Here is a 137498-nt window from a genome sequence, read left to right on the forward strand (position 1 = left end):
TGGTACAACCTTACACAAGTTTTTCTCATATTAATGTTCAAGAAGCTAAGCAATTGGATGGGAGGGGCACCAGTAGTGCTAGAGTGCTAGTCTATAATACTTAGGCATGGGAAAGGGTCGAGGGTTTAAAGGGTCTGGGCTAACCTATGTTGGATTGTTCTGCAACCGCAGGGAGAGTCAATCTTCAGTACGTAATGGGGCACAATAAGGACACGAATGGCCATATTCTGTTTGGTAAGTGTTTGTGGGAAAATCCACATCGATCCGAATAGCCAATCACGGCTCGACACGTGGCTGGTCAACACCCACCTCGGAGTTGACTTTCTATAGTCAAACTTTGACCTCCACATCATCACTGGTCAGCATTTCCTCTGCCAGCTCAGACCGAATTCCCACGCCGGGCCCACTATGTTCGGTCCGAGCCGAACCGATGATCTTTCAATGGATCGAGTGTCCATCTCACCAGGGTCATTCCGGTTCGGCTCGGCTCGGCACAGGGCACGGTCTCTTTTCGAGTTCTGGCGTCGACCAGTAAGGGCTCGGAAGGACCCCAGTCTACTGGATCGGCTCGGTCTTGAATCCCATGCCCGATCCGATCATACATGGACTTTATGTCTACGCATAAAGACATGTGCTTGTATCGGCTCGGCTCGGCTCTCCGCCGCCATTCCCGGGAAGATCACGCTGGAACGAACCGCCACACTTAAATGCACCTGACACAAATCTTCTGACAGAAGGGATATCAGGCTTGCATTCATGACTACTGGAGCAGTCTGCCTGAACCTTCCAGCCTTGCATTTAATGGAGCATTCAATGCAGCATTGAATGCTGAAGAAGCAGGCAGCTGAGCATGCAACTAGGTCTGACCAGGTGCGTGGGTCTCTGGCAACCATTCATTCACATGCAGGTATCTTACTCATTAAGGTTTCCTTTGCTTATATATATCAAGTCATATGTGCAAAAACTAGGACTACGCATCTACACACAAAACACTTACACAAAATTTCCACTCTCCCAAGAATATACCCAACTTGCTGAGAATAACCCAGAACATTTGCCTTGTTCTTCCCATTCTCCCAAGTTCTTCCTTTGTTCTTCCTCATCCATCATCAAACACCATCACTGACTTCATCATCGGAGCGTGTTTGGCTGGTACCACACCGGTCCATCTCCCTTGACCTTGTTTCTCTTGCAGGAAGATCTCAACCAGCATCCACTTCATCATCCAGCAAAGCACCTGATCAGCCAGATCAGCTTATCTAAGTTGTTGCATCTACCTTACGAGAATTTGCATCAACAGATTGGCGCCGTCTGTGGGAAGGCGACTTCAGCCGTTGTGTTCATCACTGCAAGTGCTAAGCCCCTCCTTCACATAAGTCATCATGGCTACCATCTTTCGGGACACCAGCTCTTCCTCAGGAGCATCTCAGAATGATGAACAACATCAGCCTGAGACACCTGAAAAGACAAGGGGAGCACAACTCCCCAGGACATCCAAGTCCAAAGGTCCCTCCAAAATCCGAGCTGCTCACAAACTCCTTAAGGAGAGCCAACGGCACCTGGCCGCTGAGAATGCACTTCTCAAGCAGAATAATGAGCTGCTTGCGAAGCAGGCCGAGCTGGCCGGCGAACTTGCACGCCATCGTGCTCGGCTCGAGAATAGTGGGGGTTCGGGTTTCCAATCGCGCCGAACCCGAACCGAGCAGGAGGTCCTTTCACCATCTCCTTCTCGGCAAAGCACTCCTGCCGAGCCGAACGATCAGACCGATCGGCAGGACTCGGATCACGTCTTCCCGGGCTTCGAGAACATGCCCCCGGCCGAACAGGCCGAGTGCCTGAACGCCCACCGTCTTCTTCAGCGAAAACTGGCGGCTTTCGGGAAACGTGTCCCCAGGAATTCGAGCGGAGACCGTGCCGACCCGAATACAAACCGACGACTCCCGGCCCAATCAAGGTTGGGGGCCAACAGTCCAGCCGGTTCGGCTGAAACCAGGGTCCCGATTGGGGATAGGCTCGGCCCCATCATCAGCCAGGATCCTTCCCCATCAGGAGCTCACTCAGGGAGACGATCGGTGAGCGACCGACTGGGATCGACTATGATCATGTCGGATCGACGACCGGTGAGCGAGAGGATCACTCGCCAGCCGGTGAGTGAGAGACTCGGTAACCAGGCCGAATGCTCGGGGGAAAATGCGGCCGAGCCGAACCCGCCCGACGTGGAAAATCTTGTCCGGACTCTGGTCCAGGACCAAATCCGGAGCGTCCACGATCGGCTCGGCCACGTCGAGGTCTCCAGGGGGTACACCGGTAGGGCCGACCACGGAGAGGAACTCCCCCTCCCGTACACCAGCAGAATCCTGGATGCTGAGGTCTCCCGCGACACCAAACCCCCCAAGATGGATCAGTACGATGGGACCAAGGATCCCTACGACCATCTTGACAGCTTCAGATACGCCATGGAGGCCCGCCAGGCATCTGAAGCCACGAAGTGCAGAATCTTCCCTTCGACCTTGAAGGGCTCGGCTCGGGGTTGGTTCCGAACCCTCCAACCGAACTCCATCGACTCCTTCTCCGACCTCCGGAGGGCCTTCCTGGCGAGATATCGGGTTGTATCCGAACGACTCTACAACTTGAACGATATGTCGCTCATTAAGCAGCAGGAAGGGGAGAGCCTCAAGGCCTATCTGATCCGCTTCAACATCGAGTATACGAAGTGTGACGATTGCGACGATAGGTCAGCTAAGAACGCCCTCATGCAAGGTCTGCACGCCGGGGGACTCCGCTCCCACCTAATGAGGAATCCTCCCTCCACTTACGATGAGCTCTCTGCCGAAGCCACTAAGTGGGCGAGGGCTGAGGAGTGGGATGCTCAGGTGGAGGCCCTGAACCCCAGGCCGACCTCGGCCAAGAGGAAGGAGGGAGAGGTCGCAACTCCCAAACCCCAGGTCTAATCCAAGAAGACCAGGACCGAGGAGCCACGCCAACTTCTGGGTAAGGGACCCAAGTTTGTCCAGTACACGGAGTACACTCCCCTCAATGCCGGTCTGGAGACAATCTACTCCAATGTCAAGGACCAACTCCCAGTTGCAAGGGAGATCAAGGGACCACCCCCAGACAAAATCAAGGAGGGCGTCTTCTGCAAGTACCACTCCAATCACGGCCACGTCACGGGTGATTGCTACGCCCTCCGCGACGGAATTGAGACTCTTGCCCGGGCGGGTAAGATCAATCAATTCCTGGCCGGTGGACCTAGGGTACCCAAGGCCGCGCCAAAGAAGCCCACCAACACCATCGAGGTCCAGGATGCTGCCATCGGATCAATCGGCGGGGGACCAACCTTCGTGGGGAGCTCGAACCGATCCCAGAAGGAGTATGTCAGACAGGCGGCTCAAGCTCACGAGTCCCTGTCGATCCAGGCAGGTCAGCCCAGCACTTCCAAAAGACAGCGGAAAGACTGGGCGCCGGTCACCTTTGAGCCGAACGAGGCAAACGAGATCATCTTCCCCCACTATGATCCGGTCGTCATAGTGGCTGAGGTGGCCGGGACAACCATCGCGCGCTCCTTCGTCGATGGAGGGAGCTCAGTCAACATCCTCTACCACTCTGCGTTCGCGCAGATGGGCATCTGCGAGGATAAGTTGGAGACCGATACACCTGCCTTGGTCGGGTTCGGGGGAGAAGTGGTTCAGCCCCTCGGACACATCTACCTTCCCCTTTCGCTCGGGAAGGGACCGATTAAGAAGACCTGCATGACGTACTTCATTGTCGTCAAGCGGCCGTCAGCCTACAACATCATTCTGGGCAGACCGGCTCTGGTCGACCTTGACTGCATCGTCCATTACGCCAACCTCCTTATCAAATGTCCGGTGGGCGACGACTGCATCGTCATTCAAGGAGACCAGTGCTCGGCTCGGTCATGCTACGCCACTTCGATCAAACAGAAGGGTCAGCTGCCGAACTCGCAGGAACTTGACTCCATCGCCGATTCGGGCAGATGGCCGAGGGCGGAGACATTCGACTTCACTTTCGAGCCGAGCTCAGATTCTCGGCCCCTTCCCGCCGAGGCTTGGGAGGAAATGCCAATCTCGGACGAGACACCGGATCGGCTCGTCCGAGTGGGGACTCAGATCAGCCTCGAGCAGCGCTCCGCCATAATTGACTTCCTCCGTGCCAACGCGGAAGTGTTCGCCTGGTCTTACGATGACATGCCAGGCATATCGTCTGACGTGATCACCCACAGGCTGAACACTGACCCAGGATGCAAACCGGTCCGTCGAAGAGGAGGTCATACGATCCGGTCCGATACGCCGCCATGGCTGAAGAGGTAACCAAGTTGCAAAACAACGGGTTCATCCGGGAGGTCAACTACCCCGACTGGCTTGCCAACGTGGTCATGGTAAAGAAGAACAATGGGAAGTGGAGGATGTGTGTGGACTTCACCGATCTGAACAGGGCTTGTCCCAAGGATAGCTTTCCCTTGCCCAGAATAGATCAGCTCGTCGATGCAACAGCAGGACATCAGCTCCTCAGCTTCATGGACGCCTACTCTGGATACAACCAGATCCTGATGCACAAGTCCGACCAGGAAGGCACATCTTTCATAACGGATCGCGGCATGTACTGTTACAAGGTCATGCCCTTCGGCCTCAAAAACGCCGGAGCCACCTACCAAAGGCTGGTCAACCACATGTTCAGATCCTCCATCGGCAAATCCGTAGAGGTTTACGTAGATGACATGCTGGTCAAAAGCATCAAGGCGGACGATCACGTCAGGGACCTCTCAGACATGTTCGGAGTCCTGAAGGAGTATCAGATGCGGCTGAACCCAGCCAAATGTGTCTTTGGGGTTCGGTCAGGAAAGTTCCTTGGCTACCTGGTCAGCCAACGGGGGATTGAGGCCAACCCGGAGAAGATCCAGGCCTTGATCAACATGAAGTCTCCAAGGACACGCAAGGAAATCCAGAGTCTGACTGGAAGAGTCGCCGCCCTGAACCGGTTCATCTCGAAGTCCACTGACCGGTGCCTCCCTTTCTTCAAAGCCTTAAGGGGAGCAGGGAAGAGCATAGAATGGACCCCCCAATGCGAGCAGGCTTTTCAAGATCTGAAAAGGCACATGGGGGAACCTCCCATCTTATCCAAACCAGAAGAAGGTGAAGAACTTTTTCTCTACCTCTCTGTCTCTGACTCGGCTCTCAGCTCAGTTCTAGTGAGAGAGGTCGGCGGTGTACAACACCCCGTCTTCTATACGAGCCGAGCCCTCGCCGATGCCGAGACCAGATATCCAAAGTTCGAGAAGATGGCTCTCGCCCTGGTCAGCTCGGCTCGGAAACTGAGACCCTACTTCCAGGCTCATTCAATCGTTGTCTTGACGGATCAGCCGCTCAGACAAATCCTGGCAAAACCCGAGACTTCGGGTCGGCTCATCAGGTGGTCAGTTGAGCTCGGCGAGTTTGACATCATCTACCGTCCCAGGACGGCCATCAAAGGTCAAGCCATGTCGGACTTCATCTGTGAGTCGACCACCTCGACGGAGGATCCGCCGCGCACCGACGCTATGCCAGCGGCGTCTGATCCGAACTCAAACGGCGATCACGGCCAGGTTGACCTCCTCACCTGGACCCTCTATGTGGACGGATCTTCCAACACCATGGGAAGTGGAGCCGGGCTTGTTCTGATCTCCCCAGAACAAGTTGTGATGGAGTATGCCCTTCGCTTCAGATTTCAAGCATCCAACAATGAAGCAGAGTATGAGGCTCTCATCGCCGGACTCAGACTGGCAAAGGAGCTCGGCGCAACCAAACTGAACATCTTCAGCGACTCCCAACTCATCGTCAATCAGATATTGGGAGAGTATGAGACTCGAGAACCTAGCATGACTGCCTATCTCGAGAAGACTCGTCTGCTGCTTGGGAACTTCCATGAGTACAAAATATCCCAAATCCCGAGGGCAGAGAACTGCAGAGCCGACGCCTTGGCACGTTTGGCTTCGGCCACAGACACCGGATCCGCTAGACACGTTCCAGTTGAAATCCTGGACAGACCTAGCACCGCCGAAAACGAGGTCACTGTCATACAGACCGAGGCCGAGCCGAACTGGATGACGCCGATCATCACCTACTTGGTCTCCGGAATCCTCCCCCCAGAGAGGGACAAGGCACGCCTCATCAAAACAAGGTCGGCTCGGTTCAGCATGATCAGTGGTCAGCTCTACAAGAGGAGTTTCTCCCTGCCTTACTTGCGGTGTGTCACTCCCCAGGAAGGTCAGGATGTACTGAAAGAAATCCACGAGGGGATATGCGGAAACCACTCTGGAGGAAGAGCCCTCGCCTACAAGACGATCCGGCAGGGCTACTTCTGGCCGACGCTGAACAAAGACGCGGATCATCTCTCTCGCGCTTGTATCAAATGCCAGCAATTTGCCGCAGTCCCCCATCAACCTCCCCAGTTGCTGACCTCCATATCCAGTCCCTGGCCGTTCGCGCAGTGGGGACTCGATCTGATCGGCCCAATGTCGAAGGCGAAAGGGCAAGTCACCATGGCTGTGGTAGCAGTCGACTACTTCACCAAGTGGGCCGAGGCCGAACCCCTGGCCACAACCACAGCCGAACGGATGGAAACCTTCGTCTGGAAGAACATCATTTGCCGGTTCGGCATGCCGCACACCATCATTGCGGACAATGGCAAACAGTTCGACTGCAAGAAGTTCAGGAGCTTTTGTTCACGTCTGAACATCAACTTGCGCTTCACCACGCCTTACCATCCGCAGTCGAACGGACAGGTCGAGGCCATCAACAAGATCATCAAGAAGACCCTCAAGACTAAACTGGATAATGCTAAGGGGAATTGGCCTGAACTCTTGCCAGAGGTGCTTTGGTCTTACCGAACTTCCTATCGCAACTCGACGAAGGAAACACCCTATGCATTGGCATTCGGAACTGACGTCGTCGTCCCGGTCGAAATGGGGACTCCTTCATTCCGGACCGGCACGTACAAACCCGAGACCAACGACACCGGTCTTCGGCTCGGCCTGGACATAATCGAGGAGAGGCGAACCAACGCCAATCTCTGCCGAGCCGCTTACCAAAAGAGGGTAGCCAAATACTACAACCAGAGGGTCAGACCCAGGAGCTTCGGATTGGGCAGCCTCGTCATGAAAAAGAATCCCCTCGCTGTCAAGGAGAGCTCATTCGATCCGAACTGGACCGGACCATACAAAATCACAGGCATAGTCAAGCCTGGCACTTACAACTTGGCCACTCTAGCTGGTAAGCCTCTCAAGCATAGCTGGAACGCTGAACACTTGAAGACTTATTACCAGTAAAAATGTAGTTAGGATCGGGGACTGTCCGACCTAACACCCATTCCAATCAATGAAAAGATGAACACATTTCTACTCATTTTTCTTCTTATTTTTCGAAGCAAACACTGGGGACTCTACTCCTATACACTTCCAACAAAGAGGAAAGATCTAAGTGTTTCCTTCGAAAAAAAAAAAAAAAAATAGTAAACCCATGTGCCGAGCCGAAGTGCCATTCTCGGCCCGACGCTCGGTGCATTACAGACTCATCAGGTCTATAAACTCATGTGTCGAGCTGGCGCGCCATTTCCGGCCCGATGCTCGGCATATTACAGACTCATCAGGTCTATAAACTCATGTGTCGAGCTGGCGCGCCATTTCCGGCCCGATGCTCGGCATATTACAGACTCATCAGGTCTATAAACTCATGTGTCGAACTGGCGCGCCATTTCCGGCCCGATGCTCGGCATATTACAGACTCATCAGGTCTATAAACTCATGTGTCGAGCTGGCGCGCCATTTCCGGCCCGATGCTCGACATTGTACAGACTTATCAGGTCTATAAAAATCCCTGTCCGAGCCGAAGTGACTTCCTACAGTCCTAACGTTCAACAGGATATTTCTAAAAGAAAAATATACACTCCAACCAAAACTTTCATCGTGCATGCCGAGCCGATCTGAAAGTAGGTTTGAATATTTTTCTCAAAAAAAAAAAAAACCGCATTCCTAAATATCTCAATGGGTATGCCGAACCCATTCGGAATCACTAGGGTTGTTAAATTTTTACTTATCTTGGTTATGCTTATCAAGCTGATCCGAAGACAAGTTTTAATTTACCATTACCATTCATTTTCATTACGATCGGCATGCCGAGCCGATCTCAAAATGCCTTGGTTTTTATTATGTCTTTCACTTTTATCATTTTCTTGTCCATGTGTTATTAGTTTTGTCTTTTAGCTTAATTTCCGAGCCGAACTGACAGCAACTTGTATCATATAAAGAAAATACTGATAAATAAATAACATAAAACCAAATACAAATTGTTCCAAAAACAATTAAACCCGAGCCACACTTCGGCTCGAGAACAAAAAACAAAAACAAGACAACATAAGAGTTAAACAAAATCAGCTATCATGCAGATCGCTCGGCAGGGCCCTCTTGGATCGGCTCGGTAGACTCCTCAGGCGTCTCCTCGCCGAGCTGCACCACCTCAACCCCGCCGATCTGCATCTCATCATTAGGATCGGAGTCGGGGACTGCGGGAATCGGGTTCGGCTCGTGTGCAGGCAGTGGAGGATCTTCCGGAGTCGGCTCGACTTCGGCGCGGACTTGGCGATCGGAAGGAGGAAGCTCATCCTGTTGACTTCCCTGGGTGTCTTCATCGTCATCGGACTCGCCAAGGAATGAGACATCCCAGTCCGGCCTCTTCGATTTGATCGCCTCCAAGAGCTCCTGATACCCATCAAAATGGGCATCAGCCAGTGCCTGGGCGCTCGGCACTTCAGCTCGACGTCGGAGTTCGGCATTTTCGACCCTCCGTTCGGCAGCCTCGACGTCTCGCTGGAGATCGCCGACATAGTGCCTCAAGTCAGCCACATTTTGCTCCGAGGATGCAAGCTCTTTGCCGAGCCGAGCGACCTCCTCCTCCTTCCTGGCCAGCCTGGACTGCAGACCCTCTGACCGTTCGCGCTCGGCATTGACCGTCCGCTCGGCCTCGGCCAGCTTCTCTTTTAGCTCCAGGATTCGTGCCCGAAACCTCTCCAGTTTCGCCTCGGCATCGACGGCGGCCTTAGCAGCTTCGAACTGCCTCATGGCGAGCTGCAAGAGAAACATATCTGTTACTAATCCGAACCGAGCGAATAGACGAAATCCGAAGTAAAAGAGACTTACCAACATGGCCTGGCGGGATGCGATCAGAGCCTGGTGGCTGAAGCCCGGCTCGCCATGATCGGCCCACAGCCCCTCCTGCACCCTCGCGGTCATCACGCGCTTAAGGCCCGTGACGAACGGCTCGAGGCCGGGGTCTACCTCCACCGCCTTCAGGGGCGCCGAACCAGATGCTCCGGCACCAGAACCGCCGGGTTCGGCCCGAGCCCTCTTCTCCACCGGGGCCTCGGTCTGGGGAGCTTTCCTCTTCTCTGCTTGCCGAACCGGTCTCGGCGCAGGAGATCTAGGCTGGGCTGCCGCTGGGGCAGGAGCCTGGACCGGCTCGGCAGGGGGCCGCCCCGCTGCTTTCTTCTGGACGCTCCGAGCCGCCCTCCTCCTAAGGCGAGTCTCCAGTTCGGTGGGCGCCATTCCCCTTTCGGCCCTAGGATTCCACCTGGGCACAAACCAGGAGATCCCGCTCGATCGGATCTGAGTCTCCCCGAGCAGGAACTTGGTTGACAAGTACTCTGCCGGTGAGTCCCTGATCGCGGCGATCTGGTCCTTGAGTTCGCCTCGGAGCTTGTACTTGCCCCAGCTGACTGCAAAAGCGAAACCAAAAAGGGTTAGACAGAGGAAAAATGCAATTGTTACAAGACATAAGCAAATTGTCCTCGGATCGGCCCCAAACTCCCAATGCCCACCTGGGATCCTAAAGGCTCTGGGAACCCGAGCCGAAGTCATTCTGTTCGGATCGACGAATTCCCAATCCCCAGAGACAAAGAAGTATCTTTCCTTCCATGTCTTCTGGGAAGAGGGATTCCCACCGAAGAGTGGCCCCGAGTACGCCTGGAGGTTGTAGAATCCGAGCTCGCTCTGCTTCGACCTCAGCGCGTAATTGCAAAACAGGATATCCTTGTGTGGCACACACTTGTGCACTTTGTGCCACAAGATATGCATGGACAGGATGATCCTGTATACATTCGGGTTCAGCTGGTGTGGCGCCGCGCCGATCGTCGCGAGCCAGTCCTGCAGGAAGGTATGCAGGGGAAGCCGAACCCCATTCTCAAACATCTCCGGGTACATGGTCACCCATCCTATCGGGGGTCGGCTCGGCTTCTCCCCCTCGGTCGGCAACCTCATCAGCACGGAGTCAGGGACTGAGTACCTATTCCTCAAGTCCCTGAGATGGTATTCGGTCATCTCGTTGGGGATCTGATCGGCCTTCCACGCCAGTTCCTCATAGAAGTCCGAGTCGACCGGACTCCCCGTCACTCCCTGAGCCGAGGTCGACGCCTCGTGACCCCTATCCCTTTCATCCGAGCCTGAAGTGAGTCTGCTCGGGATAATGGCGATCGGCTCGACGTCGAGAGGCTCTTCGTCGCCTCCTTCGGCCGTCCCTTGTTCCCAATCGGAACTCAGTATCTCGGGGTTTTCTTGGTCCCCTCGGGCTCGGCGCTCTCCACCTGGATTGCGATTCAGTGCCGAGCCGGCCTCGTCCAACTCTTCGGACAAGCCGTCCCAACTCGCCTCACCCGCAGGTGGGCTTCGGCTCGGCTCGGCCTCTTCCGCAGGTGGGCTTCGGCTCATCTCGGCCTCGCTGTCTCCTTCAAACGCCTCCCCAGAGCCGAGCCGATCACTCGAGTCGGATCCAGACATCACTAACAGTTTCTCTTTTTCTCTCTCTTGCTTTTTGGATCAAATGATGTCCTTTTTCAAGAACACCAAGAACACACACCCAGAAAACCCGAAATGCAAAAAACTCAGAAAGGAGGAGAATCACTTACTGGTTTTCCTCCGCCCAAAGTTTCCGCCCCAAACACCCTCGGAACCACCTCGCCTACCGCCGTACGTGGTCGGATTCGAGATCGGACAACTTCGAAGACGATGGTGAGAGAAAGAAATTTGCGGTGAGAGAGAGAGAGTTTTCGCAGAAGAGAGAGAAGGTCTGAAGGTGAAAGTGAGGGAAGAGAGAGAAACCACCACTTTTATACCCCCATGCAAACCGATCTCAACCCTTCATTTCTGGCGCTTCACATGCCAGATCTTGACACCTGTCAAGCATTCAAAAATACCCATAATGAGGTGACCCTTACGTTCCCCCATGCAGAAATCAAACGTCCCTTCACCTGCCCCTGAGATATTTTGGCCAATCACAAGTCGTCATGTGTTCGGATCTTCGAGAACATAGATTTGTAGGGTTCGGCTCGGATCGAACAAAGTGCTATCTTTGGGAAAATCCTTACATCTCAACTTCCAATCCATCACTGTCTGCTCGGATCGGAAGTTGGGGGACTCCTGTTTGTGGGAAAATCCACATCGATCCGAATAGCCAATCACGGCTCGACACGTGGCTGGTCAACACCCACCTCGGAGTTGACTTTCTATAGTCAAACTTTGACCTCCACATCATCACTGGTCAGCATTTCCTCTGCCAGCTCAGACCGAATTCCCACGCCGGGCCCACTATGTTCGGTCCGAGCCGAACCGATGATCTTTCAATGGATCGAGTGTCCATCTCACCAGGGTCATTCCGGTTCGGCTCGGCTCGGCACAGGGCACGGTCTCTTTTCGAGTTCTGGCGTCGACCAGTAAGGGCTCGGAAGGACCCCAGTCTACTGGATCGGCTCGGTCTTGAATCCCATGCCCGATCCGATCATACATGGACTTTATGTCTACGCATAAAGACATGTGCTTGTATCGGCTCGGCTCGGCTCTCCGCCGCCATTCCCGGGAAGATCACGCTGGGACGAACCGCCACACTTAAATGCACCTGACACAAATCTTCTGACAGAAGGGATATCAGGCTTGCATTCATGACTACTGGAGCAGTCTGCCTGAACCTTCCAGCCTTGCATTTAATGGAGCATTCAATGCAGCATTGAATGCTGAAGAAGCAGGCAGCTGAGCATGCAACTAGGTCTGACCAGGTGCGTGGGTCTCTGGCAACCATTCATTCACATGCAGGTATCTTACTCATTAAGGTTTCCTTTGCTTATATATATCAAGTCATATGTGCAAAAACTAGGACTACGCATCTACACACAAAACACTTACACAAAATTTCCACTCTCCCAAGAATATACCCAACTTGCTGAGAATAACCCAGAACATTTGCCTTGTTCTTCCCATTCTCCCAAGTTCTTCCTTTGTTCTTCCTCATCCATCATCAAACACCATCACTGACTTCATCATCGGAGCGTGTTTGGCTGGTACCACACCGGTCCATCTCCCTTGACCTTGTTTCTCTTGCAGGAAGATCTCAACCAGCATCCACTTCATCATCCAGCAAAGCACCTGATCAGCCAGATCAGCTTATCTAAGTTGTTGCATCTACCTTACGAGAATTTGCATCAACAGTAAGTTATTGTTGACAACCACTATACCTCAAAATTTAAGCTCTTCTTTTATGTGTAATTTCAACCTATATGGAAGATTCGAACTCATAATCTCCTACAAACAAGACTCTGATACCATATTAGACAACTACTGTACCTAACAACTTTAAGATATTAAGACATAACTTAACAATATATATTAAACTAACAATAGTGTCTTTAATAGTCAAGTTGTTAATTAGTTGTTAATGATGCTGTGTTAATTGAAGAGTAGCCAGCAATCCGACATCATGTTAGGCACTCAAGGCACCAGAGTAGCATTTTACAGCTTGGCCTGTGACCAAAGCTTGTCTATACTGACTACTCGATCAGTGACAAAAAGCAAGAGCAAGAGGGGAGCCTTGCCCTTCTACATTTCGATATCTTTTGTTATTTGTGTTATTTATTTATGCTCATTCTTGGCAATTGCCCTTTATTTTAAACGAATCACTTTTTCGAAGTTGTCTTTCTCATATCCCATGTTTTCATGCACACAGATTTCAGTGCTATGTTAACTTTCACAAACTCAGACAAGCTGAATCTTGATAACATGCCTTTGCTGCCCTACCTTGTTTGAGTTTCATCACCAACTTTTCTCAACCTTATAAAAGCCGAATTTTCAGCTTCACTTTTGTCGGAATATAACTTGATAAATAGGATAAATCCTTATTGCATTGTGGATAACGTTCAAATGCTAATTCACAATTTGTAATACGATTCATTCACAATTTAGAATGCGAACTTAAACGAATCTTATGCTCTAGGTAGTATTTTATATATATAGTTCAGTCATATTTGATTAAGATACTACAAGATTGTATACTCTTTTGCATCTACGAGAATAATTGTAACATTTAAAGAAAAAAAAACATAATTACTTTGGATATATTTATTAGCTATGTCCTAATCTTGCGTAACAGCCATGAGTACACTAATAAGCTATAAGCTTGGGCCCAGACTGCCCAGTGTTATTTGTTGTTCAATTATTTGTTTATATACACTTTTTTTTTCTGGTCAAATATACACTCTGTTTGACAACTATGTAGTCTATTCAACATATTAAGCTGACACTACAACTTACCTTGACATTCTTTTTATTCTTTTCCCCTTTCTGTGTTATGAATAATGAATAATAATTCCTAAATAAAGCTATTGATCATGAGTTCCTCTATAATATTAATGCTTTAATTATTGAAACTTCTTTTTAGCTGTTTTTGGTTAGGAATTATTTATCTGAAAACCATTCAATAATAAGGAAATGTTGGGTCAAAGCTCAAAGCACCTTTTTCAGTTGACGAACTTATTATAATCCCTTCTGTTGTGTGAAAGCATAGGATTACAAATATCTCTAATATAAATAAGTTTTATATAAATATATTTTTATAACTTAATTTGCAATGGATAAAACTTACTTATGATTATAAAAGTACACATTTTTATTAATTGGAGAAATAGTCACCATGTCAAGTGTTATGTGTTGGAACAATCAATCTGCACGACTAGTCTCCTAGTTTTGTTTGATTATGTGTGAGAGCGCTCTATCTATTTCACACGTCAAACCATGGAAATGTGAATGGACAAAAAAATAGAAGCTTCTTCATTTTCAATGGTTATGGTTTGTCAAAAGATTAGTCAGAATAACAATGAAATTAATTATTAATTTATACCCCATATATTCCCAGTTACAACTATTCTGACACCAAAAAAAAAAAAAGTGTGCATACTACACTATTAATTAAATTAATTTGTTTGTTTTACATGTTTCTACACCCAAATTTACACCTTATTAATTATTTAATTCCAGTAAGTTAAGGCTTCAGAGTACTATATTTGGTTTCAACATCAGTTGCATCTATTTTTGGAATTGAGTAAGACTATTCATTGTTGTCGCTTCATCTACATTTTGAGAGTTTAATAGATTATGTGTTTACTGTTCACATGTACAAAATAAAATTACTTATAAGATATTGTCCCTATTTTTTAGTGAAAGACATTGTCTCTTTAATATTCTAGTTATTATATGTATCACAAGTTGTGTTACATTAATTTCACATATTAATCTAAGATTATGTAACAAATATTATATACTCTTCAAGTTCAATGTAACAACAAAAATTGAATGTTTGAACTTTTTTCCCTTTTTTATAATATGTGGTCTTAATTTATCCGGAAAGAAATTAGACAACTAGAATTCCAGTTGCATGTTCATATTAAACATGTCAAATTTGGGTCCAAATCCCAACTTTGGATCACATAAGCTAGTGAACAAAATTCCTAATACAAAAAGGAAAAAGAAAAAAGAAACTTTCTATTGTGTTTGGTAGAGCTTGGGTAGATTCGTAAACTCAAACAACGACATGATCGAATGTTTTCTCTTGAATTTTGCGGAAACCTGCTCATCACCTTTTGTTGGGTTTCACCATCAAAACGTGTTTGACTCATAATATTTCAGTCTAAAGAAAGTTACAAATTTATGAGCCAAAGTACGAAACCACCCCTCTCTTTCCTTTTCTTTCCCTCTTTCCTCTATCCAAATTTAATGTTATTTGACTGATTACTGAATGTTGAATTGGCTTCTATATTTTGAAATTTGAATTCTCATATTCTTTTTAGATTCCAAATTAAGAGCTGGGATTATTCATAATTAATTAAGTTGCCAATTCAGCTTAAAACTCCAAATCACCAACCATATATGGACGTGTAAAAGAAACGAAGAATAATGGGTGCCTAGCCTTGTTGCTCTTTAATTTATTGGTTTTGGGTCACAAAATGCACCACCTGCCTTATTTACATTAATTTCCTGAAATGCCTTGTTCTGTTGCATGATGCATGCACGTGCTTCACCTCTCAGGCGCGTAAACCAGATTTGTTCTGCCGCGCATGTATTACGTTTGTTCAAGCTGCCTCTCTTTGGTTTTATGTTAACCACCGCATAGGAGGATGTCCAATTGTCTATCCTCTTTTCAAAAAATCAAAAATCAAAATTATCATCATCGTCATATACTCACAAAATTGCATCATTATCATACTGACAAAACTGCTCGAATGAGCATCTGTCTTTATATTAGTGACAATAAACATTAATATTCACCTATCATAAAAAAATTTTGTACATATACCAGTAATTCTCATCATAATAATATAGTATAATTAACCACTTAAAGAATGTAAAAAATCACATTTTTTAATACACACAAATCGAAAAAGATGATCGGACAAGTGGCCTAACTTTCGTGCCATTGAGCGCTCGTCTGAATATTAGTGCCAGTAACCATTAATATTCAGACGTCATAGGAAAGCTTTTTGCGAAAATGAACATTCTTCATTATAATGATATAGTATAATTAACCACTTAAAAAATGCAAAAAATCACTTTTTCAATACACACAAATCGAAGAAAAATGATCGGACAAGTGGCCTAACTTTCGTGCCATTGAGTGTCAAAACTCTTAACTATTGGACTATACTTTAGTAAGTTAATTATTTCAACAATTAGAGACTTTAGAGTCGACTGCCAAAACGCCCAAGAGCTCACTTGGCGCCTAATTTCTCTCTAACTAAAATACAATTTTCTTTAAATAACTGAACTCACTAAATATGCGCAATAATGAGGTATGATAATTCCAACAAAGATCATCTCATTTTATTTTTCCGAAATTCTAACCGACGCTGACAATGTATCTTCAATTCAATGCTCTAATACAAGATTTATGCCCCTAAACCCTAAAATTCCAATGCTCTCATTTATCTCCATTAGGCCTTCTACAATGGTGATTTCCAAATATCTAATACCCAAATCAATTTTGGATATCAAAAAGTGTAAAAATATAGATTTTGGGGATCACCAACACAATGGTATTGTGGCCCAAATATGAAGATATTAATATTTAACTCGGGAAAAATTTTCAAAAAGGACACGTATTTTGGGGTCAATCTTAGTTTAGGACACCAGTTTGAGTTTGTGTTAGTTTAGGACATATAGTTTGAGTTTGTATCAGTTTGGGCTTTTCCGTCACCTCTGTCAAATCCTCCGTTAAAAACAGACCACGTGACTTGTACCTGACTTATTTTAAAGGGCAAAATTGTCACTCCCTAAACCCTAAGACAGATCCAACTGCAAGATTAACTTTAAACAAAAGGGAATTCAGTTTAATGATTTAGAATTCAATCTGATCGCGCAAAAGTGTTCGCTGGTTAGGGTTGGAACTTGGAAGAGCTCCTCTTTCAACCTCCACAACCCAAATGCTCAAAATCGCCATCATTGGCTCCAGCAACTTGGGCCAACTCCTCGCCAAGACCCTCGTCAACCAAGGCCACACCGTTCTCACCCATTCTCAATGCGACTGTGACCACTCCAAAACGGCACAAGACCTGGCCGTTTCCTTCTTCTCCGACCCACACGACCTCTTCGACCAAAACCCACAAGTCGTTTTGCTCTGCACCTCCGTAACCTCGGCCGAAGCCGTACTCAAATCGCTGCCTCTTCACCTCCTCACGCGCGACACGTTGTTCGTCGACGCGCTTCCCGTCAAAGAGTTTTCAAAAGCGTTATTACTCAAGTGCTTGCCTAGCTATTTCGATGTCGTTTGTGCCCACCCGATGTTCGGACCCGACAGCTGTGAAAACGGGTCGAATTGGTTTTTGTTTGTGTACAAAAAGGCCCGAATTGGGTCCGGGGGGTTGGGGGCTTCGTGGTGCGACAAGTTCTTGAACATTTTTGAGAGGGAAGGGTTTGATATGGTGGAGTTGAGCTGCGCTGAGCACGATAAGTACGCGGCGGGTTCGGAGTTTTTGACCCACACAGTTGGGAGAGTGTTGGGGATGTTGAAATTGGAGTCTACATTGATAAATACAAAAACTGTGTCTCCAGCAACCTGTGTCTCCAGCAAACTTTGTTTCCTTAGCAATCCAGGTATCACTTGCCTTGACCTTGCACACATGGGAGGATCAACCCATCTGAAAAAATCACATCCTCCCTGGGTTTCTGCAAATAAAAACATAAATTACTTACCTAAACAACCCATATTAATCTACATGTGTAACGAAAATCAAACAAACACAGAGCTTTTATACACCCTACCCTGGAACAGCCATCGAATCTTCTACCAGGGTTTGCATCAGTCCAAGCCGTGACCCTTGCAGCTGGAAAACCACAATAGCAGTACCTCCGACCCACCGGTTTCATCATCGCAAGTATGTTATTCAAAACCCAAAACCTCTATTTTATTCTCAAATGAGCAGAATTTTGTGTTTTTATACAGACTTAAGGTCAGATTTTAGGGGGAAATCCCAGAAAATTGGAGGGATTCAATGTTCTGTGGCGGGAAGACGAACGGGGTAGATGCTTGCAGTTGGATCTGTCTTAAAAGCAAGGGAGTGACAATTTTGCCCTTTAAAATAAGTCAGGTGCAAGTCACGTGGTCTGTTTTTAACGGAGGATTTGACAGAGGTGACGGAAAAGCCCAAACTGATACAAACTCAAACTATATGTCCTAAACTAACACAAATCCAAACTGGTGTCCTAAACTAAGATTGACCCCAAAGTACGTGTCCTTTTTGAAAATTTTTCCCATTTAACTCATTTATTTGTTGGTGGGCCAGCCATTTAATTTGGTGATAGGTTAGCCATTTAATTTGATTTTGGGTATAGTCTATATCCAAAATTGGGGATAGCTTTTGGATCTCAAAAAATTATGGAGATTACATTCCAATCCATTGTGGCTGGACTATACCCATTTTATACCCAAAAAATGAGTTTGGGGATCAGATTCAAGCTGCATTGTGGAAGACCTTAGAGTACCTAACATCTCCTGAATCTTACATAATGTTTTATATGGATTTTATTTGAACAATTTAAAGATATTTTTCTGCACCATTGCCTTATTTTCCTTTCCTACCATACTTGTTACATCATAACTCTCGTAAACACACTTCATGACATTTATTGAGCATCCATGTTAAGAATTGACTCAAGAAATCCCATGTGCCATCACATTTAATTTCCGAATCTTATGAGGAAAAGGCTTTCTAATTTATAATTTATTAGCAACAAATAAAAAAGGAAAGAAAGAAAAGAATAATATAAATTCTGCCAAACAACCTGTGAGTCTTTTGCAGTTTCTGAACTGAAACTATTATGTCACTCGCAATTCTCTCTCACTCTCTCTGAAAGGCCAAAAGCTTAAAGCTCCCCCAATGAAGCAGACCAGAGGACTCCTCCGACCCACCACCGGTGCCGATAAACACCACTCTTTTAAATGACGAAACCACCCTCCTCCGTCTTCCTCACCGCCATCATCACCACCATCCTCTTCATCATCCCACCAACTCATGCCCTCGGCTCCGGCTCCACCCTCGCTATAAGCTACGACTCAGGCACCGTATGCGGCGTCGTTTCGGGCCAACCGAGGCAGCGCATCGTCTGCTACGGACGCGGCCAGAACATCGACGTCGAGCCCAACATATCCTTCTCCTCCATCTCCGGCGGCCGAACCTCCCTCTGCGGCCTCCGGTCCGGCGGCTACAGCTTGCTCTGTTGGGACAATCTCTTCTCCGAGAACTCAAACTTTTCCTCCAAACGGCTTTACTTTAACTCAACTGTTCTATTGGAAAACCTCGCCGTCGGCGACGACCATATATGCGCCAGAGTGGTGGGTACGGGCACTGTGAAGTGCTGGCGAGGCGACGACGTGTTTGAATTGCCATCTGGGTCGGATCCCTTTGCGTCCATCTCATCTGGGTCGGGCTTCTCTTGCGGAATTTTGAAGGGTAGCTTTCGGGTTCGGTGTTGGGGGAGAAGTAGTTCAATTGCGAAAGAGATTGAGAATGGGTTTGGTAACATGTCCATGGCGAGTATTGAAGCGGGTCCTTCACATGTTTGTGGGCTGAATATCACTGGGCTTTTGGTCTGCAAGGGAAACAATGATTCTGGGCAGCTGAATTCACCTCCTGGTTCGCCATTCGAGTACTCTGGTTTGGCTCTTGGAGGTGACCATAGCTGCGCGATTAGGACCTCAAACGAGTCCGTGGTTTGTTGGGGTGGTGGAGACCAATTTTGGATTAATGCTACTGAGGGTGTGTCTTTTCAAATTATTGTTTCTGGGTTGAATTTCACTTGTGGATTGACTACAAAAAACTTTTCGATTATTTGTTGGGGTCCTGGTTGGCCTGGTGTCTCTGGTTTGAGTTCAGGGGTTGAGCTTCCCTTGCATCAAATTCTTCCAGGGCCTTGTGTACAATCGTCTTGTAGCGATTGTGGTATATATCCTCAGTCCCAAAATCTATGTGATGGTTCTGGGAATATTTGCAAGCCTTGTGTGCCTCCAATTTCATTGCCAGCACCACCAGCACCGTCGCCATTGCCACCGCCGTCATCTCCGTCCAAGGCTTTGACAAGGGGTTTATTGGCATTTGCCATTGTGGGGTCTGTTGGAGCCTTTGCTGGAATTTGCACAGTGATTTACTTCTTATGGACTTGTTTTGGGCACAAGAAAGTTCACAATTCAGTGCAGCCTACAATCACCAGAGCGGCTAGTTCTAACAATGGCAATGCATCCAACAACAGCCCGCCTTCGAGGTCATCCACCATTCGGCGCCAAGGCTCAAGAATCATGAGGCGCCAGAGGAGTGGAACCTCGTCGAAACACACAGACAGAGCTGAGGAATTCACACTAGCTGAGCTTGCAGCTGCCACCAATGGGTTCTCCTTGGAGAACAAGATTGGTTCTGGAAGCTTTGGTGTTGTGTACAAAGGCAAATTGGTAGATGGGCGTGAGGTCGCCATTAAAAGAGGCGAAACAACGCCCAAGATGAAGAAGTTTCAGGAGAAAGAGATCGCATTTGATTCGGAATTGGCATTCTTGTCACGCCTTCACCACAAACACTTGGTCAGGCTTGTTGGGTATTGTGAAGAGAAGGATGAGAGGCTCTTGGTTTATGACTACATGAAAAATGGTGCGCTCTATGATCATTTACATGACAAGAACAATGTCGAAAAGAGTTGTAGTTTGATCAATTCATGGAAAATGAGGATCAAGGTCGCGCTAGATGCTGCTCGAGGCATTGAATATCTGCACAATTATGCAGTTCCTCCGATAATTCACAGAGACATTAAATCTTCAAACATTCTGCTCGACGCAAGTTGGATAGCGAGAGTGTCTGATTTTGGATTGTCATTAATGGGTCCAGATAAAGACACCGAGTTTAGGCCAATGAAGGCAGCTGGAACAGTTGGGTACATTGATCCTGAGTACTATGGTCTGAATTTATTGACAACAAAGAGTGATGTGTATGGGCTTGGAGTGGTGTTGTTGGAGCTTTTGACAGGGAAGAGAGCAATATTCAAGAATGGTGAAGATGGAGGGACACCCACAAGTGTGGTGGACTTTGCAGTACCAGCAATTATGGCTGGAGAGTTGGTGAGGATCTTGGACAGAAGGGTTGGACCTCCAGAGCTGAGTGAAGCAGAGGCAATTGAGTTGGTGGCTTATACTGCAATGCATTGTGTGAATTTGGAAGGGAAAGATAGGCCAACCATGACTGACATTGTGGCCAATTTGGAGAGGGCATTGACTCTCTGTGCTGACAGCCATGGCAGCATCTCTAGTGGTGCAATCTCAATTATCAGTGAGTAATTGTCTTCCCGAGAAGAAAAGAAAAACTAAGATTTTTTTGTTCAATTCTTGTCATTTTTTTTTGGGGATAATTGGAATGGGTTGGGTTACCTTTTGGGGTGTAAAGATTTAGGAGCTCCATCTAACTTTGAGCTGTAGTGTAGGATTTTGTGAAACACAGACAGCCAGAAAATGATTACAGAATTGGTTCTCAACAGAGGCCTAATTTTCTTTGCTGTGAAATTTTTAGTACAGTTTTCTTCACCATGATTTGCATTATGCATTCTTTTTTTTTTTTTTTCTTTAAAAAAAAGGCATAATATGCCAATGCATGTTGTGGGTATGTTGTGTGTGAACAAAGAATTTGTGTAATCTTGGCTGGATGGATAGCCTATTGGCCTCATTCACACAAAGGTGCAGGACATTGTTGTCTGCCCATTAGGTAAGCAAATGAGAGCGAGTCAAAGAATGTGAACACAGTTTGGGATTCAAAACCATAAATGTGGTTTGCATTGTGAATTTGTAAGTGAGCCAACATTATGATTTATGAGGGGATGCAGTTGGTACTTGAGAGCAATTGAGGTCGCAATAGCATACCAGTATGAGAATTTTACAATCCTATCCCCTAATAAGTACGGTCCACCAAGGAAAGGAGAAGGAAAATGTGGTGCCTAAAGACTAGACTTTTCAATGAGTTTTGAGTTTACACGTTCGGCGCAGACACTTTGACTTTGAAATTTCAAGGAACCTGCCAGATCGGATAGTCCCAGGTGGAAGAGGAATGCTAAATTTATCAAATATTTTATGCCGTGTATCATCAAATCTCTAATAAAACCGAGATTTATATTATATTAACAATATAAAAATGTGATACAAATAGTTTTACGGTCACAATACTCAATTACCATACAATCAAAACAGCGAACTCCCGAGTCCTGATAACTTTAATAACAAAGCATAACATTTAAAAATGAGTTAATAATGTTTGCATGGTGGCTGCAGTTACAGTAATTAATATATTGTGAGTGAGTCATTAATTAATATATTGTGGGAAGCAGGGAGAGTGGGGGGTGTCTATGGACTTGGGGGGTGGCAGGTGGCCGGTGATCCACCTCCTCCATCGTTTATATTTATTGAGATGTTTGATGAAGAAAGTGACAAATTAAAGTGTGGCTTGGCTTTCGAGACTTAACATAATATGCCACATTTATACATTTCGTCTGTGAAGTCCCACGTGAATTTGCTATCAATCTAAATTGCTATTTATATCCCCTTCTATTCTATATTTCTATACATCAAGATTGCACCCAAATTCAGTTTCACACACATAATTTTGTTATGGAGGAAAAAAAAGAGGGAGCAGTTGGAATAGGCTTTGAAATTTTGAAGATCTCAAACTTAATCCCACTACACATTTTGATAGATTAATTAGGCAATATAATATGGAATGAAAAAAGTCCACATTTACTTACTCACTGGGGTCCATTGGCCATGGCCAATTACTGCTTGTGCCCAAGTCTCTGTTTTTGACGGGGATGACAGAAACTTAACAGATATGGGTTTAGAATTTTACTGTACAGGGAAGAAGCATAGTTTATTCAATAATTCATTCCTCTTTCATCAAGTTTTAATTTGTCCAGAAAAAAAATAAAATAAAATGGAAGCATGCATAAATTGCATAATGTTTGGAATCTTATAGTATGGCTCATAATAAACTTTGCTAACCAAAACTTGTGCATGCCTTTTGGGGTTGTAATCAGGTGTCAGTGTCACTATCCTTTCAAATGGTGTAAAAAAGGGTTTTTCAGTTGCCTAGGGGACCAAGTCAAACGCGTGTTGTTGGCTAGGGACACGTGTAAAGGTTTAAATAAAATCCTAATGACCCATCACTTGACTTTGTTCGATTTGTGTCTGCGCCGTCGAAATTAAGCCATGTAAATTCCAATTTACAAAGCAATCCAACCCAATCCTATAAATCTACTTGACATTGGAAAACCCCTCTAGACTCCAGTGACCAGTCAGTCCTCTACACCAGACTTCACGTTCAAATTGGAAACTCTATTCCCTTGAATAAGTCAAAAACGTAGTCATAGCATGAAATGGAATGGAATTTTTTATTTTATATCAAGTTTACATGAGCTATATATATAAATAAGTTGGGTACAAAATAGTGCCAATACTTTAGTAATGGCTATGCATGTATGTATATTGTGTCTTAATGAAAGACTTAATATAAAAGAGAATAAAAAAAAGGAACAAATCAAAATTTTGGCAGTTTTCTCTTCTGCAGAATGCATTTGGTGAGACCAGTTTGTTGCTCATGAGGAAAAAGAATGTAGGGTGGGTGAGTACTCAAATCAGTAATGGAGTATAATGTATTTACCCTCGTCAAGGTTTATGATGATGCCGATGATTAGATGCGGGGGTATCTTCTTTGTCTTTTCTCTTCAACTTCATTCATCCAATCATTGAGCCAGAGAAGACCCTTGTAACCATAATATGATACAGCTACTAAAACCACCAGAAGGATGACAACTAGAAAAGACCGCTTCATGTTGGTAAGAATTTTCTGTTGAAAATGAACAGCCACAGTTAGCAAGAGAATAAAGAAGCACTTCCAAGTGCTCTGTTCTTTTTTCTTTTTCTTTTTCTTTTTTTGTTCTGAAAAAACATACTTGTAGTATCGAGATTTGTGTCACTTCTTGCACCCGATCACGCCTTCTCTTCCGCCTTGGTGCCTGCCTGTCAGCATCTGGTTCCTTCACCTTTAAGACATATATATAATGGCATTAGAATGATAGCAGCAGCATAAATATGAATCTAAGTTGCTAGTCATACGTAAACCCTAAACATATAGATGTGCACCAGCAAACGAAATTCTTTAGTTTGATTGTAGTGAAATTACCTCCACAGCTTTTGGTCTGCGCAACTGCAATTCTGAATCTATAACCTTTAGTTTACTTTTGCAGTTAGAATTGCAAGGAATAAGTCCAAGTCCAAATTGATTCTTAGATATATCTTTGGGATCACAACCAGCATCGCAATGGGCTGCCTGAACATCATGACATAACCACTCCTTTTTCAAGGTCTGGCATCTGCATCGGACAGTAACCTTGCAGATAAAGTTAAAAATCAAGTCAGAGAGATAAATAGTACAGGAAATAGTAATAATTTGTGCTATAATAGTATGCAGTCCAGTCTCCAGACTGAAACCCAGACATACTTCACATTGTTCTCCCTGAATTATATAATTTCAATTGAACATTCTTCTCCCCTAATTTACTGATATAAAGTAACAAGAACCAACACCTTTTTAGAGCACTTTTCAGGTGATGAGCATTGACCAGGATGACAAGTCTCTGGGCACAGATGTGTACAATAAGGCAACTTTCTGCACAACAAACAAAAAAGATTAGCTCCTCTCTCAGTTTATTTCTTAAATCAAGAGAAAAAGATAGGAATAAAGAACTGAAGTAAAACTGAAAGTACGCAATAAGAAGTACACTTAAAATGACAATTAAAAAACATGCAATACAACAGAACAAGAGAAAGAAAATGGATAATTGAATTACCTATGACAAGGGCCCCCACATGAACGAACAGTCATTTGCACCTTTTCAGACAAGCTGTTGTAATATATGCACTCAAAAACATGAACCATGGAACCACAGTGACACGATCGTTTTACAAGCACCTTGCAAGGAGGGCAGTCTCCAGGATGACATGGTAAGGGACAAGGGTGAGGACACGCAGGCTCCCTCTCCTGAATGAAGAGATTTAAAGCAATCACGCAACCTATTAGTTTCAAAAGTAACTAGAAAAAGGGGAAAAAACTGAAGACAATTTTTTTAGGAAACAATGGTAAAAGATCAGTTTTCATGGCAGACACTTCCACCAATGAATATCAAAGGAAATCGGTACAGCGGTCTGAACATAAATGAATTAATAACACCTTTTCACAAGGAAGATGACACTCCTCACAAGGCTCACTTCTTGCTTGCTGGACTGATGGCAAAGAGTGATTCTTGAGGGGGTGACAAGTTTTAGTGCAAAAGTGATTGCCACAAGGTAGAGGATTTCCACACAAGTTTTCACAGGAAAATTGCATTTTATCTGAGCAGATCATCTGATACAAGGAACAAAGCAAAGAAAGCGGAATTTAGGAGAAAACATGAGGCCAAGATGATACAATAAAATAAATCTTGAGTTGAAATGTTCTGCTAAAAAAAAAAAAAAAACCAACCATTCTCTCCGCTCCAATGTGCTGGCCAACACATGACCTCCAAACAAGTTCTGGGCATGGAGGGCATGGAGAACCAGGAGTACATTCGCTCTGATGAAAGGACTTCTTTTTCTTCGGTTTCAATGTAAATTCTGGATTAGGAGGAGGTCTAGGACCATGACACCTTGAGATTAAAAAGAAATGAATTATTCAGAAATAGTTGTATCAAGGACAGTATGTTAGATTTATACTAAAATAAAAATAATGCACTGAAAATCCTGCAAACCTTAGATTGCACTTATGGCCACATGGGTACTCTTCTTCACAAAGCAACCTACACGGAGGGCAAGGGCCATAATGGCATTTGTGTGGCTGGGAAAAGACAAATATTGTCATTACCATAACACGGGATACATTGTTAAGTAGGGCTAACATTTTTCTTATCTCTAATAGCTAGAATATTAGGAAATACTAAGAAGAAAAGATGGATCCAAATTTTGGGAGAAGTAAATATAACTAAAACCAGCTGTTCAACTACATTTTCCTTATCAATTGCACATTCATAACAACAATTGAAAGTTAGAACAAAGCATAGATGAGATGATAATGTCATGCCATTAGTTTAAGCACCTTGACATATGTTGGAAGATATCTAAGACACCCTCATAAAGCTCTAAAGTAAATCATAGAACAGTAATTGAGAGAAACTAAGCCAAAGCAACCAATTGTACCTTGCAATTTGTTCCATGCCTGCACAAAGGAGTGATAGGGCATGGCTTGCGACATCTAGGAGGCTTTTGATCCATCTCAGTACCACAAGGAACCTGAATCAAAACCCATTAAGAAAGTGGCAGATGTTCACTCATAAAGAACAAAAGCAAACAATGTTTTTGAAGCAGCCACAAGCAAGGCCACCAATAGTATACATGTTATCTAACCTAATGAGATAAATTTGAACAACCATTTTTTTTCCTGGTACTATGGGGGCCGAAGCCCACAAAAAACAAATTAGAACTACCATCTAGTATATATAGAGATGAACTAAAAGAATCCACAATGACAAAAAATCACACCTCAAAGTGTTTCTCACCGCATGCACATGCAATTGTCACCATCACTGGGCAAGGAGCACAAGCACCTCTGCAGGAACAAAACTTACAATTGTACTTCAGAAGTATACAAGTGCTTCAAACTATTTGAAATACAATATTATTCATTTATATCAAACTATTTGATATATCCGCCACTAATAAGGTTGAGGAATTCGACAAAAATATGGATCTTTATTCTTTACACATGCGCGTTATTCTGCTCCAAAATGGAGGTGTATTTGAACGATAAGCTGATCAAAATGGTTTACAGAGTGAGCCTAATAGCAAAAAATGACTTCAACTTTTAAATCCCAAAGAAGTTCATAACCTGAAAAATCAGGTTCCAAAAATAATGTACATGATGATACTAGCACTTTTTAATTGAATTTCATCCTTTTCAACTAATTGACTACAGCCTACAGGCCATACTCTTGCACAGCCACGTGATAGGGTAACATACCTATGGCATGGAGATGGGCATTTGTGGTTCCTACATCGAAGCTTTCTGCCACAAATCTAACAGTTCAAAAAATCAATACAAATACAAATTATATGCAGACATAAAACAAGAAGGCTGAAACAAAAAACACAAACCTCTGAGCATGGTGGGCAGTCCCCATCACAGCAGCGGCGCTTACAAGCATGGCGCTCACAATCTCTTAATTTCTGACACTTCCTTTCGCATGCCAAGTCTTGATGACAAGGAACCTATTCTAGATCCAATCACACTCATCTTTTAGTGAACTCATAAGCACAACTGAAATAATCCAATCTACAATCAAGACATGTCAATTTGAGCAAAACAACAGACAGATATTGTCACATTATAACTTATACCTCCTTCTTCAAACTCCCGCATCGGCAGTACTTGGTGACAACAGTTCTGCAAGTCTCAATGCACTGCCCGCGATGACACCTCTCTGGGCACCTATGGAAGCCACAGCCGAGCATCTTATCACAAGTAGCACCGCACAAGGGTGCAGCGACTTTGCACGACATCCCCTCATACACTCTCTTCCCACAGGGGCAGGTCCTCTTCCCCTGAGACGGGCACGGTCCACACTCCCCAAAATGACACCCTTTGCTACACTTATGCTGGCCACACCCAAGAACTTTCTCACAGGGCTCCTCACACCTGAACTCAAGCCTTTCACAACACTCCCTCTCCTCCTCTCTCTTCCTACATTGGCACCGATACACTCCGCGAACCCGGCAGGGTTTGCAGTGTCCCTGGTGGCAAATCTCCGAGCAGCGATGGACCCCACAAGCCAAAAGCTTGTTACAGACATTGTTGCAGGAGAAGTCCTTAAACCCACATCGGCGAACGTCCTGGATAGACCCACAAAAGCAGGGAGCTTTTACGAGCTTCGGGCAGGGCGGGCAGGGACCCGGGTGGCAGAGAAGGAAGCAATGGTGGCCGCAGTTGTGCTTCAGAGGCCGATTGCAGACCTCGCCGCACGAGTGGGGCAGAACCCACGGGTCATCGCTTGGTGGGTTCTCGAGTGTTCCACAGAAGCAGTAATAGGTCTTGGGGATTTGGGATTGGGGATACTCTACCCTACATTTGGGGCAGTTCCAGAGGGATATCTCGGCGGCCTTGTTCGAGGATATGGGAAGGCGCGTGGAGGCGCGTAGGGCGGACAAGTCGGAGGCCTGGCGGGCCCAGCTCTGGATGCAGATGAGGTGGAAGACGGTGAAGCAGACGGAGGTGCAGGACCAGGTCGGATCGGAGGGTCGGATACGCTCCAGGCATATCAAGCATGATAGAGCGCCGGACGACGAGGACGTCAGGAAAGACTGGATCTTAGAAAGGTCGGCGTTGGTGGCTGAGGATCGGCCTGTGAGTTCCAAGTAGGATCGGAAAATGGAGCCGGAGAGGTCCGAATGGCGGACGGGTCCGGATCCGGATTGGCTGTGGTCGGAATCGGTGTCGGAGTCCGAGTGCTGTGACTGCATCTTAGAGATTTTGGGGGGAAGCGGTTAGAGTGAGTGGGTGTGTCTGTGTTCGATTTTGCAGTAGCGCGGCAGATTCTAGTTACCATTAACTGTTGTACCATTCTGATTTGGAAAGGTTTATGGGCCTCCAAATAATGAAGCCCATCTAATATTTAGGACAGCCCAATATTTGCCTACCTTATAATAATTAGGTGAGAACTAAATTGCACCAAAAATAATTTATGAAATAATAAGCTTTCAAATTTTCTTGTGAAACAAAAGAGTTCTCATTTCTCAATCACTTGCATCTTACAAATTTACATACTGCCAGGTTCCCACACAACTCAAAATAGCAGTGCCAGATGATACACGAATGGACGTATATATAAATCACACAGAGAGTACTACTTATTGATAAACCATACATACAACCTCACAAAAGACTTTACAAACTTATAAAACTCAATAAAGGCTTTACATTATTGTAGATTTTCTCTGCCATTACAATGCGCAGCTGGTTTCAAACAAAAGAAAAGTGCATGAGAAGCTTGACGGATTTGTACATCTCTCCCTTACGGTCATGTAAAGGAACTGCTCGAATCCCTCTTCTTAGCTCAGACACTGGTAGACATGTTTGCCCTCCAAAGTCATCCTTTTCTGACATGTCGTACTCATGAACTTCAATACGAAGAACAGCTAGTTCTGGAGCAGTTAATGGGTATTCAAACTCCTCATTCCAAACAGGAACCCAGTTGTCCTCTAGGGTCTTTGTCTTCTTCATCACACTATCAGCAGCAACTCCAGCAATGCCTACCTGAATGCATATTGTTGAAATCTTTCGATTCTTTAGTATACATGATTCAGAAGTTTTTTGAAACACACGGAGAAAAATTATGAAACTTCCGGATTAAAAAGCAAAAGACTGGGAAAGGGGAGTGGGAAAAAAATGTGTGTTGTATCACACCGAAACAACAAAACCACAAGACAACAAAAAAGGTACCCAAACAAGTAAGTTCCCAAGTATGACAGCAGATAACAACGGCATTCAGATATGTGGGTCGGTCAGTTGTTGGCCTTGTTTCTCTGGATTCTTCCTTTTTGGTTTCTTTAATAAATTTGATTTACCCACCCCCAAAAAAACAGACAAAGCCATTCATATCATAGTACAAATTAGAGAATGGGTAGCCACATTAATCAAAATTTCAACTTACCCTTGCATAAAAATCTGGAGGGGAATATGCATCAAAGTGTGTGTGCTTGAAATCATAATACCATCCTTCTCCCATATATACTTTTACCTTTTTCAATGGACAATAAAAGAGTAATCATTAGCCATGACATAAAACAAAATGAAGAAATGAACACTAGCGACAAGAGGCTTAGAAAAACTGACTAGTCAAAAACTTGGTAATAAAGTACACACCTTCAAAGTTGTTTTAACTGGTAACTTATATCTAGGATCAAAGACCTCATTATGTGGACCAGTCCTCAACAGAAAATCTGGTTTTTTAACATAGCCACACCCACCATTCGCTCTAAACATCCCCTGCATCAACCACAGTGATCTTCCATATCCCTGTCACAGGGAAACCCATTCCAAGTAATTGAAGAGGTGAACTTATGAGGAATTAATTTTTTTGCAAGTTCTCCAATAATTTGATAGAAATTGAAAGCATAAACCCTTCACCTTCTTGCCTGTTTATATAGCAAGAATATTGTTTATATAACACAATGGATAATAAATAACCACTACCAATATGGAAAAAGACATTTCAAAATAAAGAAAAATCCTTACCTGCATATTAAATGCAACCATTTGAGCGCCATGTGACCACCCAATCATTGGGTTATAATTTGATGAGTCAACACGTATACCCTTTGGGTACACCCTCAGGATATTCCTCTGGGTAAATCTATACAAAACCAATAATCAGAAATGGAAATTTAAGTCTTTTAATGATCAAGATAAAAATATAAATTATAAAATGTGATTATGCTTAAGTATCTGTTACTGTGTTATATTGGAAAAAGAAAAATGATTGCATGAAACTACAAGTGTAACAACATATAATATGCCCACGAATTAAATAATGGACCCAAAATGGAATCTGCCCTCTATAAGATCTATCCAAGACTCAACAATTATTCTATCAAATAAATGTAATTTAGTTAGTATTGAAAATAAAACCTGATTCCATTCTTGATAAACCACCAATACTCAGTCCACCTATTTACTTCACTATACCAATAAAGTCCTTGGTGTATAGGGAGAAAATTTTCAACACAACACGAAATTAGTGGGTTAATGTTAACTATTACTTGCCATGACTTTCAAACAAGAATACAAAATGGATCAGGTTAGTGTCAAACACGAATAACAAGATTGTTACACGAAAACTTGTTTAACTAGTATTATATGGAAAAATATATATCACATTTCTTCTTTTCCATTTATTGATCTAGTATTGTATAAATACTTCTAGAATTATAGGTTTTTTTTCCTTTGTTTTGATAGCATCCAGACTGAGTGAATATTTATTTTACAGGATGTATGAGTGATGGTTGGTTTGAAGGTTCTAGTCTTGTGTTTATGGTTCACAAGTATGTATATCAACTCGAGCGACACAATTAATAAATAAGATTGGTTGGTGTTGAGTTATCTAACATGATTAATTGAACAAGTGGGTTTAGGGTTGACTACTACTTAATAGAAACTCAAAACAACATGGCATGACATGATTGTCAACCCTAGTTCTACACTGTTATTGTAGTAAAAATAATAGCATGTATGCGTCATTCCATAGATGGGAAGAAATTCAAAAGACCCCTTTACAACACAGTTCACAAAAGATTTTGATCAAATACCTGACAATATCCTTTCCATAAGTTTCTGCTGCCTTTTCAAGCTGTTGCTCACTTAAGCTAAGACGCCGCACTTTATCAGGATCCACTTTGAGACACTCTTTTAATCCACCTTTGGGTTTCCCAGCATGAATGGCAATTAAACGCTTATATTCAGGTGCTAAATTTTGCTGGGGCTTGCAATCACCACCATCAACATCTTCCTCATCAATGCTATCTATAGAATCCAACTCCTTCTGCTAGAAACATAACTTAAGTAAATAAATAAATAAATAAATCGACACACCAAACCAGCAATGTAGCAAATCACAAAAAAAAAAAAATCTCCACACCTTATCATCTGCTACAATTGCACCTTTGGGGTCCGGGACTTCTTTACCCCAAGCTTCCTCATCAGCTGGAGTATTTCCCTTCTTTAGATCATTTTCTCTTTCAGCGGCATCTTTTGCCTCAAGATATTCCTTAGGCGGTTTGGTCGATATAATGATCCTTTTTTTTAGTGATGCTGGGGATGGAAAATCTTTCAGACACTCTGAGCCAGGAGTAAACAGTACGTCTCCAAATGTTTGAGTGACCATCTAGAAATTGGTGACACAACAGTAAATTACCAGAACACCAAGAGTTTAAAACCCAAATTAAGAAAATTACAAATACCCACCTCAGCAACTTTAGCTTGAAGATCAGTGGTAAGGTGGTCTTCCAAAGTTATTACAACAGGGTATTCAGATGCAACAAAGGCATGTTCCTTAATAGACTTCAAACATTTGATAAGTTCCACTGGAGTAGTCAATGTCCTATAATAAAACAAACCCATTTCGTCTCAGTTGGGTAGAAAACCAATTTACCTATACAATTCAATATTATGTTACTAGCTTTAGCATATTGTCCAATTGGGTCAAGTCTCAAAGTTTATCAATAATATGACAACAACACAAAGATTGCAAAGATTGAAAATTGAATAGCATACATACCCTCCGTGAAGTACGTCCACATTGTCCTTTGCGGAATTGGGCCAAATATCCAGCTCAATCACCCTCACTCCTCTATGAAGCGCTTGTATAATAGGCACATCACTGCAGTCACTGCTCAGCTGATTCCCGGTCAGATACGAATTGTGCCCTGTGTATATGAAATAATGCGACAGAGGCGCATTCATATCGTGGTGCACCTAACAACAACCAATTAAATCAAATTTACATAAAAACAAAATTCAGAAAAAATTACATAAAACAATGAGCATGAAAGGAGTTATGGAAATGACGAAAATACCCCGAGAGAGGGAGAGAGAGGAGGGTTGATGTCGCCGAAGAGGTACTTGAAGAAGGCTTCGAGGTTGAGGACCTTGCGGTGGAAGATGTTGAGGTGTCTGAGTTCGTGGAGGCTCCGATCGATGATGGCCTGGGCGTCTTCTTTGGTGGCCTCGGGTTCTTTCTGGACTTCGACCAAGAACCTCTGGAGGTGATCGGCGGTCATGAAGCCATTCTCCGAGTAGCTCTCATACAAGGTCTTGATCTCGCTCGGCGCTTCCGCCACGGCGAGGCGGAACCGCCGGCGGAAGCAGAAGCAGACTCTGTAGGTCTGTTTGGACATCGGGAATGTCCGGGTCCGGATCCGGAATCCGGACTTTCAGGTGTTTGGTTGCTGCGTCTGTCGGTTTGTTTGGGTTTGCCGCTTCGGATGAGTGAGAGAGAGAGAGGGAGAGGGAGTGTATCAAGAATCCAGAACGGTGGGAAAATGGGATGGGTGAGGTGGGACCCGGCCCCAACTGAGTATTAACTTTTACTGTTTACTTTACACCTGGCTCGTACACTACATAAGTACATATGGCCATTTTCTATTTGGAATTTGTATTATCTTTATTTTTATGTTCTTTTACTGTAATTTTTATTTTGAAGTTTTGGAAGTGTGTTGGCACTTGGCCGTTGGTCATTCTTTTTCTTATTTATTAGTTGACAAAATAGGTCTTTTTAATGGTAGTACAGGTTATATTCTTTAGGAATATAAAACCTTCATCTTGAGGGTGATAGATACTCTTGAAAAAGGAAAATCCATACTAATTTACACTTAACAAACATAAGAAAGAGCCTAATACATATTCTCAGCTTAATAGTAACTAGCAAGAGCTGAGCTCAAGGAAGCTTTCAATACAATAGATGGTGAGATACATATTTAATAAAACTATTTGTAATATATTTTTTATCATACTACATCTGCATAATATTTACTCATTTATATTAAAAATGGGACACATGAGCCCATAATAAATAATGCCTTTATGTAGTCTCTTCTATAATAGTGGAATGCCATTATTTAGTGAACATTATATAATTTGTTTTTATTGACCAAAAAATTGACCAAAGTTGCAAGAAGATAAAGAATCAGAGAAATGAAAATAAAGAAAGAAAAGAGAACTTCTGTATAATTGTTATTAGAAAACAGAACTAATTATTATAATCGATATATACATAAATAGAAACTACAGACTTTTCTAACTGAACAAACTAACTAAACTAATCAGCTTAATACATGTGGCAATTAATCTTTTAACACCTCAAGCTGCAAACAGCTGTAACCAACTAATACTAGCCTAACAAAAACAAATTTTTCTTTATAGGTGATTGGAATTTGGATCCAAAAAGTAATAGATAAGATAATAGTTATTCGTTGACAAAATACGTAGACTGGATTTTGAATGAGAGTTGTAATGTGAAATCGTTATTTGTTGATGAATGATTGCAATGATTGTATATGGTATATAGTATATTCGATGCAATTTGAGTCCATATATAAATGTAAACAAGCTTCTAATAGAACAGGCTGGGAGATACTTATTATAGCCATGACCCATGGTTAGTGGAGTAGTGGTGCCATAATTAAATGCGAAATATCTATCAATTGGCCGGTCCCAAACCGACAGAGGCATAGTACGATGCCACCCCACCCTCGGATCTGAGTCATCTGACAGACAAAACTTCAACGTCTGAATGGATCCATACCTATTCCTTTTGAATTTAGGTGCTGGGTTCAATAACTTCGATGACCCTACATAATTACTTGCCCTTTGCCTTTTGTTGTCGGTATTCTTTTAATTTTTTGGACAAGAGTAAAACTTGTATCATTGTATGTAATCACATTCTCACAATATATCACAATATATCTTTATATATTAGTTATGTCGCCATTTATTTATTGTAAGAGAAAAGTATATACACCTAAATACCTAACATCTTATATGAAAAAAAAAAAAAAAAAAAAACTTAAAACCTGTTTGATATTCTATTTAAAAACTATTTTTTTTTTTAAACATAAAAACAAGTTTTAATCAAGAAAACGTGTTTGATAGATTATTTTTAAAAACAGTTTTTAGAAAAAAATTAAAAAACATGTCTCTTTTTAAAAACGATAAAACATCATTTTTTCAATTTTTTTTTTTACACTTCTTTTTTCTTTAGCTGCCATCATTTTTATATTTTAAAAATAGTTTTCAAATTACATACCAAACAAGTTTTTAAATTTTAAAAATTGAGTTTGAAAACTCACATTTTAAAAAAAATCTTAATTTTTGAAAAAAAAAAAAAAAGAAACATACCCTTTTTCTTTGCTTTTTTTTTTTTTTTCCTCATTTACTGTTTAATCTTAATCATAAGGGTATGTTTTTTTTTTAAGCTTTTTAGATTAATAATTTATATTAATCGCTTTCATGAATGTTTGGTTGTAGTACAGCACACATCAAGTAAAGGCCAAGTCGAATAATGCTAAAATAAAGCATGGAGTTTTTTGGATAAGGGAAGGTGAGGGAAAATATGGAAGTCTCCTATCCCATATATTATAATGCTACATAGCCACTTGATTGAAAATAACAACAATAATCACTTTGATAATTTCACTTTTAATAATTGATTAAATATTCAAAAGACAATAAGCTTGTTTCCCAAGTGATGACTAAAACTTGCTATGTATTAAAAAATGAGTCAATGTCATGGATTCAATACAAAGCAAAGCATAATCAACAATCTCACTAGTTACACATACACTGCTGATGTTGTTAAAACCATGACAAAGATCAAAATACAGATGCTAAGGTAAGTGCCTGTATGATCCTGATGATTGGTATAGAGTAATGTATACACGTACAGTTCTGAGTTCACTCAAACGTAAACCGCATTAGAAGCTTTACATTTTTGAATTTCTCTCCCTTTTTATCATAGAGGGCGATTACCCGCATCCCAGCTTGTAGCTCGGATACGGGGAAACAGTTCTGCCCACCAAAGTCATCCTTCTCAGACCTATCATACTCTCGAACTTCAATCCGAAGTAATGCAATCTCTGGAATAGTCAGAGGGTATGTAAACTCTTCATCCCAAACAGGTATCCAATTATCCTCAAGTATTTTTGTTTTGTGCTTCTTACAATCAGCTGGCACTCCAACAATATGAACCTGCCATAAGCCCATAACCCATAAAATACTTTCAGTAGGCAGGAAACCAGTGGAATATGCTTCCAAGTTGGACAACATACATTTACAGTTGTTACATAGAAATTCTAACTTATGAGTAAGGATATTTATGAAAAAAAAAAAAAAATTAGTGGGAATTTGCTGTATGGATTACAACCCTAAGAACCAGTTGGGTAGCAGTTCCCATTACTGTATATGAGTTTCATACAAGAGGCATCTAAATCCATGACCAAAGTCCATAAGCTCATGACATGAGACTCGGGCACCCATTTATGCCTAGGCAGTTCCACTTGAATCTATTAGAAGGCACATTTAGCCCTATTTTATTTGATATAGTAATCAAAAGGCCGATAATGGTATGAGAGTTTGAAAGGTGAAAGGGGTAGTAACATCCCAGAAAAGCATGAAGAGATAAATGAGTTTGCTGTTGAGTTACTGCTGAACATAGGATGGAGGTCAAGGAGGCAGTCTGGATAAGCAGAGTACTCTAAGAAGATTCTAAGAGACAGCTGAGCAACTCCATATCATTAAAGAAGTTGATAAGAGAAGATAAAATGCTTAGAAGCTTCCTCCTGGTTAGCTTGACTAATGAAAAAAGCAACTAAAAATGAAACACAGAATTGGCTTATTAGAAAACAAAATTAGTCTTAGGAGTAACCTTTGTGTAGAAGTCTGGTGGGGAGAACGAATCAAAGTGTGTTGAGCTAAAATCCAAGTGCCATCCAGTCCCCATATATACTTTCACCTGTCAATTAACATCAATGTTCTGAGACCATTGCAAAAAAATGCCTCAACTCAAGTTCACTTTTGAGTTAAATAAAGTATGCTCACCTTCAATGTCATTTTCACTGGCAAGGTCTTTTTAGGATCAAAAACCTCATTATTTGGACCCTTATACATTAAAAAAGCAGGCTTTATCACATAACCACACCCTCCATTTGCTCTAAACATCCCATGCATCATCCAGAGTGATTTGTCGTATCCCTGTTAAAGAATTTTGACAAGTTAGTAGGTTTCAATCTGGCAGAGATCAGGCAATATTTTCTTACAATCTAACAAAGTTGGGAGAAAAAACTGAACACTGTTGGAACAATTTCATTGTCATTGTTAGTTCCCCCAACCCAACCCAACAAAAAAAAAAAAACACAAATAATGCTTTTATTTGGACCACGAAACCTTGAACCCAACCTGCATATTAAATGCAACCATTTGAGCTCCATGCATCCACCCAACATGTGGCTTGTAATTTGAGGAGTTGAATCGTGATCCTCTTGGATAAATCCTTAGAATGTTCCTCTGTGTGAACCTAGAGAGCATTACACAGCAGCAAGTAAAAGAATCATTAAATCCAGAGAACACATATATAAAAGCTTCGAGTTAACTTCCTTGCAGGTATTACCTTACGAGATCGGTTCCATGAGGTTCAGCAGCCTTTTCAAGTTTGGGTTCACTCAAACTAAGACGTCTAACTTTATCACCAACTGCTAGAGCATCCTTCAAATCACCTTGTGGTTTTCCAGCTTGGATTGTGATAAGACACTTGTACTCAGGTGCTGTTGGTTGGCCTAGTTTGCTGTCACCTGTATTGTTGGCCTGATCACCATCTTGAGAACTGTCACTCTGTACCCATCAAAAGAAGTAATGAAAAAGAAGAACACCCAAAAACCACATTGGAACACAAATTGCATTTCTCTGCTCACCCTTTCCTCTTCTTCAGATGAGTCCCATACAGTAGAAGCATTGCTCTTGTCCTTTGAACTCTTTGATACTCTGCCTTCTTTTGGTGGTTTGGTTGAGATAATAATCCGATATTTTAAAGATTCAGGTGATGGGAATTCATCCAGCGGCCCTTCTGAGTCTGGATAATACAGCATGTCTCCAAATGTTTGGATTACCATCTATATGAATTGTGTTTCAAAACAGATGATTTAACTTAAATCTAAACCTCTAAACCAAATTTGAAATAGAGTCAATAGACCACAAGAATTTAAGAAAGCTAACCTGTGCAACTTTAACCTGAAGCTTTGGAGTAAGGTGGTCTTCAAAAGTTATCACAACTGGGTATGGAGATTTAACAAAAGCATGTTCTTTTATGGACTTCAAACATTTGATGAGTGTCACAGGAGTGGTCAAGGTCCTGCAGTACACAGAATTTGTATTTGTTTCAACTTGTCATCCCTAACTACAAGGAAAACACAGAATTAGTTTATTTGATTAGTACCTTCCATGAAGAACCTGAACATCATCTTTTGCAGAATTAGGCCATAAATCAAGTTCAATGACTTTGACACCCTTTCCCAATGCCTTAATGATTGGGACATCGCTACAGTCACTACTGAGTTGATTCCCAGTGAGGTAGGAATTGTGCCCTGTATATATGAAATAATGTGACAATGGAGCATTCATATCATGGTGTACCTGGAATTGGAATCACATATAGTTTGTCAACGACAACAAACCTAATGGTCCCTATACAGTATAATATTATAACATAAAAAAAGTATGTGACTCAAACCCAATGCAGAGCAGACATAATAGAACAAGTCCAAAGCTACATTCTAGAAACCCACATTCTGTTTGGGTGTGGGTACATACAAACAAACAAACAAGGGAATGAATTATATTAATCCGAAAATGGGGTTTGACCTGATGTTTGATGGGGCCGTTGAATTCTTCCTGAAAGAGGAAATGGAAGAAATCGTCAAGAGTAATGCCGTGTTGGGGTTGGGCGGTGACTTGGGGGTGGCGCCTCTGCAAGAACTCGTGGAGGATCCGGTGGGCGTCGGAGCGGGTCAGGTCCGGCTCCAACTGGTGCTCCAGAAAGAAGGTCCGGAGCTGGTCGATGGACATGCGGTCCCCACCCTCGGCGAACTTGGCGAAGGCTTGTTTGACGTCGGGGGGTGGGCCCACCTCGCTTGTTTTGAACTTTCTGTTGAAGCACTTGAACATCTTGTAGTTGTAGTTGGCATTACGATCAACCATTTTGGATCTCCTTCTTCTCTCGCTTTTGCTTAGTTTTGTTTGGTTTCGTTCTCAGGTTCTGTGAGTGCGTCTTGTTCACGCTGTTTGGGGTTGTTTGGTTCTCGAGAAGGAAGATGAGAAAGAGAGTGAAAAAGAGAAGAAATGAAAAGGGCCTAAAATTCAGCTTCGTCGTTGGGCGTTAACTGCTTAATCAACTCCCAACTTCAAAATTCTTTCTTTTTTAAGAGAGGCCATTTACGTGTAACATACATTTTCTAAAGGTCCATCCATCCCACACGGCCACACCAAAGAAAAATGGCTTCAAAAACTCAACGGGGTCGTTGTCTTCTTTCCTAGGTTCTTTCGTAGTTTCATCTTATTTTACTTTGTTTTTAACGAAACTTATTTTCCCAACTAGCTACTCTTTTAAGAGGTCTAATTGTCAATGTCAATGACCATTTCATTTATTGATACTCAGTCTCTCTTTCATAATAGAAGGTTAAATTCAAATCTTATAATTTATAATTTATAAATAACACTTGTTACTAATAAAAAAATAAAAAAATAAAAAGCTTTATGTACCCACAATGCTTTTTTTTGTAAAAAATTCACAATATGATGTGTTGAGACGGGTGGAGAGACAAGGAGAAAGAGAAAATTAAGTTATTTTGTATAATTGTAATACACTGGTGTGTAATTAATTTACATGTATTATACTAGAGATAAATATTATTAATAATAAATTCTAAAAGTATAAATTTGTTATCTATTTATATTATAAGTTGATGTTACCATATGCCGATGTTATAGTTATATAAGTTAAAATTTGGATAAGTCCATGATTTAATTGTCTCCATTTTTACAACAAAAAATAAGAAGAGAAGAAAAAATTCAATTCCCAAATTTATTAGATTAGATACTAATTAAAGTTCAAAAACTTTAATATCACATTACAATTTCATCCCCATCAGGAAAAAGTTACAATTTCATTACATAACTAAGTAGAAAATTTAAATACAATTGTTGAGTAGCTCAATTGAAAGGACCGTAAAAATTATCTGCATTACATCTAAATTCAATTTCCCTCTCCCAACTCAAAAAAAAAAAAAAAAAAAAAAAAAAAATCTAAACAAAAAATAATAATTTTAAAGAATAAGAAGAAGTCACAGGCTCACAGCCTACAAGTCTACGACTGGTGTGAAAGATTTGGAAAAAGAAAGCAGAGATGACCTCCAGAAGGTTGGTTTCGGCAGTAGCTCTTTTGTGGGTTTTGCTTCTCTTCGGGACCTTAGTTGTCATTCTGGTAGTAACTCCCAACACTCTTTGCTGTAATTGTAATTTTACGAAATAGTCAATTTCTGCAATCTTCTTTTCTCTTAATGGAAATCTATTTTGGGTTTTGATAAATGTCTAAAATTGTTGTACCATTGTCTTCTGATTTGATTTCAGAATCGATTCAGCGACGATGGGGCTCTGCACGAGCCAAAGGTTGTCGAAAGCGAGCTCCTTGAGGTGGGATTCTGGCTCTCACCAACCAGTTTTCTGTGGAAACAAACAGAACTTATGTTTGGTGTTTCTGAATTTGGCAGGAAACGGATTTGGAGCAAGTGACCCACAAAGTTTACTTCGATATTGAAATCAACGGAAAACCCATTGGTATGAACTCTTTATCAGTTTAATTATGAGCAAAAAATTTCTGGGTAGCTGTTAATTCCTTCCAATAATCAATTAAATTGAATGAAAGCTAAAAATTGTGTGCCAAGTAGGACCCCAATTCACTAAAAAATGGAAATGGATATAAATATATATGCTTATGTTAATTTCACAGCAAATTCCCAGAAATTGGAAGCTCTCCCTTTATTCTCTTCAACCCTGCATTAGATGCATTGGCGCAGTCACTTGTTCATCAGCTGTTGTAGATTACAATGCCCTTTCACTGATATATTTCACATTTTAATTTCTTCCAGGTCGCATAGTCATGGGTCTCTTTGGAAAAGCAGTTCCTAAAACCATAGGTAGGTAACCCAGAAAAGTTGCCCCAGTTTGTTTTATGTGTCCAGTGAGATATATATTACTATGAAAAGAATTTAACCAAAGTTGCTGTTTTAAATGCAGAGAACTTTCGAGCACTTTGCACGGGTAGCCAAGTAACTCTAGCTCCCCTATCTGTGATCTTATGATTATTTGTCTCATTTCTATGTATTTCTGTAATGACATGGAAGCTACAGCTTTTATGTTGTTATTTTTCTAGTTTAATGAGCCCTCAGGTGGGTTTCAGGGGAAAAGGGAATTGGGAAGAGTAGGAAGCCTCTGCACTACAAAGGAAGCACATTTCATAGGATCATTCCCAGCTTTATGATACAGGGGGGTGATTTTACTAGCGGCGATGGCCGAGGTGGAGAGTCGATTTATGGTGCTAAGTTTGCAGATGAAAACTTCAAACTGCAGCATACTGGACCAGGCAAGCTATGCTCATTCTTGTTTCTGAATAGTTTCTTGTTACAAAAGCTCTACCAAAATGAGATACTGCTAAGGTGCAAAGTGTATTCTGAGTCACTTATCTGAATTTTGGACTCTTTGTATGACAAACAGGTATTTTGTCAATGGCAAATGCTGGGCCAGACACCAATGGATCGCAATTCTTCATTACAACAGTCAAAACTAGCTGGTACTTTTTTTATTTTTGCCTTTCTTGTGTGTTATGATTTTGACATGCATATTGGCAGGGATCCATGAACTGCGCACTTGATTTTGATTTAGGGACTGAGTTCATTATGTGCTGACATGTTTTAGCCTCTTATCTCTGAATGGAATGTTTTATAACTCAGATGCCTGCATTTTCTTTACTTTTTTCTTTAAAAGGTTGGATGGCCACCACGTTGTGTTTGGCAAGGTGCTTTCCGGGATGGAGGTTGTTTCCAAGGTTGAAGAAATGGGAGGAGACAATGGAGTACCTAAGAGCGAGGTTGTTATTACAGATAGTGGTGAACTTCAAATGTGACTACACTAATTTTTCATACAAATGATAAGCGGATTCGCCTCTTGCTTTAATGGTATGGAACATATTATGTGCATATGTTGCACATTACTGATGTGTATTATTAGGCCTTCCACTATGCTGTCGGATTGTGTGACCCAAAACCCATTTTGGGCCACAAATGGGTCACACCCTAACACTATGGGCCGGAAAGTGTGACCCAAAAGAGGGTGTAACCCAAAGTGTAACCCAAAAGAGGGTTTCACTGTGAGCCATTTTGTGCTGTGACCCAAATCCACAAATCAGCCCACGTGAAGAGAGAGAACCATCGGCTGGGCAAAAAAGCAGGTGGGCCCCGCGTCTGTGGCTGTTGACGCACGGCTGCTGTTGCTGACGCAGGTGTCGGCTGACGCCTGGCTTCCTCGGTTGCAGCGCCTGGCTTCCTCGGCGCTTGACGCGTGGCTGGCTGGTTGACTCACCAACGGTCCAGATGAGATGACCGTTGGTGATCAACGGCTGCTGCGTTTTGCCATTTTTTTTTTTTTTTTTAGATGGGCCGGAAATGGATCAAAGGCTGAGATTAATGGACCGTTGATAATCAACGGTCCAGATCGGCCATATCCTTTTTTTTTTTAACAAATATTTAATAAATCATTTAAAATAGATATAATATTCGAAAAATTGCCAAAAAATTTCTAAAAAATTTTAAAAAATTCCCCAAACCCTCCAACAGCTATATTTTCAAATGGGTCTATATATATCACACAACACTCATATGGTTTCATCACAATTTACAACCTTTGTTTACCAAATTTATACAAAATTTTTTTTTCTTTGTCATGGCTCCAAGAGGAAGTGCTTGGGTGGTAGCTGAAGATGAAGCCCTAGTGATGGCATACCTAGAGAGGTCTCCCGACGGTTGTCTTGGTGCCCAAATTAGAGCCGCCATGCTTTGGGAACAAATTTATGAAATTTTCAAGCGTAATATGGGGGGTGAAACAATTCGTAAGGTTGGCGGTGTTAAAGCACGATTCAAAGATATTGCGCGTGATTGCAACAAATTTTATGCTTGCTTATTGGAGGCCGAGCGAATGCGTGCAAGCGGTGCAAATGATGCCAATGTGGTAAGTTTTTATGCATTTATATATTTGCATGATTATTTTTTGTTTTATCCAATTATCAAGCATATTTATATATTTGTATAATTATTATATGTTTTTTTTATAAATGAAGCATATTTATATAATGGTATTACTATTTTATTGTTTTGTATATGTATCAAACATATTTATATATTTGTATGATTATTTTTGGTTATGTTTATAAATGTAGCATATTTATATAATGATATTATTATATTGTATTTTCACTATTTTGTTTATCTATCAAGCATATTTATATATTTGTATGATTATGGTTTTTGTTTTGTTTATAAATGTAGCAAATTTACTATTTATTTAAGTTATGTTTGCATTTTCACAAGAAAATTTATATATTTTTATTTTTATTTTATTATTGTAGTTTACGCAAGCACTTGAAGGCTTTCGAAACAAGACTGGATTCAAGTTTCCATGGGTGCACATTTGGGAAAAAATAAAGGAAAGTTCAAAGTATGCTGCGGTTCATGCTCCTGTTCGGGTTAGTGATTCAGAGACCCCCGCCACCGACAATGCCGACACTCCCGCCGATGATGATCCCGAGGAGACCGATCCAGTCATACCACTTGGCGAGGACGAAAACCCACCACCATTTCAACCAATAGGTTCCTCGCGGCCAAGGCCACCAGGGAGAAACCATGCAAAACCCACCGGTGCCGCTCCATCATCATTACCTGAGATGAATGTTCGTCGGAATTTGCTTAGGGACCGAAATGTCAACGAATCCCTAAAAACTAATTTGATTGAGCACATCTGGATCCGAGAGGGGAACCCACCACTTGCCCCAACATATTGATGACCTGGATCATGGTTCGTCAATATTGTTCTCATTATGATTTGTTAGGTTAATCTTCGCAGTTGATTCTGAAGTTTGTTATTTGTCTTTGTATTTGCCGTTTAAGTGTGTTATTTTTCCTTTTAGTGATCATGTTGTACTTGTTTTTCCTTTAAATTATCGTGTTGTTTTTCTTGTTTGTGGTTATTGAAGTTCCGATGTTGTAAGGCTTATGTTGTCTAATTTATGAAATTTTCTCATTTTAAATATATTCAATATTGACCTTATTTTAAAGATCTCATTAAAATAAGATCACTAGAATCATTTTTATTATACTTTAAATTTAAAATTATCAATTAAATATCACTTAATCAATATTAGGCATATTTTAAATATGTATAAAACACTGTGACCCAAAATGGGTCACAGCACCATAAATGTGAGACACTCACAGCACCATAAATGTGAGACACTCACAGCACCATAAATGTGAGAATTGGGTCACAGCACTATTTGTGACCCAAAATGGGTTTTGGGTCACAAAAAATGACTTTACCATAGTGGAAGGCCTTAGAATGAGTTTTGAGTCAGTTACTCCCCAAGTACAACAGAGTTGCTCAGTACTTTAAACCACTATTCACTTCCATCGTGCTTACAAGACAACTGCAAAACTCAACCAGAAAAAGAAAAAAAAAAAATGACCCGAGAAAAATTGAGATGAAAATCATGTGTAAATTGTTGAGAAGAGAGGCTAGTTCCCGTTCATCAACCAAAAGAGCTAGATCTTTGATTTATATTCTGTTAAAATTTGCAGACTGTTCAAAACTGCTAACTTCCTTCCGAACAAAAAAAAAAAATAAAGCCGAAATGAAAGACAAGAGAAACCATTAGCCTCAAAATCGACTACAACAAGTAATGAGCACAAGTGAACAGCAAGATGATGAAGCTGGAAGCTGGAATTCCCAATCTGCCCTCAGTTCTATTCGGTGACCTGATGAAGTTTTGCTCAAAACAGAGATTAGATTATAAGACATCTAGAACTGTAGTTTAGATGGCCAGACTAATTATCCTTACAATATCAACTTCAGAATTGATAAAAGACGTTCAAAATGATCATCTTGAATCCCCAATAACAGCAAGCAAAGGGTTTTATTCTGGGAATCGAAATGGGGATGAGAAGATGATGTGAAGGGGTATAACGATCATAGATTTCTTCAACAAGAATGGGTTGGAGAAGTTGCCCGATACTTTGAGCAACATGTATGATCCTTCACCACCCAAAATAAGGCTTAGCTAACCACAAAACTATCCCATTTGAATCAGCAATCTATCTTGCCCAGCTGAGCAGATTTTCTTTAATTTTTAGACCAAAACTATGGAATCCACCTTGCAACGAACAGGGCATTAGCAAGAAATATGAGCAAAAAAAACACAGTCGTTTACCTCTTTTTTAAGTTTGGCAGATTGAACAGAAAAGCAGTTGCACTGTAACCCTCCTTGTAAAACAAAACACAAAATTTCATAAGCATCACAGGTCCACTGATTAAGACCAAGGGCGTAATCCACATGCACCCTATGTTTTTATCTCCACACCAAGTGATCAAAACAAGCATATAAAGCATTGACAAAGAGATGAAATTAATACATCAAAGCAGATGAGGTACAACATCCAACCTTGCTACAAAGCTCACAAGCTCTTTCTGTGAGTTTCTCCAATCATAGTGGACTAAATTTCTACCATATATTTTCAGCTGCATCTGCTGAAAGTAAAAGCACAAACAAATCCAACACAACACAATCAAGCATTAAGGGTTCATTGATTTATTGAACAAGTGGACTAATAGACTCAACACTATCACTGGAAAAACCCAAGTACCGATTATTGGATTCAAAATTTCAAATGACTGGGGAGTAATTTTACTGAAATTTGAAACGACAGGCAGGCTAGTTGGGCTTGGGGTCTTTGGCGTCGTTGCGGTGGTGAAAGAAGGTGGAGAAATTGGAGGAGAGGTCAGAGTAAAGCGAAACGACCTTGGAGATGTTGCCGTTGATCTCTTGGATGAGAGCCACGTTCTTCACCATGTTGTCCGCGATTCGAGACTGGTGGTTGTCGTTCACCTGCTGGATCAGCGCTCGGTTCTGGTCCAGAACCGACTGCACCTCCCGGAAGCTGCGGCTCAAGTCCTCCCACCCCTCTGGCTCGGCAGCTTCCTCTTCCTGATCGACTTCGGCAGACCCCGAAACGCTGCGTTTGGTGGTAGTGGTTAGGGTTTGGTGGTGGTTGAAGTAGGAGGAGTGGTCGTCCATGCTCGAGTCAACTCCGGAGGAGGAATCCCGCGTGGAGTGCATGGAAAAATGACTTATAGTCAGCGCTTGGCCCGTACGGTTGTTGCCCGTGGTTTTCTATTTGAGTTTGCGTGCAAGAATCCAAACGCTTTTATAACTTAAAAAGTGTTTTTTTTTCTTTTTTTTTTTTTGTCAAATACAAATAAAAATATTTTTAACTATTTAAAAGTATTTTTAAGAATTCAAAAAATACTGCCAAACAAGCCCTATCTTTCAATTACAAATATCTCACAAAATAAAAGTAAAAACTTTCATAAATCTTAATTACAATTTTTGAATCACTAAAGATTCACTTTCCGATATACATAATTTTACTATTATATTTGTTCGTATGTCTTAAAATATTCATTCATAAATGAAATTGTACAATTTTTGAATCACGAAAGATTCACTTTTCAATATAAATAATTTTACTATTATATTTGTTCGTATGTCTTAAAATATTCGTTAATCAAAGAAATCGTTAAAAATTCACAAAAAAAAAAAGATTAAATATCCAGATCACATTGTAAACTATATAAACTCTTAACTAAACTACTTCTAAGCCTATCATATTATATAAAATATTTTAAGAAAAATTATCAAATTGTGACAATGATTTAGAAAAGATGCATAAAGAGGTGGAACTAGTCAGTTGGTTTCCTTCCTCTTCCTCAGAATGGAAGCTCTCTGAAATCTGGGGCCACCCATCCGCCACTTCTTAAAGGCTGCCATTGAGGACTGAGCTGCCTCATACACTACAATCATATACAGATAACTATTTTCTGTCAACATTTATATATAAGTTTGAGATACAGTGATAAAAATTAGGAATATAAAGCTCACGTTTGGTTTCTTCATTTGTTAAGAGAGACAACAATTTTGAAGCTCCCGTAAATGCTGCGGTATGTGCCTTAGCCAGGACTTCCTGATACCTGGTTCTAAATGCAGATAAAAGGAATGACCCCATGTCTCTATCACCAACCCTGTCCATCCAAATGATTGAATAAAATGAGGTAAAGACTAGCAAGAATCAGTTTTTCTGGACAAAGAAATATTAATAGCATAAAGTGCACAGTTAACAATACTAGATGTGACCAGCACAAGAGTGACTTTGAGTTAACCTCTGTCAGATACAATGTTGGAGAAATTGGATTGCTTACAAATTGACAAAGGAACCAAATCATGATAAAAATCCACACCAACAAAAAAGTTTTTTTCCATAATGGGAGTTCTTGTCATGTACTCTTTCTCAAACTCCCTACCACAAAGGGGATGATTTATATTGAATATCGACCTATTAGAAGGTAACCTAAAGAACAACACCAGGAGAACACATTGATAAAGTTATGGATACAATAAATGGGTAGGAGAGAGACTAACAGTGGTGCTATCTTGCAGCCAAATTCATAGAAGTATAGACATCGAGATCTCAAATCCACAGATCCACCATCAGCCGCAAGTTCCAGCTTTGTACTGATAAAAAAGAAATCAACAAGAATTAAATATATAATAGCAACTACTGATTTTGAACTTGAAGCAAATAAGTCATTCTTCATGCCTTCACTGAGCATTTAATTTGGTCAGTACCAACTAATCACATTTAATGATACAACAATGAAAACATAAGATACCGTAGAGAAGAAATTTCTAGCAATCAGATTCTAGACAATGAAATCTAATTGAATTAAGCCTGTAATGATCATTACTTTTGATTGAAACATGCAGGAACCTTCATCGTTACAACTTGTCTCAGGTGTAACTCGCGAGCAAGCCAGAAGGGCAGCTCTACCTTTGAACCTGATTCAACCTGAAAAACACACCCGGGAAGATATAAGAAAAGATCCTTTAACCAAAGACCATCCACACCAAATCCACTCAGGTCACTTACAAAATCTGCTTCAGCACTAAGATCAACAGCAACCCCATTTGCTGCTTTCTGGAACACAACTGGGACAAGCTGCTTGGAAACAGCAAACACATTTAGAAAACAGACTTAAATAACTAAAGCAGATGAAAATTAAATCTACAGAATACAAAGAGATGCGAATTAACCTCTTCCTCGGCAAGAATATCATCAATGTCATAGTAACTTGCCATTTTTAGAAAAGATCCCACTTGCCCTTATAATGTCCCTTGCCTTCTCCAAGACAGATTCCTGAAGCAATGAACTAACGAATTTCACAAACCTGCGACTATTTGAACTCTCAATTCTTCTCATCACAGAAACCACCAAAACAAACAAACTGTAATGTCGACTTTTATTTTTATTTTTTCTTGGTCAGAATAGTGTTAAAAAATTAAAACTGCGACATCCTTGTTTAACAAAAACTTTTGACTTTGCAAAGGTTTAACAAATCTGAGCTGCTTAGGATTCCCAATGATCTGGTGACATATTTGAGTTGAATTTGAAAACCCAAATTTGGGTTGATGAAGTGTGTTTGAGTTCTGCAGACACGGAACCAAGAGAGTCAAAATTTCCTGTTTATGCCAAAATGAAAGGATTCAAAATATACAATATTTATGAACATACAATTTGCGCCCAATAAACCAATTGTTTTCATAGAAGAAGCTTATATAATTTAGGTAAATACTAAAAAAATCAGAAAAAATAGCTTAAACCCACAAATACCCAATTGGTAAAACATATATATGTTACATATCCAACTACTCCCAGATTTAAAGCAAGATTTAGAATGAAGCGAATACACACCATCGCATAGAAAAGCAGAATGTTTGAACCAAAATTCACTAAATTCCAAATACAGATCAGAGTATAATTTGTAATTGAAATGATGATTAATATAGCTCAAAATAACTATGTAGAAGTTTAGAATTGATTACCTGAGTTCTTGTTTTCCTTTCTGGTTGGAGAGAAGGGGGTGGTGAAATCTGAGCCTCCAACGAGAGACGACGAACTAAAGCGGAGGGAAAAAGACGATCCAAAAATGAAAAGGAGGGAAACTCAAAAATATAGAAAGAGGAGATGTTCATGTGTGATGCAGTGTACTATGCTTTTAGAATGTCTACGAATCAGATACCGTCATTTATTTTCTTTGTTATGAAACCGTAAATATTTTTTTGGCGAGTTAATTACACTTACACCCCCTGAGGTTTATCGTTTTTTTACATATACCCTCTGGGGTTTCAATAATTACACATACACCTCTTGAGGTTTCAAAATTATTGCATATAACCCCCTACAAGAGAAAAAAATAAATAAACAAAAAAGAAAATATTTGTATTGAGGTTGGACTTTACACCTTGAGTAATCTTATTAGGTCATTTCACCCCTTAGCATGTATTTTTGCATAATTTCTCATCATTTTCGTTTCACTATAGGGGGTTATATGCAACAGTTTTTAAACCTCATGGGGTGTATGTGTAATTATTGAAACCCCAAGGGGTGTATGTGAAAAAACGATAAACCTCAAGGGGTGTAAGTGTAATTAATTCTTTTTTTGGCCTATGAAACGGTAAATATTAATATATTGACACCGTCAATTGAAATGAACACGTGCTTTTCTTTTGTGGAAGAACCAAGGAATAAAATTTCGGGTTTCGAGGAAATTTCGATGGAAATTTCGATGGAAATTTCGACGGAAATTTCGAAGATTTTTAAATTTCGACAAAAATTCGACGGAAACGATGGAAATTATTATCAAAATACGGAAATTTTGAATGAAACTTCACAATATGTTTATTTAACATATTATCTACTACATTGATAAAAAACATTGAAAAAAACCAAATTATATGGTAGGTTTCATGTGATATGTGATGAATATAATGCGCGCTGGAGACAAATACTGTTAAATAAAATTAGTATAATGAATAAATGAAATTAGTATATTCTTTATACTTTATAATCTATACACTAAATCCTAATATTAAACTCTATATAGCCTAATTTTATACTCTATAATTTATACACTAAACCCTATATATTTTATAATGTATACTCTATATTGTTTAGAAAATTAGAATATAATATATGATATTAGAGTTTAGGCCTTTTAGGATATTTTAAATTATTTTTTTATATAAAAATATATTAGATTTAAAAACAACTAAACAAAACCCCAAAACGGCCAAACGAAACTCCAAACATTTTTTTTTCTTTCCAATTGCCAAAAGGCCCTAAACCCCAATCAATCCTAAATCTTTTTTTTTTTTTTCTCTCCTTTTCTTTTTTTTTCTTTTTTCTTTTTTTTTTCTTTTTTCTTTTCTTTTCTTGTTTTCTTTTCTTTTTTTCTTTTCTTTTTTTCTTTTCCTTTCTTTTTTCTTTTTTTCCTTCTTTTCCTTTTTTTTTTCTTTCTTTCCTTCTTTTCCCATCTCCTTCCAGAAATATCAACTCCCTAAAATGGCCACATTTTATATTGAGGAAATAAAGTAAGTGTAAAAAGAATGAAAGAAACATAGGTGGGGCCCCGAGCAATGAGAGTCGTTGGTTTGCGTGACTGTATTGTTAAATCAAATTGGTAAGAACTAAGAAGGCAGTCAGTATCTCGTCACTCTCTTTCTCTTGCTTTTGTTAAATCAAATTAAATCAAATTGGTCTCTTTCTTTGTGGCCCGTCCACAGTACCCAAGTACTCATCAGGCTCTTCCTTTTCCTTTCCTATTTCCTTCCTTTTCTCCCTGTAAGCCTTCATCCAGTGGCTACTCTCCTGTAAGTCTTCCTCCAGTGGCCATTCTCCCCGTAAGTCTTCATCCAGTGGCCACCTTCTCTCTCCATTTCCATTATTTCAGTTACCTTTTCTTTCTCTCTCCCTCTAACTCATCTAATCTCTTCTCTCTCCTCCCTCTCTTCTCTCCGCGCCGATCTCCTCTCCCCGGCGACGACAGGCGACAAGGCCGGCTCTCCTTTTTCTCCCGTCTCTTCCACTGGTCGCTGCCTCCTGTCTCAGTCGAAAATTTCGCCGAAATTTCGAGAATTTCGGGAAATTTCGAAATTTCGCCGAAATTTCGGCGAAATTTTTCGAAATATTTGTAATATAGTGTTAAAATTTCCATACCCTAAAAAATCGAAATTTTCGGCGAAATTTCGCCGAAAATTTCGAAATTTAACACCTTGGGAAGAACACGTGTTTTCTTAATACGCTTTAAATCGAAAAGAAGACATTCCTTATTTTTCTTTCTTTTTTGTTGAATTTATGCTTTACATGAAACAAAAATTTAATAGTGATATTTCTTTCCAAATTCTAATTTATTGGAAGATCCTAAGTTTAATCCTCCCTCCCTAATAAAAAATAAATAAACGATTTGATAGGGCATTGCATTGTAATGTAAGAGAAAAATTTAACGTGTATCTCACATATAGTACATCAATAATATAAGACACTCATTGTAATATAGATAAGATTGTTATATTGTAAATTTGTAAGTAAGTTTTTAGAGAAACGAAGATGTTTCACATAAGTTTTTCTCGCAACGTAGGTGCTTCACATTTGACCAAAACAAATAATTCACAAGTGCACAGCTCTTGCATGGGGAGTCCAGGTGAAATATGACTCTGCAAACTAGTCCCACTGAAACTCCCTATAAAAAGTCCACTCGGAGGGATTTAATGTTGTCTTTCCATCAGCAGCAACAAGATCATATGGTGAATCCTCTGAAAATTCAGTTGGCATGGATTTCCAGTGTAAACTCGGCTTCCAATCAGCTTCCCTCAGTACCTTCAGTATCTCCTCCACCACTATTTTGCTCCCTTCAGCAGATAAATGAACCCCATCTCTGGAAAAAATAAATATTTTTTCATAGATATCTTAACAATGATCATCACTCCAGTAATATAATACCATTTCAGTAATCAACCCACTAGCAAAAGAGTATACACAAGGTATATCAGGAAACTAAGATATTAGGCAGGGCAATTGATGATTTAAACGCAACATAATGCAAATGTCAAAATTGATGGCGTTGGCAAAAATGAGAGAGAGCAATATGGCCAAGCTAACTTACGTAAAACAAGTGTTCATCCAGTCATCTTTTTTCTGAAATGCAGTAAAAAGATCAACAACCTTGACACCCATTTCCTGGCACAGCTTTATACAAGCTTCTGAATACTGTTGGCATAACTCATTCGTTCTTACTAGCTCGCTGAAAATCGTACTGTTTTTTAAGAGAAGAAACATCTTTTAGAATGGACACTGTCATAGACATACGAAAAGGTAAACTATGCATATGACATACAAGAGTTGCATCTGAGCACCTTGTATTTTTCCGAACTGTGGCCTCATTCACAGGTGGACAACTAAGAAAAATGGTGCGTGTTGAATCTGAAAGGCTCTGGTTTTCAAATATATTGTGTTAGATTGCATCAAACCATTCCCAGTTAGATATGTAAGAAAGATATTCTTTCATTTGAGGATGACCCTACTGGAAACAATATGCAACAAAACCGGAATCGAATTATTGCAACGACATGCAAAATGAACGTTCTTTTCTTGATAATGAATCAAATCCATTTTCAAGAGTCTGAGATTTCATCCCCTTTGTTTCATGAAAACAAATTTTGGCTACTTGTTTAAGCCTCCATTTGTTGTGATATACAGATTGATTTGTGTGTGAAGAAAGTACCTGGAGATGACTTGCAATCTTTGTCATGTTCTCAATATATTCAGGAAGTGGTACATGAGGGCCGAAGCCAGATGAATGAGGCCCCATAGAATCATTACCACCAAAATAAACTATTACCATAGAAGGTTGTACAGCAGCATCCTATAATGTATATTTCATTAGAGTCAGAGCACACTGTGTACATTATTAAAATTAAAGTATACACAAAGCCAATATCTAAGTAGTTGGGTGTGTGTGTGTTTTGGTGTGCTGGGCCTGGGCATTAATTGGCAACTTAGCAATCTTATAATAGAGAAAAAGATACCACTTATTAATCAATAAGCGTACAACAAACAACCTAGTTTCCATTGCAAATGTGAAGTTCTTAGGTAATATTATAATCAGAAGAAACTTCACAAGAAACCAGAGACTCTTTGGCAATGAATTTGTTGGTCTACCATTATTCTCAAAAGATGTCAACATATCGACCAATAATTGTTTTTAAATTCTAATATTCCCCTCAAAAGTGTGGCCCAACATGTAGACCATTTTGAATAACTAAATTCATGTAACTTTATAAATGGGGATCCCACTGGTTTTCAAGTATGGAAGAATTTTTCTTCAACACCATGATGAGTTTACTTGGTATATGGGCCAATAATTTGTTATATGAGCCAATAACACAAGGGATTTCCATAATCCACACAAGCACATTTTGGAAGTTGGAACTCAAACAAGTTTTGACATTTCATACATGGTTATATGAATTCACTAAAAAGAAGGCCATTTACAGCTAAAAGTGTGATCAATACCTTGGGAAAAACTTGATCAAGGACCTGTAGAGCACGTCGTGAATTCCATCCATAGTAACCACGCGACAATATGTCTGCCTACAATTTAATCACAAACCCAATAAGATGGGATATGGGAAAATTACAGAAGCTTGAAAGAAAATCCCAACACAGAAAACCACCACTTATACAACAAAATGAGCCTAAAGTTGACCATTTCAGAGTTCTGGTAAAATTGAAACCGCCCTTAATGAATCAATTCAAAAGCACAAGTAGAGAGAGAGAGAGAGAAAGAATGAAAGACAGAACTTTGCGAGAATAGAGGTCGGAGAGAGTGGCACCCCAACCGCCGTGGTCGTAGCTAAGCTGGACAATGGAGGATCCGAAGAGAACAAACAGAGGCCTCGCGGGTCCCACCATCTCTGGTCTTTGTCTCTAAAACGATGAGCTCTGTAAATGTGGAGTGGATGAAGAAGAAGGAAATTTGGGATCAGTACCACTACCACCTCGGAGTATACTTTGATTGCCGTCGCTGCTGCATATTCTTATATGTACCTTGTAATTTTCTCTCTATTTCTTGTTTTGTATATAAAAGAAGTAAACATTGAATGGACACGTAGGTGGGTGGGTATTGTACTATTGTACCTATTGTCATTGTAATGTGACCTCCAAAAAATACAGTGGTGGACAATGTGATTGGTTTTTCTAACTCCTAATTGACCACGGTTCTTTTTGGTTTTTGGTAAATTCAATTAACCATGACTCTTTTTTTTTTTGGGTAAATTCAATTGATCACGATTCACTTAAACTGATATTGAAAAAAAGTATAGTGTTAATTAGAGAGATCCTAAATTTGAATAACAAACAAATCACTTGTCTTATCAAAATATATTAAAAGAAATATATTAAAACTCGAGATTTCAAGTTAAAAATTTTTGTACGCCCAATTTGAATCTCATCTCATCTAAACAGTTGGCAAAGACTTCTCAAACAAATCACTTGTCTTATAGACTTCTCAAACAATCACTTGTCTTATCAAAACATATTAAAAGAAAAATATTAGAACTCAAAACTTCAAGTTACAAGTTTTTGTACGCCCAATTTAAATCTCATCTCATCTAAGCAGTTGGCGAGAGCTTCACATAAATGTGCAATAAAATTAGAGAGCATGCAATAGAATAATGGCTTGGGTATGTATGCGTGGTGATGGGGGCGCAGGTAGAGGGTGAAGCTGGTAAATGGGCTACCAAACTTCCCCAACTAACCAAACAGACCTTCACAATTAATGTGCCTTATGACTTGTTCATGTTCAATGCTCATTGCTCAAACATGTACCAACCACCAACCAGCTAATCAACAAAGATCTTGGTCACACTTTTTTCACTTCCTTCAATACCCACCATCCGATTCCTTCACTACCCACCATCCGATTACAACCAGGCACAAGCTTTTGCTTTTTTTTGCTAATTAAAATTTTAGAGGAAATACAAGTACAAACGGGGTTCGAGGTTGAGAGATGCATACATATTACATAACATAACATGAACCCATCAGGGTGTGTGGCTGTCCCTTTCTCATTTTGCTTTCTAAGGACAATTGTTTAGCTGGAAAGGGGAAATTAGAGCCACTGGGATTAATGAACCAACCACCAGAAGATGCAGCATTTATTCCTTGTATTCCATAACTTTACCATTCCTGTATATAAACATGCTGGTATAAATATACCAACCACAGCTATTCCATCACTTATTGCCATCATCAATAGAAAAGGTTTATGCTAGGCTACATGTACATTGTATTGGTAAGCATTTCCGAATGCAACTTTGATTAACCTCAGGCAAAATGACAAGGATAAGATATAACTCACATGAGTAACTCAACAAGCTTTGTTTTTCAAATAAGAATACAATATAAAGTCATCTGTAAAAGAATCAGTTCCAAAGTTTAAGATCTCTCTTTGCATATAACTAATAAGCATATGACTAATATCTCGAACACATAATATGCTCCACATATAGAGTTCTCCCTTGATGAGGTTCTACAGCATTGACCAGGTCCCATAGGACATTGAAAAATTTTATGCATACAAAAAAATGATACAATACATATATTTCCTTCATTGTGTTAAAAAATCACCTATCAATCCATGATCAGAGACCCTGCATGCTAGGTTTGATCTGGAGAAAGAATGTGTGTGTACTTTTGGGTAAAAAAAATTATAATAGTTTTACCAATCTCTTCCTGAGTTTGCGAGCCATGGAAATTGAGTTTGTACAATATTTTTTCAGTTTCACAAGGTCAAAGATTTCCTGAGTCGTAGAAGCCACAAGGCTACTCGCATTGTAAAAAGTCGAGCTTCCAACAAGATTCCGTCTAACCAAGCACTCAACCACCATAAGAGGGATCTCTTTTGTAATAGCTTTGCCTCAATGACAGCTTCAGAAGAAACCCTTCCGATGATCATGAATGTCTCAAGAGAAGGTTCCTGCAACTGTTTGAGAAGCATTGCAATAAACTGGTTCAAGATTTTGTTTTGCCACAAAGATAAAAAGTTATAAACAAATTCAAAAATGCTATAAAAATAGAGGACAGTTCAAATTATACACAGAAAATAAAAGCCCTCATAAGATAAGCTGAAGTTTTATTCTACACCAACAGGGTGTGACAGAATTTGATGCAACTTCAGAAAGCCATATACTTAAATCTACAGTTGCATGGACACATAAATGATTTGGTTGCCCATGCTAGATAAATGCTCTATTCCAACCACTCATAGACACTATCAGGACCTTTGACATAGTAGACAGAAAAATAAGGCTCGTGTAATGAATAGTGGCAACTGACAAGTTGAAATCAGGCTTATCTCACTATAATCAGATTTTCAGTGGTAACAGCAATAGAAAGTAAGAGCAATGTAATACCAGAGCATTGCTAACTGATCGTAAACAATCGTTTGTCTTCAGCATTAAAAGAATTACACGTGGCAGCCTCCTCAAAAGCTCTGAAATTTGAGAGAAATACTGAGAAGCATACATCTGCCAGATGAAACATTAAAGTATGTTTAAGCAAGCGAGAGTCGTACATTTCTATTTAAAAACCATCCACCTCAACTAAACAACACAATAATTCAGTTTCCAGGAGTACAAAGCTCCTAAGTGGGTTGCTTTTTTGTTAGTAACAATACTCCTAATATACAGATTTACAAGATCGGCAAGGACTAATGTATTAGCAACATTGTAACAGCATATAACTCCAAGTCTCAAAGAATTACACATTTCTCAAATGCACTTAACCCATGACAAGAGCTCACCTGCAGTTCCGAACGGTCACTGTCACTGCCTTGTATAACCAAATGATCAACAGCTGGATCAATGACCCTATTCCAAGGCCTCATAGTAAGAATTCCTGCAAATAATGCATACAGATCGTCTCCAGCACCTAATTTTGCACTATTTTCCTTTATTGCATTGGCATCAGAAAAAATCAATCCCTGTCGCAAACATTATTACACAGAAAAGACAGCAAAGTAAGTTGCTATAGTATGGAAGGAAACTATTCTAAGAAAAGCAATGATGTACCTTCCAGAGTGCAGCATAGTTAGTTCTAGTCTCAAAGTCAAGCTCTTTATACAGACCATGGTCTAAAAGTATCAACTGTGGTTTTCTCTTGCCTGTACATGAGAAGTGGGGAAAAACAAATATTTGAATTGGGTATGATCTAAGCAATGCTTCACATTACAAACAAAAGCTCAACAGACACAATCCACCAATTGCATGAGTATTACAGAGATGGGATACACTTCCACAATCAACAACATGATTTGAACATGCAAGACTTCTGACACAATATTTCTCAAGGTTTATACAACATAGAGGCTTGAATTTTCAAATAGTTTCACAATAATTCAAATACTCTTCTAGAATTCTACTGTAAAATCTACCAATATTATGGGCACAATACGACCACAAGTACATTAACTTTTGACAAAATAGCATTATCAACATGAGCCTTGAAATCCCAAATATGATTGAAAAACATACTACAAAGTAAATTTTCATGAAAGATGGCATGCCAACTTACTGAAAAAAGTGGGGTGGGTATTATGAATTTACGACCCCATAATAGAGAGTCCATGGTTTGCATTTACTTGGGGTTACTGTAAAAAGCAAAACCAACCTAAAACTACTATATAAATGAGAGATGATAGCCTCAACAACACGGAGAGCCTCACCTAGAATGCTCTTTCTGCTACGAGGCAGAGGACGAACTAACAAGTTGGCAGCATGTGGATCACAATGCACAAACCCGTGTTTGAACATCATTTCTGCAAAAGTTTCACTAACCTGCATAAAGTACATCAAATCTTACTTTCTTTTCTTGCCAACTTGCTATGATTATATCTTGACAAGGAAATTAAAGCATTGGATATTTTTCCTTTTTGTGGTCCATGGTTTCATATGTGCAGTCAAAACAATGAAACATAAAGGCACAGGAGTCCAATCCAGCCTTTACTGAGGATCAATTTATTTAGCTTCAACTATAGACCCAAATTTGTGGTTACAATTTCCTAATACCTAACTTCATTTTGCACAGTCAACCTATGTGCATTATAATACGATAAGATCTACTGCTGTAGTCAACTTATGATCAAGGGGATATTTAAGAAGCAAAATTACGTATTTCTGAATGGACCAATCAATTTCTCAACAACATGATTGTCTAAACATATATTGTCAGAATTTGACATGAATCTCATGGACTTACTAATCTTGCAACTTCATCAGGTCGCATTCCAAGTCTTCTGATGGACTTCACATCATTTACGTGAGCACCATCCATAAATTCCATAGTCAACAGTTTTGAGGTACTTAGATTCCAATGCACCTTTGGTGCATATACATAAGCTGCAATATGAGGAGAAAGCTTCCAAAAATTATCCAAGCATTTCTCGCTGTTCTTGGCCTCGATTATGAAATCTAGTTCCTGTTGCCACAATCACATACGGTCAAATGACAATAAATCTCTACAAGTTTATGAAGATGTCGATCAAGCATGAGAGATATCTGAGAAACTTGCCTTTGGTAAACTTTCACGCATCTCATCAATCAACCACCTGTTAATGAAAGAGAAAATAAAAATCAACAATCAATACCACAATATTACAAACAGTGCTTCACACATGCAAAGATGAAATTGCATCCCTCAGTTTTCTTGTATGTATGCTTGTCAGAATGATGAACATAGTGTTCACCTAACTTTCTTATTAATTAGAAACTAGGCAAGATGATAAACAGGCATAAAATCTTTGGTAGAACTACCTATAATCAAAAGAAGGGAAAATCGAGTGCAGGGTGTTCACAATAAAATTCACAGTAGCACAATCTGCAGCTGCTGTATCTGTCATGTGAGTGTGCTGAACCTGAATATTGAAAAGTTATTTGGACAAAGAAAGGAAACTCTTATAAGAAACATGCACATTTTAAAGTTTGGATAAATCTGAATGACTACTTGATTGCACCTAGCAGTAAAAATCCTTATTTGAGTTAAAATTGACAACTGGAACCTTCACGGCAACTTTTTGGCCATCATGTGTGCGAGCAGCATGGACTTGTGCAAGGGAAGCACTTGCTATTGGAACAGGATCAAACTCAGCAAAAATCTGCATTAAAATGTCTTAGCTCATTATACCAGTGTTCTACCTCAACAACAAGTGGTACTAAAACTCATGGATCTAGTACAAGAAGAAATCTCTGTGAAAATTCATTGGAGAAAAAAGTATCAAAACCTACGCATCAAATGTGGCTAACAGAGAACCAATAATCTAAGAGAACTTAACAGCATGTTTGTATGTATGAGATATATTGCATTAAACACTTGCAATAACACGTATAACCAAAACTACATACTTTATCCGGGGTATCTCCAAGCTCCTTCTCGATGACTTCACACACTTGCTCATATGAAGAAACCGGGCATTTATTCAACATGGACTCCCTCATTGTCTGGACATACTCTTGAGGTACCAAGTATTCCTGTACAAAATCGAATACACAGAAACATGGTTCGCACCCAATCACCCATTGCTTGCAATCAAGAAATGTTGTTCTGATTGAGCATTTACTAAGCATTACCATAGCTCATCTCAAACTTAAAATGAAACACATAGTTATATTGAAAGGCATACCAATTGTCCAATATGTTGACCGAGTTTGATATATATTCCTCCATTTTTGAAACACAATTCTTGAAGGTTACGTGCAGACCTGAGGTGAACTTCATGTTTGGCTTTTAACCTCTCAGTGCTTCCTTCAGGCAGTCCCCACAGTGAATACTCATAATCTAATGACAAAGACATTGTAACAGTGTAACTCCGTCAGAATCTAAAACCGCAGCTAATACCAACCCAACATTCTAAATTCAAATTAGCAAACTACGACAAACCAATTGAATTTCACATAAGCTAAGGAACTAATAATGCTCGACTGAAATGTTAAAACGGGACCGTATTGTGAAACCACCTAAACCCTAAGATTTACATGCTTAGAGAAAACGGAGAGGTTATGAGGTGAAGTGCGAGTACCGAAGGCGATGGCGGCAGCTGTGGTGGCGTCGCGAAGAAGACGGGAGGGGACGGTGGTGTAGAGCTTCAAGGTCATGGAGGGGTCGTCGGAGGTGGCCATTGACGCCGCCACGCCGCCGCCAAAAAGTGCGGTTGTCGACAGCAAGAGCTTCGCGCGCCAAACGGATCGTGTGGCCATATCGTTGGGAACGTCGTCGCGCCGCGAGGAAAACGAATAGAAGATTCACGCAACGGTGACATATACTGATTTTCTTGTCCAAATTTTGTGCACGTTCTTTTTGTTTTTGTTTTTTTTACCAAAAAGGGCATAAGAGGCCTTAGAGGGCTCTCCTTTATTTTAGGTCTGAGGGGCTGGGCCGGCTGGCTTGCTATATTTAAAATTCTAGTGGGCTTGTTTTTTTGGTTGAATTTGGGCCTTTTTAAGATTGGGGGAACTTGGGTTTGAGTTGCCCAATACTTCTTTCTTTTTCATTTTTGGCTAAAATTATTTGTACAAAACTACAAAATTTCAATTCACCGTATCTCGTGTTGTCACTCTAATAAAGGTGAAACCCACACAATTAAAGGGATGGTACAAGACGTGAAGTTGAGATGATACAAATAGACCTGCTTCTCAATTTTTTTTTAGAAAATTTAAATAAACCGAAATTGTATCATTTAAAGACTTGTAACCTTTTTTTTATTTAAGTTTGAGAAATTTATTTCTTAAGTAGTGTTCGAGCACCTCAAAAAGGGTTTAAATGTCTATTGATCACTATTCGATAAGATTCAAACACTACTTAAGGAAGATTCAAATACTTCTCGAGAGGAGTTTGAACACTTCTTTAGAATTAGATTTTTAAAACTTTAAACAAACTGTTAAAAGTCTTGGATATAAACAAATAAATAAAAAAAACTAGTTTTCAAAATTTTCAAAAATCTCAATTGAATGCCTAGCATCCATTTGATAACCATCGTCTAGAAGACTAGAGCAAGTTAATGAGTTATGAAGGTTATTGAAACACTTTCGACCAAAAATAGATCCTATGTAACACATATATTATAAAATTTCTAAAGGATATATTAAGGTTTAGATAACATAACATATATGTCACATATTTCATGACTCATGAGTGACCTAATCGCTAGTCCATATCTATGCTTTCTACCTCAGATCTTTATGCACCACGTTCATATCCATTCTCAAAATCCGTGTCCATGCCATAAATCACGAACAATTAAACAAATAGAGTAAACTGTGTGACGTGCCACAAATACACATCCCAATATTTTTTTTTTTTTTTTTTTTTTTTGTGTTTTCAAAATACACACCCAATCCACCTTGGCTTTCTAGAAAGTGCCCAATATTATAAACATGGGCTAGTAAGTAGGCTAGAAATGGCTTAATATCCTTATTAATCTTCCGCGTGCTGTACGCGTATGTACATAAAGACGAGCCCACTCTTTTTCTCTACCTTCCATAACAAGCCAATAAGGGTCACACTTCATTTTCTAGAGGAGACATGTTTTGCTTTTGTTTAATCTCTACTTTTCTTAATACCTTTCAATCTGTTTGTGTGTTTAATTTATACATCTTTTATAAGGCTAGTACGTGTCACCAATCAAGCAATCACAATGTGAAATTGTACGTGAGCTGCCAAAAGAACCAAACATTAATTAGCTTGGCTAAGATAGATGATCATCTACCGACTAATAAGTCAAATCTTAGTACTGTTCTTGTTTCTGGAATTACTCGTAAAGTCGTAAGCCACGCGTAATTGTAGTTGTGGCAATTAATATAATTCAATATGAAAAGTTGTTAATATAGATGGAAGGTCCCCATTTTGTTTCCTAGTGCAGAGAGCAACAGAAGCACAGTTTTTGATGGAATCAGATTCCAAAAGTTGTCCCATGCATTTTCATGAAACGTCACTGGAAAAAAAAGCTAAAAAGTACTGGTGCTTATGCAACGAATACTCGAACAGTAACAGGTCCAAGTATTAAAAGCAAAGCACTGGCGGCAGAGTCTTTTAAGGCATTTCATGATTTATTTCATCAAGCAGTTTCTGCTCCAACTATACAGTGATGGTTAGCAAGTTGGAAAAAACAATAGTTCGTGATGGTTAGCAAGTGATCAAAGAATAGTGGTTGATTAAAGAGGAATGGTGGTTATATTAAAAATGATATTAGGTATATCAAACTATAGTATTAAAAGTTTAAAACGATATATATAACACTACAAAATACAGTATATTCTAGAATATGAGAAATTTATAGGGCATACCTCTGAGTACCAAATGACACATTGACAAACTATGTTGCCTTCACGGGCCTGCCATGATGTAGATTGTAGTTCTTGAATTGGCCACTGAGTTTATGACATTTGACTCGTTAATTGACCCGGCCACAGGCGGCTCCAATTAGAAATACTTGACTGCTTCCTTTGACCCAAAAAAAAAAATACTTGACTTGCTTCCACTAGCCCAAGTGCCCAACATGGCAACAAGCTAATTAAATATCTCCCCAAGAAACCCAAAATATTTGGATTTCATCATAAATATGAAACAGTTCCTTCTGGTTTTGACAAAGACTAAATTAATTAAGGCTGCTTGGCAAGTCTACCAAGCAAAAGGTAGATTTATTTGTTATTACGTAACAAGGTTTTGCTCTTATCCCTCGTAGATATATTATATATATACCACCAACCCAACCCCATCCATGTCAAAAGCAGTGACGATATATATGCACATTAGTATACATTTATGGAGAATAATTCATAATATTATATTTTTAACACAAATTTTTAATGAGATTCACTTCATATAGAATTTCAACGATCCGAACCGTTTATTCATTATTGAAAAAAATTAGGTAAATCGGAAACTATTTACCATATAATATTAAATAGCCAACATTTTAAGTATTTATTTTGTTGACCATTTAATCTTTGTAGGTAAATAATTTCTTATTTACCTAATTTTTTGCAAGAATGATCCTTTAATAGAGATCTAAAAAATAGACGATTCGAATCGTTAAAATCCGTTAAAATCCTATATGAAGTGAGCCCTATTGAAAACTTATGTAAAAAATAGAATGTCACATATCTGCTTCCTACATTTATTTGATCAATGATGTTTGGCTGCTTACATTTTTTTTTTTTTTACAAAGTGAATCGTGATTTATGTTGACTTACAATAAAGAATTGGTCATTAAACGAAACAAAAAAAAGAACACATATTATATAATATTGATTGGTTTGAAAAATAAAATGGTAAGAAGCTAGCCAAACATTTTCCTTTAAACAATTTCTTCGACCTGATCGAACATGCATGATCTATGCATTCAAAAGGCAGAGATGCCAAGAGGGAGAGGTGTAGACTGTAGAGATGCCAAGAGGAAGGTGTTATTTAATTTCTGTTGCATACACCTTTCGCCGTTAGTATACCAAATAAGTGTGATGAGTACTATATCTATTTAATTACTAACTAGTATCTAGAATGGCTGTATAAGTATGTGCACATGACTTGGGAATTTTTAAACAGTCCATTGAATTTGTAGTCTCAACAAGTCTTCAGGTTGGTTTAAGGGTAGGTTGCATTTGTTGAATACTGTCTCATATTGGTTAGACTAAGAGTTTAATATATATATATATAAAATCATATATACTCACTCGCTCATTTCATCTAGCTAAAATTTTAAGCCTTTAAATGTATGTTCAATATAGTATTGGAATCATTAACTACTGTATGTTATATTTAATATATAAAAATTATATTTAAGGACTTTCGTTCACCCAAGAGAGAAACTATTTGTCTACTTGTATGATCATTTAAAAGAGAAATTATATATAAAGACAAACTAAGGGCCTGTTTGGTATCCTATTCAAAATTTTTTTTCAAAAATTAAGAATTTCTTTTAAATATGATTTTTCAAAATCAATTTTTAAAATTTTAAAACTTGTTTCGTATGAAATTTGAAAACAATTTTTAAAATACAATAATGATACAGCTAAGGACAAAGGAAGTGTAAAAGAAAAAATTGAAAAAAACGATGTTTTATCGTTTTTAAAAAAAGACATTTTTGAATTTTTTTCTAAAAATTATTTTTGAAAATTGTATACCAAACACGTTTTCTTGACTAAAATTATTTTTTTGTTTTTAAAAAAATAAAATAATTTTTTAATAGAATACCAAACAAGCCCTAAGTATCTTGACCAAGTATTTAGCACCGGTCTCACATTAGTTGGACCAATAATGTAATAAGACTACATATACTTATTGAGTCTTTCCCCTTAACAATTTAAGTCATCGACCAATCGCATTGAGATAAAATGTATTTAGTTGGTCAAGAAGCAAAGAACTTATGCATATGGTTAAACACCAGTAGCTACCACCAAAAGCAATCAAATATTCAAATTCAAAATAAGCATGTTGCTGTTGGGTTTAGTGTTGCTCTCACATTTTAAACAACGTTTTATAAAAGAAACAAAGCTCGATCAAAGCTGGCATGTGTGTTCAAAACAAAGCTGCGGCTGCCGAAGCAAGTTGGCTTAATTATGAAATAATTTTAAACCAAAACCAGCTGGAGGACAAAAATTCGGATCATCTCGGTGGCTTCTCCCATTGCAGGCCCTATCTACAGTTTGTACTTCACTAGCCGTTGCCCAAGGAATCTCATCATCACCACTTACTCATCACCAACCAGTCCACCACCAGGCCACCATATAAGGTGATATCAGTCCCCAATGGATTTCTGTTTTTGAGTTTAATAGCTACCAAAGTTTTCAATGCCAACGTAACATTTTTCATATTTTATTGCTAGCTCAATCAATGGGTCTAACTTTCTACAAGGGATTGGATTAGATTGGATTATTTTTGGGGTGTGACCCATAACGGTTTATCAATTCAACCACCATATATTCTAACTGCAACGTCATTATTCATCTATTAAAGAATTTAGCCCCCAAATATATATACACAACCTCCAAAGAAATAATAAGAAACCCCAAATTGATTCGCAGAGGCAAAGTATTGCATGTGAGTCATGTGACCACATGCCCTGGAATCGGTCGGTTCCACCGTACCCGGTCCATTGATTAGTACTATTTTAAATAGTGAACCCATTTAAAAACAATAGAATTAAAGTAAATTTTGGGTAGCCATTGATAAAGATTCATGTACGGGACATGTGTTGATTATGTAGAACAATTGACAATTTATACAACAGCTTGACTATCGTAAAAAGTAGCCCAAAAAAATTGAAAATTTTGGAACATGGCATTCCTATGTGGTATTAGCCAAAAACATCGTTTTAAGGGCTCAAAATTGTTTTTATTTCCCCTTTGGTTTTGGAATATTGTTTTTCTTTGTTAATTACAATTTCTCTTTATGTTTCTTAGTAGGATTAAATTAGAAGCTTATATAAAAGTCTAATTACTTTGTTTTTTCCTTTTTCAGATAATAATATAATATTTGAGACTTTTCTCAATCCGATAAATTATAGTGTTTTTGTATTTAGACGCCCTAATTTCAATTATTAAATAAATTTGTTAGAGTTTTTCGCTGTGTCACAACATCTTAAAGTAACGAGCCTAAAATTTGCGTCTACACTGACGTAAGCACAAAGAATCATTTCTTAATAGGCTTTGTGCTCTCATACTACCCAAATTTTTTTTCTTGCTAATTTACCACCTGAAGTATTAATATGTGCTAATGTGACATCTGTCATTTTTTTTGTTAATTTGAAAAGTAATATTGTCAATTTATATTATAAAATATCTGAAAAACAAAACTAAAATTCAAATATACTTAAAAAAAACAAAAAAAAACAAAAAAAACAAACCCAGCCAACCCACTCTCACCCCCAACACCGACCCATCCCCGACGATGCCGGCCTCCCTTCCCCTCCTTCCCTCTCTATTCTTAATTATACTTAAGGGCAAATTAGAAAGTTTGAGAAAAAAATTGATGATTAAAAGAAAAATTGACTGTATGTGTCATATTGGCACATATTGATACTTCATGTGGCAAATTGAAAAAAAAAAAATTTTGGTAATACGGGAGCACACCGTTTATAGTTCAGGTTGTATTTGAGGAAAAAAGCCTTCTTAATAAATAAGAATTAAAATAGTGTCGTTGATTGTCGTTTTAAGGCATTTAGGTATTGCCGTTAACTTAGTGATGAGAGAAAAGAGAGATTCCTCTATTTGACCGGTAACGTTGCGCGTGTATAAAAGTTCCCAAGTCTTTGTCATCACTCCTCTCCAAGACGACGAGTCCAGTCAAAACATTGCACCTAGCCTGTACCTTCCAAACCCAAACCTCCCTTTTAAGCTTCAACCTTTAACCCCCAAAACTTGTACATGCACTCATAGCCTCCTTCAAACCCAGAAACCGAAGTTAAAATTGGAAAATATACAAGACATGGGTTTGAAAAAGGAAGAGAGATTGAAGAGGGTCTTGAGGGGTGTGAAGACTGTGTTCTTCTTGATCACCATGTTGATTTCGTTGCTTCTGGTTTCGGCTCCGGTTCTTCTGGTTATCGCCGATACGCTTCTCCCTTCGGCTCTTCTATCCGCTTCTCTTTCGCCTTCTCCTTCTTCCCCTTCTCCTTTCTTTTGGGAAACTCTCTCTTCCCATTTCACCAACTACGATTTTCGGTACTCCATCGTTGATATCCCACTCATTTCGATTGTGAGATCCGCCGTCATCATTTGTAAGTGTTCTGTACACTCTTTGATTTCCTCACTACAAAACTGAAAACATGTTTTGTCAAACTAATCTGGATTAGTGGCACGGATTGCATGTGATTAATGAAAATGAATTGGATTGTTGGTTTGTAGGTGTTTATAGCTTTTGTGATGGGCCAAGGCTTTCGCGAGGCCCATATCTGGGGATCACGACCATCTGCTCTGTGCTGTCCCTGGTGTTTGTTTCGTTGAAGGCTTCGTATGTGTTTGGTGCTTCGGGTATGGAGCGAGAAGGGTATGTAAGAGCCACCGAAATAGCTCTGTTCATCTGCTCGCTGGTTTTGGCTATTGGCCATATTGTTGTCGCATATAAAACGAGTTGCAGAGAAAGAAGGAAGCTCTGGGTTTACAGAATTGACATCGAAGCTGTAAGTCCTTGTTCTTATTTTCTCAGATGAAATCGTTTAATTTGAGGTCTTAGTTGCCACTTTAATTAGAATATATCGAGACTTAAATTAAAATGAAAATTCTGTAAAAATATTGGTAGGAAAATCCGACCCTTAAAATTATATATGTTTTACGGTTCTCAAAAAAAAGTCTCAAAAACTTGTAATCATTCTCAAATCAAAAGGGTGTTGAGAAATTCCAAATCGGATATGTAAGCCTTACCGTACAAGATATAATAGATTAGCCATTTCTATTTATTGCTAATTAATGTTAGAGTTTAATAGTCTAATTTTAACAAAGTCTTCAAACCACTCCCACCAAACTTTAATTAAAACCTGTGCAAGTTGATTGTTAAATTGCTGACTGTGGAAGGCTTTGAATTCCAAATTGCTGATGTTCTCGAAGGTCAACATTTCAATTTCAAAGGCCGAGTCAAAATTTAAAACGTTTAGGATGCCTTCAATTGTCACCATATATTGCTCTTTCTTTTTTCCCTTCATTTTTCATGTTTTCGTTAATTTTCAAAATGTCACAGAGTCCTATATTCGAGGAATCTGTGATGGGCAGCAACCCTGCCCCTATTTTGTCAATATCAGAATAAACAACTTTCTCTCATGAGAATCTTCACAGATTCATGTGCATTCATATGTTGCTATTGCTAACCCCCAAATGCATAGTTTATAATTTAATACATGACAATTAAATTAACTACAAAAACAAAAGTTCCATGGTTTCTCAAATGTTAATGTGAACATGGCATGCGTGCAGGTTTCAGCTTGCAAAAATGGGTTTCCCAGGTATCAGAAGCTTCTTCAAGAAGAAAGAGTCAAGTGAAAAAGTATCACAAACCATGAGGCTATTTTTGGTCACTCACAGTCTCAAGGGTAGAGCAAGTAATTAACCCTAACTTTCACTATCTCCCATGCGCATGATAGCAAATTACATTTTATTTCTCTATTGCGCTCACTGCTCATTAATATGGGTTTTTTTTTTTGGTACAGATTGATGAAGAGGAATCAGTAGGCGTATATAGAAGAAGGTATTATGTATAGCAACGACTTCAATCAACATGTCGTATGCCACAGACTACATGTTGTGAGCTTTGTGGTTGTGTATCATTCATTATAGAGGCTACCCATTTGTGGCCCATATCTTCATTTTTTCACTTTCTATTCATCAAATGTACAGTACAGTTATATTTTGTATAGAAAGGTAAAAGTATTTAACAAACTAGCCGAAGGCTTTTGTGAACATGTGTGTGAAATTGATGGAACCAATGTGCTCACTCCTGTACTGTACAGCCAATTAGCAATTTAGCATATTTGGTCGCATGACTTGTATCCTCAACAGGCTCTCGTAGCTCAGTTGGTTAGAGCAAGTAACATTGTGAAATTTTCATTTTCAAACTCAAATATTATTGCACACGCGTATTGGGCTGGACACTCGCAGATAAATTTGTGGAAGCCCAAAGGGTTATATCAAACTTTAGGCCATCATATGGCCCATAACTTTCTCAAACAAAAAGGTCTCGATCAATATTTTTAGAGGGTTGCTATTTGCACACCTTTCTTAAAAAAAAAAAAAAAAATTAATGTGAAAAGACACACACACCCCTATCTCTCTCCTCTCCTCCTTTCTCTGCAAACACAGCCCCCCCTCTCCTCCTCCTTCCTCCCTTTCCCCTGCACCCTCTTAGACCCACCAACCCAGCCAAGTTCGACCCCCCTCCTCCTTCCTCCCCCCATGACCCACCTCTTCCCTTTTCTCTCTTCCAAAAAATTGTGCAGCTGCATTTTTTTTTTTTTGCTAAAATGTTGAGGGGTGGTCGCCGGGGGAAGGGAAGAATCTGGGGTTGAGTTTTGAGGAGAGAGAAAGAAGAGGAGGTGGGTTGAGAAGGGAGGGGAAGAAGGAGGGGGTGGCGGGGAAAGGAAGGAGTATAGGGTCAGGCTTGACTGGATTGGTGGGTCTGGGAGGGCGCATGGGTGGTGGAGGAATGAGGAGGAGAGGCGGGGTTGTGTTTACAGAGAAAGGCAGAAGGTGGAAGAGAGAAAGAAGAGGAGGTGGGTCACGGGGGAAGGGGAAAAATGAGGGGTGGCGGTGGAGGAAGGAGGAGGGGGGTCGGGCTTGGCTGGGTTGTGGGTCTGGGAGGGCGCACGGGAGGGGAGGAAAGAGGGGGAGGGGTAGGGCTGAGTTTGCAGAGAAAGGAAGAAAGGAGAGAGAGGCGTGTGTGTTTTTTCACATTGTTTTTTTGTTTTTTTTATTAAGAGGTGTGTGCAAAAAGAAAAAAAAAATGTGTGCGATAGTAGCCTTCTATTTTTAAAGTGCTATGTATTACAAATTTTAACGTATCCAATAAAAACTTACAGTTTTCTTTTGCAAAATCTACTTGTAAGATGTTCAATGTTAGGATCCTAAACATTTCACCTCGCTTCTTGATCTCAAGTCTTCTCTAGCTCACTCTATCAACATTAGTTCAATAGTTCGATGGCATCCCTTTCATTCTTTTAAGGTGACTTTCACTCATCTATCACTTATCTATATATACACTTGCAATATCATTTACTAATATTCAGTTATTCGATGCCCCAAGACATTCTCAGTTATCAATTAGTCTAGTGCGTGAAAGCTGGTCCAAGACATTCTCGATTATCAAAAATATTCAGTTATTCGATATTAAATCTTTTTATTTTTTTGTACAATTGTGTGATGAAACTTTTTTTTTTCTTATCAATTAATGGAAATCTATGGGTAAAACTTGCTTTTTACAAAACCGACTTATAAGAAAGGATGCTCGAGAGCTCATATACGAGGTCAAGACCTTTTCTTTTTCAATGTAGAATATTGGGTTTTTTTTTTTTTTGGGGTAAGAATATTGGGTTTTGAATTATAATTTAGGTTTATAGATCAATATAAAATAAATTTTTAACTATATTAGTTTATAAACCAAAATCTAATAAAACATTTAGGGCATCGACCAATTTTTTTTTTTTTTGGGCTTATAGTCTTTTTGATATTAACATCAACTAATTTCAATTATAATATTCGACACTGTTGTCTATGTCGTTTATTGTCGCATACAAGAAAATCTCTAATATCACATTTGTTTCACGCTTTGGACACGATGTGCGTTGATAAAACGCTAAGCGCATCTATATTCTATAAAAGCCCAATGAAAAAAGACACAAACGACGACGTTCCCGCTGGTCTTCCCGCAGTGTCGTTTTGTTTTCTGAAACAAAAAACCAGGTTGCAAGAAGAGCTTCAAAGCTCGAGTGCGCGCGAGAGAGAGAGAGACTGATAGAATGAAGTTCAACTTCGACTTGCAGACGATAGCGGAGGAGGAAGGGCGGTCCGCGACACCCAAAGACGAAGTCGAGTGGGTCCCACTGCAGAACCACCCGGTCTTCACTTCCACCACCACCACCACCACCGACCCGGTCCACCAGTCCGACCCGGCTCCGGCGCCCCGAAATCTCTTGGCCTGGGACGGAGCCTCTCGCCTTTACTTCTGGGATTCCGACAAACGCTGCCTTCACCGGATCTCCGTTCGCCTCGGCGACCCTGACCCCACTTCTGTCCTCGCTGCTTCGCCCTCTAAGGTCGCCATTCACCACTCTTCCCCTCACTTATTTTTCTAATTTGTTTGTCTCTGTTTGGTTGCTGAGAAATTGAAGGGAAAGAAAGCTTGGAGCGGTGAATTGTTAGGAGTCTGTCATAGCAATGCCTGTACTTAACTGAGCTTAGTGAATAGGACAGTTACCTATCTAGCTTAGTTTAGATGATAATGGAAACTTTTTATCTGTTCTATCTATGCTCATGCACTACAACATGAACTCTTAGGCCGTAGTCTGCATACCCTATTTTTTAAAATCTAAAAAATGGACCATATTTTTTTCGATTACTTGTCTAATTGTAAGGTTTTGCATAGTTAGTTTGCGATAATGATACTTCAAATCATGTCTTGTTAGCTTTAACTGTATAGCTGATAATGCCGGTAATTCGATACTGGATAGGTGCTGCAAGCGGATGTAAAGGTCAATTTTGTGGTTCACAAAATCTCCATCAATAGGAATGGATCAGCATTACTCCTTTCTAGTTCAGATGGTCTATGCATTATGTATCTTTATGGGCGTACTTCCACCAAAGACAATGCCACCATTTGCAGGTATGATCAGAAAATGGCAATAGGGTATTCCTTTTGGTTTCATCTTAAACATGTTGGGTTAGGGTGTCTTTGAAAGCAACTTGAGTAGGAATGACTTCTAATTGTGATTGGATTTTACTGTGACGTGTTCATTGAGGCTTATTTTTCTGTGGGAACTCTTTTTGCAATTCCTGCATTTATAGTTTATTGTAAGGCAAAATATATGAAGCCCTCTGTTGTACTTTCTCACAGAATACATTGTAACTTATTTATTTTTTTCCCCAGAGATTCCTTGATCTGAATTTTTATTATAGTTTTGGATGATACCTTTGTGCCTTTGTTTATGTCAAATACTTGCTCTGGAAATTCATGTGCTAAGCTTGTCTTCCTGTGGTGGAGAATGTACTTATGGATAGGATATATCTTCTGTTTTATTGGACATTGTGTTGCAATTAGTTTACCTTCTAGGTTTCAAAACTAAAGATTCTGATGTATCCTCTTTTTGTTTTCCTTTTTTTTTCTTTTTTTTTTCTTATAAAAAAACTTACAGGACTGTTACTGCTGGTTCACAAATCTACTTAAGTGGAAGCAATGTCATACGTATACTGCAAGTTTCATGGCACCCTAACAGTGACACCCATCTGGGAATTCTTTCTTCTGATTCAGTTTTTAGGTATCAAATTCTTTTCCATTCATACAATATCAGGATGGTTTCATGTTGTAAACACAGATACTGGTAGACATGTTTATATTGCAATATTTTTTTGAGGTCTTCTTGGTTGATATTACATGGAAAATTATGGAATGATACAATGTTAAAAACATACTGAACTAATCAACGAGTAACGTTGTAAATGTTATGAGAAGGATTTCAATATAATGCAGTGATAACTGGAAAAGTATGGCATGATTTGGATGGAAAAGAATAGACCTGATTTGTTTCATTTATTCTTTCTAGGTAAATTAATTAAATTTCAATTGGCAAGGTTTATCTTATAGAGGCATACTATATAGCATGTGATTTTGTTATACATGTTGGAAACAAGGTTTCATAATATTTGCTTTCCAAAGTTCATATTAGCTTGTCTTTACTGGAAAAAAAAAAAGGCTTCATATTAGCTTGTATATATGGTTTTCTTATGCATATAAACCTTGTCTATGAGTTCGATTAATTTAATTCTGTCTTTAATAAATTATTGTGTTTTGAACAATTGGTATCCTTTTGTTTAATTTTTTATTTACCTTCACTTTTTTGTAGAATTTTTGATTTGTCTTCCGATCTTATGAAACCAGAGCAAGAGTATTACCTACAGCCTGTGCAACCAGGTAGATCCAGGAATGCCACATCAATTTGCCCCGTTGACTTTTCATTTGGTGGTGACCACTTGTGGGACTGGTTTAGTGTACGTTCTTCAGAAATTTGTAGTTCTATTTGCTTCGATATGCTCTTATTTGCATGGTTTTTTCTTGTTTAACCACTGATGCTGAAAGTTATGTGATACTCTCACTACCACTTATTGTGTTAATCATAGTGTTCATTTTTGTTCATATGTAATATGCATATTCTTGAAATAGATTGCAATGCTTTTGTTCATGTTTTGGCTCTGCTGATACCTTTTGAGACATGGAACTCTTTTTCTTGACTTTAATAGTTGTTGCCTTTTGCTATCAATTTTTCATGGAGATGTTAATTATTCTATTATGATTGTCCATAGCTTATCTTTGTTTTATTATAACATTTGTGCTGCCTGTTCATCTTCCATTATATTTCTATGTTCATTCTGATTAGGCAAATTGAATTTGTATGTTCACCCACTATAACCGTTCCATCATTTACTCATTCATATGTTATTGTACAGGTTTTCATTTTGTTCAGTGATGGTTCTGTGTACATCCTTTGTCCCATTATTCCATTTGGAAGGTAATTTATTCTTCATGCCCTGCCCTTTTGTATTAAATTTTGAAATGTTTAAGGCTTGTGGTTTTCTCCCTAGGGGCTACTACAGGTAGGAACCAGGGTTCTTTTTAATCTGTTTAAAAGCACATGATTCTGGATAATGGAACCATAAGGTTACTTCGGTTATCGTTATGTGTGACACATGCCATAAATTATAAAGCTGGATGCATCAATTATAGTCCCATTAGGAGCCTTTTTAAACATGCTTAGTTTATAGAGAACATTTTAGTTGAACTAATATTGTATATGCTTTGAAATTATATGACCTAATGTTCCTCCCTCTAAATCTGTGCCTCTGTCATATATAAGGCTGTGATGTTTATATCAGGCTGCCCATTACATGCTAACTGATCTTTATAATGGATTATGAGTATAATTAATTGTTTTATTTTGAAATAGTGTCTACAAATGGGAATCCATAGTAGAGATATACAATGATGCTCAGACATTTGGCCTGAAGTCAGCCAACTCAGTGGCTGTTAGAAATTCGAATCTAGCTATTTCTTGGTTGGAAGCAACATTTCCAGAGATTTCAGACCAAGCAACAGGAGCAGATCTATCTGTGATAAGAGCTCATCCTTATGCTTTATTTGATGCATCACTCTCATTGCAGGTACCTATATTCTCTTATCTATGGCATGCAGCATGTGGTAGTTGCTTATGCTCTATGGATACTCCTTAATAAATAAATTAGCAATGTCAAACAGGGCATGACATAGGTTTGATTAACAATATGTGTTGGACATCTACCCATTGAGCATGATCTAAAAATTTTAAGATGATAAAAATGAATCACATACAAAATGAGGTACCGTTGTTATTGTTTGATCTTCAATTATAATTTGGGCCCTACTCAAGTCTCATAGTGTTGGGCCGTAGGGTGTTTTGAGTTGGCAATTTATTTTTCAAATTTTGGTTGTGTTTATTGCAATCTTTAGAAGTTTACAGTATCATCTACATTATAATGTACTAGGGGCCTCTGAGGAAAGTATGTTGTGGTGATGATGAAGATTTAGCCTTACGGGGTGCTGAATGTGAAGGTAGAGCAGTCAGTTTTCTTTATAATTTAGTCAGCAAAGACTCAATTTTGGTGACTGCCTGGAGTGGTGGGCAATTGCAAATAGATGCCCTGGCTGATGAAATCCAGCCGGTCTGGAATGTTGGCAGCCCACCTCGCCTTCGTGTTGATTCCCGTGACCAGATTCTTGGTCTTGCAATGATCTGTGAGTCAACCCCAGGTAAGCTTTCATCTGTGAAGCTTGATCAACCACTTGATAGTACTCTTTGGTTGGGGCATTCTCCCCCTCTGTTGAGGCTGGCTATTGTGGATCTGGCTCTGCCTAGGAAAACAGAAAGTGGTTCTCTTATTATGATGTTTATTGATCCCCTCATGCCAGAAAGAATATACACCCTTCATGGTGGAGGGATAGATTCAATAGTGTTGCATTATCTCCCATTTACAAGTCAGTCCAGTGGCAAGAATGAGACCATGAGAACTCCTTCTGTGCATCCTGTTCTAAGTACGTGCCAGGGAGAAATTTCCTCGCAGTCTCCACTTTCTGGTTTTATGTCATTATCAGATTCATTTGGGTATTCATGGATTGTGGGAGTCACTGTTGCTCGGGAATGTATTGTGCTGGAAATGAAGACTTGGAACCTGCTGCTTCCTCTTCACGTTGATATGGCGAATAAAAACATTCGCCTGGAAGAACCGGAAGAGAAGGATATAGCAGATATCTTAAGCAAAGAACTCCTAAGTGGACCTAAGGTGGGGTTTCTTCCTCAGATCTCACCAAATTTGCATTCTGTTACTGCCGATTCCATTGATGGTCGATCAATGCTTCATCAGTACTTCAAGCTTTTTCATGAAAATTATGTGGAGTATGCACACAAGGTAAGAATGTACCAAGCCACTTTTAGCTGTTCAAACCTTTATTTTGTGTACACTATAAGCTATTTTACTTATTTGTTTCTCTCCCTCTCTCTCTCTCTCTCATGCACAAGAAAGACGGTTTATTTTTGTTGTGTTTAGATAGTTTTTGTACATTTCACAAGTTTAAAAGTTGCATGGAGCTACAACAATTTTCCTCCTTCTGGAAAGGATAAATTTAAGCTAAGAATCTGTGGTAGTGTGGTTAATTAAAAAAAAAAAATCACTGGTAGCAAATTAATGATCCATCTTTCTATAAAGAAGATGGCATAACACAACAGCTACTACTGCATTAGTAATTGTGGTTGATGCATGAGAAGAACCATTTTTACAGTGCTTGAGATGTCATTGAGTGTTGCAGTTCCATCATTTAAGGATCCAATTTTCAGGGTTGTCATCAGACTCTCCACCACTGTCATGAAATTTATTAACTCAGGCTGGTTTAATAAATTTTACCTTTCAATAGTTTGATTTGGGCAATATTCCTATGCTGTTTTGGATTTAGTAATGATATTTTCCTGATTTTGTGATTTTTTCCAATGTTCTAGGTTTACTTTGAACTCAAGCATCATGGACCTCGCTTGAAGAGGATAATTGATGACCAGCATGCTCGTTTAGGTGATGCACAACAGAAGCTTTTGAAAGTTGAGGAGAAACAATTGAAATTGGAGGACAGGATTGATTGTGCAATGCAGCTGCACAATCATCTGGAAGAGCGCTTGAAACGCTTGCAGAACTTGCCTGGGGCTCATAAAAAACCACTGTCCAGAGCTGAGCGAGAATTCAAGTCTGAGCTTGGTAATTATGTCCTCCTAATTTCTTATATAGTGTTTTTTTTTTTTTTCTCTATTTTACTGGTCCCCCAAATTGTCATAATACATTTCTGCTTATGTAATCAGCCTATAGTTTTAATTTCTTACTGTGATGGTTTCATATCTTGTATGGCTGGAACTACTCACTTTTTAACAAACATTTTTGTGGCTAAGCAGACCACTTTTCTGGAGTTGAGTTGGACGCATTGCGTTCTTCCATTGATGCCTTAAGTGCAAGGATGAGAAGGCACACACTGTCGCCAAAGGGCAATGTATCAAACCAACAAAGGATGATATCAAGGAGGAAAGATCATGTGCAAGATTCTCAAATCTCTCAGCTGAAATCCTCACTTGAGAAACTTTCACTGGTCAATAGTGAGAATTCGAAAAAGGTTAAGCTTGTTGAATCTGCATTAAGAAGTCAGGAAAGCAGCAGATTCTGAGACCTACTTTGCTTTCGAATCTTCGATTAAATTAAAGAACTCAGATGATGTCAGTTTTGAACCCGTGGACAGGACACATTCTGTCTCTCTACTAAGGGGTTGGCATGTTAAATGGTATTGCAAGCCAGATGTGCAACTTGAGTGGAAGCTTCTACAAATTGAAGCTGGTGCCACCAACAACTGTAGTTATATTCTGGCATGTTAGTAGTGGCAGATGCTCTGTTTAAGATAAGTACTTATTATGTACAAAAGCATTGGTGGTGGGCATAGATCTTTTGACAGTTTCTGTGTTGGTGATTTCTTAGGGGGTGGGATATGCTCTTCATTTTTGAGTTTTATATTGATATGCAAATATATAGCCGGAAATGATGGTTTTATATTGATCTAAACTCATGTATGAATTGTGTTGCTGACAGACACGCTAGCATGGGGCAAACGACTGAGTAGGGTCTTACTGTTCTTGATCAGCCTCCCCAGGCAATTTCTTTAGTTTTGTTCGAGGACTATGTGGGTCTCTCTAGAGCTCGCATAGTTTCCTCTTAGTTTGTTTCTTTTTTTTCTCTCTTATGGGCATTTGGCCCAAGTTTATCAAAAAGAAAAAACAAGAAATGGTCTGCATTATAATTGGTATAATAGTACCCTAGTTATGACTTATTTGTAGTACTGTTTTGTTCATTTTATTTAAAGATTTGTTTGTCTAGTTCATAGTATCGTTTTCAAAAGGCAATTTGAAGGTGTTGAACATGAAAGAAAGAAAAATGAAAAATGAAAAGAAGAGCTGAACATAAAACGAAATTAATTTTCTTCCTTATCTATATTGTATGTACCCAAATTATGTGTTGGGAATACGAGTTTTTAACTTTTTACATAAAGAAGATGTAGAGGATGGAGAAGAGGAGGAAAGGCAAGTGTTGAGGGCTTACCATGCCGCTGGCTGAGAGGAAGATCACAATTCACAACGGAGAGAGTATTGAGAGTATATTTAGGGATAAACTGAGAGTATATTTAGCGGGTGCAAAATCCAATTTGAACCATTTAGCTTTGACTTAATTCACAAGTTGGTCCATCTTTTAAATTTTTTCAAATTATAATGTTTTAAGTTTATTACAATGTGACCCCTCCATTTTACTTGACGAAAATTTTCAAATTTTATTCTAAGGTTTGAACTTTGTACTATTCAGTTTGACCAATACTTTTGTTGTGAATTGGTGTTAGGGTTTGGGGTACTTTTTGCCTCGGCTTTGTTGTAATCTCTGGGCCCACGTTGTCTGTGTTTTTATCATGCTCTTGTAGTCACATTCGTCGAGATTCTTGTCGCAAGTTTTGTGCAACAATCACATGCCACCATTGCTCCTCGAATTCCAGTTGTGGCTGCAAAGCACATGGTCACTCACAGGCAGGGCTTTAGTCCTCGATCATGCATGATGGTGATGAAAAACTAATGTTTGTCTATCATGGTAGCCTATGCATGATTTGCAATAATGATTCTCCTTCTATTAAGCGCATCAAAGCTCTGCACCCACCGATGCCTTGTGAATTATATGGACCATCAATCCCTCATAGTTTTGTCCATCTAGGAGGTGGAAAACTCTGCTTTGTTGTTGCCAAATTCCTCAGTTCTCGTATTCTTGAATACTCTGAATTTGGTGCTCAGACCTTTTATTCCGAACTGCTTGGTTTTCCATATTTCTTTTCTACTACTAATTAATCTTTGTCCATAATTTAGACTTTCTGTTATAGTTTGTAAATGTATTGGCAGTTGTCAGCCAATACATACGATCTTGCCATCATCATCATTATCTAAAAGACTGCCCAACATCTTAAACTTTAGCTTTTATGCAAGAAACCTGAACTTTTATCCCCTGCAGCAACCACATCAATTGAAACATCAATTTTGGACACCAAATGAATGGTATGTGCTGATGTGCAGCTAAAGGTTATACAAACTCAAGATGTCATTCTTTTCATTATTTCTTTTTCTACAACAAATTATTTAGCTGTTATGAAACCTCTCCCCATCAAAATTTGTAAATTGGTTCCTCTCGCATTTTGTACATTGTTGGACTATCATTGAATCAGTTGAGGTTTGCTCCTTCTTTCATCAAAGTTTGATGCCTGTTGGTGCATAAGATTAGAGTCTGTGAAGTTGTGTAGGGTGATGCTAAGGTTGTTATGCAACCAACAAAAGCAACCAAAAAATTAAGATTATCAAACTCTGTTTGCAGATGTACTAGAATAGTAACTAGAATTCGGAAGCTTCTTTATGGAAGTGGGGTAGGTCTAGGTTTCTTTTTTCTAGTAGTAATATTATAAAGAGTTAAATGATACTTAGTTGGGTGTAATTCTGAGTAGGGGATATGATTGAAAAAAAATGTGGTTTGTTTTGTCAATATAACTCTTCTTATAGAGGGCGACGTTGTAGAATTCCCTAATGTCCCGCTTAATTATGATACCGTAATATGTGGAGTTCAATTTTAATCCTCTACCTGTTCTTTAAATAATTTGAATTCCTTTTCCTTAAATCCTTTTTTGTATTAACTCTAATGCTTTCAAAACCTTCACTCGTATCCCTCTTTGTACTTGTACTTGTCTTTATTACTGTTTTGTGATAATGTTATATTCTTTCTATATTTTGTATTACTTGGCATATGAGCTAATGGATTAGTCAATTTATTTTATGGGCACATTTGTTTATTACTTATATCTGAATAAGAAGAAGCTAGTTCTTGGTAGAAGGCCTAAAGTTACGTTAGTGCAATCTATGTCTTTGAAACTGATTGGTCCAATTTGGATGGATCAAATCAACTAGATATAGACATAGCTAGTTGTATAAGGTTTTTTAAACACAAGTTGAACTCACTACTCGATCAGTTGCAAATCTTGTTGGTTAGTCTTCTTTCTTTCCATGTTCCCGGCCTTTATTAGCAAAAGAGAATAGTAAAGAGATGTCTCCGAACTTGTTCAAATTTACATGGATAATCTAATATATATGTACGTACACACGCATACATGATACATATTTGTCGTTGTATCTAATTCTGCTTGGCAGGCCGAGCTGGGTCATGCCTTGTTGTGTCTACTTGCTTGCTTAATTGTGATTTATAATATCTTGTTTTGATCTTACAATTGTTGTACTTGAGGATTTTATCAACTTTTGCTTTTTAACTTTGGAACAGGTAAGTTCACAAGTGAAAATCATACTCGGAGGACCATGCATTCAGGAGTCGACAAGAAATGGAATCTTTTTGTGACCTAGTTAATTTGGGATTGTTTGTACTGTTTATCCAGCTTATTAAAAATGTATGTCTTTTGGTCTGTTGGTCTCCCAGTAGCTCTGGATGAATAAAACTTAAGTGGATGGCAGTTGTCAGCAAAGATGTGAGAATGTTGGTGTTGGAGGGCTGCTTCGAAATGATCTGGATTTGTGGATTAAGGTTTTGTTGTGAATCTAGGCTTGGGTAACACTGTGGAGGCTGAGCTGTGGGGGCTGTTTAGAGGTCTTTCCCTCGCCTGGCATGAGGGTTTTCGTCAAGTCATGGTGGAATGCGACTCCCAATGTGTTGTTCAATTGATTTTTTCCTCAGTTGATGTGAATCATCCTCTCTTCAACCTTATTTCTTGCTGTCAAAGTCTCATCAGGAATAATGGGGTTTGCTCTATTAGTCATGTTTATGGAGAGGCCAACTTTGCTGCTGATTTCATGGCTAAGTTGAGTCATGATCTTGAGTTGGGTCTTCATGTTTTTGATTCTCCTCCCCCTTCCCTTGTCCCCCTCTTAGCTTCTAACCTCTTAGGTCTAGGCAGGGACACAGCTCTAGTTAGCTAGGTTGTCTCTTCTTTCTGGGCATTAGCCTGCCATGTAACCAAAAAAGAAAAATGTATGTCTTTTTTGTACCCTAATTCAATTTGACTTGTCCGTACTGTTGTGGGGCTTTATTTAAATATGTATGTCAGGTTGATCATATGATTTTCTAAAGGCAATTGATCACTTGTGAAATATTACTTTACTTGTGGCCCTGGTTTGTTGCAATAATGATGATTCAGGTGCCATATGCAATAAAAAAAATACCTAAATTGCATTGCTTGGTTAAGATTGTGATCTTTTCATTTTCACTAAAACAACCCCGGAGAATACCTACGCGTTGAACTATTTTAATTAGGACTTTCCATCGGTCGGTTCAGATCGGTATTTGGACTTACCAAACCAAAACAAAAAAATTTGGTATTTTTCAATTTCGGTATTTTTTGGTTTCGGCATTTTTGATTCAGTAATTTTTGGTAAATTTCAGTTTTCGGTTCGATTTTGGTAATTTTGGTATCAGATACTTTCGGTTCATTTTCGATTTACTTCGATATATTTTCGGTTAATTTCGGTATATCTTCGGTTTAATTATAATAATACTAATTATTATATACCAATATAAATTAAAATTTAATCAAATATAATGCATAAAATATAATGTTTGATGAATATATATTTGCACGAGTAGTATTGGTAATTTAGTATAGTACTAGTATTTTACCCTAGTAATAATATATACTAGTATAATTAGTTTAATAATATGTATTAGTACATATTCTATTAATTTAGTATGTATATATACCGATAAATATGAGTATATATATATATACATTACATACCTAAAGATGAGATTTTTATTTTCCTAAAAATAATAACATTTACTTTATTAGAGAATTGATTCTATATCTTAACTCACACTTTTGATAATATTAATATGATAACATTATACAATTATATTCTCTTATAGTTATTTAAGATATTAGTAGTTTAATATTTATTGTATCACTAACATAATAGTATTATATAAGCATATATAACTAAATTTTGATAATTTTTTCAATTTTTTCAGTATATATTTTGGTTTTTTCTGTAATAATCGATTCGGTTTCTTTCGGTAATAATTTTCGATAATTGGTCGGTTTACCAACTTTTTTCTAATTTTTTCGGTTTCGGATTTTCGATTTTCGAATTGTGAAAATCGGTATACCAAACCAAAAAAATTCGGTCAGTAGCTAGTCAGTTCGGTAAAAACCAAACCAAATGGCAGCTTTAATTTTAATAGATCGAGTGATGAGGAATGGCAGGAAAAGAAAAAGTATTGCTACTCGTTTCTGTTGTTGAGTAATCTGCTTGTTTGTGTGGGCAACAATTTGATTTTATTTTACTAATAAGCAAATTGTTGTTCTTTTTTTTTTTTTTTTTTGTTAGATTTTTTTTTTTTTCTGAGAAATGTTTAGAGTTTCCTTTTGGTCTTTAAATTAATAGAAAAGTTGACGAAAAAGATAACAGATGCCACATTGTCACAGATTAATCAAATTAGATAGTAAATAGTAAAAAAAAATAAAAAAATTTAGATAGTACAAAAGCACACCTTGTATACTCCGCGTGATATGTGAAAAAAACCTGGTTATAAGCGTCTCAACAGTTGAAAGGGATTCAGACAGAGTGTATGAATCGTGACCCGGACCCAGCACACAAAGTGAAGGAAGTGGATGCTTAATATTTGAGGGGCTCGAGGGGGAAAGTGCCCCTTGTCGAAAGAATGGTGGAGGATTAAGGTCACCAAGGCCAACGTGCCATTTCTATGTATCATTAATTCACTTCACTTTAAAACTTGAGCTCCACTTTCAAGTCTTTCCAAAGTGGGTTGGTGCTAACTTACACATGGTCATGGTATATGGCTAGTCCGAAGTTGGAATTGGATAGTTTACATAGTTGACTTTTGCTAAGTTTCATGCACAAAAGTGTTGTGTTTGGGGGGAGAGATAGTAACCCTTCTTAATAATCAAGCATGTAGATTATACTTAGGATGACAATATGAAGGCTAAATAGCTGCAAAATCTACAATAACCCAACCCTCCATTCCATGTTAGAAACTTGGAAGGGAAGAGAAATGACACAGAAAAGATAAGTAGATAACCTCCCAAGTCCTAACATTGACTAAAAAGATGCCCACTTAAACTTAGTTCCTATTGATGCTCGACATGTTTCTTTTACCAAATTAATTGATTTACATATACTAATTAATATAGTTTTATTGGGTTGGAGATAAAAAGGTTATTACAGCTCGATCTTCTACATTAATTTCCTAACTCATTTGCTCTCCTCCTCCTCCTCCTCCTCCAGTCCTTCTGTGTGTTTGGTGCTACTCTTTACATGACCCACACACATTCCGGCGCTGCACATTGATAGGGTACCTCTTCTGCGTCCTTGTGGTTGGAAAGAACACCAACTTATCGTCTTCAGCTGGAACCCAACTGCATACAAACATACAAAATAATGTTTTTTTGTTGGACTGTAAATTTGGATTACAAATTTTATTAAGAGTATATATAATCAATAGTATTATATTAGAAGTCCAATAATATAACATGTTAAACTACTTAACAAGAGTAAATTTCTCGATAGATAGATACCTGAAACGTGTGACGAAGTGGTGAAGGAAGACAGAGAGCTCTACTCTAGCAAGTTCATAACCTGGGCAGAGCCTTGGCCCCCCTCCAAATGGTGTGAACACATTTGCTGCTGGGCTGCTGTTGTTCTATACATACATATTCATTCATTTTCAATCATCAATTAGCTATAAATACAAAACGAAATTAAATAGGGGAATTATAAGAGGCAAAGAAGTTCAAATTTAAAAGTACCTGCTGCCACCTCCATGGATTAAAAGAGCGAGCGTCCTTGAAATGATCATGGTCTAGATGTACAGCACGAAACGATGCCAAAACCTTCCATCCTTTCGGAATTGTATAACCTGCTCGATTTCAACCACAAATGCTTTTATTTATGATGAAAAAATGATGGGCTTAACTTCAATATAGAGTTCATCTATAATACGGATGTTATATAACATATAAACAATCTTAATGGTTCACAAATCATATACATAATATGATATGAAATTAGTTGTCACCTTTAATATGGATATCAGTTATTGCCCGCCTAAATACCCCTCCAATTATGTTTGCAACTCGCAATGTCTCGTTGATAACCTAAACATTAGGATAAGAAATCAACACAGTTTTAAAAAAATACATTAAACACTAAATTTTTATTGCTCTGTCTCGATAAACATAAACAATTCTTAACTTGTATCAAGTTCTAATAACAATCACATAAGATCACCACATAATATTGAGTTTCGAATGCTTTTTATTTGAATCCAACACAATGTTACATTTTTTTGTTGGGTTAATTTTTTTTTTTATTGAAGAGACAATGATTCATAGTTAGGTATTAAAACAACAATAAAACTTACGCATTGAGTGAATGGCATTGACTTATAATCAACCCATTCAAGAGCCTCTGATGACTCCCTCTTTTTTGCCCTAATCTGCTCATGTTCCTCCTGCAAGGTGAAGTAAATACTTCATTTATTCAGAGCACAGAAACAAACATTTCTTCTTGGCCCAAAAAATGTAAATACAAATTATGGTGTCCCTGTGAGTTAGGAGCATAGAGAATAGTGAATCAAAGTCAATGACAATCCAACGGTGGAGCTTGAACCATCAAGTGTGTGCACGAACACCAAAACAATCCTAGGAATCAAAAAGGGCACACTAGGGTGTGCTGACTGACAACATTAATTGACATTACTCCATCCTTTACACCGTTGGATCTTTTGAGGTCCTAGAAATCGGAACCACACGATCCCCAAGGACCCAGCTTTAGGAATAGGGGACCTAGGGGTCCCAACCAAAGCCTTAAAGTATAAAGGAGGTTGGAATGACAGAAATACCCCCAGCGGTTGCACGTGAAGCAAGATTTAGAGAGAAAGGCTGAGGTGGTGTAGTCAAAAAGACCGAATCTGACAAGTATTTTTACAGCAGCACACAGCTTGAGGCGTGCAGTTTGGAAGGGCAAGGCCATCATTTTGTCCGTTGGTTTTATACGAATGTTGTTGCCCGGTTGCCCCTCTACTCTGACTTTTCGATCTGTACTTTTTTGCTTCCTATTTTGGTCACCTTGTGACACTTTCCAACACACACATTACCCCTGTATTTCCCACACTTTTTATAGGGGCATTTTCGTCTTTACAATAAAAAATAAAAGTATTATTGTCATATACTTATATCTACTTTTTATCTTATAATACCAAAAAATCGGACATAGTAAGTTCATTAAATCCTCATTAGAAATAACTGCATAATCCAGATACTGAGTTTTAAATCCACACACATTTTTTTATGAAGTGTTATAAACTCATCACTCTTACTCACATTCTAAAACATAGAAATTCTTGATGCAATAGAACATCACAACATTATCCTTTATATCGTAATGATATTCTTTTGTTTAAAAAGAAAAAAGGAAAATGTTACCCTCTAAATTTTGTGTAAAGATTGTAGATGGATGCGAAAAAGTGAGTGGTCGAGAATTTAGATAACGAAAGATGAAAAGGATAGTTAGGCAGGCCCACTAGGAAATGAATTACTTACCTTAAGTTGAGCTTGGGCCAGAGGTGTCTCGGTGAGAAACTTGACGGCCAGAGTCATGATTGTGGAGGTGGTTTCGTAGCCGGCCACCAGCAGAGCCAGCAAGAAATCGATGATTTCGTCGTCGGAGAAGGCGTTGTCTCCGCCCAAAAGAGCCCCCAACATGTCCTCTTTTCTCTGCCCTGCCTCGCTCTCTTTCCTCCTCTGCCTCACTATCAGCCTCAGGGCCTCTGCCACCTTTGTCCTAGCCTTCAAATTAAACCCAATCATCAATTAACACTAATTAATTCATTCATTAATGCAAAAACTATTTTAAAAGGAAATGGAAATTACTTTAATGGCCCTGCGGTAGGTGGTGGAGAAGAGAGGCAGAGGAACGGTGAAGAAGCCTTCAATAAGAAGGACGTACTCTTTTCTTAGGCTCTCAGTCCATTCACCTGGATCAAAGCTCATTAGCTGCTTCACTGCTAGCTCAAAAGTTATCTGCACATTATTTTAAAATAGAATAAAGCTTCATTAATTTAATATACTAGAAGCAAAAAAAGTGACACTAAGTATCACTATATATTATATACATGTGTAGGAAGCAAGCATCAAAATGATGACTCAAAGAGAATGATTTCATAGCCGTATACTTTTGTTTATAGTCATGTGCTAACGTGCACTTGCATGTATGGCACCCACTAGCCATGGGATCCGAGTCACCACCACTTCTTTGACGTGAACCATCAAGTATATATGAAGCATTATACATAATCTAATTTAAACGAAACTCTTTTTATATACAAAATTCCACCATATATTTTACAAGTTTTTGAGTTAGTCTAATTGATCAGAAAACAGAGTGGGATAATGATCGAATTCGGATCATGATAAGTTCAGGAGTTAATTCCATAAAAGAACGTCCGCCAACTAACTCATTAATCTTCTCATGAAACAAAAAAGAAAATATAGGGAAAAAAGTAAAAACCTCTTTGTCTAATTTTTGTTCGCTTTATGGATAAAAAAACAAAAATATATATCGTCCATTTTGGAAATACAAGTTTTGATTTTAGGACATGATATGTACCTTCTTGGCCTCTTCCATGAGAAGGACCCGGCCGGTCCAGCCATCCATGTTGAGCCGGATCAAGCGGTCTATATCATCCAAAAGGTGGTCCCGAATAATCGAAGAGTTAGCGAAGCTCATAGTGAGAGAATGCATTCGCTTGTGAAGACTGCCCTTCATCAGCAGCAGCGAGTGCTTTCCCAGCAGGTTGGATATGGAGCCCGGGTAGCTACTCTCGAAAAGCTTCCCTTCGTTCTGCAGAATGAACCGGTTCGTCTCCGGGTCGGCCGAGAACACGGTCGGCTCGCCAAAAACATGGGTCGTGAATATGGGCCCGAACCGGCTCACCCGCTCGTCGATGAACGGTTCGGGGTTCTCGGTCTTGTAGGCCGAGATCAGCTGCAGGGTCTCCCCTATAAAGGGGAGGCCCAGATTTCCCGGCGGCAGCCTCAGCCTCCGGGGGCGAGTGGTTCGGAGGAGGAAGAAGATGAAGGTGGAAAAGAGAGAAAGGAGTAGAAAAGAGAAAAGAAATTCCATGGAATTAATTTTACAGTCTCTCCCTAGCTCTCTCTAAGTAGTAGCTACTCTAATGGAGGAGTGTGTGTGTGTATATATATATATATATTTGTTTATATGTATGTATGTATATATAGATGGGGGTGTTGAGAGTTGAGAAGGTGATTAATGGAGGTGGTGGTGGCGTGGTGGGGAAGCACGCGGGGGTAATCTAACAGAGAAGAGGGGGTTGTGGGAAAGAAATTAATGTCGGATATTTTCGTATCTGACAACTTTTCTTCCTTTTTATTTCTCTCTCTCTCTCTCTCTCTCTCTCTCTCTCTCTCTCTCTCTCTCTCTCTCTCTCTCGTCTCTCGTCTCTCTAGCTATGATAAAACTGTGGGGGAAAGGGAAATATGGACTATGGAGTGGAATTATAGAGAGTTGAGTTGTGTGTGGTGTGTGTGCTTCATGTGGTATTTATGGTATGAGTGAGTCATAGTGTGAGTGTTTTGACCTTTGGATTGGGAGAGTGTATAAGTGAAAAAAGATGGTGGGTTAGGATGAAGTATTGGGAAAAAAAAAATTTGAAATGGAGTTCATCCTGCATTTGATCGAATTGCCGTTTTTGATCAAATAAAAATTGTCAATCATCTTCGAAAGATGATGATCTGCGTCTCAACTTAACCATCAGCTCTAATACTGTTTGTTAAGTTTATGTCTTAGTTAATTTAAAATCAAAGTGACTCAATATATAGTCTATATTCTATAATATATAAATTGAAGATTTATTACTAATAGCACCAACATATTTTGATATAAAAATTTCATATGTAAATAAATTTATAAAACTTGACTTGTAGTTAAGTTAGAAACAATATTATTACTTAAGTTGAGATTTAATATAATTAAAAATTATTTATCACAAGCAATTAAGGTTTAATGTAATTAAAGAGATCGAATGTCATCAATCATCATGCCTGCTAAAAGCTAATTGTCCCACCTGATTAATTCCAAGTATTGGCTACATATATTAATTACAGTGGAATAAATTAAAAGCTAGCAAGATTTCCCTTGGGATTTGGAATAATTGTCTTTTTATTTTATAGTTTTTAGAAGGATTAGCCTGAAAATCACCGAACCTCTTCCTTTCCATTGTTGTTAACTTGTTATTAATTAAAACAAAATAATTATGATTGGCATAGAAAACTAAGATCATCTGACGTGCTCGATCTCCTTGCAGCTAGCGAAGGTGGGCGAGCCCCACAAATGAAGCTTCTAAAAAAGATAATTTAAACATAGCAACCGGCGGACCACGTGTATACAAATAATGAGGATCGGAGTATGATGCAATTATAGGGTTGGACTTTAAATATGAGGTGATGATAACACACATTGCTCAATCCACATGGTCCCATAAGGAACATTGCGATCGATCTCTACCCACTACAAAAGGCACAACCCCATAAAAAGAAGGATCCCTATGAAGCACCCACAAGCCCTGTTTTATATATTAATAGAGATAGTAAAAAATTTACCTATAATAAATATATGAACTGAATTAAAATCTTATGAGATATATATTATCTTAAAATTAGAGATAAATTTATGTAATAAAATATAAAAATATATATATCATTATGCATGTTATTAAATTAAGATACTAAATCAACTATATTTATATTAGAGGGAAGTTTCTCTAATTTAAATAATAAGCTTTTCATGACACAATCCCATCATGCATGTGTTTGTGTTGTGCCCCTCCCACCTTTTTTCTTTTGGGCTGAACTATTCAACTCATAAAACACACCTTCTTCATTAATCCTATTCATTCTATTGAAGGTAAATTAAGCCCTCGCTTTTAAACATATCCTTGTAGCTCTCTCTCTCTCTCTCTCTCTCTCTTCTTTGAGAGATTTGTGATTCTCTTTACACTAAGCAACCTTGTTATCATTCTTTCATAATATACCATCCTAAGTGAAGGTACGTACATTTATATAGAGTGACTAGCTTTTTACCATCATATAGTTTGTCATGTTTATGACCTATTTATTAATTAATTAGATGATTATGTAATAGTATCATATCTGATTGCATGACCTGAATTTACAACTTCACAATGTAATATGTTATATATTTAGTATATCTAGCTAGTTGAAAAGCATATTTCCATATATATATATATATGTAGCTAGCTGTGTATGTGTGTGAGGAAATGATATAGCTAGGTTAGTTGTTTTGAGACATACAATACTATAATCCTAACTAGTTCGTAGCTATGATACAAATAGGAAAATATTTGGGTCACCCCTTGGAGGTACCCCAAGGTCACTCCTCTCCCCAAAATAACAATTTCGGTAATGTCGACGCATGATCGGAACCGTTCACTTTTTAGATCACCTATTATAGATCATCTCTGAAAAAAATCAAATCAATCGAAAATTGTTTGGTTATATAACTGTTGTCAATTAAGTAGAAAAAATTGATGGTTTTCAATTAAAAAGTGATTTTTTGACCAAACTGTTGATTTTTTCTATTTAATCAACAACAGTTATATAATCAAACGATTTTCGATTGAGTTGATTTTTTGCAGAGATGATTTATAATAAGTAATTTAAAAAGTGAACGGTTCCGATCATGTGCCGGTATTACCAAAATTATTATTTTGAGGAGAAAGATGACCTTGGAGTACCCCTAAAGGGTGACCCAAGTAGTGTCCATACAAATAATTCATGTCCAAAATGGTGTGAATATTCTTGGAACTAATGTAAATAATTATTTTAAAACAAGAAATAAATAAATAATTATTATATTTATAATGCAAAGTCAACCCCACCCTTAAGAAAAGTTACGACCCTAATTTGTGAGAGATTTTTTTGGTGGAACTAATTGTGAGACATTGCTCATGCAAGTCATGATCAAGGGGTGGCCTTCTAGTAGGTGAAGTGCCCCCACAACATCTCAATATCTCACGTGTGAGGTGACAGCATGTACCATTAGGCTAGTGAGAGGAAGTGACTACATAGTCTATATAGGTACACATTGTGTCCTTTTTTCTAGGGCCCATACCAAAACTCCAAAGTCTCAAACTATGTGCTTGCTACTAGCCACGATTGGTCGCTGTAATATCCACATTTGCACTAACCAGATCGAGAGTACATTAATGATCTCCTAACCAATTCATTTCCCCCACTAATCTTTTGGATCCAACATTCCAAGTTGGTACGGCTCCGTGCTAGCTCTTCTTACTGCCCACACTTACTTTCAAAGTAATTAATTTAGTGATATTATTTTTCAATTTCTTTGTTAAAAGAGATTTTAAGTTGGAAACTTGGAATCTTCTCTTCTCTCTGATATAAAAAAAAAAGTATAGGACAAGAGTTGTTAAGTTGCCACTCAGTTATGAAAAAAAAAAAAATTTCTGATAAAAAATTACATAAAAATTAATTTTATGTTATATGTACAAGCAAACAAACCACACGTTAAGACATATATAATCCCTCTTAATTACAGATTTTTAACTCATGGTCTGTCGTAGAAGAAAAATACTCTATGCATGTGATATAAAAGAGAAGTTTAATTATTGTTTGAAAAAAAAGGTTTATTTACTAATTTGTCTCCTCAAATTAATTTGTTTTTTCACTTTGTCCTTTTAAAGTTAGTTAATTATTCTTATTTTTGTCTCTCAAACTTTACAAATGACTCTTATTAAACTATTTTCGTCCAACTCCATCCATTTTGCCGTTAAAAGAGCTGATGTGGCACATCAATAGTAGATGCTACGTCAAAAAAGCTGACGGACTAATAAATGAAATTAATGAAAAGAGTCATTTGTAAAGTTCGAAGGACAAAGTAAAAAGCTTTAACTTTAAATGAACAAAGTGGAAAAAAAAAAATAGTGTCAAAGAGTAAATTCGTAAATAAGCAAAAAAAAATGCTAGCAAATCGGGTATTATTTATCAGGTGAAAGTTATTGAACACTAAAAAATATATGCGATCGAGTCTTAGATCTAATTCTAGCTTGACCTACGAGAGAGGCTCATGTGGGACATTGAAAATTAAGTGACACATATAGCCTTATATGTTTGCAATTGCCGACACAACTTTCTTACTGGTTCATGGATTTTCCATTCTAATTACCATCCGATTAATTTATAGTGAGGTCCAGATTTTCATTTTCTTTGCCTTTGCGGCACCACTAGGCAAAATTCATATACGAGAGATGGTTACATTTTTATGCTTAAATGTCACTGTACCAGCTATAAAGCCACAAAGGACCACGAAATCTTATCAAATCTTGGATTCATTTATTCCACTGTAATACAAGGGGACCAAAGAATTCATTCCTTTCAATTAATTTAAAGTTCAAGATTATCATATAGTTCAATATAAAAAATAAGTGATTTTTCTTTTTTTATTAGGAGAAAGAGAGGATTAAATTTGGGTGTATAAAATAATTTTACAGCCCTTCTTGCTGAACTACCCTATTAACTGGAAATAAGTGATTCATTTTACTGTTGATCAAAACTTTTATTATCGACTGCCTAAAAAGTCTCCAAAACATAAGAAAATCAACATTAATAAAAATATCAACTATGATTCTAATTTTTTAGATCTCACTTCATGTGAGCAGAATTTCATTTGCTTTTAGTCTCTTTTGGTGGTCAACTTTTTTTCTTATGAATTCTGTGTTCAATATATATAGTCATACTATTGTATATACGAGTCACTAAGATAGTAAATGATATAGTCAAATAACTCGATCATAATACATCATTTTCAAGCTGAAAATGAGATTCATATATATAATTTATATGTCACTAACTAGAGTGTTCATCAATCAATGAGTGCGGACTGAAATTTTTATAGTCATTTGGATTTATTCGGAGAAGTATTTGAGGAATTTAGCTGGTGTGCATGGAATGCAATGATTGGCCAATTCTCATCCATGAATTCTGTGTGTGTGGACAGATAGCGAAGGATATGAATTGGATGTGGCTTGCCAAGCAATAATGCAAGATCGATCGAGGAAGATCAATAATTGTCCAATTGTGACTAATCAGTCAGTAATTATTCAAAAGAGGGCTACCTTCACTCGTCACTTTCCTATTCTAATTTTGAATGTTACTTAATTTACTAAATAGATGTTTGGTTAATTTAACGATATGTATTTCACAGCAAAATGGGGAAACCTTTTCAAACTTAAAAATAAAAATGAAAAATATCTAAATATTTTTTTATGAATCTACCTTTCTTAATAACATAACAGGTAAGTATGTAAGAGAAACAAACAGAACAAATTTTGATCGGAATATTAAGGAGTGTAGGGAGAGGAGTGAGGGGTAGTCAAAGGTAAAGTTGAGATGGTCAGCTACTAGACACGAGGACTGAGGCACACGTGTGGGGTCTGGTGAATACAACAAGATCCCTATCTATCTGTAGAGTGAGTACACTTTTCAACGTCTGCCACTGACTCACTCACTCTTCACACACGAATGGGTGGTGTCAGAAGTGCACGTGCGATACGAGTATTTATAGCATTTGGAAATTGGGTCAGACAGTGACACTGACTCTCAGATCATTCACAGATTGAGAGATTGAGATATAAGAGAGTGAGAGAGAGAGAGAGAGAGTACTCAATCACTCCTCTCACCAACGTCCGGACCAAGTTCACATGCGCTCTCTACGGCATTTGTCTGCTGGCCAAATGCCTGTTTCTCTGCTTCTGGCATTTTCCTTCCAATTCCAAATTTCCAATTGATTGACAACCACCTTCTAACTTGTTAATGAAACTTGGTCATACTCTTTCAACCCTTGCTCCAATTCGATTTCTATCACATTTCAAATTCCTTTTAACTTTCATATTCAGATGAATAGGTTTTTTAACTAGTTTAGTGGCTTACTGCTTAATTCTAAATCGATCTTTTTAATTAAAATAAGAGTTTGATTTTCGTATTTTCAAATGTTAAGATACTTTAAATTATGTACTAACTTGTGAATTAATTTTATAATTATTATCTTCTTATGGGTTTGCCGTTTAAATTTCTCCTATGTCACTGATTGGTTGGTGTCCCAATCTTCCACATGCAGAGCACATGTGATATACAATCAATCAAAATGTGTTGGTACGTAGCTAGCTGCCATGTCTCATATCTAGCTAGGAGTGGAAAAGGGTACGGAGTTTTGCGAGAAGCAGAGGACGATGAAGATTCTTTTTATCTCTTCTTATTATTAGGCATCGGAGGACTCATTCTTTTGCCTATTACAAATGGAGGAGAAAAGAAAAATTGTTAAGTGTCAACTTGATGGCTAGTGGGGTACGTATAGAATTAATAATTTTAAGGAAGAGGTTGGGCAAATGTAATTATGATGATTTTTTTGTATGTTATGATCATATGTGATTTCTCTAATAATATGTATGTAAATTCTAATATATAAAGGTGAATTTTTATTTACATATTATGAGAAAGTGATCACATTTGACCATCACAACAATAAAACAAGGTTTCCAATATTATTTTGACGTACATATTATGCTACGTGAACGTGACTAAGCATTTGGCAATATCAACATGGTTGAATAGCAACCCAATTTTATGGGTGCATTTAAGAGGGAGATGGATATGCATTTGTAACCCATTACAAACAAGTGCACAATCTATATATATATATATATAATATTCCAGAATATTCATGGTACCAAAAGCATAGGAGGCATTCTCATTGGAGATGGAACTTTGAAACTCTTTACCCAAAGCTCATGATTTAATTATTAATGATTTTAATTTGAGACTTTCTGATGTCTAAAGTAGTGGGTTGTTGGCAAGCTTGATGGACATTGTCTGCCAAATTCCCTTTGAATCTTTAGGGGTTTGGTTGCTTTGTCTCTAATTAACTAGTATTAACACAAAACCCCACTTATGATTCTTTCTTCCTAATTCCTGTCCTTTTCAATAAGACTTTCTTCACCTCCACCAATCATTTTATAATCGACTAATAAGTTACCCCTTAAGCTTATATTCCTATAAATAATCAACCCCATCATCTTTTTCACTCCAAAACAGAGGTTGAAACAGTAAAAGTAAAACACGCGCGGTTACAGTTTCTCTTTTGAATTATTATACAGATGCTTTGCTTCTGGTTATTGCTTGAAAAACCGGAGACAAAGCTGCCTATTACATAACATGTACTAGCTAGGAGCTGCTAGGCTCATTATTAGGATAAATTCACTGTAGGAATTCCACTTTTATTTTCTCTAATTTCTGCAGAAATTTTCTGACCATTCACATCTATTCAATAGTACCCAGATTTGAAACCATATCCAAATTTAAACCACTTGATTCCTTATAGCTAGAAAGGGGTTATTAACCTAATAAAAAAGCAACAAGATCAATTAATAAGCGTGTAAACAAGAATTTTGAGTTATTGTGGAGACTGCAGAGTATGTCAAATCGTTTATCAAAGCCAGAGAATTGAAACAGAGGAAGCTAGACAAGTAACAGCCTCTGTTTGACAAAGTCTTCAATGCGACAAGGGAGTATACAGTCTTTCTTTCACAATCATGTCATTACACTAGGAGATTTTTTTTGTTAGGTATTTTGTCCAAATTGGATTTGCCCAGTTCCTAGAGACTTAGAGAGTAGAGAGGGATATGATTAATCACGAAAATGGTTTTTTGTGAGATTGGGAAATGAAAACTAATATTCCCGCCGCTACAGGTTTGTGAATAAGTGAAAAGATAGGCGCATGGACCCCTATGTTACAACTTATATTGAAGTAAGAGTCAGTATAATGTATCGATTGCTATGAATACAAAGAATATAATAATTTTATAAATAAGATAAATTCGTAACACTTTTTAAACGTATATGATATTAAATGTGAGTAAATATAAATGAGTGGTCTTATAGAACTTCTCCAAAAGCAAATAAATAATATTGAGTGAACACACGTGCGGCCGTGAATCACTGCGACAAAATTCCGACATGAGGGAGTGCAAAGATTGATCCTAGACCCTAGTAAATAAGTAGACAGTAAAACTAGTAACAGAGGCTTTGGATTGTGGTAAATAAGTAGACATTGGAAATGATTCGTGTTGAGGATTATGCATGGAATATCATCATAGAGATTGAATTATAGTATTTATACATCATGATTAACACAAAGAAAAGCACATTGGTTTTTGTAGGCATTGTGGGAAGCTCTTCTTTAATCTCTGGCTCTCTTTAGCCTCTTAGCTTTTGATTGATGATGATGATGATGATGATGATGATGGCACTTAATAGTCCACTTTGGGTATGCATGTTACATTCTTACTTGCGAGTTGCGACCATGTGACCATCACATTCTCACTTTCTGGCGACATGTTCCGACATCCACACGTGTGAATCATGGCTTCTCATCAATTTCTCCACCACCATTTGATACAGAAAACAACCCTTTTCCCAGAATTAATCTAATCTGTTTTCGATCTTTACAGCCTATCTGTTTCGATCAGACATGTAAAGCTCATCAAGTGTGTATACAATAATGGCTTGGAAAGTGGTTGCCCTTTCATTTGTTCCGAAAAAGCATTAGCTTTACTATGATTTATTCAGTGATATTCCACAATCCACATACAGTAACCCATGATCCAAAATATTAATCATAAGACCCCATTTATGGGTGTTTACTATTTTAGGCCTTCCTTTTGCCTAATATTGGGTTGGGCTTCCCCTTCCAAAATGTTACCATGTTAAATTTTAACATTTGTTGGCCAAGGCCCAGCATACCCTCATCAAATTCAAGGCTACCTTCTACCATTTGTTGACTAGGGAACTCGACCCAGTATGCAAAGCAAGCAAGTGCCATGCAGTTCACCACAAAGACACTATATCATATGTGGTAATCAATTAGAGTGAAATTATTGCCATCTCAACATGACCATGTTTTGTACCGTTTCCGTTTTCCTTAATATAGGTGAGACCTACCTATGTGAGGGGATACAAAGCATGATCAGTATCACTTAATTGTTAAAGTTTAAACCAAGGAAAAATAAATTTCTCAACCTTTGTGGAACATTACAGAAGGCGAATGATCACGTTTCAAGTTAAGACATCGGCTTCTCAAACTTCAAATGAAATTTTCGCCCGATTTCATTTTATTTTTTGAAGTATCCATCCTTCCATTGTAATAAAATCATTCGCAGAATAAGAGATGCCCTCTCAATATGGAGAAAAACGAACTGCTAGTGGTAGATAACTGGCATAATGAGGTATATTAAAGATCAACTCATTGATTTGCGCTTTAGCAAATATAAGAAAATGCTTTAAATGTCATGCACAGCCAATGAACACGCTTTGAACAGGATATATACAACTACGGTAGGGAATAGGGATTGGATGTGCACGCTAGATACAGATGTAACCTAACAAGGCTACTTTAGAAGCTGCAAGGGCTGCATGCTTGATGTTTCCCTCTCGAATAAACAACCATACTTTAACATAAGTGAAAGGTGTGGTAATACAAAGTCCCATCCTGTGGGCTTGATCTTATGGGGCATAGCATGCCAGTTTCAGTCATCATCATCATCTTCTTCATCATCTTCCTACAATTGGAAAACTCAAACTATGTTAGGATGATGATCAGAGCAACGCCCAAGACGGAAAATATAGAGAAGACGTTTGCCATGGGAATATATTGAATTATCATCAGCATCATTAAATCTATCAGAACATTACTGCCACTACACACCAAAAACACGATGAGGAGTCAGACAAGTTTTACGGATTCATGAAACTCTTCATTCAAGTTCTATATCCATCACTGACCATCCAACCCAATTCCAGATTAGCAGGACCATCAATCACCCCTGTCCTCATACAGCAAAGAAGATCTTTTTATCCTAAGGCAGTAGCTAGACTGCTAATTATCCTAGAAAAATCCTAGAATGCCTTCTTTTTTCATGTACGAACAACCAGAAATGATATTACATCAACAATGATTCCCAAGTTCTTGTCTTGTTAGTGATTGGACTATGATGGCAAAAAGAAAATAATAAATCTCATGAGAATATGATTTGGACATTAAAGTAATTGATAACTTATAGCAGGAAGAATTAATTTTTGTTCAGGTAAAAACTGTGTAGTTGTATGGGATGTCTGCAAGCAAAACTGGAGCATCTTCAACCATGATGTTCACAACAACATGAAATTGGGAATCTTATACCAGTAAATGTTGATAATAAAATGCAGCTCATACATTCAATCTACTAACCAAGAGGTTGAATTGACAGAAACTTCAAGGCAAGTCATAATGATATGAAGATCTTTTTAATATCAGATGAAAGATCAGAATGCATGCAAGATATGGAAAACTATCAAAGATTCAATGTAACAGGCAGTGGTACAGCACAAGGAGTCATAGCTTTGAAGATTACCTCCCCACTCTCCTCCTCTTCTCCTTCATTGGCATTGGATTTTGACCTTTCAGATTCTTCTTCATCATCATCATCTGTACCATCCTGATAGAGACAAAAGTGTGTGAGGAAACTCAACTTGAAGAAAGAAGGAAGATTGGAGGGTTTGCTTTTGTTAAAGCACAGGTCAATTTACCTGTTTGTTGTTGTAAGCTTTCATAAGTTTTTCATACTCCGATTTCCTTTTTGCTGCTTTAGCTTCATACGGAGCTTTCTCCTACCCAGCCCAGTAACAAGATCAATTAGACAAGAAATGCAAGGCATCAATCGTGATTTGTGAGCCAGGACTGAATCCACAGAAAGAGAATTGAACTTGACAGATACTAAGAAATTATATATCCTTTGCACTACCCTTTTCAGACTAATTAATATTGTGCTAAATTTCCAACTTGGCACACCATCCAATATGCAAAATTCAAATTCCACCGTTCAGTTTTTTTAAGCCTTCAAGCCCCATGTAATACCAACTATGAAGAGCCCATTACCCATATGACATTGGCTAGGCCACACATCAAAGTTCTAAAGCCATCAAAATTGCTTTGTGCAAGGCCAGGTCCATCGAGAGCACATTATCACGTCCTCCATATATCCCAATATTATGAGGTTACTTCTAGATGATATTATAGTACTTACCGCAGGTGACAGAGATTTCCACTTTTCTCCACCAGCTTTCCCCACCTTCATTCAAAGCACCCGGTAATCACATCAATATCCATTCCAGATGAAATGGCTAACTAAATCAGATGACAACACGATCTACTAAATGGAACAAAGTAAGATAGCTTCTTACAGCTGACACAGCTTTCACATTCGGATGCTCTTTCTTGTAAATTGTCCTGAACTCTTCCCTGCAGTAATCAATTCAACTATCTTATTAAACGATTCGTAAGAATAGTCTAAAATGTTTCCCTAACCCATCTGATATAAAGAGATACTTACAGAAAAACAAAGAATGCACTAGCAGGCCTTTTTGGTTTATTAGGGTCCTTCTTTCCCAATTTTGTGTTCTTGGCTAATTTTCTGCGGCTCTTGTCAGCCTCAATCGCTGCCTTTCGCTTTCCCACCTTTCTGAATTGACGAAAAATAAACATGACATTACTTCAAAGAAAGCTATTCACACCTGACACTCCCTAACCAATCATTAATCTAAGCTTCCACTCAACAACGTTGTCAGGTTAATGTTAGTTTCGTTCAAGAAAATTACCTGTCTTCAACAGGCTTTAATACTTCTTTCTTGTCCTTCCTCACAGGTCCTTTGCCTTTGGAAACCTTCATTCTCAATAGACTGATTTCTGGCACAACACAATTCAGCTAAACATCACTGCCAAGTCCAACAAAAAGTAAATTGAAAATGCAGTAACAATTGAAAAAAAATGGTAATGATGGCTTTTAATCAGATTACTAAGCTTTCCCTTTTTCTTTTGAGAATGTTCTATTAGTGATCAAAGTCATGGAACCATCGTATATGAACATACGATTCTAACTCTAATAAAAGCATAACTACGTTTGATAGCTGAGAAAGTCAAAATAACCCAAGAACCGCTTACTGTAGCAATTGGTGATGGTTAAAGTCAAACTATTCACTTTTCAGACACTTAAGCAAGTTATACTGTTGACATAAGGTTTGAAAATTTCTACTTTATTTTCTCAGTGGCCAAACAGAGTTCAAACCCAGATCAAAGAAATACAACAACTGAAAAAATAGATTGATTATCAACCCAGATGGTTGAATTTGTCAAAAGGGTACTGAATTATATAAACAAATAATCCACACAACTAAAACTGAAGAAAAATAATAAAATCTAAAGGCTAACTCTGAAAGAAAAAAAAAAATAGAAACTACAAGAATCACATACCTCTTTTCTTGTACAGAAGGGAGCAGCAACAGGGTAAAGCAGAGCAGAACAAACTACAGAGTAAAGCGAGTTAAGCAAACCCAAGACAAAAAAAGTATAGATATTTGTTGGATGTCTTTAGGTCCAGTAGAGAGAGAGATGCCAAGACGATTTTTGTGGAAGGCCTAGTAGCTGACACCTGGAAACGTTTTTGGAACTATTGAGGTGGTTGACCTTTCAAAGTAGGTTTATGTTTTTTCTTTTTTCCTTTTTCTTTGGGATCTGATTATGTTACATGCAGGGGATACAGGCATACATACATACTGCAAGCACACATAATGGGTTTTGATTGGTTGACAGCAAAACCCCAGTCAAAGTGTTGAAAGTCTTTAAATTGCTCTTATTTTTTATAATCATCATGCACTGGTAAATTATTCTTAGAAAAAATAATATTTTTTATAGTCGGAATTATTACACTTGTCTACGTGTTTATATTATGTTACCCTTTATTTTCCAATAATACATTCGTCAAATTATACATTCTATCGTAAGTTGTAACAAACAAAAGGTAGATAATTTGTGAGGACCTTCTAAGAAATAGACCACACAATCAAAACCCATTGTGAGAAAGCCTCACAATTGTCAGGTCAGCTAATTACAAATGGGGCCAGAGGCCCAAAGGCCATTGATTGACTCGCGCAAATATACTTCTGCAAAAAAATATGGTATAACATATAAATAAATTTAATAGCAAAAATATAAATACATGTTAAAATTGTGTTCAAATGTCACATATTTTTATCAATTAACTATTAGTTCAGTGATATTTTTCTTTGCAATATGGTAAAAGTCTCATATTTGAATCCTCATTTCTAAATCAAGAAAAAAAAATGATACCATTTTGTATGACATATAGTATTTGTGTAATATAATTTTTGAAAATTGGACACATATATCTGTTTGTGAGTTTTGAGGAGTGAAGAGTCAACTTAAAAAAGGGGAAGCAGGCACCCCACCTACATGATCCAACAGATAAGGCAAAGCCAAAGATATGGCCTAAAACATCTACATTTCACATCCTCGACAAAAATTGGCCACATTATTTTACAAATACAAATATAACACTACTTCACTACAACTTACAGTCCCACCCCACTCCTCCACTCCTCCAAAGATATGGCCACCACCACAGCCGCTGTCACCTCACACTTCTTCGGAGCCCGAATCCGAAACCCAACCCCCAGTGTCGGAAAGTTCCAAGCTTTCTTCAGCTTTGGCACCAAGAAGAAGCCACCCCCACCACCGCCCAAAAAGCCCGCCCCGAGGCCGGTGGATACTGACCGTCTGGTGTGGTTCCCCGGGGCTGAACCGCCCGAATGGCTGGACGGGTCGATGGTCGGGGACCGCGGGTTCGACCCATTTGGGCTGGGGAAGCCAGTGGAGTACTTGCAGTACGATTACGACGGGCTGGACCAGAACCTGGCCAAGAATTTGGCGGGTGATGTGATCGGGACACGGATCGAGGCCTCGGATCTGAACCCGACCCCGTTGCAGCCGTACTCGGAGGTGTTCGGGTTGCAGAGGTTCCGCGAGTGCGAGCTCATTCATGGGAGGTGGGCAATGTTGGGCGCGCTTGGTGCGCTTGCTGTTGAGGGACTCACTGGTGTTGCATGGCAGGACGCTGGAAAGGTAATTAATTACTTAATTAATCATTATAAAAATTCATTATATATGCTTTATCAACCACCTTTTTTGCTCTCTAATTAAAACTTTCATTCATTTTTTTAATAAAGAGGAGGCTATTTGCTTAGTGATTAGATCGAGCAGAGTGCAATGTGGATCACATTAATTACAAATCTTAGAATTTGTCTGCTTGATACATTTATTGCACGTAAAATAAAGTCATCAAATAACTTATAATATTATATAAAAAAACAGAAAGAATTTTCAGTATAAAATTGATTTATCCATCAAGTAGTAGAAGATTTCATTAATTCGAAACATATATGAAGTTTAAAAAAACATGAAAGAACATAAAGCAGAGAAAAAAAATATATTCTAGAACTTTTCTTTTTGGGTCGATTAAAAAAATAAAAACTTGTTCTTTTAAAATCTTTTTCTTTTTTTGGTAATAAAATACGTTCGTTTCAAACCTTTACCTTTTAATTGGTACAAGTATTTTCCTACAGTTATATATATATATATATATTCTAGATATAAAATCTTACAGAATAGCATTTTAATGCAAGGAGTAGGATTAAGATAAGGACGTACGTGGAGGAATAATAAACCTTAATATTCCCGCATGGTTGGAAGCATTATATTTGGTGGCATTATTTGTTGTATTTTTTTTTCTTTTAATTGATTTCTTTTAAGACACACATAGGGTTTTTTTATCTTTGTATTTATACCTGGCACAGCTTTTTTGTCGTCGTGTCTTCTTGTTATCCATGCGAAAAACATGATGGTCGTAACTCGTGAATGATGTAAGGTCCTTATGATATGAATGTGATGATAACGATAAACGACAATGAAAGGCACACCGACAAAAACAAACCGACAATGATAGCCCATTACTGAAATTAATAAAAACTCTGATTATGCATTAATTTGTTCCCAAAAAAAAAAAAAAAATTGCAGGTTGAACTAATTGAAGGGTCATCCTACCTTGGGCAACCACTTCCCTTTACCTTGACCACATTGATATGGATCGAGGTGTTGGTGATTGGGTACATTGAGTACCAAAGGAATGCTGAGCTTGACCCAGAGAAGAGGCTGTACCCAGGTGGCAAGTTCTTTGACCCATTGGGCCTGGCCAGTGACCCAGAAGAGAAGGCCCGGCTCCAATTGGCTGAGATCAAGCATGCACGTCTGGCTATGGTGGTCTTCCTCATTTTTGCAATCCAAGCTGCTGTAACTGGAAAGGGCCCCATCAGTTTTTTGGCTACCTTTAACAAATAATCATACCCCCCTTCACATATCACATGAGCAATCTTTCATTCATTCTCATCTTCATCTGCCTAAGAGTCTAGTTAAGACCCTCTTTCTTTCTTTTCTGTATATTCATATATTTATGTGTCTCGCTCTGTACGTTAATTAATTTACTCAAATATAATCTAAAAACTTGGGTTAACTTTCTATTTTCCTTTGGTTAATTTGGAAAGTATACATTCAAGAGTTGTAATTGGAAATCTAGAACAGAGATATGACCTACATGGCCCAACAAATTGATGAGCATTTATTGGACAGTGGGTTCAAGGAGACAAGGTCGACATTTTTGAAGACAGAGAAGAAAAGTCCCCATTTTTAACTCCAATCATTTGAACAGTGGATTCATATTTATAATATAATGTAAAAAGAAAATTGGTTAAGATTTGGTCTTTTATATAAGAAATATTTGCAATGCTAGTGGGTGCCAGTTGCCTAAAAGGCCAAAAACAGCTTATCATTATAGTATATAAAATGCCTCATGGGGTCGGCTTTAATGTAATGATTCTAATGAAGCTCAAGGTGCCTTCCCAATGCCAACCCACCGCACCCCACCCTCTCCCTTAAGTAGATAAAGGGTCCAATAGTTTTTCGGTTTTTCCACTACCCTTGGAATTTTGTAGACCTCGCTAAAAATAAAACAAATTATTGATATATACTTTGGAAAATATGAGTCAAATCTACTGTAAGTGTACTATATTTGAATTTGTCAAAGTTTTTAGACTCTTTGTGAATAAAAATGATTTCATCATGAAACTAATGCGTGAAGAAAAAATTGAAAAAAGCCTTACATACTCATTACAGTATCCAATAAAAGTTGACCATCAAAATCAATAACCATGGGGAACATGCATATATACATATATGGGGTACAAAGAGGCTCGTTCTTTGACTACACATTACACTAGAGAAACATGTTTTGGAGAGATCATGTGGGAAAAATGTCTTCAATTTCTAGACTTCATCTACAACCGGAAGAAACAACTAAAGCTTCTTAGAGCTTCTGTCATGACCATTAATGTTGGCGATCCTGATAATTAAGGAAGAAGAGCTTCTATTGCAAGTGTCCATGTGAGGCTAAGCAGTCTCTTTCACTTTGTCTGTAAGCATAAGCCGTAACCAAATGAAATTATTTCAGACAAGCAAAGCAATGGCAGATGATGTAATTGTAAATATGTAGAAAACAGAGGCGATCATTGCAAAACCGACAATAACTAATTCAATCCTTTACCTTGGAAATGAGGAGAAAAATTAAAAAAATCTATAGTATAAAGGAAAAGAAAAACCGTGATATACACGTCTTGTCAGGTTCCACTTTCACATAAAAAGTGATATAATTGTGAAATGTGATAGCTTCTCGGTCTACATTTCTTGCAACAGACTCAGACCAGAACAAAGAAGGAGGCAAAGGTAATAGTCATCAGCTATTCTCTCCCTGTTTTTCTCCCTCTTTTCATTTCTGGCATCTGTTTTTTCATTTCTTCTCGCGCAGCAGATTCACCTTATTTGACTTTCTATCAATCTTCTTTTGGTTTTTCTTCGATTTTAACGACGACCCTTTATCTGAGTCTTCATTTTGTCTTCGAATTTTTGTTAAAAGATTGTGGGGTGCATAGTGGAGGCATGGGGAGGTTGTTTGTGCTGAGTCTTGAGGGGAGGATCTATAGCTGCAGGCACTGCCGGACCCATCTTGCTCTTTGTGAAGACATAGTTTCCAAGGTTGCTTGACCTCTTACCAGCTCTTGATCGGTCAAAATTTGTTCTTTTTTGTGATATTGTTCCGAAATTTTCATCCGGGTGTTGATGAATTGTTGCCTTTTATGTTGTTTTTTTTTTCCTTGTAAGATAATATGCATGCTCTTTCATAGTATCATGGTCAAATGTATTAGTTAGTCTGCTTTTGTGATTATGAAATCATGTTCCTTTAGTCACTTTTCGAAGTTCTTTTTGTTGGACTTGAAATGTAAAACAACATTTATGTGATGAAAGGAGGGTCAGTTGGGTGTTTGATAATCATTAGCAGAAGATCTCATTGGGTATGGTAGTTGATTCCCTTGTTGTATCTCATAGTGCTTAGGTGGTAATTGTTTGCTCTTCTTGAGCTTGATAGTACTTCCGCTGTTATGCTATATAGGTTTGTGTCGAATGTCTATAATCCAGATGTCAGATAAGTATTTATTTTGCACATTATTTCACAGTAGGGTATGTGCTGGTTGGAATTTGTTGCTTAATGAGGTAAGGGATGCCATTAAATGCATTTGGATCCTATATCATAGGGTCTGCATTTTATTATTTTGGGGCCGCGGGTGTGGAAAGAACTTGATGCTACTTTCATTGAAGAGGACAGCAAAAACTAAATTGAAGCCTTATCCACTTTTCAACTGAGAAAAGACATGATGGCTTATGACATAGCCTGTTAAAATTTGGGGTGTTTCCCAGCCCTATCTGAGGGCCATGCTAGTGGAAACAAATTATCCAATATACCAGGTTGCTCACATCAAATGTCAGGTAGTGCTTATGGTGTGCTATTACACTTATTTGGATGCTATCATCAAGTAGTATAAGAACTACAAAATCTTTCCTTGTTCATTGTTTTGAAGTGCGTCTCTACTACCACGGGTCAAGTTATGCTTCTCAAACTTACCAAGCACAAATAGACCATTGTCTTCAGTTCTGACACATGTTTTATAGCTTTGAACCACTTGTGCCCAGCCGACACAACTAGTATTAGAAGTATTTGTTCACGAATGAGTGAATATGTGTTGTCTCAGGTAGTATAATGTAAGAGAAGATAGGGTTCTAAGTAGAATGAAATCACAGATATTTATAGGTGTGAAAATGTGATATTTATTTGGATATGTTTTCATAATAATTCATTATAATTTAAGGCTTGTTCTTTTTTTTGATGTAGTTGTCAGTTTGTCACTTTCTCTTCTTTTTCTTTTTTGTTTCTTTATCCTCTTCATTTGGTGTGTCCAACAAATGCTGATAGTATTAATAGAAGAACATTTTCTGACTACATGTTTTGCCTGTGTTTCATTCAGTCTTTCCACTGCAGGCATGGGAAGGCTTATCTCTTCAATAAGGTGTAAGTTTTTCTTAATACTCGGACAGCTTTTCCTTGTCTGATGCCGATACTAAATCCACCAGAGAATAATTTATGCAATCCAACAACCTTAACAGACTTGCTATTGCCACATGGAAGTTACAGAAGTTGGAATAGTAAAAAGTATTCTGTTTATTTTTTACACATGATCAAGACACAGCGAGCATGTCTCAAGCTCAGTGTAGAATTCCATTTGTAGAAACATGTATTGGTTGCATGTTTGTTTTATTAATTACATGACACTGGTCGATTTCTGTTTCACTGAAAAGTTGCTTAGCTTCAAACACTCGGCCTCTTAGTCTTATAAGTCATTTGTAATCTGTCAAATTATATCTAAACACTGCAGAAGGTTGAATGAAATGATGGGGGTAATTGCCGGTATAGTTTTTTTTTTCTTCATCTTTGTAAAGAATCTGAAATAGGCCTTAAAGATCATGATTATCCTCATTTGCAAGTCCATTCAACAAGATTAGGCCCTAAACATTATAAGCTTCCAATTAGTTGCTTTTAGTTATGTGATTCTCCTTTGCAATTATACTTACAGAGTGAACGTATCTTCGGGAGAGAATGAAGATAGGCATATGACGACTGGGATGCACACTGTTGCTGACATTTTTTGTGTTGGGTGTGGATCAATAGTGGGGTGGAAATATGTAAGATTAGGAGGCATGATTAGAATTATCATTGATTTATGTATATTTCTTTGCCGCCATTATTCATTTTGATGGTTTCTTTTAGGAGACTGCCCATGACAAGAGCCAGAAGTACAAGGAAGGAAAATCCGTACTTGAACGGTCAGTAGACGTGTGGAGAAAGAAAATTGTGTTATCAATTCTAATCTAATTTCATCTTGTGAAATAAGGTTGTGAGTTCTCATTTCATTCTTGAGCAGGGTGAAGGTGTCGGGTCCTGATGGAAGCAATTATTGGGTCAGTCATGAAGCACAAGTTGGTAGCAGTGATGCAGATGATGCTTGATTACCCTTCATATTCAATTGTACATTCTTCAAATCTCCTTGTTCTTCTTCTACTCATGTGAATCACCAAACTGTTAATTCCTCATTTTCTGCAACTCTCCAAACTTGCCTTCAATAACACAAATGTAAACATTTGATTGTTGATTCTGATTCAGTTTGTGTTTCAACTGTGATTATGTTTGCTCTTAAATTTTAAATCTTATTGACCAAAAAAAAATCTTAAATCTTAATGCAACTTCTCCTCTAAAGAGGTCTCTGGTTCAAATTCCACCTTGCCTCACCAAATACTGTAACTGATAAAAAATTATGTCTGCTCTTAAAGATCTGTTGTTGGTAGGGAGCTCTTGATCTTGGGTGGGTATAGTTGTTGACAAACAACTGTATCATGGGCACTGAAGCCAGAAATACTGCCCTTTGACCCCTTTTTCAAGTGTTCCTGGCTTCAGAAATTAGAATGAGTAGCCTTGTTTAAGGAGGTTCTGGAAAAAAAAAAATATTGATTCTTCAGAATTATTCCGTACAATCTGGCTGGAAAAAACAGTTTGATAACACAAAAAATGCAAAAAAAAAAAAAAAAAAAGCCACAATGGGACCCACTTTGAAAATCATCTCCAGGGCTCCAACTCTTGAGCACCCATCTTTTATGATTTATTTATTGATTCATTGTTTTCGTGGGAAATTTTCTGGAAGGAAAATCTACAACGAAGCAAAATTAGTGGTCAGTAATTTGGGAGAGTAACCCTATGTAACTGATGGCTAACGTGTGATTGTGTGAATGCAACAAAAGTCATCTTAACTTTGGACGATGTCGTTTTAGCATTAACACAAGCACTTAAATATAGGTAGAACTTCCTTTCACAAAGAAAAATAGGTGGTACCGTGCAAGTGTGGAACTAGGAAGTAGAACCGTAGAAGACATTAACTTTGGGACTACGCCCTTTTTAGCATCTTTGTGCCTTCTGGTGCCATTTTCGTGCCTTCTCACACCTTTTTCGCATCTTTGGTGCCTTCTAAGCTAATAATAGAAGTTGATTTATGAAGGCACGCAATTTATCGAGTTTCCCAAGCATGTGGACCTCTCTCCCTTCTATAGACTATAATACACGTAAAATATGGGTAAACTAATGAAAAGAAAGAAAATTCACAAGGAACTGATTTTCACAATATGCAACAACTGAACTACTCTGAAAGGCAAAGCAGCTATGTATTTTATGCAAACTCTCAGGCAAATTTACAAGGCAGGATCGATGTCTTAAGTATATGTGATGCTGCGTCTAAACATTGCATCCAAAAACCCGATCATTTCAATAGAGAAGTGATGCAAATAGATAACTTGACATCAAGAAAACATACAAAAACTTCAAGATCAATCTGGGGCAGGAATCTGTATGTCATATTGAACATAGACGATGGAACATCAAACATGTGTCTCCCAAACTATTAGGGAACTCAGGATTGGCTCTCAAATTTATCCCCGGCTCAAATGACCTCACATTGAGCTGGGCAGAAGATTCAACTTCAACTGCAATATATAAATCTTTCATTTGTGATGAAATCCAATGTCACTCTATTGAATAAACCATTCGCTCCGCCAGCTCTTCACCTACAACTCTCATATATCTATTCAACTGGAACTCCAAGTAACTTCTTTCTGAGGGACCAAAAGCTTGCCTTAGATCCTTCAGCAGAAAACACAATGTGGTAAGTATACGGATCTACAAATAAATGAAAGGGTTGGATTTTGGGTGGGACTTTTTAAGTAAATTGAAGTCAAGTATCTGAAGCTTTCAGGCAGTCTATGAAAACAACAAAGAGTTGAGCACACATACCTTGAATCTTACACGAGATCCCTTCAACCCGATTAAAATGTTACTGACATCTCCATTTTCCACATCAACAGATGCCTGATGTGGTTCATTGTCAGAGCTTTCATATTCAGGTTCCATCATCCCTTCATCGTCATACATAAAAAAATCATTAGATTCTTCTTGGCCAATGTCAACATCTTGCACTTCCACGACATCTTCCGAAACATGAGGTGGCAAGGACCCCTTATCTTGTAAGATGGAAGAATCCGATAAAACAGCATAAGGCTTTGCATCAAGCAAAGGCTTGGCAATATCAAAAGGAACCCACCTGGAACCAAAAATTTCAGCTGGTCAATCACCAAAAATCTTCACTGTCCACTAGCTAATTTTCGTAATTACTATGCAATGTAAAGATTCCATTGAATATGTAGGCAAAGTAGATATCAGCCTCGTATGAAAACTTCAGCTTGCATGTGTATAATTCTCCCTAGGGTTCAGTCAACTATCAACCTAATAATCACTCAGCAACAGATTAGACTGGCCTTTTATTAACCTAATTCTCCCAATTCCAATTGTGTTATTGTTTACCAGACTATTGGTAAACTCAACCTAAATGCGTTCCATAAAAATCATTTTGTCTGCCAAAATTACAATTCAAAGCAGGCATATCAACCACAAACATCTCATCCTGGTGGGTATTTTTCAGTCACATGGGTTGGAACACCATCATTTGATTGTAGAAAGAAAAAAAAAAAAAAAACAGAACAATCAACCTATAAATAAAACGTATAGATATCAGAAAGTGATCATGACCCACATGATTATGAAAAAAAAAAAAACAAAAAAGAGGAAAAATATCAACCTAAGATATTTAGAAGGTTAGAAACTAGATTGATCTCATACCTTTGCATTTGTTTTACTCTCTATTAGATAAAGAAATTTCATTACAAAATGTCAAAATAAATATGGAATGCATCTCATGAAGCCTCATCAAACCAAGATGATAAGAGGCTTATATTAGTACGATGAAACTAATAACAGTTTTCATGGTCAGTGGTCAGTCGGTGCATGCAAAGAGGAACTTACTGGTAGCGAAGAGGACAGAGTAGCTCAGATGGACAATATGCTGCCTTGTATCTCATCTTACTGCAGGAGTGAATGTAATAACCAAGATAATAATACTGAAGAGTAGGGCAATGCACTTGATTCTCTTTCACCCAATTTATTTCTTGCAGTGCTGAATACTTCCCAAGTGAGAGGACCGCAAAGTCTGGGTCCCAGAATAAATATTTACTTGACAAACATCTAGGGAGGATATCTATAACACCAACTGCAACAAGCTTTCCATCAATCACATATTGCTGATGGAAAGAGCCAAAGCCACAAGGTGGAACTGTAGAATCATTAGGTTTTGGAGGAACAAATATTAAGGGAGTATCAACCAGGAACCTCCTGTAAGAGCTTTCTGTAACATGTTCAGGGGTATCATTGTGCACTATCATTTGATATCGTCTATACAAGGCAAACTCTTCTGAATCAAAACTGGACCTTTTCAGATGAATTTCAAGCCTCCTCCTCTTTACCTGAGTATATTCAGAGCTATTTTTGAAACTGCAACCTTTACCTTCAGACCTGGCAGCAGATCCTTTTGAGACACTAACAATTTGAGTACTTTCATTAGGTGGAGCATGTTTTGTGGCAGAATAAAAATTTAAGTGTCCATTGCAAGCCCTGACTGACAGACCAGAAGTTTTTTCCAACTGATTTAATGAACTTTCTAGCTTTTCAGCAATAATTTTTGGAGATGGCCCATTTTCATCTGCAATATGTCTTGATAGCCTTCCCTGATGTGTGTCCTTCTCATCTGGTAGAGAACGCCTTATAGTAGCTGCTATATGGAATGCAATATTGCTGGAGTATAAGAGATCTTCTGATCCTTCAACCAATAGTTTTCTTTTGGCTTGTGAAACCTTTTTAACAGAAGCTTTTGGAAATTGAATGTCAGGAAATTCCCCACTTTCAGAGCAAGCACGAACCACATTACCTACTTGATCTGATAAGTAATGCATAATTTTTTCGTCCCCATTTCTCTCTTCATTGCTATTGGCAAATGATTCTTTCACAGCTGAGCCGGAAACTCCAAGATGGGTACGACTGCATGAGCCTTTAGAAGCATGTGGATCCTCTATAGACTCTACTGGTCTTTTACATTCCAAGGTGCCATCTAAAAACCTGGAAAAGACCATTTTCAGTGCTCAATATAGAATTAAAATCACAAGAAATGTATATTTAACTAGAAATTAATATTGATATGAAAAACGTTAAAAAGAAAAAAGAAATTAGCCACTGATAATTGGAAGTAGTTGTCATCAATTAGTCAATGAGCCACTCTAGGAAAATTGCACATAATTGTTAGGCATCAATATTATTTGTTCAGACTTTCCTTTTTTCTTTTTGGGCAGGGGGGGGGGGGGGGGGGGTGTGGATGGTAATAAAAGGAAAAAAACTATACCTTTGCATTCGTCTAGACACCCGAAGTTGCTCTTTGGAAGGAACAAAATCACCAGCCCTCAGACGAATAGTGTAAGCAGGGCAGCATGTTCTTTCCATCTCAGGTTTGTAAAGAAAAGAACCAGATCTTCTCCAACCCCGGTCAAGAAGATCTAGTAAGAGACTCAAAAGAATAAAAACAAAAAATCAGCATAAGACTGTAACCAGTAAAATCTTAAAACGTTTTAATCACGATCATCACTGATACCAGTACAATAACAATTGTATTGTTCACAAAACATAGAGAAGAGCCAACAAAACCAACCTTGGTAGTCATTAATCGTAATGCTATGTGCCCACAGACCTGCAAAAACAAAGATGCGTATAAGAATGTAATCAGAAATATTTAACAGTCGAAAAAAAACCAAAAGAACTTAAAAAACATGTGATGACTGATCCAGTCATAGTTAGCAACTTAGCATTGGCCTAACAGCCTGAGTCTTAAAAATTGAACACGAAAATTCACACACGCGATAAATGCTTGTGCTTGCGCCTCCACATAACACTACAGGCATACATATATGAATGCTTGTGCTAAAGTCTGTCAAATTGCAAAATTGTTCAAAGTAGAAGTTGCATTATGATTTCAATTTTCAAACTTTTGGAGGATTTTGCAACAATGATGAAATGAACAAAATAATGACATCATATAAATTCCAAAAGGTCAAATATTTCTACATGGCTCCATTGTTAACAGCAATTAAATCATAATAAAATTCCTAAACTCGTTCGAATTCTAATTCTAATTAGCAAGATGGATCAACCAAATTGTGAGGTCACAAAGCAGACAAATGAATCAAGCAAGCAAGAAAAAGAATAGAGAGGGAATAGGATTAGAAAGACGGACCGTGAGAGATACTGCTGCGAGCAGGGGATTTGCAGTAGCCGCAAGAGCTTTTGTTTTTGCCATAATCGACCACCACGCTTTCCCCACTGCGATTACTATTACTGCTGCTACTGCTAGCCTCGCTGCTCTTCATCTTCCCTGCCATTTCCGATTCGCCCCTCAGCTCAGCTCTGCTTCTGCATCGGAGATTCTGGACGTGTTTTAGCTTTCAGACGACGTCGTGTTGACCCTCTCTCCCTATTGATCTCACCGGCCGATACGTTTCACTACAATCACTCTTCCTCTTTCAAACACTATTTCTTCTTTCTTGTATAAAAAATTAGGTATATCCGTATATGATGATCACATATTCACATAAAAACCCGAAAGTGGCATCTTGATAACTTGCGAGTTATGGCCTATGGGGGGCATAAATGACGGAATGATAGATTTCGACCAAAGAGATGAATATGCCATTGCACCAAATTCACATGTGAAACAAATAAGGTGACCAAGTTATTTTGCAAAATAACAAAAATTAAAAATACAGGAAAAAAAATGTTTTCTGAGCAAAATTTATAATGGAAAAAAAATAGTTTACAATATTCAGACAAAAAAAAATATAGAAATATAATATAGTTATTAGTCACACAATGGGGTTTATTACACAAATACCTCATGAGATTTTTCGTGTTTTCACATACACCCGTTGAGGTTTCAAAAATTACAATGAAACCCTTTAAGGTTTTAAATTCTTTTTACATAACCCTTTCTATTAAAATTCCGTCCAAAAAATATCTTCAAATGACAAATTTAACCTTATAGTTCATTTACACTAGCACTCCCTGAAATTTATCATATTTTTACATAACCACCCTAGGTTTTAGTCTTTTTCATATTACTCCTTAATCACAAACATAAGTGGCATAATCTTGTAAATACTAAAATAATATTTATGAAGTTAAAAGAATGTTTCTCAATAATAATATTTTTTTTACATATTAAAAGATATGGTTTTTGAAATTCAACTATTGCAATTTATTTGTCTTAATATATATATATATATATTTATGAACATACAAATTATTTTTTTGGAATATCACAATCAAATAAATGGATTATTTAGCAAATAATTGAATTACATAAAAATAAACACTTACTTGGTTTAGCAATATTTCCATACAAGAAAAATAAAATTTCAACATGTAAGAAAGATATATTATATTAGCCAAATAATATGTAGGTTATTTTGGTATTTAACCATTTTTGTCATGCTCGTTTGTGACTAAAGGGTTATGGAAAATGTATTGAAACTTCATAGACTCTTTTGTAATTGAGTTAAAACTTCAGGGGGTATTTGTGTAAATTTTGAAACCTTAGGAGGTTGAAAACATGATAAATCTTAGGAGGTGAGCATATAAATAACTATAAGGTTAAACTTGTCATTTAAAATTTTTTTATGATGATGTCATCAATTTTTTTACGGAATTTTAACGGAAGGGGTTATGTGAAAATGATTTAAAACCTCAGAGGGGTCTCGCTATAATTTTTTAAATCTCAAAAAATATATGTGAAAACACGAAAAACTTCAGAGGGTGTTTGTGAAATTAACTCTCACACAATGAGTGAATGAATTATTAGTTGCAGTACTTACCAATTCAATTAAGTGATATTATATATTGTTCTTCACCATTACTTAAAATTTATCCCGAATCTAAACAATTTTGTAAATCATTCTAAAAAATAAGTATTTTGTAAATAAGATATCTGAAATTAAAATCTCTTGTCATATTATTACTCCAAATGTCATAACACAATATTAAAACGGTGTCTTTATTTAGATCCCTTATTTTCTCACTACACGCCTTTAATAAGATTTATTATTTCGATCTTAATTAAGGAAAAATTGTGTGTTTTTTCAAAGAAGTAAACTCATTAAAAAAAATAACCCTAGACTTTCGATAATTTAACAAATATACAAGATAACAAATAATCAAATAAAAAGTGATCATCTACCTTGCTAATTAAAGAAGTAAACTCATTCTAAAAACATAACCTTAGGCATGTGAGTGAAAGAAAGGTAGGGTGAATGAGGTCAATGTAAGGGAGGGGAATGAGTCCAGTGTAGGAGAAGACCGATAGAGTATAGTTAAGTGAAGGGTGTATGGTGAGATTTATATGGTTTCAGTGGACATAATAATGAAATGAAAAGAGTTAGTGGGTTTAGATGTTATGGAGTATTTTTGGGACGAGGGTAGATACATTGAGTAAGTTAATTAAAGTTTAAACTGCAAGAGAGTGTGGTGAGTAGAAGATGTAGAATGAGCAAATACGAAGTATAAATAGAACCACCATTTATGAAAGAAAAAAAAAAATAGAGCCACTTTTAGAAAAAAATAAAGGAAAAAAGCAGACTTGGCAATGGGTCATGTTTGTGCGGGTTCGTGTCATGTTAGTGTTCATGTTGTGTGAAAAATGACTCAATCCGAACATGACCTGGTTGTTAAAAAGTGAAAAGATGCCAACACGAATACAACACGTAAAGATAACGTGTAAACACGACATAAACCATTAAGACTATTACTCATATTTATATATGGATGTTGGTTGACTCGTTTGAACCTGCCATACTTATTTCACACATTAACACTTGTTTCATTTGTTAAAAAAATTAAATAAACTCTAACTTTTCAAGCAAAAAATAAATGAATAAATAAACAAACTAGTAGAGTATATCACTCATGGGACGGCCAAACAACACAACATTCATTTTGACAAAACCGAGAAAATCCTTGAAAGCTGAAGGCCCATCCATCAGAATTACATCAAAATACATGGGCTCAACTGCAAATACACCCATTTCAAAATTCAAAGCAAAAAGGAAATAAATTAAAAAAGGGGGCATTATCGTGATTATCTACCCACCAAAAGCCGCAACATGAAAACGTAGGCTTTAAGTGAGAGAAACGACGAGAGCTGTACGGTGCACCTCCCTTCATTTTCCCTATTTCGGACTCCAAACCTCTCATAATTACCATTTAATGCCACTCCTCTTCCCCCTCACTCTCTCTCTACTGTGAAATCTCCGATCTCCCAAAGGTTTCTCTCTCTCTCTATAACTTCCACTCACCTCACCAGGTTTCGAGCTTAGAGCTTAGCTTTGCAACAATGGCGGTTCCTTCAAGCTCAATCTCTCTCCTCCTATAGCTTCTACACACTTGAGCTCCGTTCCTCAACAATGGCGGTTCCTTATAGCTGAGGACTGTCTTAGCTGTCATCTTTCTCAGTCTTCTTACACTCCCATATAGCTTTCTCGATTGGAAGAAAGTGAAACAAAGTGCCAATTTGTAGCCTTCGAATTTGTGCACCGATTGACATTCGGTTTCAGATCTAACGGTTGCTGAGCTTCGTTTCCAAGAGCTTTTGATGATGACGAAGATTGTTTAGGCGGTGGTTGGAAATTAGGTTATAGGTTTTAAAATTTATCATTATTATTTATTTTTGATTTGTGTTTATTGGGCCTATTTTGGGTTGCGTGGACTTTGGGTCGTCGACGATGAATCGTAGCTTTAGGGCTCAGGAATCGCAAATGCAAGCGATGATGAAGCAGAGGCAGCAGCTCAGAGCCTCAATGAGGAAGGAAAAGGAAGAGGAGCTCGCTTTGTTCTTGGAGATGAAGAAGCGCGAGAAGGAACGCAACGATCTTCTTCTTAACAACTCTGAAGAGTTTGATGCACCAATAGGTACTCTCTGTCCAAATCTTTTCAGGTTTTGGAGTGCAATGTAGGAGTTCAAATTTTGATTTCTTGATTCTTAATGCGCTTCTTGCTTGAAATGATGCTATAATAATCTATACTTCGTTTGAATTGTTTGGAATTGTTGCTTATTTTAGGTATTTGTGTTGATTATCCCGGTTGTTTCTAATTTGGTGACTTCGACGTTGCAGGGTCAAAACCTGGAACTTCTCCCATTTTTAATATTTCCTCATCAACGCCCGCACCTCCACGCAAGACTGGTGCTGATGATTTTCTCAATTCTGAGAATGATAAGAATGATTATGATTGGTATTGTGATAATATATTTTAAGTTTTAAGTTTTAGTTAGCTTAGAAAGAGTTTTGCTAGAAGAATAAGGGAGGTAGTATAGGTCATTATTTCATTCAAAGTGAGAATAAACCAAATTGGCAGGGGAAGTTTAATTTTGATTAATAATGTTTGTATGAAACTTTTATTTACAATATCCTTGAAATTTAGGGTGGTTGAAGATTATGCGTTTTTGTCCCAATTATATCTGTCATCTGAAATATTTTGGGTTCTTAATTGAACAAGGACCGACCGTATACTAACACTTGTGATATAGTCCGTGGAGTTTGCATTTCTGCCTATTACATGCCTAATGTGGGGGGGGGGGGGGGGGGGGGGTGTTGGTGGATTTCAAGGTGGCCAAAACCTGCTGGCATCCCTTTGTTTTGCTTATGATACCATATATCTTCACCGTTACAATTTTGCATGCCTATGCAAATGTAGGGGATATGAAATTGTGAATTAAGGAAACACATGGTCATGGAATTTTTTTAAGTAAACAAGAAGTTTTTACGGACATGCGCTTTCAATTCTTAAATGCTAATCAGATTCACAATTCAGCAGAGATGCAATTAAACAAATGTTGTATAAGTTGCTATTAATTATTTTATTCTGCTTTCAGGCTTTTAACTCCACCTGGGACTCCTCTTTTTCCTTCATTGGAGATGGAATCACATAAGACCTTAATGAGTCAGCTTGGAACCCCAAAGGCTCGTCCCACTGCACTCAAATCTAGAGTAAGCATTTCCTTTAAAGTATAAGCTAGGTTACGATCCTCTGTCTGAAGTGGTTGGAATTTATCAGCATACACATGGTAGTTGGTAGACTTGGGAAGTTAGCACCAATCTTTAATCTTTTTAAAGTTACCATTTCATATGGAATTGATTTGAAAACTTTCCTCTTTTATCTGCCAATTAATAGTTATGCTGGACCATTGTTAATCTTTCAAAAAACTAGGGTTGCATTAGGAAGCAGAAAAGTTGCAAAAGATATCCTAATGATATGAAGCTTTATTGGCAGTTGCATGAAGATCTGAACTATTGAACCTTTTTCATATCTCTCAAACTTGCAATTACGTTATAACTTATAACATCCAAGTTGGAGGTTATTTGACCACTGTTGAGCTTAGAATGTTGTAATGCCTAAGTAATGATGCTGCTTCTTTAATTTATCAGTCTTGAAATAAGGGTGGATTTCATGGTAATATTCAGTTCAGGGTATGAGTTGTAATTGTGCTTGAGTCTCATATAGTGTTGCTAACTCATTTCTTCATTGTGGTCATAGTTAGCAAACCCCCAGCCAGAGCCTGCTGCCAGGACCAACTTAGTGTCTAGACAACCAACTTCTTCCCCTGGGTTGAGTTCTTCAAGTTCAGGAACCCGGAGGCCCTCATCATCTGGGGGTCCAGGATCGAGACCTGCAACACCAACTGGTCGCCCCACGTTGACTTCAATGTCTAAACCCTCAAGATCGTCAACACCTACTTCTCGAGCAACCTTGCCGTTAAGCAAGTCCACAACTTCTGCAGCTAAGCCCACAGTTCCCACAACTAAATCTGCAATTCATACAACTAAATCTACAGTACCCTCAAGATCCTCTACACCGTCAAGGTCTCTGGCAAGATCTTCAACACCAACTGCCAGACCCACTGTACCCCCACCCAAGTCTGCTTCAAGAGCAGCAACACCAACTCGTCGACCGTCCATGCCATCCACTACACCCAGTATATCAGCTCCTCCATCAAGGTCCTCTCCTTCAGTTTCCAAGCCAGTTCCCACAGCTGCAAGAAATCCAGTGCCATCACGTGGCACGTCCCCAACAATGAAATCTAGACCTTGGAAGCCCTCAGAAATGCCTGGTTACTCACTTGATGCCCCACCAAATTTAAGGACAACTCTTCCTGACAGACCACTTTCAGCCTCTAGAGGGAGGCCTGGAGCACCCAGTTCACGATCTTCTTCCGTTGAGCCTGGTTCTAATGGAAGACCAAGACGTCAATCATGCTCTCCTTCAAGAGGACGGGCTCCCAATGGCACTATTCATACAAGTGGGAGCTCTGTCCCTGCAGTCAGTCGCGGGCATTCTAAAATTAATGACAATGTGAGCCCTGTTTTATTTGGAACGAAAATGGTCGAGAGGGTAATAAATATGAGGAAACTGGCACCACCAAAGCAAGATGACAAACAATCCCCGCATGGTAACCACTCTGGGAAGTCATCTTCATCCCCAGACAGTTCAGGCTTTGGTAGAACACTCTCAAAGAAATCCCTTGATATGGCTATTCGTCATATGGTAAGCATATCTTTGCATTTTATGAGTTAATGTACACCCTTGTATCTGTTGAACTAGAATCCCTGGTGTCTTGGTGCAAAATTGTGCATGTTATTTTCATGGAAGTGTTTCATATTCTGTGTCCTCATTCCCTCTGAGTGTTCTTGCCAAGCAGTCAGAAATTACTTGAGTGTGGAGATACAAGTTTGGTATACTTAATATTTTTGTGATTCAACTTTTGACTACAGGATATAAGGAGAAGCATTCCAGGCAATTTACGGCCGTTGATGACAAATATTCCTGCATCCTCTATGTACAGTGTGAGATCAGGGCCTGCACGAAGCAGAACGGTTAGTGTTTCAGATTCTCCTCTTGCCACCAGCAGTAATGCTAGCTCTGAAGTTAGTGTAAACAACAATGGCATTTGCTTAGATGGGAGTGAAATAGAAGATGATAATGGCAGCGAGAGAGGTGGTCGATCTCCTGCAAGTGTGCGTGGAAGGTGATGGTTTGGGGGCCTACCACTCGACATAAACTGCATTTCTAATTTACCTTGTATTTTTACTTTGGGTTCCAATCATCTTGATAGTCAAAAGAAAACCAATTTCCTGAGTGGTCTGACCAGGATTGTGCTTCTATGCTTAATATAAAGTTTATCGGAAATGTTGGAGGTGATGTAACTCATGATATTTGTAATCTTAGGGAATCTAGTTATGTGCTCAACAGTCTTTCTTGGCTCATTTTCTGCGGGTACTTGTATTCTGAAGTTAGACCCCAGTTATTGAAAAACCAGAGATTATATTAAGCCCCCTCGGCCCATACCTTTGATCTTTGCCAAGTTGAATGCTAACAATTGCAATTGCACATTTTTTCTGTTCACATTACATTTTTTCTGTTCATATTATCTTGGTGTGTAGTGGAGTGGAAGCAGCTGTAAAAGCTTTTGATGAGCTCATTTAAAATTGCTGTTTAAGTGCCACTGTGAAACAGTTATCTTTCTGGAAGCTGGAAATCAATACCATTAGCTGTTACAGAAGATGTAAACCAGCACCTAAAAGAAAGCTGAGGGGTCAAGCCAACTTTAAAGGCTGGGTCACTTTGAGATTTCGCTGACAGGATTGCAACACTTCCTTCTCCCCAAGGAGAGTCTTCGGTGGGTTTATGGTTAAGGTCTCCCATTTAAAATGAAACAACCATAATAAAATTATAAGTATAATTTTTATTACAAACTAGTGCTCAAATGTGTTAAATATTTTAATAAGATACTATGTTTCAAGTAGTGGATAAAAACACATTACAACGGTTAATAGGAAATATAACATTACATATATGATTTAAGTCATTACTAAAATCATTGGAAGAAAATTCAACTTAAAATACAGTATTGTATCCTATCGAAATATGTTATGCGTCTGTAACATTTTTCAACAGTTGCAATGAGAAGTAGATTACTTAAACACTGAAAATAAAATATTTATAATAAAATTTGAAGGGGGAACTAGGCCCCTTCTGACCCACTTTTGTACATATAAACCACAAAATTTAAGAACGGAACACACCCACTAGACAATGTTCATCTAAAACAAGAAAAACTCTACAATATAGACTATAGTAATGAAACTATGGAAGTACTTTGTTACTACGAAACGTCTGGACTTATGAAGCCTGACAAAGAAGGCCAGTCAAAATTATCAAGCAGCAACTACAGCCTCAGGGGTAGCTGCCACAGGTGCAGCCTTGGGGGGAGCAGAAGCACCAATGGATTTAGCATCCTTGACAGGGGCTGGTGCTGGTGGTGAAGGCTTAAGGTGGGCAGGTGTATTATGCTTCAATTTTACAAGTATATGCCTCATCCTTGAAAGATCAGTTGGCTTTCCAGGCTTTGGACCATGGACAACGAAGACGGAAGGCTTCTTCTCCTGCTCCTTCTTCCCTCTCTTCTTCTCTATAGCTGGCACCTCATTGGGGATGAGATCTGCAACTGCTTTCCAGTAGTTCTTGTCTACCTCAGCATGAAACTTTTCTTGATTGGTCAGGAATATCTAAGAAACGAAAAAAGAAAATACAAGTTCAAAACAATATATGTCAGGAATATTTATATCACCTCCTCATTTCTCCATATCTTAGAGCTTAGATGTAAGAGAGAACCATATAAAGAGTTCAAAAAACCATTAAACCAACCAAACATCCTAGCTAAGATGCTAAACACTGGGCCATAAAATAGAGAACTATTGTTCATTTAGAGTTCTACAAAGCTGGCCATATTACTCTCTCCTATCTGCATCACAAAATCAAGTTACAAAATCCCCTGGGGTTAGCCCAAGTGGTGAGGGTGGGTGGGATAAGGGTTAAGATTATGGTACATCCAAGGTTCAATTCCTCCCATGTAACCGGAAAAAAATATCCAAGTTACGGCGCTTTGTGCATGCATGATTAAATTTACAAAAATCCAAAGCAGTTCACCTATTTAACAATTTTCAGTAGGTAGAAACTTGCAAGAACAAATTTCAGTGATTCCAGTGTGACTCATTCTGAAAGTAGACCAAGAAGTCCAAACTAGATCCCCAACTAACAAGGCAATGACACTTGAAACATTCTCATATTATGCAGTTCACTATAGTAGTGGATTAGTCACAAAGTCACGATATACATATAATTAAATGCTAATGTTGAATACATGATGAGTAACTAATTACCAATATCTTAATGAAGAAGGTAGCTTTGCTTGGGTAAGTGAAAAATAACACATTTCTACAGTACTAGTACTATTTGTTTTGCAATGAGGGTTAACAGGGACACATTGCTCAAGGGATCTTAATATGCATGGCAGCCACAAACTTAAAATTCCAGCAATGAAGTAAAAAAAAAAAAAATCAACATTATTTTACACAGAAGAGCTCATTTAAACCAAGAATCGTGCCAACCATATTCTTCTGAAAGATTAATTTAATCTAACCTTCTCCTTTTCCCTGTTAGCAGCTTTGTTATTTTCACAAGTGATCTCCCTCTTCTGGTAGAAGCCAACCTTGAATTCATCTGCTTCCTCAATTATTTGAAGCAACAACTCCTTTTCCCTCTTTTCCTTCTCCTCGAGCTGGATTGCATTCTGTCTGAATGTCACAAAAGTTTCATATACAATCAACCCAGAATTCGGACACGGTTGAATTTCAAAGAATAAGAGCAAAGAAAAATCGAGAAACCACTTTCTGATAATCAATAACTACGAAATTCATAAATTTAAGTTTTGAACAGATTGATAATCAAAGACCACTTTCAACTGAATTGCATAAGAAGTTGAAATTTAACAGACTGCTCCATAGATCTACTGGTTCAATTGCAAACAAGCGAAATTCGAAACCCTACCTTCTCCATTCTCTAAGAGCAAAACCCTCCTCTGGCTGCATTTCCGACGGAGGCGGCAAAATCGGATCATCCGATTCGCCAAACCCTCCATCAAAGCCCTTCCCGTTCGATTCCCCGTAGATCGACGGCGGAGACAGGGACTCCGTCACCGGCGGAGCCGCGAACACGTCGTCTGCGGCGGAGCTGTGGAGGATCGGCGAGTCGGTGGCGGAGTCCTTGAGCGACTCGGAATCGGCGAAGTTGGTGGCGACGAAGGAGTCAAATCGCTGGGAGGGGAGTCGAGGGTCGTAGCCTAGGTAACCGTCGTCGTCGAATGGGCGAGTTGACCCGGTTGTGGGGACTGAGTCGTCTTCGGGTTGAGTGAACGAGGACATGTTCGATGCACTGACACGTAAGAAAGGCCTCTCTCTCTCTCTCTCTCTATCTCTCTCTCTCGTGGACAACTCTGCTTAGAGAAATGCTCGCGCGAGGCGACTACGCAGGAGAAATATCGTGAGGCTTTCGTTGGGACTAACTGGGCTTTAACTTGAGCCCATCTTCATTTCCAGTGAAATATTATTATTGGACCCATAAACAATTTCACTATTTCAGTGGAACAAATCATCCAATAAACAACAAATAATTTACAATTAGAAATTTAGAACCATTAGAACGCCATATTGGAACAAGATCTGGTTTGCAGATCTTGCTCATCTAATTAAAGTCAAAACTAGAGTCGAAGTGGGTATTCTGTTTACACTTGCAGTGTTCTAGCACAATTGCAACTTGTTTGTTGTTGACTTATTTTTTATACATTTTTGTTAAAATTGACTTTTTAATCGATTTAGATGAATCAAAGAGTTTATGAATGTTAAAACAGAAAAAGTCTCATCAAGAAGACTATTTTATAACGATACCCTATAATGTGCCATTAGGTAAGAAATAACATGTTGAAATTACTAAAAGGGTTCTAATATTTCTAAAAAAAAAAAAAGGGTTCTAATGTTATATCATAAAATCTAAAATTTCATAAAGTAACATATTTTAGCAATACGTCTACAATTTTGATCGATGTTTTGAAAAGTCAACCAGTTTAGCTCTTCAGAACTTTTTTTTTTTTTTTAACCAAAACAAAAAACACTCTTCAGAATTTTTATAAACTGAATGACCTGATATAAATGTATAAATTATATGAAACTTTATTATAAAATTTCTGATTTTAGTATGAACAGGGTGTTCATATAGTACGCAAGCAAGCGCAGCTGTCTTATTCTCTTGGGCAGTCCAATGATAGTGTCAGCATGCCAATCCTTGAGGAATAATATATTATTTTGATTTTAATTACACGACTCTTTCAATTGAGTTTTTCCACAACAACTTTGCTATGTGGAGAATTGACTGCGAGAGGCTTGAACCAAAACTGATTTCTTCAAAATCAACTTGCCCATCATCCATTTTGGTTCACTATTTGACTATTTGAGTGGTTGCTGCAACTTGGTTACTTTCGCTAGTGCGCCCTCTGCAACTTGCTTTCAAAAATTTAAGCACTGCTTTTGCTTACTTCATCTCTCATACATTTAAAAGGTGAATGTGGATGGGAAGATATATTAAAGAAAACGAACCCATTGACTCATACATTTAAAACTCTCAGCACTAAAAACCATCGTCAATTTCAGTAGGCAGATACCATCAACTGCGTAGTCTGCATTCAATCCAATTCCTGTTTTCATTAGTACCAATCATTTATAAATACCTTCATTTCTTGTTGCCTTGATATCAAGAGCTAGAATTGTTTGCAAGTTTTATTCATAACTCTGCTCTACCCTTTCTTGTATGATTGATCAGTAATGCACTTTGGCTTTACATTCACTAAGTAAAACCAATCTCAGCTTCATAACTTCAACTCTATTTTGCAGCCTAAATGGAGGCCCCAGGCATTGTTATTGGCATTTGGTCAATTTTTGTCATGCAATTCTTTCTCCTTACTTCAGCTTCCTCAAATCTTGGAGGAAATGAGGTGGATAGGCTCTCCTTGCTTGCCTTAAAATCTGAAATCAATGATACCTTTGGTATCCTTAGCTCCTGGAATGAATCCCTTCATTTCTGTGAGTGGCCAGGCATTACTTGTGGCCGCAGACACCAGAGAGTCACCATGCTGGACCTCCATTCATGCCAGCTAAAGGGTCACCTATCACCCCACATTGGAAACTTGAGCTTTCTCAGGACACTAAACCTCCAAAACAATAGCTTCACCCACAAGATCCCTCAAGAAATCGGACTTTTGTTCCGGCTGCAGACGCTACGCCTTGATGACAACTTCTTCAGTGGTGACATTCCCATCAACATATCAAGTTGCTCCAACCTCCAATATCTTGGCCTAGTTGGTAACACTCTTGGTGGCAAGATTCCAACTGAAATTGGCTCATTATCTAAGCTTAAGGTACTTAATTTACGAAAGAACAATTTTGTAGGGGAAATCCCACCTTCTTTTGGAAATCTTTCTTCTATTGAGAGGCTATCTGTGGACCAAAATAATCTGCATGGTGGTATTCCAAATAGCCTTGGTCAATTGAAAAGTTTAGCATTTCTTTCATTGGGTACAAATAATTTGACTGGTACCATCCCTCCCTCCTTATACAACCTCTCTTCAATCACACACTTTTCTGTGCTTATAAACCAACTTCATGGAACTCTTCCTCCTGACTTGGGCCACAGATGGCCAAACCTTGAAATCTTTTATTTCCATATGAACCAATTCAGTGGACCAATACCAAGTTCAATCTCCAATGCCTCAAACCTTTCTGCATTTTTAATATCACAGAATGAGTTTACAGGGAAAGTGCCTAGTCTGGCAAGCCTGCCCAATCTGCTTTGGCTAGGACTTGATGATAACAATCTTGGAAATAATGAGGATGGTGACTTGGATTTTCTCTCTTCTCTAGTTAATTGTACCAATTTAGAAATTTTAGCTATTAATGGCAATAATTTTGGAGGAGTGCTACCTGATTCTATCAGCAATCTCTCAACAAAGCTGAGCCAAATGATATTTGGAAGGAATCAGATCCGCGGAAACATTCCCATTGGGATTGGAAATCTCATCAACTTGGAAGTACTAGGCTTTGAGGCAAACCTATTGACAGGCACTATACCAAGCTCAATAGGTAAACTAAATAAACTGCATGATCTGTTTTTGAATTTGAATGAACTGTCAGGTACCATCCCATCTTCTCTAGGAAATCTAACTTCCTTAGACAGATTAGTTCTCATGTCAAATAACTTGCAAGGACCCATACCACAAAGTCTCAGCGAATGCAGGAACTTGGTAGTTTTGGTTCTTTCTCAAAATAATCTTAGTGGTCCCATTCCAAAACAAGTCATTGGCTTATCATCCTTGTCACAAGTTTTGGATCTATCCAGCAACCAATTTACTGAATCCATTCCCATGGAAGTAGGTAATTTGGTAAATCTCGTTTCCTTGGATGTTTCTGAAAACAAATTATCTGGTGAGATTCCAAAAAGCTTAGGGAGTTGCACAAGCTTGACAAGTTTGTACCTGAAAGGAAACTTATTGCAGGGGACAATTCCTGAATCTTTGAGCTCTCTTAGAGGGATTCAAGATTTCGACCTCTCTCGTAACAACTTGTCAGGCAGAATTCCCAACTATTTGGAGAGTTTCCACTTCTTGCAGAATTTGAACCTATCATTCAATGATTTTGAAGGTGCAGTACCGATGCAAGGAGTTTTCAAGAATACAAGTGCATTTTCTATCATGGGAAACACACAGCTTTGTGGAGGTATACCTCATTTAAGCTTGCCCATATGCATTTCCAAGCCATCTAATCAAGGATTGTCTCATAGGCTGAAATTAGTCATCTCAATTGCTTGTGGGGTTACTGGATTCATCTTGGTGTTGTTATTGGGGCTTCTTTATCGATCAAGAAAAGCAAGAGTACTTAAGTCAACTTCAGAATCATCAATGGGGATATCACTTTTGAAAGTGTCATATGGAGATCTCCTCAAAGCAACTGATGGGTTCTCTTCTGCGAATTTGATTGGTGCTGGTAGCTTTGGTTCTGTGTACAAGGGAATTCTCAGCCAGGAAAAAAGAACTGTCGCAGTGAAAGTACTCAATCTTCAAAGTTCAAGAGCTTCCAAGAGTTTTGTAGCTGAATGTGAAGCCTTGAAAAGCATTAGGCACCGAAATCTTGTCAAGCTACTGACTGCATGTTCGAGTATCGATTTTCAAGGAAATGATTTCAAAGCTTTGGTTTATGAGTTCATGATCAATGGAAGTCTAGAGGAATGGCTGCATTCAGCTCATACAGTAGACTCAGCAACTAATCTGCAGAGGAATTTGAATCTTATTCAGAGGGTGAACGTAGCCATTGACATAGCTAGTGCTCTGGATTATTTGCACAACCGCTCTCACATGCCAATAGTTCATTGTGATTTGAAGCCCAGCAACGTTCTCTTGGACAGTGACATGACTGCCTGTGTTGGTGATTTTGGTTTAGCAAGGTTCCTCCCAGATGCTTCTTGTCCACTTCCTTCACATGAAAGCACTTCCAATGCAATAAAGGGTTCCATTGGCTATACTCCCCCAGGTAACATTGAATTGATGCTTCAACTTATTACTTCTTTCTGACAAGCACAAGCAAATAATTTTTATTTTCTTATTTTAATTTTTGACTGTTATCCATATGTTTTGTTGATTATAGAGTATGGCATGGGAAGTGAGGTGTCAACGTACGGTGATGTGTATAGCTATGGAATCCTGTTACTGGAGATGTTCACAGGCAAGAAGCCGACAGATGACATGTTTAAAGATGGTCTGAATCTGCACAACTTTGTTCTGATGGCTTTGCCTGAACGTGTGGAAGAGATATGTGAGCCTGTGCTTCTGCAAAGAGAAGAAAGCAGCACTAGTAGTAGTAATAGTACTAATGCCACAAACAATACGAATCATGTCCAAAATGATCAAAGAGTTGAGGAGTGCTTGATTTCCACTGCTCGAATAGGAGTTGCTTGTTCTGCGGATTTGCCCCGAGAGCGAATGGAGATTAGCAATGTTGTTGCTGAATTATGTCTAATAAGGGATGTACTCATCGGAACCAGGATGCCTAGAGAGCATATGATCAGTGCCTAAGAAGTAAGTGATACCTTGTCATCATCATTTTGACATCATATACAAAGAAAGATATGAACTGAAGTTCAGAGGATAGAAACTACGTAGACTGCAGAGGTTATTATTGTTGAGACTCGAGAGTACGTACATCCCATGTTGGGAATGTAAAGGCTTGTGCCTCTCATTTCAATTAGTCTTTCGGTTGTATGCTCATATTTTACATGGTATCAGGCTCAATGGCAACACATATTTGGATGCTCATGTTCCACAATTAAGTGGTTGGTACAGTGCATTGTATTTGTTGTCTTGTCATCACACTATTTGAGTTGCAAAAACGTTTTGATCCTGTTTTTCTGGGGGCGACTGTCTTTTCTGTACTTTTGGGTTTCACATTGTCTTTTCTGAAGTGAATGATACCCTCGGCAGACTTAGCTCCTGGAATGAATCCCTCCACTTCTGTGAGTGGCCAGGCATTACTTGTGGCCGCCGACACCGGAGAGTCACGAAGTTGGACCTCCAATATTGGCAGCTCAAGGGTCACCTATCTACCCACCTATCTTTCAACAAGCAGCATATATCATTGAACTTTGAAGTTTGAAGACAAATAAAAAATAACAAAATATTCTTCAATAGTATGAATTAGTACAAATGAAGGTCTCATTCTTGGAAGTTTGCTGCCTAATTATTTTACTGTTATTAAACTAGAAATGTGCTACATCGATTCACGAGCAATGAATGAAAGAGTGAAGAAAAGAGCCCTCTGCAGTCTGCACTTATAAATCTCATAGACTGCTTCTGTGAATAAAAAAATGTAGCATCAAATCATCATTATCGCAGAAAATAATCATCCTTAATTAGGTGGACCCCGTTGGTCATGGTGTTAAGAAGTCAACTAATTGCCCGGCAACTCGGTCCTGTTGGTCAAGGTGTTAGGAAGTCTACTAATTGTGTGTAAATTAACTCAGGTTTCTTTCATGATTTTCTAAATTAACAAACCCAGTTTAAGGACATTGTATTTTAAGCAATTTATGTTGCACGCATGCAAGACCTCACTCAAAGCTCATACATCAACAATGGACAAAAGGCATTTTGATATATAGTTCAGTACTCTGCCCTGCATAATTTTATCATCAGCTTCCTGCCTTCTGCATTCTGATCAATGGAGCTTCATGGATCTGGCTTATGTGCATTTTGGTCTATATACCTTCATGTGGCTACTCTTCTCCTTTTTATTAACTTTTTGCAACCTACCACTTTTGTAAATGCATTAATTATCAAATGAAACTGATCGATTGGCTTTGCTCAAATTCAAAGAAACCATAGCCACTGACCCACATGCATGGGTTCTTTAACTCATGGAATGACTCCTTGCACTTGTGCAACTGGCACGGAATTGCATGCAGCCGCAGGCATCAAAGAGTAACAGCCTTGAACCTACAAGCTAGGCTATGATATGCATGGTTCTATATCACCTTACATTGGCAACCTCTCCTTTCTTAGGTTCATCAACCTTAGCTTCTCTGGCAAGATTCCACAGCAAGTTAATTCTGTTGTGCTTAAAGCACCAAAATCTAACCCAACAGGCAACAGAGATGCAAGAACAGAGAAAAGAGAACAAACACAAACACACCAAAGATAAGCTTCGTCTGTGAAGCTTGTTTCTCATTCGTCCTTTTAAACAATCCCTTCTCAAATCCATTGCTGCGATCAACTCCATCCCAATGTCTTCCTGGTCTTATAGCTAGTACCATATCGATTTGGTGCACCATCTAATCCTCTTTTTAACCAGCTATGATCACCATCAACATCCTTCCTACTCTTCCTTTTCCTTGGGAGTCAAAGGTCTGATCCAGGTGAAGTTGGCAAGTGATCTTGCTTCATTGCACCTTCAACTGACGGAGTACGTATGGCCGAGATAACTGCAAACTCGCGTAACCCAACCACTTTCATCAACTAACGGCTTAATCCACCTTCAATTGAGTGCTGAGTAATATCATGGTTGGACTGGAAGGACAATGGGCTTAATCCATAAAGCCCATCCACATTATTTGGATGGGTTTAGTTAAGTATTGGGTGGGTTGGGTGACCAACGTACATGAGCTCAACCCGATATCCTTTTTTTTGGGGTAAAAAAAAAAAACAAAATAACAAAAAAACTTAACTAAAGTCTTAGTTTGGATTCTAATCGTGTTCAAATAAACTTAAGTAAAGTCCAATTTGTAAAACTTTTTTATAAATATAATTTATGTTTGTTTATGTAATGAAACAATATGGGCAATTACAATTCTGACTTTTATTTTTGTTAACTTAATGATATTAAATTATTAATTTGGGTAAGAATGTGGGTAGTGAGAATTGAATTTTGCTATATTCTAATTTTATCTTAATTTTAAATTAATTGAAATTGGGCCTGTTTGTTTGATAGATATTGAGAAAATGTGAGCGGGATGTATAAGATAATTAAGATTATTTGACAAATTGTCTTTTAGTGTTTCTCATATATCAATTTCCCAATTTCTCCCCCTCTTCTTTTCCCTCCCTTATTTCTCCCCCTCTTTTTTCCAATTTTCCCTCCCTTATTTCTCCCTCACGAGTCTCAGTCTCTCAGAGCACTGATGAGACACTAGAGTGGACTTATTACTAAATTCAGTAAATTGGGTTATTTGTTGTTTTTTTTGGTTAGAAACTTAGAATGGGGGGTTATTTGTTGTTAATTGCTTTATTAGTTTGGTTATTTGAACTTATTTCTGTTCTTTTACTTGCTGATGTGGCAGAGGTGCACCGTGCACATCACGTGGATTCTCATTCTTGTATCCAATATGGGAATGTTTTGGCTTGTAAGATTTTATGAGATTAATAAAAGTAAAATTTCCTTTCTCTGTCTTTTCTCTGCAAGAATACACCAAGCACAGTAGCACACACTACAATGGCTGCTATCGTTTTCATCCTTTCCATTTCCATCTTGTCCATCCCTTCCTTTGCTTCCCAGCCTTATTTTCCGTACAACAACGTTGAGTATCACATTGATTGCGGTGGCACCGCCAACACTTCTAAGTGTCTCTCCGACCGGTATTTCACCGGCGGCGCCACCGCCAGAGTCTCCTACCCGAAACTCTTCAACCACTTAGAGGAGACTACACTCCGTTACTTCCCCGTCTCTCAGAGAAATAACTGCTATATAATCCCCGATTTGCTGGGTCGCTACTTCATCCGACTGTTCACCGTGTACGGAAACTACGACGGCAAGTCCCACCCCCCTTCCTCCTTCGACACCTCCGTCGAGGGCACCGTCGTTCTTCAGTGGCGATACCCATGGCCTGAGAAAATGGTCCCAAATGGTGGATATTCGGACCTCTTAGTCTTCCTCAGGAACGGACAAGCCCACGTCTGCTTCAGCAGCGCCACCGACCCGCCAGTGATAGGCTTGCTTGAGATTTTACAGGTGGACGTGGCGTCGTACGACGCCGTTTCCATGGGCAACGTTATTCTACCGCCTTTTTTCATGCGGCTCTGCCGAGTGGAGTGACGGATCCAAGGACACCGACCTTTTCGGCCGGACATGGCTTTCCGATTCCCAGTTTAAAAATGATGATGGATACCCTACTGTCATATCCACCAAGGTGGCCATTCAAAACACCGTCCAACCCCAAATTTCTTTCCAACTATACTATATCAGTGGGCGACCATTGCTGCGGAAGAGGTGCAGTACATTTTTGAGGTGGACCTGAGCTACCCTTATCTGGTTTGGTTTCATTTTGCTGAAATAGATTCGAAGGTGAATAGGCCGGGCGAAAGGGTATTTGATATTCTGATTAAACAAGAAAATGTGACGAGGGTTGACAATAGTGAGGTGGGGAGCTATGCCGCCTACAACTGGCATTACTCCGTGTATGATTTGACGAGTAGGGAATTAGTTGTTACACTTGTTCCTGTGGTCGGTGCGGCCCTGATTTCTGGGATGGAAGCTTATGCTATTGTTCCAGCTTTTGTGGGCACGGATCCGCAACAAGGTATGTTTTACTGATATTGAATAATGATAAAAAAAGTATAATAATACTATGAATAATTTGAGGTTTTATTTTGCAGTGGTGGCAATGCAAGCTTTGAAAGAATCCCTGGGAGTTACAGAGGGCTGGAATGGCGACCCCTGTGTTCCCACTAATTGGCAAGTTTGGGTGGGAGTTACTTGTCACCTCAATCAGGATGAAACTGCACGTATCATAGTTGAAATGTAATTTTATATCTGCAATTTGTTACCTTCAGTTTTAACCATATGCATCATCTGCTCTATGATAATTATTATATCATTTGTTTCAGTGACCTTGGAAGTCATGGCTTGAAAGGACATATCAGTGCACAAATCATTCTCCTCTCCAACTTGATAAGTCTGTAAGTATCTACTGCGCCTATAAATTGTACTAGATATCCTTCATAGCTTTAAATTTCATATAATTTATTTTAAATAAAATGACAGGAACTTAAGTTTTAATTCATTGGGAGGCCCTTTACCATCTGAATTAGGCCTAAGATCTCTAACAAGGCTGTGAGTCTCACTCACTTTCCTTCCTTTGTTGTCCAACTCAAAAGTGTTCTTTAAGCTAATATTTAAGGTAGTTTTAGTACCCTTATTTAATGTTTCTACTTCCCTGTTTGTAGAGATTTATCACACAACTATTTCAGTGGGCTCATCCCAAACACTCTAACCAGTTCACCCCTGCAAATTCTGTAAGTTATCTGCCTTGTTTGCATCTGCCTTATCTTGTTTGCATCTTTTGGTGAAAATGGAGCTCTGTTGCATTGTTCTTTTAGTAATGTACAACCATGATTTATTATTTGAGAATATAATCATAGGAATTTCATAAGTATGTAAATAATAGGCATTTGCATTCCCTGATCAGGTTGTTGAACAACAACAATTTGGAGGGTGAAGTACCAGCAAAGCTGTATGCCATCATTATTCATGGTGGAGTGTTTAAGTACGTCTTTATTTGAATTCATGTGCTTAGTTACTTCTTTTGATTTGTTACTTACTTCTTTTAAGTAAGTCTTTATTTGAATTGATTTGCTTAGTTACTTACTTCTTTTAAGTATGTCTTTATTTTAATTGATATGCTTAGTTACTTACTTCTTTCAATTATGTCTTTATTTGAATTGATATGCTTAGTTACTTACTTCTTTGATATGTTACTTCTTTTGATATGTTATTTATTAACAGGATCCATACAGGGTAGTCACGCTCTTTTTTTTCTTTTCTTCTTTTTCGGTAGGGAGGGGGGTTATTGGTCTTCCCTCTAAAATTTCCCTCTCCTACTTCAATCTGCTTTGCAAGTACTTGAAAGCATGGTGTGAATCATGGTCTAGGAGTTGCATCAGTTCGCAACAAACCCATTAATGATTATCACATGGCTTGGTTAAATCTTCAATGTTGATTGTTGTTGTGTATGTAACCATTGTTGATTTTCGTTTATGTATTTTTTGCAGTTTTGATAATAACCCAGGATTGTGTGGTATCCCATTTTTACCCAAGTGTCCAGCGTTTTGGCAGAGTGGTGGTTTATCCACCAAGGTCAAAATTCTGATAGGCACATCAGCTGGAATCATCCTCTTACTGGGGAGGGATTTTGACAGCAGTATTCATATCCTACAGGCGAAGGCGTAGGAATGAATACCAAGCGCCTCAGATGCTAGAATTGAGTAGCCTACGGGCCCTGGCTGACTACCAAGATTACACGGCTGTGAGCCCCAACTCCCCGGTAACACCTCGAACTGAATTGACATGGATTGAAAGCTTGTAATTGAAATTCCTTTTGCTTATCTTTTGTAACTAGGAAACCTTGTATAATTGAAATCCCTTATGCAAACAGGGGTTGCACTCCTATAAATATTAGACTTATGCATGTCTATACATATTGCAACATTATACAATGGTGATTTCATTCTAAAGTAGTTCCAATTAATGCTGTTTTTTTTTTTTTTACTAGGTTAGTTTGTATGATCACTAATTTAGTATGTTCTTTCTTGTGTTGAAATGATTACAAGTTTGAAATATGCTTCAAGCATATATAGCTTAGTTTCTATACATAGCATGATCACTAAGGATTGGTGTGAGGTGTGACAAGAATAAGAACATAATATGATCTTTATATTAACAAATTAAGTTAGATGAATGATGAATGACTGGCAATTTCTTGTCAGCTTCCTTACTATAAAATTCATAAATGCCAGATAAAAAACTCTCCAGTCTGTTCTCGGGCTCTAGGGGTCAGTCTGTAGCTGGTTAGAGACTTGGTGCAGAGTCTGCACCACAACCTATTTTCTCTGCATCAAAAAGCCTAGTAAACAGCTCTGTACATTAACTTCTATGAAATTTTGACATTTCTAATTAAAAACACTTAATTAATGTAACAGCACTGTTTTAGTTAGCTCTGAATACAATAGTTCAGGTTAGGGGTATTTCAACAAGTAACACATAAACACAATAAAGTAGATCCAATAGAATATACTGAAAAATAGTGAAAGAATTGTATATTACTAGTATAGTGGCAAAAAAAAAATAATAATAAAATAAAACATCACAACCAGGTTGATACCGACATTTGTACAAATTTTGACTTCCATAACAAAAACAACCACCCTCAGTATGTGACACAAGAAGTAACATAGGCTCTATTAAAGATTTCTCAGGAGATTCCAAAATAGAAAGTCTAGGATCACTCACCTGTTGATGATGCTATTCCTGAAAGGTTCCCACAAGCTGGATTATGGTTGACTAGCCTGATTGTTCGTCATCCCCTGCCTCCAGCCTGCAACTTCCCCTGGTTTTCCTTTCGTTTCTCTTCTTCTCCTCTTCTCTTTCTTTCTCAGTTTCTCTTTTCGGTTTGGTCTAACAACATAAGCTGCTCTCTTTCTTTCTTTTTTATAATCCAACCTTATAACACCAAACACACTCACACACACTCCACTGCCTAACATCACCGAACGCACACACACTACTGCCTACCCACCCCTTCAATTAACCAATTAAAAGCTTTCCTTGAATGGAAGAAAACACTCTAGATAAAACTAAAGAAGTGTACAAGTTGCTGGGCTTCTACACGCCCGGCCAGTAAACTTCATTTTTTTTGGATTCGGCTCCTCTGCAGTTGAAGTGTGTGCTGTTGTCTGCCTTTTACGCAATCCTAACAATCTAGCTAATCTAATGAATGTAATTTTGCCACATCAGCCATGCATAACATGTTTTTTTTTTTCTCAAAGTTGACGGAACACACCAAAGTGCATCTGGTCCATTTTGACGGTGAAAAAGCTTCACCTTTCTACCCTTTCTTCCGTCTCCCTGTGCTACCTCCTCTCCCACATAAACTTTTTGGATGTTTTTCAATCTCACAAAATCACCAACTGTACAACAAAACCTAATCTTTCATCTTTATTTTTTCCTTTCTATTTGCTTCCATAACAACAACATCAAATCTTTCTTCTTTTTGTTGAGAGTTTTTTTTTTTTTTTTAACAATGTTCTTGTTGAGAATTTAAGAACTTTTTTTTAACGAGTTTAAAAAACTTGAAACAAGAGTATATTTTCTAGGGAAGCCCAGCCAAGAATTTGAGTTTCTCAGAGTTGTGTAGGATCTGATTCTGTAATTTTAATTCATCCAGAAGGCAAGAATTAGGTGCTCTCTTTCTTTCTTTCTTATAATCCAACCTTATAACACCAAACACACTCACACACACACCACCACCTAACATCACTGAACACACACACACACACTACCTCCTAACCACCCCTTCAATTAACCAATTAAAAGCTTTCCTCTAAAGGAAGAAAACACTCTTGATAAAACTAAAAAGTGTAGAAGTTGCCGGGCTTCTACATGCCCGCCCAGTGAACTTCATTTTTTTTAACGTTAATATATAAATATAATATAAATTTATAAATACAAAATATATATGATACATTTCAATGGTGGGACGATTCTTCAATAAACATAAGAATATTTTATATACAAGTCAATTTATTATTTGTTGACCATGTTCGCAACATTCTGGATTTGCAGAATGTACACCATCCCAGACTGTCGTCAGCTGCTGTTTTTGTGAAAAAGTTGCATGAACTTAGAGGTCAGTTTGTTACATCAGCCTAAAAGTTGCTCCTTCTGGTTGTTTGTTTCCGTTATATTTTGATTAAAATAAATTTCCTCATGCTACAGTTCAGAAAAAGGGTTATATGGACTTGCTAGAAGTGGCTAGGGAAGATAGCATGTCATGCTCCTATGGGGAAACTCTTCCAAAGGACCCAAGTTGTGCTTTACCTTGCAGCTGGGGAGTAGGCGATCCTTCTTTTTTGATACGTGGGGGAAGTTATTTACGAGATCATCAGATGGTATTTTTTTTTTCTTTTAGTTCTAGCTAATTTTGAGAAGAAATCAAGATTTTGAAATACGTGCAGATTCCTCGAAAGTTCAACTGTAATAATTTAATTGTAACACACAAACCTGGACTCCATAAAGCATATTTTGGCTGCAAACCTGATTTACTCTCTAGGTTGGGTTTATGAATGCTCCTCCTCTACAAGGCTGAAGTTATTTTAATATTTATTAAGATGGTCTAGTTAAATGATGTATTAAGCATCTCAACATTAATAGGTTAGAAGTTGGTGGTGATAGAAGGAACAATATAGCGGTTATGTCAAAGAATTTTATACAAGAACATGCAGATAGCCTCCATGTGGTGCTTGATTTTTTAAGCTGAAGAGGTAAAAAATTATTCAAGAACAATGATGAGGTTTAAACATTTGTTAGTACAAGATGAACATGTTTATGGATATTGAAAGTGCATAGAATTAAGCATATTTCTTGAAATTTGCAAATGCAAAAAGGATGGTGGAAAAGTGTTTAGGCACCCCTGTAAAAGGTATATATACTCAACGCTGTCCTAGCCAATTTGATATCATAGTTTCCTCTCAACTAAGACTCCTCTGAAAAAGATGAATGCCTGAGAGGTTGGCTCAGTTTATGACAGGATTTACATAACCTACTCCAAATAAATAGGAAACGAGATTTTTTGTTTTAGGTAAGGTTAATTTGGTCCTCCATTTCCTTTCCCCCACCCGGCCATCCCCACCCCTCTAAAGAATTTAGATAGGTGGATAAATCCGTGATAATATTACATATTAATTTTCCTTTAGTTGGAACACTAATTTAGAAGATTTTTTACAATATATCTAGATAGCATTTTCTGTTATGAGAGTGAAATTTTGATCTTTGTTTTCTCCAATTTCTGAACTTGGTAAATGTAAATCCTTTTTACCAGGTAAAGGCAAAAAGCACCTTGATGCAACTGGTTGGTGTAGATTGGCTAAGATCTGACAAGCGAGAAGATGATCTTGGCAGCTGTCCTGGTGGTATTATTCAGGTTTGAATAATCAACTTTTCTAGTGTGTTGATTATTTATACATGATCTTTTTGACAATCTGAATCCACATACCTACATATATTTGATGGAAAAAAATTCTAATTATACATGCTATTGGATGAATGCAGAAATATGAAGCACTAGGTGGGCCAGAATTCTTCTTTATAGTTAACATACAAGTAAGTTTGGTTCAAATCATTATAAATAAATCACTTTTATCATAATCATCATCAAGAAGCAGATTGCTTAGTACACATAACCATGAATCAGGTCCCTGGCACAACCTTGTATACATTGGCGTTTTATTACATGTTGAAAACTCCTCTGGAGGAACATCCAATACTGCATAGCTTTGTCGAGGGAGATGATGCATACAGGAATTCGAGATTTAAGATAATACCATACATTTCTAAGGTTAGTTCCAAGTCCATTCAAGAACGAATATTTGTAGAATTAAGTAGTTATGTCTTTTGTATTTACATTGCCCGAGTTGTTTATCTTAGGGATCATGGATAGTCAAGCAGAGTGTTGGAAAGAAAGCCTGCTTGGTGGGTCAAGCACTTGAAGTACATTATTTTCGCGGGAAGAACTATTTGGAGGTAAGTTACCTAGTCCTTTATAAGCGAGAGTTACAAATGCTAATTATGTTATTGCATTTGCATTGGCATAAATGACATTTGTGCCCTTTGTATTAGCAGACAAGTCTGCAGAGTGCTTGCCATATATGTTTTTGGGTTTACTATCATGGTATTATATCTAACCTATAAATCTTCTGATATTAGATTATGATAGACGCGGGGTCTTCAATGGTAGCAAGGGAAATGGTCAATCTTGTTAGGTTTCCTCAACAATTTGGTCATAGAAATGGCATTTCTGATACAGGTAAACAAGTCATATGACTCATATATCACAAACTACATGTAAAAAATTTCAAGAAGCTGAAGAGAATACATATAGTTTTGAAGATATGGGTTGTGAACAGAAGAAAAGCAGATAAGTGTTAGTGGGTTGTTTGCTATTACATTGCATCAATCTACTTTATGAGACAGTTATTGTGATTCATTTTAAGTAAGAATAACTTTTGCAGGCCAACACAGAAGAGGAACTCCCAGAAGCTCTTCTTGGAACATGTCGAATCTATTTCAGCAAAATGAAACCAAACCAGATATGGGTAGCTCGGGTCCACCTCAAAAATGTACTGCGCCTCTTCCGCAGCAATGGTCGCCCACTGATATAGTATCGTTGGAAAGAAATTTGGGGCTTGGACGATGTTTTGAATGGCCACCTTGGTGGATATGACAGTAGGGTATCGATCATCATTTTTAAACTGGGAATCGGAAAGCCATGTCCGGCCGAAAAGGTCGGTGTCCTTGGATCCGTCACTCCACTCGGCAGAGCCGCAGGAAAAACGGCCATAGCTGAGTAGAATAACGTTGCCCATGGAAACGGCGTCATACGACGCCGCATCCACCTGTAAAATCTCAAGCAAGCCTATCACTGGCAGGTCGGTGGCGTTGCTGAAGTAGATGTGGGCTTGTCCGTTCCTGAGGAAGACGAGGTCCGAATATCCACCATTTGGGACCATTTTCTCAGGCCATGGGTTCGCCACTGAAGAACGACGGTGCCCTCGACGGAGGTGTCGAAGGAGGGGGGTGGGACTTGCCGTCGTAGTTTCTGTACACGGTGAACAGTCGCAGGAAGTAGCGACCTGAAGGCAAATTGGGGATTATATAGCAGTTATTTCTCTGAGAGACGGGGAAGTAACGGAGTGTAGTCTCCTCTAAGTGGTTGAAGAGTTTCGGGTAGGAGACTCTGGCGGTGGTGCCGCCGGTGAAATACCGGTCGGAGAGCCACTTAGAAGTGTTGGCGGTGCCACCGCAATCAATGTGATACTCAACGTTGTTGTACGGAAAATAAGGCTGGGAAGCAAAGGAAGGGATGGACAAGATGGAAATAGAAGGGATGAAAACGATGGCAGCCATTGTAGTGTATATCCTTTCACCATTATCATACATATATACATATATATATGTATATATTACCATATTTTTATGCTGTTAAGTTTTCATGGTGAGATATCTAAGTTATTCCTTGTCGGTTTGTCCTGCTTAAAAAATGATACCATGGCTTACTCAATGAAACTTCTCATCCTAGTCATTGTCAACTTCTGTGGTCTTGGTGTTCATTAAGACATTTTGCATGCATATCTGTAAGAATGTAAGGTTGAAGTGTGGGCCGTGAAGTACATCAAAAGAATTTTGACTTATGTCCAGCAAGGAAAAACTAATGTATAACATATGGCATTTGATTGAACATGGTGAATTGAGTAGCGACTCATTCATTTTGGGTTTAACTCACTATAGTTATATTTTTGCAGGTTTGACGAAGCTAAAGTCTCTTAATAGATGTTGTAAATGCATCACAAAATTCAGATTGAAGGCCATCTCAGGTAATTTTTGTTATAATTCATGGCATTCTATTA

General features: G+C 38.5%; 21 protein-coding genes and 2 pseudogenes across 33 annotated transcripts; 12 read left to right on the forward strand and 11 right to left on the reverse strand.

Annotated features, from left to right (window-relative positions):
* Nucleotides 1-16748: 16748 nt before the first annotated feature.
* On the forward strand, nt 16749-17878 carry LOC147289844 (arogenate dehydrogenase 2, chloroplastic pseudogene; annotated as a pseudogene).
* A 790-nt stretch (nt 17879-18668) lies between these two features.
* CCR3 (CRINKLY4 related 3) lies at nt 18669-21392 on the forward strand. The gene has a single exon (XM_086236710.1). It carries the CDS (start codon nt 18795-18797, stop codon nt 21168-21170), a length of 2376 nt encoding a protein of 791 aa, XP_086092836.1. The 5' UTR covers nt 18669-18794; the 3' UTR covers nt 21171-21392.
* A 1880-nt stretch (nt 21393-23272) lies between these two features.
* Nucleotides 23273-28471, reverse strand: NFXL2 (NF-X1-type zinc finger protein NFXL2). Of its 2 annotated transcripts, XM_086234696.1 has the most exons (13): nt 27300-28471; nt 27057-27170; nt 26923-26978; nt 26445-26511; nt 26103-26195; nt 25658-25743; nt 25393-25555; nt 25102-25275; nt 24722-24912; nt 24459-24540; nt 24055-24261; nt 23825-23914; nt 23273-23718 (listed from the first exon to the last, which is right to left on the reverse strand). In XM_086234696.1, the coding sequence occupies exons 1-13, from the start codon at nt 28416-28418 to the stop codon at nt 23563-23565; spliced, it is 2598 nt and encodes an 865-aa protein (XP_086090822.1). In that variant the 5' UTR covers nt 28419-28471; the 3' UTR covers nt 23273-23562. The 2 variants fall into 2 exon arrangements, with proteins under 2 accessions (XP_086090822.1, XP_086090823.1); XM_086234697.1 differs by lacking the exons at nt 26445-26511; nt 26923-26978.
* A 189-nt stretch (nt 28472-28660) lies between these two features.
* LOC147289847 (phosphoinositide phospholipase C 2-like) lies at nt 28661-32961 on the reverse strand. Of its 2 annotated transcripts, none has more exons than XM_086234698.1 (9): nt 32529-32961; nt 32231-32427; nt 31918-32053; nt 31592-31837; nt 31263-31498; nt 30193-30310; nt 29821-29973; nt 29609-29695; nt 28661-29211 (listed from the first exon to the last, which is right to left on the reverse strand). In XM_086234698.1, the coding sequence occupies exons 1-9, from the start codon at nt 32847-32849 to the stop codon at nt 28918-28920; spliced, it is 1788 nt and encodes a 595-aa protein (XP_086090824.1). In that variant the 5' UTR covers nt 32850-32961; the 3' UTR covers nt 28661-28917. The 2 variants fall into 2 exon arrangements, with proteins under 2 accessions (XP_086090824.1, XP_086090825.1); XM_086234699.1 differs by having other exon boundaries at nt 31263-31495; nt 32529-32960.
* A 2282-nt stretch (nt 32962-35243) lies between these two features.
* On the reverse strand, nt 35244-38956 carry LOC147289848 (phosphoinositide phospholipase C 6-like). The gene is made up of 9 exons (XM_086236265.1): nt 38362-38956; nt 37937-38133; nt 37717-37852; nt 37416-37613; nt 37115-37335; nt 36904-37021; nt 36547-36699; nt 36374-36460; nt 35244-35697 (listed from the first exon to the last, which is right to left on the reverse strand). Exons 1-9 carry the CDS (start codon nt 38695-38697, stop codon nt 35404-35406), a joined length of 1740 nt encoding a protein of 579 aa, XP_086092391.1. The 5' UTR covers nt 38698-38956; the 3' UTR covers nt 35244-35403.
* Nucleotides 38957-39830: 874 nt separating this feature from the next.
* LOC147289849 (peptidyl-prolyl cis-trans isomerase CYP20-1-like) lies at nt 39831-44289 on the forward strand. Its single transcript, XM_086236266.1, has 9 exons — nt 39831-39979; nt 40126-40188; nt 40266-40332; nt 40644-40691; nt 40792-40815; nt 40955-41137; nt 41269-41344; nt 41539-41781; nt 44160-44289. The coding sequence occupies exons 1-8, from the start codon at nt 39902-39904 to the stop codon at nt 41675-41677; spliced, it is 678 nt and encodes a 225-aa protein (XP_086092392.1). The 5' UTR covers nt 39831-39901; the 3' UTR covers nt 41678-41781; nt 44160-44289.
* LOC147289850 (uncharacterized) lies at nt 42525-43764 on the forward strand. The gene is made up of 2 exons (XM_086238782.1): nt 42525-42777; nt 43175-43764. The coding sequence occupies exons 1-2, from the start codon at nt 42544-42546 to the stop codon at nt 43604-43606; spliced, it is 666 nt and encodes a 221-aa protein (XP_086094908.1). The 5' UTR covers nt 42525-42543; the 3' UTR covers nt 43607-43764.
* Nucleotides 44290-44312: 23 nt separating the features above from the next.
* ELF4 (EARLY FLOWERING-like protein (DUF1313)) lies at nt 44313-45977 on the reverse strand. 7 transcript variants are annotated; one of them, XM_086236272.1, is made up of 3 exons: nt 45462-45977; nt 45260-45342; nt 44313-45081 (listed from the first exon to the last, which is right to left on the reverse strand). In XM_086236272.1, the coding sequence occupies exon 1, from the start codon at nt 45932-45934 to the stop codon at nt 45530-45532; it is 405 nt and encodes a 134-aa protein (XP_086092398.1). In that variant the 5' UTR covers nt 45935-45977; the 3' UTR covers nt 44313-45081; nt 45260-45342; nt 45462-45529. The 7 variants fall into 7 exon arrangements, with proteins under 7 accessions (XP_086092398.1, XP_086092399.1, XP_086092397.1 ...); XM_086236273.1 differs by having other exon boundaries at nt 44313-45070; nt 45260-45345; XM_086236271.1 differs by having other exon boundaries at nt 45260-45345.
* A 569-nt stretch (nt 45978-46546) lies between these two features.
* Nucleotides 46547-48010, reverse strand: LOC147289852 (DNA replication complex GINS protein PSF3-like). Of its 2 annotated transcripts, none has more exons than XM_086238321.1 (6): nt 47966-48010; nt 47802-47870; nt 47620-47720; nt 47294-47386; nt 46757-46896; nt 46547-46668 (listed from the first exon to the last, which is right to left on the reverse strand). In XM_086238321.1, exons 1-6 carry the CDS (start codon nt 48008-48010, stop codon nt 46562-46564), a joined length of 555 nt encoding a protein of 184 aa, XP_086094447.1. In that variant the 3' UTR covers nt 46547-46561. The 2 variants fall into 2 exon arrangements, with proteins under 2 accessions (XP_086094447.1, XP_086094448.1); XM_086238322.1 differs by having other exon boundaries at nt 46757-46891; nt 47292-47386.
* Nucleotides 48011-51391: 3381 nt separating this feature from the next.
* Nucleotides 51392-53838, reverse strand: LOC147289853 (SGNH hydrolase-type esterase superfamily protein). The gene is made up of 6 exons (XM_086236431.1): nt 53571-53838; nt 53283-53360; nt 52492-52632; nt 52124-52200; nt 51874-52023; nt 51392-51645 (listed from the first exon to the last, which is right to left on the reverse strand). The coding sequence occupies exons 1-6, from the start codon at nt 53679-53681 to the stop codon at nt 51432-51434; spliced, it is 771 nt and encodes a 256-aa protein (XP_086092557.1). The 5' UTR covers nt 53682-53838; the 3' UTR covers nt 51392-51431.
* A 1274-nt stretch (nt 53839-55112) lies between these two features.
* ATH9 (ABC2 homolog 9) lies at nt 55113-60075 on the reverse strand. Of its 2 annotated transcripts, none has more exons than XM_086237214.1 (12): nt 59842-60075; nt 59446-59600; nt 59168-59293; nt 58825-58920; nt 58580-58680; nt 58338-58374; nt 58026-58244; nt 57493-57604; nt 56840-56931; nt 56572-56751; nt 56183-56296; nt 55113-55752 (listed from the first exon to the last, which is right to left on the reverse strand). In XM_086237214.1, exons 1-12 carry the CDS (start codon nt 60017-60019, stop codon nt 55552-55554), a joined length of 1611 nt encoding a protein of 536 aa, XP_086093340.1. In that variant the 5' UTR covers nt 60020-60075; the 3' UTR covers nt 55113-55551. The 2 variants fall into 2 exon arrangements, 1 of the variants encoding a protein (XP_086093340.1); XR_015121230.1 differs by having other exon boundaries at nt 55703-55752; nt 56183-56262.
* A 6014-nt stretch (nt 60076-66089) lies between these two features.
* Nucleotides 66090-68208, forward strand: LOC147289855 (Alpha/beta hydrolase related protein). The gene is made up of 4 exons (XM_086237294.1): nt 66090-66534; nt 66662-66936; nt 67724-67848; nt 67957-68208. Exons 1-3 carry the CDS (start codon nt 66243-66245, stop codon nt 67787-67789), a joined length of 633 nt encoding a protein of 210 aa, XP_086093420.1. The 5' UTR covers nt 66090-66242; the 3' UTR covers nt 67790-67848; nt 67957-68208.
* Nucleotides 68209-70171: 1963 nt separating this feature from the next.
* On the forward strand, nt 70172-76863 carry MOS7 (nuclear pore complex protein-like protein). The gene is made up of 9 exons (XM_086235182.1): nt 70172-70554; nt 70969-71120; nt 71650-71772; nt 72358-72502; nt 72959-73020; nt 73456-73669; nt 74030-74950; nt 75535-75784; nt 75976-76863. The coding sequence occupies exons 1-9, from the start codon at nt 70258-70260 to the stop codon at nt 76239-76241; spliced, it is 2430 nt and encodes an 809-aa protein (XP_086091308.1). The 5' UTR covers nt 70172-70257; the 3' UTR covers nt 76242-76863.
* A 5175-nt stretch (nt 76864-82038) lies between these two features.
* On the reverse strand, nt 82039-86568 carry CPD (Cytochrome P450 superfamily protein). The gene is made up of 8 exons (XM_086235183.1): nt 85771-86568; nt 85035-85184; nt 84705-84950; nt 83525-83614; nt 83180-83258; nt 82911-83020; nt 82680-82804; nt 82039-82520 (listed from the first exon to the last, which is right to left on the reverse strand). Exons 1-8 carry the CDS (start codon nt 86284-86286, stop codon nt 82409-82411), a joined length of 1428 nt encoding a protein of 475 aa, XP_086091309.1. The 5' UTR covers nt 86287-86568; the 3' UTR covers nt 82039-82408.
* Nucleotides 86569-95474: 8906 nt separating this feature from the next.
* On the reverse strand, nt 95475-98724 carry LOC147289858 (high mobility group B protein 3-like). Of its 2 annotated transcripts, none has more exons than XM_086235276.1 (8): nt 98557-98724; nt 97905-98021; nt 97640-97768; nt 97491-97548; nt 97334-97378; nt 96837-96917; nt 96662-96745; nt 95475-95830 (listed from the first exon to the last, which is right to left on the reverse strand). In XM_086235276.1, exons 2-8 carry the CDS (start codon nt 97973-97975, stop codon nt 95798-95800), a joined length of 501 nt encoding a protein of 166 aa, XP_086091402.1. In that variant the 5' UTR covers nt 97976-98021; nt 98557-98724; the 3' UTR covers nt 95475-95797. The 2 variants fall into 2 exon arrangements, with proteins under 2 accessions (XP_086091402.1, XP_086091401.1); XM_086235275.1 differs by having other exon boundaries at nt 97905-97992; nt 98557-98723.
* Nucleotides 98725-99625: 901 nt separating this feature from the next.
* LHCB4.3 (light harvesting complex photosystem II) lies at nt 99626-101675 on the forward strand. Its single transcript, XM_086234961.1, has 2 exons — nt 99626-100224; nt 101176-101675. Exons 1-2 carry the CDS (start codon nt 99712-99714, stop codon nt 101494-101496), a joined length of 834 nt encoding a protein of 277 aa, XP_086091087.1. The 5' UTR covers nt 99626-99711; the 3' UTR covers nt 101497-101675.
* Nucleotides 101676-102458: 783 nt separating this feature from the next.
* LOC147289860 (Yippee family putative zinc-binding protein) lies at nt 102459-105772 on the forward strand. 2 transcript variants are annotated; one of them, XM_086234963.1, is made up of 6 exons: nt 102459-102933; nt 103124-103242; nt 104568-104611; nt 105174-105282; nt 105368-105423; nt 105522-105772. In XM_086234963.1, exons 2-6 carry the CDS (start codon nt 103147-103149, stop codon nt 105604-105606), a joined length of 390 nt encoding a protein of 129 aa, XP_086091089.1. In that variant the 5' UTR covers nt 102459-102933; nt 103124-103146; the 3' UTR covers nt 105607-105772. The 2 variants fall into 2 exon arrangements, with proteins under 2 accessions (XP_086091089.1, XP_086091088.1); XM_086234962.1 differs by lacking the exon at nt 102459-102933 and having other exon boundaries at nt 102968-103242.
* Nucleotides 105773-106785: 1013 nt separating this feature from the next.
* Nucleotides 106786-111251, reverse strand: LOC147289861 (arginine-tRNA protein transferase 1). Its single transcript, XM_086234959.1, has 6 exons — nt 110811-111251; nt 110229-110267; nt 109926-110076; nt 108500-109645; nt 107435-107741; nt 106786-107284 (listed from the first exon to the last, which is right to left on the reverse strand). Exons 1-6 carry the CDS (start codon nt 110953-110955, stop codon nt 107168-107170), a joined length of 1905 nt encoding a protein of 634 aa, XP_086091085.1. The 5' UTR covers nt 110956-111251; the 3' UTR covers nt 106786-107167.
* Nucleotides 111252-113812: 2561 nt separating this feature from the next.
* On the forward strand, nt 113813-117971 carry LOC147289862 (flocculation FLO11-like protein). The gene is made up of 5 exons (XM_086236848.1): nt 113813-114532; nt 114736-114853; nt 115494-115608; nt 116156-117163; nt 117391-117971. Exons 1-5 carry the CDS (start codon nt 114346-114348, stop codon nt 117646-117648), a joined length of 1686 nt encoding a protein of 561 aa, XP_086092974.1. The 5' UTR covers nt 113813-114345; the 3' UTR covers nt 117649-117971.
* Nucleotides 117972-118571: 600 nt separating this feature from the next.
* Nucleotides 118572-121083, reverse strand: CLC2 (Clathrin light chain protein). The gene is made up of 3 exons (XM_086234960.1): nt 120506-121083; nt 120099-120252; nt 118572-119184 (listed from the first exon to the last, which is right to left on the reverse strand). Exons 1-3 carry the CDS (start codon nt 120877-120879, stop codon nt 118834-118836), a joined length of 879 nt encoding a protein of 292 aa, XP_086091086.1. The 5' UTR covers nt 120880-121083; the 3' UTR covers nt 118572-118833.
* A 1316-nt stretch (nt 121084-122399) lies between these two features.
* On the forward strand, nt 122400-125704 carry LOC147289864 (LRR receptor-like serine/threonine-protein kinase EFR). The gene is made up of 2 exons (XM_086234958.1): nt 122400-125088; nt 125203-125704. The coding sequence occupies exons 1-2, from the start codon at nt 122406-122408 to the stop codon at nt 125628-125630; spliced, it is 3111 nt and encodes a 1036-aa protein (XP_086091084.1). The 5' UTR covers nt 122400-122405; the 3' UTR covers nt 125631-125704.
* Nucleotides 125705-128535: 2831 nt separating this feature from the next.
* LOC147289865 (receptor-like protein 4) lies at nt 128536-131268 on the forward strand (annotated as a pseudogene).
* On the forward strand, nt 131144-136315 carry LOC147289866 (protein ENHANCED DISEASE RESISTANCE 2-like). Its single transcript, XM_086234906.1, has 9 exons — nt 131144-131362; nt 133660-133723; nt 133813-133985; nt 134915-135016; nt 135145-135195; nt 135287-135430; nt 135520-135615; nt 135799-135898; nt 136104-136315. The coding sequence occupies exons 1-9, from the start codon at nt 131291-131293 to the stop codon at nt 136313-136315; spliced, it is 1014 nt and encodes a 337-aa protein (XP_086091032.1). The 5' UTR covers nt 131144-131290.
* The last annotated feature ends 1183 nt before the right edge of the window (nt 136316-137498 follow it).

This window comes from Dryas octopetala, chromosome 3, assembly GCF_963921425.1.
Source record: "Dryas octopetala chromosome 3, drDryOcto1.1, whole genome shotgun sequence".
NCBI classification, from domain to species: Eukaryota; Viridiplantae; Streptophyta; class Magnoliopsida; order Rosales; family Rosaceae; genus Dryas; species Dryas octopetala.

Coding starts and splice junctions, on each gene's coding strand:
- NFXL2 (XM_086234696.1), bottom strand. CDS start 28,418: ATGCAGTCACAGCACTCGGACTCCGACACCGATTCCGACCACAGCCAA. Junction 27,171..27,299: donor GCGGGAGTTTGAAGAAGGAG/GTATAAGTTATA, acceptor GATCTAGAATAG/GTTCCTTGTCATCAAGACTT. Junction 24,541..24,721: donor TGTGGGGGCCCTTGTCATAG/GTAATTCAATTA, acceptor TTTGTTGTGCAG/AAAGTTGCCTTATTGTACAC.
- CLC2 (XM_086234960.1), bottom strand. CDS start 120,879: ATGTCCTCGTTCACTCAACCCGAAGACGACTCAGTCCCCACAACCGGG. Junction 120,253..120,505: donor GCTCTTAGAGAATGGAGAAG/GTAGGGTTTCGA, acceptor TGTGACATTCAG/ACAGAATGCAATCCAGCTCG. Junction 119,185..120,098: donor CTAACAGGGAAAAGGAGAAG/GTTAGATTAAAT, acceptor TTCGTTTCTTAG/ATATTCCTGACCAATCAAGA.
- LOC147289847 (XM_086234698.1), bottom strand. CDS start 32,849: ATGTCCAAACAGACCTACAGAGTCTGCTTCTGCTTCCGCCGGCGGTTC. Junction 31,838..31,917: donor TTCAAGCTAAAGTTGCTGAG/GTGGGTATTTGT, acceptor ACCAATTTCTAG/ATGGTCACTCAAACATTTGG. Junction 29,974..30,192: donor TGGTTGCATTTAATATGCAG/GTAAGGATTTTT, acceptor TCCCTGTGACAG/GGATATGGAAGATCACTGTG.
- ELF4 (XM_086236272.1), bottom strand. CDS start 45,934: ATGCACTCCACGCGGGATTCCTCCTCCGGAGTTGACTCGAGCATGGAC.
- MOS7 (XM_086235182.1), top strand. CDS start 70,258: ATGAAGTTCAACTTCGACTTGCAGACGATAGCGGAGGAGGAAGGGCGG. Junction 73,021..73,455: donor CCCATTATTCCATTTGGAAG/GTAATTTATTCT, acceptor ATTTTGAAATAG/TGTCTACAAATGGGAATCCA. Junction 75,785..75,975: donor AGAATTCAAGTCTGAGCTTG/GTAATTATGTCC, acceptor GTGGCTAAGCAG/ACCACTTTTCTGGAGTTGAG.
- LOC147289852 (XM_086238321.1), bottom strand. CDS start 48,010: ATGGCAAGTTACTATGACATTGATGATATTCTTGCCGAGGAAGAG. Junction 47,387..47,619: donor CCTGCATGTTTCAATCAAAA/GTAATGATCATT, acceptor CTTTTTTATCAG/TACAAAGCTGGAACTTGCGG. Junction 46,897..47,293: donor GGCTGCAAGATAGCACCACT/GTTAGTCTCTCT, acceptor TTGGATGGACAG/GGTTGGTGATAGAGACATGG.
- LOC147289864 (XM_086234958.1), top strand. CDS start 122,406: ATGGAGGCCCCAGGCATTGTTATTGGCATTTGGTCAATTTTTGTCATG. Junction 125,089..125,202: donor CATTGGCTATACTCCCCCAG/GTAACATTGAAT, acceptor TGTTGATTATAG/AGTATGGCATGGGAAGTGAG.
- LOC147289853 (XM_086236431.1), bottom strand. CDS start 53,681: ATGGTGGGACCCGCGAGGCCTCTGTTTGTTCTCTTCGGATCCTCCATT. Junction 52,201..52,491: donor AGATTGCAAGTCATCTCCAG/GTACTTTCTTCA, acceptor TTTGAAAACCAG/AGCCTTTCAGATTCAACACG. Junction 52,024..52,123: donor ACAGTTCGGAAAAATACAAG/GTGCTCAGATGC, acceptor CTTAAAAAACAG/TACGATTTTCAGCGAGCTAG.
- LOC147289866 (XM_086234906.1), top strand. CDS start 131,291: ATGCTAGAATTGAGTAGCCTACGGGCCCTGGCTGACTACCAAGATTAC. Junction 135,017..135,144: donor GTCCTGGTGGTATTATTCAG/GTTTGAATAATC, acceptor GGATGAATGCAG/AAATATGAAGCACTAGGTGG. Junction 135,899..136,103: donor AAATGGCATTTCTGATACAG/GTAAACAAGTCA, acceptor TAACTTTTGCAG/GCCAACACAGAAGAGGAACT.
- LOC147289861 (XM_086234959.1), bottom strand. CDS start 110,955: ATGGCAGGGAAGATGAAGAGCAGCGAGGCTAGCAGTAGCAGCAGTAAT. Junction 110,268..110,810: donor TCGCAGCAGTATCTCTCACG/GTCCGTCTTTCT, acceptor TTGTTTTTGCAG/GTCTGTGGGCACATAGCATT. Junction 110,077..110,228: donor TACGATTAATGACTACCAAG/GTTGGTTTTGTT, acceptor GTCTCTTACTAG/ATCTTCTTGACCGGGGTTGG.
- LOC147289849 (XM_086236266.1), top strand. CDS start 39,902: ATGACCTCCAGAAGGTTGGTTTCGGCAGTAGCTCTTTTGTGGGTTTTG. Junction 40,333..40,643: donor AATCAACGGAAAACCCATTG/GTATGAACTCTT, acceptor AATTTCTTCCAG/GTCGCATAGTCATGGGTCTC. Junction 40,816..40,954: donor CTTTCGAGCACTTTGCACGG/GTAGCCAAGTAA, acceptor GGTGGGTTTCAG/GGGAAAAGGGAATTGGGAAG.
- CPD (XM_086235183.1), bottom strand. CDS start 86,286: ATGGAATTTCTTTTCTCTTTTCTACTCCTTTCTCTCTTTTCCACCTTC. Junction 85,185..85,770: donor TCATGGAAGAGGCCAAGAAG/GTACATATCATG, acceptor AATAATGTGCAG/ATAACTTTTGAGCTAGCAGT. Junction 83,021..83,179: donor AACTGATATCCATATTAAAG/GTGACAACTAAT, acceptor GAAATCGAGCAG/GTTATACAATTCCGAAAGGA.
- LHCB4.3 (XM_086234961.1), top strand. CDS start 99,712: ATGGCCACCACCACAGCCGCTGTCACCTCACACTTCTTCGGAGCCCGA. Junction 100,225..101,175: donor CATGGCAGGACGCTGGAAAG/GTAATTAATTAC, acceptor AAAAAATTGCAG/GTTGAACTAATTGAAGGGTC.
- LOC147289858 (XM_086235276.1), bottom strand. CDS start 97,975: ATGAAGGTTTCCAAAGGCAAAGGACCTGTGAGGAAGGACAAGAAAGAA. Junction 97,769..97,904: donor TTAAAGCCTGTTGAAGACAG/GTAATTTTCTTG, acceptor TCGTCAATTCAG/AAAGGTGGGAAAGCGAAAGG. Junction 96,918..97,333: donor GGAAATCTCTGTCACCTGCG/GTAAGTACTATA, acceptor TGGGCTGGGTAG/GAGAAAGCTCCGTATGAAGC.
- LOC147289855 (XM_086237294.1), top strand. CDS start 66,243: ATGGGTTTGAAAAAGGAAGAGAGATTGAAGAGGGTCTTGAGGGGTGTG. Junction 66,535..66,661: donor GAGATCCGCCGTCATCATTT/GTAAGTGTTCTG, acceptor GTTGGTTTGTAG/GTGTTTATAGCTTTTGTGAT. Junction 66,937..67,723: donor ACAGAATTGACATCGAAGCT/GTAAGTCCTTGT, acceptor GCATGCGTGCAG/GTTTCAGCTTGCAAAAATGG.
- LOC147289850 (XM_086238782.1), top strand. CDS start 42,544: ATGGCATACCTAGAGAGGTCTCCCGACGGTTGTCTTGGTGCCCAAATT. Junction 42,778..43,174: donor GTGCAAATGATGCCAATGTG/GTAAGTTTTTAT, acceptor TTATTATTGTAG/TTTACGCAAGCACTTGAAGG.
- ATH9 (XM_086237214.1), bottom strand. CDS start 60,019: ATGGCCACACGATCCGTTTGGCGCGCGAAGCTCTTGCTGTCGACAACC. Junction 59,601..59,841: donor AGCTGCCGCCATCGCCTTCG/GTACTCGCACTT, acceptor CTTTGTCATTAG/ATTATGAGTATTCACTGTGG. Junction 58,375..58,579: donor TTCCCTTCTTTTGATTATAG/GTAGTTCTACCA, acceptor TTTCATTAACAG/GTGGTTGATTGATGAGATGC.
- LOC147289860 (XM_086234963.1), top strand. CDS start 103,147: ATGGGGAGGTTGTTTGTGCTGAGTCTTGAGGGGAGGATCTATAGCTGC. Junction 104,612..105,173: donor GCTTATCTCTTCAATAAGGT/GTAAGTTTTTCT, acceptor TTATACTTACAG/AGTGAACGTATCTTCGGGAG. Junction 105,283..105,367: donor CAATAGTGGGGTGGAAATAT/GTAAGATTAGGA, acceptor GGTTTCTTTTAG/GAGACTGCCCATGACAAGAG.
- CCR3 (XM_086236710.1), top strand. CDS start 18,795: ATGACGAAACCACCCTCCTCCGTCTTCCTCACCGCCATCATCACCACC.
- LOC147289862 (XM_086236848.1), top strand. CDS start 114,346: ATGAATCGTAGCTTTAGGGCTCAGGAATCGCAAATGCAAGCGATGATG. Junction 115,609..116,155: donor CCACTGCACTCAAATCTAGA/GTAAGCATTTCC, acceptor TTGTGGTCATAG/TTAGCAAACCCCCAGCCAGA. Junction 117,164..117,390: donor ATATGGCTATTCGTCATATG/GTAAGCATATCT, acceptor TTTTGACTACAG/GATATAAGGAGAAGCATTCC.
- LOC147289848 (XM_086236265.1), bottom strand. CDS start 38,697: ATGGTTGATCGTAATGCCAACTACAACTACAAGATGTTCAAGTGCTTC. Junction 37,614..37,716: donor TTCAGGTTAAAGTTGCACAG/GTTAGCTTTCTT, acceptor CAATTCATATAG/ATGGTAATCCAAACATTTGG. Junction 35,698..36,373: donor CACCAGACTTCTACACAAAG/GTTACTCCTAAG, acceptor GGCTTATGGCAG/GTTCATATTGTTGGAGTGCC.